Raw genomic sequence first — 144,179 nt, forward strand, 5'->3', positions numbered from 1 at the left:
GAATATACATCTCAGAAAATTCTTAGATGGCTCATTAATTCCCTGATCCATTTCTGCATGCACTACTGATACTAAGGTGACCTTTCACAAATCAAGCTATACATACAGCAGAGAGCCATCCCTTCTTTCTACTGGAGAAATTTCATTTTTAGGGAAACATTACTAACTGAAGAAATAAGCTTTCAGCTGCTTTCATGTCTTGGACTCAATAAAGGATAAGGATAGGATATTTATCCCATGAGTGAACACCCTGAAGCAGTTATACGTGGTTGGCTTAAAGGAGATCTAAGAATCTCTGACAGACTGGCCACTTTCCAAATGAGAAATCAATGACTCTGTATTCTGGGTAAAGAAAAACCAGGATGGTTTATGACTTGTTCTACATATACTGTGGATTCAGCCAAGCTCTGAATTACACGCATTTGAAGACGGTAAGAGCAACATCCCGTGTCCAGTGAGGCCTTCAGCAGCATAAGGGACATCCTGGCAGGACTTTGCACAGACAGTGGCTTGCTAGATTTTTTAATTGAGCCTGTAGAAAGACAAATATATGTAGCAGGAAAAAGGGAAGAAAACAATGGGGCATTTCTGTGCCTAGGATAACCAGCTAACTAGATGCAGACTGGTTTTGGTTTGTGGTGGTTTTTTGCACTTTTTTTGCAAAGAGACTTGCAGAAAACATACAATGGCTAAAAGGTAATTCTGCCTGCAGGACTAGCACATATCTTCATAATACTTGTAGTAGTCTGAGCAAACTAAAATTCTGATTAGCTGTCAAAATCAATGCCTATTTACTTAATTATTGGTTAAAAACCACAAACAAACAAACAAACAAATCCCAAACCAAACACCCCAAAACACCCAAAATATGTTGTGGATGTTTTTCACTATTTGGTATGTCATTGCTGCAATCACACAGGAGCAGACAGAAAGAGCCACAAATTCTGAGGGATTGATCATGATGCATCAAACATCAAAAAACCCAACCAAAAAAAAAGACATTAAAAGGAAAGTGTTAAATTGTAACAACAAACTCAAACAACAAGACATAGAACTTAGACATATTTTCTCAGCATTTTGTCATGATGTTTACAGCAACATGAATGAAACTATTTACCTCTATTACTCAGGCTGTTAAGAAAGACACTTTAAAAACCAAACCCAAACAAAATAAAAACCACCACAAAGCAAAAACCCCAACCTTTTACATTCTTCAGATTTTTTCTCTACATTTGTATACTCAAGCGGTGTTTTGATCTTTCATGTTGGGCTGACAGTCTTTGAGAACTTTTACCCTCATTTATAATGCTTTTGGTGAACTCACACCAGTGTACTAAACCAAACTATCCTTTATTCAGCTCCGTGTTTCTATGAGCAAATAACAGCCTGTAGGGATTCAGCACATCAGCTGCTTAAAAGATAAACCTACCCAGCTTGATGAAAACTCTTCACCACCTTCCTGTTGAGAGAAAACGGTTACACATTTCTAATAAATGAAGCAGGAACTGTCATTTTTTTGGCAAACTGATAACTAGCTGTAACAGCCGCATTGCCACAAGTTGCTTTTCCAAAGTAATTACCATCAGGCTCCCTGTGGTATGCAGTGTTTAACACATTTCTTCTGTGTTAATGAATGCAGAAGCAGGCAACACCACTATTAGTAATTGCTTTTTATTCGTAGTCCTCATTTTCCAGATAGGTCACATTAAACACAGCCATTAAACAATAGCGGTTGAGATAATCCATACAATGTATGCTGCTTTTGTTTGGTTTTTGTGTCATTCACCAGTCATTGGTGCAACTTTGAGCCATATGGGGAGACAGGGGCTGATAAATGCGAATGCCAACCTGTATCACAATTGGGCCAGAGAAGTCAAAACCTTAATCAGGTTTCATTCAATTACACTTCAAATCAACAAATCTTGATAGCCAAAACTCCCATTTGAATTAATGCAATAATAACCACTGCCTGATGTCAAAAGAAAGCAATTAAACAGTAATGACTGGGTGTATATTATGCTAGGCTTCAGACTCCTCCTTGACTTCAGCAATTTCCCTTCCATTGGACAGCAAGCAGCTGGAAAGTTTGTTTGAATGATGTACCCTGCTCCACTATGAGCAATGTTTGACTTCTAGGGGTAACTTGGACTGGGAAACCTATATTCTCAAGTGGCAAATCACAGTTCAGGAGAATCTCTTTCCTGATAAATATGCCAAGAAAAAAACAAACAAACAAAAAACCCCCAACCAAACAAACAGAAAAAAAAGTCTGATTTTGAGTCCTGATTTGATTGGCCAATTGTTTAAGGAACTCCCAGTTGCTGGCTTTCATTAATAAAAAAATGATATAGAATGCCTTATTCACTATTCACAGTGTACAGTACAATTGTATTAGTTACTTAACTTGCCTCCCTTAACTCAGCCATTCTCATTATAATCGTGTGGTAGATATTTTCTTTCAGTCTTATACAAAATGTATGTAAGTAATGAGAGAAATAACTCATAAAATTTATCTTTCATTGCTGCCTCTTTCTCCAGTGGTGATAGTAGAGCTACCACAGAGAAAAAATACTTTTTAAATTCTTTTGTGTGTAGTACTTCCTTCTCACACAATCATGCTAATTTTGACTGAACCAGCAAAACTCACATTGTATGAGCTCCGCTGGTTTATTTGTTCATTACGTATCCATTCTAAATTGTGAAACAGATTTTTTTAACCTGGGATATCCTTACTGGAAGCAGTATGCCAGAGATCTACAACACAAGGCAGTTGTCAGCCAAATTAAATAAAAGCAAGATTTCCTAAACTCTTCTATAAAGCTATGAGTCATGAATTCTGAATTACCTCAGAGTGGTAAATAAATAATCACTACTAAATACAGATAATGTGTTAAACAGCTAAAGCTAGTAAATCACTAGTGACAGAGAGCCTTAAGGTAAATTCCTCTTACATTGGCACAGCCCTTTCTGAGAATGTTGTGGTTTTATGTCTTCAGAAACATACAATGAATTGTACAATTGGTTACTCAGTGTTAAAATCATTTATAAAATACACAAATCTCCATCACTTGACTGCATTTACATACTGGCTTAGATTTTGCTGAATAATGGATCTCACCGGCAGAGCTAAAGACTTGGTGCACAGACACTGAAGTGATGGGCACCGTGGAAATACGTATAAGAGACTGATCAAACAATAAGAAATCCTCTCCACTATGGAATTTCAAGCTATCAAGCTATCAAGCAAAACCAATCTTGGGTCTCCTGGCCAAAAAGAAAAAAAAAAATTATATAACACAGACAACACCACATTTTAGATACATAAATTGTCCAAAACATGGAGAGTAGCTTGATAAAACATGTACAAGATCCTTTTTTTTTTACATGTAATTGTAGACTTTTTTAACAACAGGAGCTAAAAGCAAACTGTCAGAATGGTCGTCTCCCAAACAAAATTCATTATAGGGCTGACTAACTAAAATCACCATTTAACAGCAGTCCTAACATCAAACAGGATGTTGGGTCAACTTTCTTTCTTGAACTGATGAAAACTATGGCTTTGTGGCATTTGAGATTGCCAATTGCTTTTATGTTTGTACAGTACAGATTAAATTTAATAAACCCAATACACCATCTTTAAACAATTCACCATAGAAGTATTTCCAACAGAGTATCTGAAATATATAAGGGACAAATCCTGAACTAAACTTTTTATTCTTCTGCTTCTTCTCATTCTATGCAAGCTCATTTTTAATGTGGATTGGTTTTTATCTTTCATGTGAAGACAGTTTTGAATTTTTCAAATGCAATAAAGACACCCTTAGAAAAAATAATTTAAAAGTAGAAACTATATCCCAAGTTATTCTGAAAATACTTGTCAGAACAAATGAAAATCAAACTAAAAACAACCCCCCAAAATAAACAGTGTGTATCTAGAGTTGCAGTAAGCAATTGCACGTTCTCAAGAATCCAATAAAATACTGCCCATGCCACTTTGTTACTGACATGTTTTTCAGCTCTATGTACTTATTAGCAAAATTTTGAAAATGGTGGCACCTCTTAAGTAGTCAGTCAAATATCCTACATTAAACAGGCTGGCTGCATGTGTTTGGAAAAAAAACCAAGGAGGTTCCAGATGTTGGTTCGAGTGTAATTTTTGTTATTAAACATGGGTTTGCAATAGAAGCTTCTACAAGGACTTGCACATAACCATGACTGATGGATGTATTTGTAGGCCGTTCAGTTAGCTCCATCAGCTCACTCAAACACATTTTGAACAGATTATGTACTGCAGTACTTCGTAGACCATACATTAAACAAGAGACTTTGCTCTGAGGCGCTGCTTCCCACAATCCATGGGGAAAAGGAAGCAGGAAAAAACAAAACTCATAGAGTTCGACAGCTACCGAGGCAACACTTGCCATTTACAATATAAGCCCAAATATTTTTGCAACACAACTATATATTAATTTAATAAAATACACAATATAGCTCTTATACACTCAACAATTTGGCTCATATGCACTGAATCTGCAATAAATCAATAAAAAATATGTCATTTGATGTAAACACACTGAATCTTCTTACATTTGCACATTTAAATGATCATGTGATTTGTGTGGATGTCTAAGACATTTTCACTTTCCTGAGCTATTTTAGTGTCCACAAATGAATAAAAAAGTGTTAATAATGTTAATTTCTTTTGTGTATTACCCTTAAAGGTAACTATTTTTTTTTTCAGTTTTTTTTTTTTAAAACTTACCGCTAAGTATTTATAGTTTTGTTGGACACTAAAATGCTAAATAGATATTAAAATCTTCTTTTCTTTTTTATCAAGTGAATTAGCTTATGTGTGTGCAGGACAAGATGGACTATATCATTTTACATTTAACCTTAATATGATATGAAGTGTTTTACTAATGATCAGGATATGTTCTGTTGAATAATGATCTGGAATGGTTTTTTTTAGTTTTCTTGTTGTTTTTTTTTTTTTTCTTTTCATATTTGTGGCAAATAACTAACTTTGTACATAAATGTTTACCACAAATGAATGTCAATGTTTGGTGTCACTTGGACTACTACAAGAACTCTTTTTAGGATTTTCAGTAGAAGCCTGCGGTGACTGCTGGAAATCCACCACAGATCAGAATTATTCAACCCTGTTTTTCTTGGGGTTTATACGTAAACAGTAAAGTCAGCATCAGCTATTGAGGACAGTCTTAAAGTATCAGACGTATTTCCATTCCACCTTTCTCACACCTTCCTATCAGATTGTCAAAATGGCACTGTCTTTCCATCTTGCGTTATGTTCTTAGTGTACTTGACTCTGTCCTAATGAAAGTTTGGTCAAAATGAAACCAGTGTTATCTGTCAAAAAGAAAGAGCAGTGAAAAGAACATACTTGTGGGCACTTCAGATGTTCACTAAAAGCCTTAAAGCAGCATTGGTCTTCCTTCATTCCTGTAAATCTGTTACAACCAGGGGATTTATTTATTTGTTTACTTTTAATCAGCAGAAGAGGAACGTAACTGCCAGCCTGTCCTTATTTTCCCCCTCACTTTCTGACGGCCACAGGGTCGCTTCCCCGACAGTCCTGCAAGAGCTTGTCTATTTCTCTCACAACTTCCTCGGCATCCACCGACTCCCTGCCTAGATCCCGGGCTGAACGGTCTAACTGCTCCAGAACAGAGTCCATCTCACTCGAGTCTCGGCTCACTCGGGAATGCACATCTGCAAAGGCCCTAGCCATCTGATCTGATGCAATGAAGGGAGCGTCTTTTGACTGTTTACTAGGCGATAGATACTGACTGTCAGTTGACAAGTACTGGCTGCTTGGTTCAGCCAAGGCTCCTGATTTCACTTCACAACCATCCAGTGGTCCTTTTGTTGAGGTGCAAGGCTCAATGCATGTCTTGGTTGGGCTGCTCGATGCTGAGGGAACCTCCTGAAGCAGAGGACTCAGGGCACGTTTGGCTTTTAAGTAAGGTTTAACATTGGCAATGAGAATAGTGTGCTCTCTCTTGTCTTTCCCAAATGTACAAAAAGTCTTTTTCCCGGTGGGATTCACAGTTTCATATGTCTCAGTCTCAACATTAGCTTCAACTGTGGGTACAAAGAGATTTGTGCGATAATCTGCATTCTCAGCCTGACTGGCTGCAGGGAACTGTGGCATCCAACACCTGTCAGAATGACCAAGCACTCTGCATTCATCTGTGCAGTTAACACATTCTTCTTGCTCTGTAAAACAAAGAAGAAAGAGAAAAAACTCTAATTATAACTGGATTTCTTTAAACTAATGGATAGGTTATGATCAACACATGATGGGCTTACTTGACATCTGGTTTCTTAATTACGGAGAAACAGAAGAAGCTATAATTAAAATATTTCAGAAGGATTGCATAAACCTGCTAGTTGAGACAATAGATTTTTTTAACTCTGTTCTCTAGGTATTAAAGCACTCACACAGCCCAATGGAAGTATAAAGGGGTCATTAGAGAACCATTCTCAGTGGAATTGAGCTTCATCTGTAAACTAATCTGCTGTAGAAATCTGTTAGGCTTTGTTCTGTAAAACTCATCCTAGAAAAGAGTGAACAGTACTTAAGGAACTCAAAAGGCATTATCAGGATTAATTTTTCAAATCAAATAACTGAGCAATGACTGCCTTTCTGGAAATACAAACACTTCATAAAAATCAGCAAGCTGGCTTTTCATTTTTGTCACCTCCATTTCGTTTATAATTGTTATGTTGTGTGACAGTCACAAAATAAAAAGGTTTTCTTAAAAAGCCTACTTTTCCTGCTGAGAACAGAGAACCAGAATTTTCCATCAGTATGCATTAAATATAAGCTTGTCAAAAAGTGCATATTGCAATTTTATTAGACATGAGTATAGATCATGCAATCAGTTTTCCCCTTTTTTGTTTTGGTGCAAGTAAGTGAAAATGGATTTGCTCAATGCATACAATTTGGAAGAATGACAAACCGTGGCACACTATTTGAACTGATAATGTTTTCAGATAGGATTTCTATATTCTTATTTCTTTCAAAGAATATAGTTACATGAGATTTTTTTTATTCACTACATTTTTAGAACATAGATTATGATACTTCAGGTTCTACAATTCAGAGACATAAAGAAAAATTTCTGCTTTAAAAACTTTAGCTTGCCTGTCATTTTACACTAATAGAATATATTTGGGCGCCATTTGCCATTTTATAATTGTACACATGGCACTAACCCAATGTCAAGGATAAGGACAATTCCAGAAATACCCCTTAAATCTGTTTTTTAGAAAAACACAACTCTGATCCAAGTTGCTTTCTTTTTCTTCTTCTTCGTAGTCTCTAGTCAATACTGATAGAATAAATCCTTTTATCATCTGTAGGTTTCAATCAGCTATGCACTGATCTTTAGCTATTAAGCATTTTCTTCCACAAAATGGGCAGATGAGTTCAAATATTAATTTTATTTGAGGAATTTAGTATTTTAAAAATGCCTGGAATTCCAGTTAGACAAAAAAATATAAGTATACCTTTACATGTAAGGATGAAACACACACAGAGAAACATGCACAACAGGTCTTCAGAAAAGCAGAACAAACTTATTGACCAAAAGATGGGGAAAAATTAAGTGATCATCATCTTTCTAAATTAGAAAATAAATTCATAGTAATGTTATAATATCACCACCAGATTCATAGACAGTTGCACTGCAGAAACCTGACACAGAAGAAACACCAAAGGTGATCTATGAGAATCCAATATGGTAAACAGTTTTGACTGTCCACATTTCTAAAAAGACACGAATAATTGTGACTTAAATTTAGATAAAATTGTGTTATGTCACAACGATCAGTTAAATTGCAGTGAGATCATTTACTCAGAACTGATACTTCTTAATCATACAGTTCTATGAAAAAGTGTCGTTTTGTACACTTGCCCCTTTCTTTGAAGAGTTTAAAATGTAAAAGACTGGTGTAAGCTCTAAAAAAACAACAAAAGCAAGAGAGAATGAGGTACAGGGAGATGAGAACATAGAGTGATTTTTGAGGAAAAGCATGTAACCAAAAGGCTTTAAATATAAAATTCATAGAGGTGAGTCAGCCTCACCTCTGCACCCAGTAAGATCATGGAACAGATCTTCCTGGAAGATATATCAAAACATATGGAAGACAAGGAGGAGGTTAGAGACAGACAACGTGGCTTCACCAAGGGCAGATTATGTATGACTAATGTAGTGGCTTTCTACGTGGAGTGACAGTATCAGCAAACAAGGGAAGAACTAGAGATGTCATCTACCTAGATTTCGTAAGGCCTTTGGTACTGTCTCCCACAACATTATTGCTGCTAAATTGGAATGATACAGGTTTGATGGATGCACTGCAAGATGGATAAGGAATTGGCTGGATGGCCCCATCCAAGGAGTTGCAGTCAATGGCTCAATGTTGAAATGGAAACCAGTAATGAGTAGTGTCCCCAAAAGGTCCATAATTGACCAATATTATTTAATATCTGCATCAATGACTTAGATGGTGGGAATGAATGCACCCTCAGCAAGTTTGCAGATTACACCAAGCTGAGTGGTGGAGTTGATTTGCTGAGAAAAGGACTGCCATCCAGAGGGACCTTGACAGGCTTCAGGAGTGAGCCCATGCAAAGCATGAAGTTCAACAAGGCTAAGTGCAAGGTCCTGTATCTGGGTCAGGGAAATCACCAGTATCAATACAGACTGGGGGATGAATGGTTTGAGAGTAGCCCTGTGGAGAAGGACTTGGGGATACTGGTGGATGAAAAATTGGACATGAGCCAGCAATGTGTGCTTGCAGCCCAGAAAGTCAATTGTATCCTGGGCTGTGTAAACTGAAAGAGAGTAGATTTAGGTTTTACATGAGGAAGAAACTCTTTAATATGAGGGTGGTGAGACACTGGAACAGGTGGATGCTCCATCATTGGAAGATTTCAAAGTCAGGTTGAACGGGGCTTTGAGCAACCTGATCTAGTGAAAGATATTCCTGCCCATGGCAAGGGGATTGCACTAGATGACCTTTCAAGGTCCCTTCCAACCCAAACTACTCTATGATTCCATGATGTCTAAGGAAAAGTAAGCTGCACACTGGTTTTAGTGTACAATAAAAATTAGAATTATCATAATGAAAAGCAAGAGTAAAAGACAACCCTAACCCTGGGACTGTAAGACAGTGACTGAACTGGGAAGACTTTAAGGCAGAGATTTAAGATTGTGATGTTTGATTTTACTTCACTTGAATGAGATGGCATTAGTATGCGTAACCATAGACACAACATATGTGGTGACAATTGCCTAATGAAAAGGCAGCCATACAAATACATTGCCATACACCTCATTCCAGCTATTAGTTCACCTCTACTAAAGTTCTCTGTATCTAGATTTCCAGGGCTTCTACAGCATCAAACAACTGCTGCTTAAAACAAAGTAGTGGTTTAACCTGGCAGGCAGCTAAAACAACCACACAGTTCACTCCCCACTACCCCAGTGGAATGGGGGAAAGACTAGAAAAGAAAAAAGATAATACTCGTGGGTTGATATAAAGACAGTTTAATATGACAGAAAAGGAAGATGAAGTTCTTATTCTTATTCTTGTTCTTATTCTTATTCTTACTCATATTCTTATTCTTGCTTACAATTTCTCACAATTGCTCACCACCTGAAGCTGATGCTCAGCTAGTTCCTGAGCCACACCACCTCCTAGCCAACCCCCAGTTATATACTGAGCATGACGTCATATGGTATGGAATCCCTTTTGTCAGTTTGGGTCAGCTGTCCTGGCTGTGTCCCTTCCCAGCTTCTTGGGCACCCCTCACCTTCTTGTTGGCAGGCCAGTAAGAGAAGCTGAGAAGTCCTTGACTGCTTGGCAACAACTAAAACATCAGTGTGTTATCAACATTATTCTCATCCTAAATCCAAAACACGGCACTATACCAGCTGCTAGGAAGAAAATTAACTCTGTCCCTGCCAAAACCAGGTCAAATAGTCAAGTGAAATTGATTCTCTCTCTCACAAAAAAAAGGAAAACATAAAACTCCACAAAACAAACAAGATCAAAATATTTTAAAAGACACATGGGACAAGAACATTGGAGGGGAAGGTTCCAAGCTTCCACAAGATGGGCAATAGTTAATAGTAGCCAGGTTTGAATACATTTTATCACAGAAATCTGACAGAAATTTAAAAAAAGTAATAATAATGCCCCAAACAAAACCTTTTCAATGTTAATTCTAGAACTTTAGATTTTGCAAATGTTTGTAATTAATTTATTTTGTTATTTTTCTTTTCCTTCTAATCCTACAGAGTAGATTTATGGCAAACTCAGCCTCTAGCTTTAAGAGTGGACCTATATAGTAAGGAGAAATAATAAGTGTTTTGTTTAGGATTTTCTCTAGCCAAATGTAAATTTATTTTTGTCTTATATGGAATTCATGACAATACTGAGTGAAAATTTTCTGGCACTTTTAAAGGTTTCCCTAAGCAATTAATCAGCTTTCCAACTAACTATTTAATTTCATAAACATGACCATCCTTTGTATGAATTTTTGTAAATCATTTTGGACCATTTTTAACAAAAGATGAAAATAAGAATGTGCAGCATGTTAGCTCCCATAAAATGCTCAGAATTTCACAATCAATGGACCAATACTTCTCCCTAGTGCTGTCTCTTTTTTCAATTATTCCATCAAAGCAACATTCCTCTTTCCTCCTTTCTTTCTCACAGAAAAAGTCATAGCGCTTCCTGTAAAACTTTCTAGTCATATTTAATGTGTCAAGAGCTCATAGTGTGATGGGAGACCATCGGTGAACACAACTGGGAAGATTTCAATACATTACAGCCTATTTCATTAAACCACAAAAAGGCCATCTCTAGAAGGGAAACTCTTTCTGCCTCTCAGGTAGTAAGTAGTTCTGTGTCATACGTCTTAAAATACTTTAAATATTTGTTCATATTTTTATATACAATGTTATGCTATCTACATTGACAACATATATATATGCACATGAAATATACAACTGGGGAATTCTATTTTGACACTGTCTCTTATTCTAAAACTTGGCTGAAATGTATTTGTTTAAAAAAAAAAAAAAAAAATATTCCCTGAACTGAGATTGCAATGAACAAAATTTAGATGAAAGGTAAAGATCAGAGAAGTTCTCAGCCACAGAAAACAAGTTAACTACACTAGGTATTCAGTACTGTGCCAAAAACAATGCTTTGAGATTTTCAAGACTGATTAGGTTAATTTTGTTAGAAGCAAGTTATGTTCTGAGATTTTAAATTCTTATCTCTTATGCATGTGCAAACACATACACTGGGTACGAGGATAACTCTTACACAGTATTTACATTATTCATTAGTGCCAATAAAAATACCATGTTTGCTGGCAATCTCTAAGAAAAAGAGGTATATATCATATAGCATATATACGTTATATATATTGCATGCCATATATCCCTTCCCCTTCTCATTTCCTGCATTTGCTAAAGCAGTTTTTATACTTGCATTCATACTCACAGTATCGACTAACTTTCCATTTCTGCTCCCTGGGCATCCTAGCAGTGACTGAATTAAATATGAAGCCAAAAAAGAAGAAGAAACAAATACTGAATGACCTTGAAGTGAAAAACACCTGCATTGCATGAGCTTTGGTTCTCTAGTCTTGAAAATCTGTGTCTTTTCACTTCACTCTTTTATGTCACATCATAGGAAACAGATTTTGAGTATTGATTATCATACATTATAAGCTGCTCGTCTCACCATTAGCCTGTAATTTTGACTGCTATGGCTAGCAGACAGTGAAGAAAATCGAACAGGCACTTTTGTACTAGCAGCAGAAACTATAAACACAAAGTGAACTATCACCACCAAGGGCCAAATTAGTACAAATGACAAAATAGAATCAATTGAAAGGTAAATATATAAATATATATATGTAAAATAGGTCATACACTGTGCTGTACAGCAAGATGTGCTGATAGTGCGATATGCACCATCGGTCTTTATCTCTATACTTGTCTCCCTCCTGTTGAAAATAAACCCTTAATGGTCCAAGTGTGTACAATAAACAGAAGCAGCCTAGAGGTTTTCCTAACTCTCTGGAGCTTTAAGGGTAAACAATCAGAAGTGCTTTATGCACTTAGGGGAGAACATACGCTAAAATAGAACTGCTAAATTATCAGACGTGGAAAGAAAAGGAAACAAGCTATCTGGAAACAACAGTCACCTAGATAGATAGGAAATGTGTACTGGATAGAAATTTAAGATGGTGTAGGATGAAAGTTATGTTGGCAGCATATAAAATACAATGCAAGGTATGTATTTTGGTGCAACATAAGACATATCTTCCATATTTTATTCAATATTACCAGAGGAACTATACTTAACATATGCCTTCTGTGGCAAGCTTAAAGCAAAAGATACTTTTTTTGTGCTATCTGTAATTTCCTATGCTTTCCTCATAAATATTGTGAACAGAATTAAATATGGGTACTGATTTCACCCTAAATATATTGCACTATAAAGTTAATTAATTAATGCTTTAGGTAGCTGGCTCCTTTCAATGGCTAAAACTGAGATATCTTAGTTTGAGTCACTAATTATATTAAATTTGCATAATGATAACAAAGAAGAAACTCAAGATATTTTTTTAAACAGTGACTCAATGTAGCCAAACTGAGTTAAAAAATAAAATATTTTTTCTAATTTAATTGCACCTTAATTATTTAAATTACACATACACACACACAAAGCAGAAAAGCAAATGAAAAGTAAACAATCCATGTACATAAACCACCAACTTTTACAAACATTTTCAAGAAATATTTCATGTACTATGTTTATAAGATGCAGAACACTATACTCTGTATCAAAGTACTCAATATAATAGTAAGTGTCCAGGCTTGTGTATAGGGGAAATCAGACTTTATATATATATATACACACACACACACACACTTAAATATATGTATATATGTATATATGTATGTAAATATATTTATATAAACATATATTTAAAATCCAATTTCCCTTATCCACAAGTCTACCTAGACCTAGACAAGACCTAGACCTAGGTAATCATATTCCTCCCCAAACCTGTAAATGATGCTACCAAATTGTATTTAAAGTTAAGCAAGGCAGACAGAGTTTTGATCATTATAATTTATAAGATTTGACCTGGTAAATGGTCATTCAAGTGCATTGTTTTCTAAGAACTTTTTACTCACAAAAAATGTAGTTTTGTTATATCATATGTTTATCAATGAAGGGTAAATAAGAATATGGCTAGGTAAGTACATGAATAACACTGAATATTTTAAAACGTCAGTAGCTTTTGTTATTCTTATTGTCCTAGGACAAATAAAAATAGACAAATAGCCTATCTGACAGATATCTTATTTAATCTTTTTTTTCTCTTTCAACAGGTGATGCCTTGGTTTTACTACCGCATAAACACCTCCTTCTAATTGATTTTTTGAAAAATTCTTTTCTATAAATATGGAAGCTAAAAAATAATCATTGATTGTCAGGGATGGCTCATTGGCTGACTCAGTTGACTGGAATGGCTATCAACTAACAGCTCCAAATGAAAAATACACTGGAGGACCCATTCGAAAATGTATATCTCCTTTTTGAAGCACGCAATTTCACACTGCTGATACGATCTACCTTCACTCTTGAAATGTTCTATTCTTCATTGCATTACAGAGTGAACAGTAACACACATGTTTTCTGACCCTTGTTTCACGTTACAAAGAAAAAGATCTGCCTTTGAATATACACATGGAGTTCACACTGACTTCCCTAGGAGATAGATTCATGTCACCCTCGATGTTGTGAATTTGTGTTCATTATTGAAAATATTTCCATTTAGAATTCACTCAATAATGAAACAAGGTGTAAAATCCTCTATATCTTATATTTCTCTGGTCTAACCACAAACACACTGTGTAAAAAGAACCCATCAGTACTTGCTTTAGACTAATAAAATATGTTTTTGTCTTGTATATTTTAATACTTTGAATAGATATGAAAGCTCTGTATTTTCTGTACATATGTGTAAACAGATGGACAATAAATGGCATCTAATGTCTAATAAAGAATATAAGTAACTTTACCTTTCAGAACTTCTGTAATTCCTGTAATATGACCAGAAAACCTCCCAGAATTGGTATGAAATTGTGTCTTACTTTTTTTATTTGAAACAGGCAATTGCCTTTACTAAAGAACTGAAAAGACTGTAAGTAGGTATTTATTACAGGAGAAGAATAATGGGCTGCTTTGACATGTCCTAAACACTGAGGCTATATGACACTTCTGATGAGAACAATCAGCTAAAGCACTACTGTGCCTGGATTCCTGTTTAATTACTATTGATTTTGACATAAATGAGCAGAGGTAAACAAATACTTCTATACACATGCTTGTTGTTATTAAACAGAACTGTCTCCAATCTGAGTATTTATATTGGCTTGTCTGTTTAAAGGCTTCTTTCAGATAGGCAAAGCAATTATGTAGCTCAGATTAGCAAAATGACTGGCGGTAAAATGAGAATGGACTGCCACTTTTTTAAACCTCTTGGATCTCGTGGTCTTTTCCTGATAAGGGGAGGTTTAGATTGGATATTAGGAAAAATTTCTTCACTGAAAGGGTTGTCAATCATTGGAACAGGCTGCCCAGGGAAGTGGTTGAGTTACCATGCCTGGAGGTATTTAAAAGATGCATAGATGTGGTGCTTAGGGACATGGTCTAGTGGTGGGCTTGGCAGTGTTAGGTTAATGGTTGGACTTGATGATCTTAAAGATCTTTTCCAACCTAAACAATTCTATGATTCTATATTATTCTGAGGTCTACAATCCTTACACAGACTTTTGCCATTGTTGGGCTTGGGGGTGGTGGTTGGGGTTTTTTTTGTTTGCTTGTTTTCTGGACACAGGACAGAGAATATAATTTTTGTACTGACGTGGGATAAAACATTTCAAAAGCAATAAAAAGCTGATGGGCCTATGGATTTAATTCTAGTTCATATTTGTCCCAAACCATAAATATTGGAGGAATATTGCAGGATTACATGGACCACTACAGAATATTTAACATTTTTCTTATGGAAGTATGCTTTAAATTCATGTTTATGATTTCATGGCAATCACATATTTTTATTTAAAGACAGCATAAGAGCAAGAAAACATTTCTGTTACCTGAAAATTTTCCATCCTCACAGCGGGCTGGTCCACAGATCCCAACAATGGGTCTTTGGCCTCTGCCTTGCTGTTCTGGAGGCAAATCAGACCTGTGAGTCACAGACAGGGATAGGCTCTGCTTCCAAAATTCACAACAATGTCAAAACTTCCACAGCAGAAAAACAATTTCCATCTGTGGCCCAGGCACAGCTCACAGCCCTTGAATTTTTTCGCTGTGCTTGTCAAAGGTACAAACACAGAAGTTTATAGTTGGCAGTGAACTGAAAGTATCTGACTAGTAAAAAAGGTGTCTCATTTCTTCCTACCAGAGGAGAAAGAGGAGAGGCTGAGAATGGATACCCAGCTTTGGTTTCCAGCGTTTGCCTGTAAGTCAGACTGGCACCTACTCTAATTTGTAGTAAAAAGACCCTATGACTGTCATGAAAAGATATTTTGGGCTCTTCCCCATCCCACCATAAAAAACTCTTCTTAGCCCAGGGCTGCAGGGAGGAAACGTACAAGGGCTAGCTATGCCAGCCCTGCCTTTAACTGAGAAGCTGCAGGGAAGCTTTAGTAATCTGACATATTCATAGTTTAAAACAGTAAATCTTTGTTGTAGAGCCCAAAAGCTGTTTCCTGGAAAAGAAGAGAAACAGATCTGCGGTAATTAACAGAAGAGAGCAGGTTTGTGGATCTGTTAGAAGGAACATTTTTAATATAACACATTTTCCTACTGTTGATCAAGGCAGTTTCACAGATTTTACAGTGGGATTGTTTCAGTACTGGCACCTAAAAATGCAATGAAACTTAAATCTGAAACCTAAATGAATTTGTGTAATCATTTGCAGAATTTGCATGATATTCACATTCTTTTTTACTAAGTTTATTGTGAGCTAGTCATAATTATAAAATCAATAATTTCCATATCTAATTTGTAATATTTAGTAAATACTAACACTATTGTACTATGTGCTAGTATTATACTATGGCAATGTTTAGGAACCCAGTCATTAACCAAACCAATTGTGTGGCATTCTATACAAATATGAATAGATTGTACAGTAAGAGACAAGAGGTAACAAGTCATTATCACTAACAAAAGCAATGAATGGGAAGGAAAGACAACATTAATGAAAATATAATCATGCTGTTGACATTTCCTGAAAATACCAATATAAAAGCTCCATAATTTAAAGAAGCTATCCCCATCTGTCACACCATCAAGCCACCAACGATTAGCTATATATTACACCACTGAGACTTCCTCACCGGTTCCCAATTATCTCAGTATACAAATCTTTAATTAGAAGGCACTAAGCTTTTTGCTTTGTAAGCTTGTTTCAAATTTAGATATGACAACTTGTTTACAGACATTGACTGATGAGGGTGCCACTGAGGAGAGAGACATGACAGGCTTCTGAGAAATCTGTTTCTATGTCCTTTTGATGTCTCTTGTTTACATCTGACTACAGGTAGACTCTCTTGAATGGAAGTCTGTCAGGTTCTATGTAGGAGCATGATTTTGTCCAAAACAGAATCAGTGCAGTAAAGCTTTTGAAATGCTCTCTGCTTTCCTTTACAAAGTCTCACAAAAAACGTCTAAAGGCTATATGGATGCTGAACCATTAAAAATCAGGCCACTTTGGTGAAAGAGAGTATCCTCCACGTTCCTGCCAGCATGTCTGGATTTACATTCAAAATCTCCTTTACCAGACATAATGAGACCATGTCTGTTTTATGCTGATAGATGGAAAAGCCCACTGGGTATCATTCTCTGCTTCAAAAGCTTGATGTCATATACGGGTTGGTGTCACTTTGGACTTCATGGGAGGCACGGTGCATCTGACAGAACAGGAGGAAAAACACTTTTCATATTGCTGCTCTCAGAAAAGCCCTTAAGTTGTCCAGGCATCTTAAGGAACTCTCACTTGGGCATACAAATAGAGAAATACCTTCTTAGGAAAAAAAGAAATGATTTAAGAGTTTCATATAGAGTGTCCCCTATGCTATGATAAGTAGCATATTCATTATTGTTTGATTAGATGATGCCCTAGACTATTGTTTAGCAGATTGCTGGTGTTGTGTTTTATTACCACGTTCAAAAGAGATTTGCAGAATGGGATTACCATTACCTTATGCCAATTTATGAAGCACCCACATTATCTTAGGAATTTGAGTTTCATAATGCTATCCTACTTAGCTCTCTGCCTGAATAGTGCTCCAATTAGATCAATCAGAAAGAATAATTAAAGATGCATTTTTGAAATCTGACTCTAAATATAACTAGTTTGGCAAAGAAGAATTGTACATGTAAACAGATTCAATACCATATTTTCAGGTTCTCCATGAAGTCTAAATGAAATTCTAAAAGACACTGAAGATGACATCTTCCTTTCTCCAGATCCTTCATCAAGAACCTTACATTCCAGATCACTTTCTTATATTTCAAGGATTGAGGAGATTATAGACATTAACAACACTAATGCAGAAAATCTCTCCTACTAGTTACTTTTATTTGCAGCACCTGAGCTGCTCAACTGAGATTCACCTTTTTATTTGTCATCTTTGCATTTGTCATAGCTTCAGCTTTTGTATTGATGTCAGAGTACTGTGATGTGACAAAATATGTCTTTAAGAAAAATTGGTAATTTGGGAACTATTTCCAAAGATGTTTTCATTATGTGTTCATTGTTTTCACTAATACCTTCACTTTTTAAGCTTGCTAACTGTTAGAAGCTATCTTTCTGGTCTCTAGCAACCCCTCATGTGAGCCAAGTTCTTATAAAAATTGTATTTTAGTCCTGCAGATAGACTTAAAGGCTGGTTACAGACATTACCACAATGTAAGATGCAGTCAGGGTAATTTCTCTTAGCTAGGCCCTCAGTTTACTTATCTGGGCACCCTACATAGGAAATCCAACAGTGAGGCATTAGATAAGTTAAACACTGTTCTGGCAAAGCAAGTAAAAGATGCAGCTGCTACCTTTAAAACTGCTGAAGGATTCAGAATATGTCAGTCAGTGTTAATCTATTGACTTCCTTTAAGAAAATCTTTACTCTGTAGAGATGAAGAAGATACCGCACCCCTGGAAATGGGGCAGACATAAAATGCAGTAAACCCTATTCTAGACATGGGTCATGATCAGCTTTCTCAGTGTATTCAAAAAGACCTTTTCTTTTACTGGAACTTATCACTATAATATTTACTTGATTCAGTTGCATGTATGCTTTCCACCATGACTTGATTTTAATGAATCCCCCTCCTCTCAGTCTTTTGGTTGGAAAGAAAAAGCATGAGACCTGTACAGTTATTATTGGCTTGAATTGTTAGCATCACAGACAATGGAAACAAAGAAAAGTGAGCCCCAATATCTATTGTTTTGTGGTTGTGGGGAGTTTTGTTTTGTTTTGTGGGTTTTTTTGGTGGGTTTTGTGGGTCATCCCCCCCCCCCCCCCCCCCCCAAAGCCTCTGGGTTTCCTAATAAAAATGTAGTTTTACTTTGTTTTTCTTTAAGAAAAAGAATTGTTTTAATTCCCAAGGAGATAGAAATTGTGTGTGAAGCACCATATCTGAAAGCAGTCTGACCTTGAACAAATTCTGTAAGGAATTAAGGTAAGAAAAAATTGCCTTATGGGAAAAAAAAAAAAAATCAGACTTCTTTTTAAGTCCACCTGTTACAGCACATGCATGGTATGTATCCCACTTCTCAGGTATCTAAGAAGCAGTTTAGCAGAGCTCTAAACTTATTTGCAAGCTCTCAAGTGACTCTTTGCAGTGCTAGCTGAAGATGGATACAAGGCAGCTAATTTGCTACCACCAAGGGAAAATGTTATAACATAAAAACATTCCCTCCCTTAGCTTCAAATCTGTCGAGTGCCTAGGGAGCCCAACTATTTGTAGAGTTGATACTATGCATATGCTTCCTCTGTAACTGTTACATGCATACATCTGGCATCTGTCTCTGTGTTAAACAGACTTAATTGTCCCTAGTATTACTATGTAAAAAACCTCTAACCTAGATGGTTAATGCAAAAGAAATAAATGAAAGGATACATGTGATTTTGTAGAATTATTTTTGTGTTACTGGCAAGATATGGAAAGAGCTCTGCACTACAGCTATCAGCAAAATATTTTAGCTCTAGCTTCTGAATAACTTTAAATAGAGATTGTGCTCTTTTCTTAGCATGACATTTGGCACTTTGTTCAGCCTCTTAATCAAATGGGGTTGTTTTAGCTGGAATTCCTTTTTCAATTTATTGTCTTTTTTTTTTTTTTTTCCTTTTCTTTCTTGATTTTTGATCCTCCTTCTTTTATCCGCAGAGCATTTAATCATTTAATAGACCTAGCTGGACCAATTCTGAAGATATGTCTTTTTTTTTTTTTTAGGTGATGTTAGGGAGACTCTACATGTTAGTACATTATTCAGCTCACTGTTGCCAGCAAAGTCAAAACTCAGGCAAAGCACTTGATTTCAGATTTCAATATATTTTGAAAAGATCAAAGAGCATGGCAAATCCTGTTCTTTGGTTAGGCAGACCACGCAGAACAGTAATACTCTAAAAGATGGAGGTAGCTGCGTAGAACTAATACTAAATTGAAGGCCTTTTGAAGTTATTTTAACCTTCATGTCAATGTTCATCTCAACACAGCACCAACCCCACTCGCCCCCAGCAAAGTAAAAAAATTATTCTAATTGGGAAAACATACAGAAACAAGTTCTTCCTGTGAAGTAAGATAAAAAAATGCTGGTGATTTGACACCTGGCTTCATTCATGATAGCAAACATAAAATATGTTCTAGGTGCTTCTTCTACTGAGATTTATTTCTTTGAGCATGGGCTTTTCCTAGGGCAACTGTAAGTCTATTTAGGATTCAGGGAAAAGGCATTCCTACAGTTGAGGTCTTCCAAAGAGCCTGATTTCCTCCTACCATGTACACTAAATCCTAGCGAGCAGGAGGACAGGCCGTAGCTTTTTCAACCCTCCTGTTTTACCTTTACTATCCTGCAAAAGGGAGGCAAACCAGCAAGAGCTTCCGTCTAATCTGCTATTTAAGGGAGAGTTCTTGTTAGTCAAGGGACTGAAAAAAACCTCACAGGAAGTAGACTCAGACACTGAATATTAGTTTCATCAGACGCCTAACAGCAGCTATAAGAGAGAGAATAATCTCATTCAAGAAACAGATAGCCACATAATCTAATTTCTGGCAATTAAAATTAGGCTAGAATTCTTATGCTGTCTCTAGAGGCAATGGAGAAGTATGGCTTCAAAGAGCCATTCAGTATGTCAGTGATAGGCTCCAGCTCTACAATACTTCCCAGATAAACCTACCTATCTTAGAATCACAGAATTATAGAATATTTCAAGTTGGAAGGGACCCGCCCGTAAGAATCATCAAGTCCAATTCCTTGCTTCTCACAGGACTACCTAAAACTAAACCGTCTTCACTGAATGTGCCTGGAGTTGGCGTCCTGAAGTTATCTATCTCTGTGTTAGAGATATATACCCGTCAGTCTGGCTTTTCTTATTAGCTGTCTTAAGTTTTTCAGCACTCAGCAAACTGTCCGTTTTGAGTCTAAGGGCCCGATATTCCCTAATTTAATGTAGATGGGGTTTAGGTGTGCATCATGAGTCCCCTTTTCCAAAACATGTTCCTAATGCACATTGTCCTATTGGTAGGAAAATAGTTTCCTTGCAAATTAATAACTTATTGCTTACATACACATATAACTTCTGGGATTTCCACAGAATATTCATTCATTATCTAGTCAGATCAAGATTCCTGGTATTTTTCCATTGAGTTGTTTTCTTGCAAAAGTAAAGAAACTTTCCTTCTCCTCTAATACTGTGCTACCATGTTTATACCAAGCTGTTACTTTTTTTTTTTTTTTTTTTTTACATAATTAAAATTTGTGTCAAAAAAGTAGTGCATTTTGAATGCCTGAAGGAGCATATTGGGATCTGTTGCTCTTCATTGAGGCAAACTATAGCTGACCCACTCCCTTCTTGCAGCTGTAGCTCTGGCTCCAACTAAGTTCTTGACAGAAGCGTAGCAGGGAGTGGCTTTGCTGAAGTATAGGTGCTGCCACCTTTACATAAGCAAGATGTCTGACAGAGTGTGAAGTGGCCTATTTTATTTTATTTCCAGAAATTGCAAGAGAAATCCAGATCAGTTGATCAACTATATTTTGTCTACAGAGCAAGTTGGCACATTAGGTATGACCAGAACATCATCCTAGCTCCTGCTGGAATTTAGAGTCAGAGGTGGATGAGAGCCAATGTTCTTCTCGCCAACTCTCCTGCCCAGCCGTACCTTGCTTTTGCAGCCCAGGCTCCGTTGGCTTACAGATCTAGCTGAATCCTAAACACAGCAGAATACGATACCTTGCAAAGATGCTGAATTCCAATTTCCCCTTTCATCTACAGTTCAAACCTACAGATCTTCTGCAAATATTACAAAAGCATACGTTTAGCTTTTGCTTAACTAGGAAAATAAAAAGAAGGGAACTTCACAAATCATAACCCATATGTATGTACCAGATTTTTCATGCCTACCTGCCTGTCCTGAGAGTACAGAATTACTAGGCATGGATTTTGGAGTTGGACTTTAAGTTATTTGAGATGCCCAAAAGTAAATCATAGTATGTCACTTCTCTCCTTTCTAAGGACAAAATACAATTTATTTATATAGAGCAGCATACATGGAATTCTCACCAGTCACTGATTCCATTCTCAGAAACAATTCTGATCTCAAAATTCTTATTTTAAAGGTTGAGTAGGACTGAGCTCTTCCATTCATTAAGTCTGTGGCTTTCAACATGAACCCAAATACTCCTTTAAATAAATTCTCAGTTTAAATTTGGCATGTGCTTTTTGACTCAACAATGTTGAACTGGTATTTCTCAGAGAGTCACACTGGGATGATAAACAAGAATTCCCAAACTATCAATAACTTTATTCATAAAACATCAGTCACAGTCCTCTGTAAAACTGACACATTTAGCAGTTAATTTTTCTTTAAACATAATCAAGTGAAAAACCAATGATGGTAATCCTGTAGAGTGCATCTGCAATATCAAATGTTCCCATGATATATTACCACAGCTGCATTTAGCCACTACAGCCTACTCATCTATATGATATACAAATAAATTTAATTTCAGCTTGATGTTATAAAGTACGCTCAACATTTTCATCCACAGTTCATTGCAACTGTATAACTTCAAAAAGTATTTCAGAGCCATACCGGACAGAGTAGTAAGGCTAATATTCACAACACATATTGGGATATAACATATATTGGGGTAGATATTTTCAGGTTTAGAGCGTACTTTTTTCCAGTATAAAAGAGATAAGGGCTATTAAACAGAAAATAATCATAATAAAAAAGATATGAAAAAATATAAAACTAGCACAGGAAAAGAAAGGTCAATTCTTTAATAGGTTAACCACTCTGAATAAAAAGAAATTACTATGTAAGTTTGATTTTTAAGTAAAAAAAAAAAAAAAACCCAAAACAAACAAAAAACCCACAAAAAAACCACAAACACCACTCAAAAAAAAAGAAATCATATATTAAATCCATATGTTTATGTAAAAGATCTTCCCTAAGGTTTCCTAGGCTTAATTCATTAGAAGTTAAACTGAAAGAAGATACATTTAGATGAGATATGAGGAAAAAAATTCTTTACTGTGAGGGTGGTGAGGCACTGGAACAGGTTGACCAGAGAGGTTGTGGGTAACCCCTCCCTGGAAATGTTCAAGGCCAAGTTGGATGGGGCTTTGGGCAACCTGGTCTAGTGGAGGGTGTCCCTGCCCATGGCAGGGGGGGTTGGAACTAGATAATCTTTGAGGTCCCTTCCAACCCAAACCATTCTATGATTCTATGGTTATTTTGCAATCTGTCTTTGAAAAAAATCATATCTAAAGTAATATATTTATTTTGCTTACTGTGAGACTCTGTTTTATAAAACAATCATCAAATGTTATCCTTGAATATAATTGCCTGTTTAATTTCAAACAGGAAATCAAAGTGGAGTAAAAATACAGAATAAAGCATTTCACACAGAGAGGGATATGTATATTTCTGTCACTTTTCATTTTCTACCTTTGGAGAGGAAAATACAACATTTTCTATAAGCTTTCAGTGTCACAGATAGCCTGCTCTAACTATGATGACAACATGCATCTTTGATGACATGGATGAATATATCTAAAATTGAAGTCTTCCTTCTAGCAAAACTGTAATCCTGTACAGAAGGTCAATAACAATCTGCCTATCAAGGCCAACTGTTTGTAAGTAGTAAGCAGCATTTTCTTGTTAGAATATTTTCTCTCTCTGCTTTGCTATCTGATTTCTGCAGGGACATGCATCTATTTACCACACTAAATCCTGTTGTTCATCTTTTCCGTCTAACATGTTCTTTGTTCATTTCCTAGAGGTAGACAAACAGAACTGGCGTTATTCTTAGCATTCTCCAAAGACATAGTGAATGCAGATCTAGCTAATCCCCTCCTACTTATTATTCAGCAATCTGTGTCTGCCAATAGGATTTGGAAATCCCAAAAGATGATGTTTAAAGGGAAGGGTTAAATTCAGCTTGTTTAATGATGTTCTCTGTTCCTGGGATCATTCATCATATTCATGGAATCTGTTCCATGGAGGGACCTAAGGCTGCCAGTTAAATTAAATTAAACTAGATGGACAGCTATCCGAGTGAATGAGATCACTGTCATGATCTGAAGTAACTTTATTAATGGTGAGAAGCTAAGTTGGTACAGACAGTTCTTTTAATCTGCTCTAAAGGCCCACATATTCCTTACAGAAAGTTGCATTTGGGAGGTATCACCTCTAGAGCTAAGCTCCCTGAGAAGCGATCATTTTAAGAGAAATCTGCTAGGGTACTTGATTTAACATTAAAGTGAATTTATCAGCTACTCCCAACTTTTTGAGAGACTAATTGAATTATCAAAGGCTGCAATGGGGAATGTAAAGCCTTCTGAGAACAGATCTGTAATATAGATAAAATCCTTAACTCATGCCATGTGATTATCTTAAAATGTAGTAATAGCCTGGGTGCTAAAACACACCTGAATTTAAGATTCTTTTTTTGCCTGTCTAAAGCCTGTCTCTACCTACGAAAATTATGGGAAATGTCAAGTGTTTGGGGCAGGAAAAATACAAAATTATTTTAAATCATCTTATTTATTCTGTGTCCCCTTTCAAAGTCTTCAGGTGTGCTGGGTGCTCACTAGGGTGAGTTGTACGAAATTTGTTGTTCAACTGTTTACAGTATATATTTTAATCTTTCACTTTTTATAGGTTTTCAGAAAGAATATACAATTTCCCTCATTTTCAATGGGATCACACATGGTTAAAATCAAACATGAATGCATCATCTTCCTGAACTAGGGCATATAATAGTGACACTTGCTTACACAGAAAAGCTGCTATTAGTGCAGACACTAATTTAATCTGTGAAAATTCATCCTTGCCCAAAATTTTGCAAGATAATTATCTGGCAATTTATTTTCATTTTTTAATTGTGTCTTTTCGATGTACATATAGGTTTGGAATTGTAGAACAGATCCTGGCAAAAGAGACTAGTGGTTTGGAGGTGGGTGATTCTGGCAAAGTTACAGCACAAAGGCAATTTACTGTTTCCCACTGACACTTTGTCAGAGATCACCTTCATATACGTACATAAACATAAATGTTCGCAAGGTTATTGTTGAATATATACTATAGAGACAAAGCTGTGACTACAGTATATACATTTTCATACATTTGTTGCACCAATGTATGAAAAATACTTAATTACGCTATTAATAATTATACAGGTAATTATAAAAGTACAAAAAGCCATGTTAAAATTGAAAGTACGAAAGTAAAGCTTGCAAGACTTGCATGACAGAACAAAAGATACAAGACTAGCTTTGACCCTGTAAACCTCCTATGCTGCAATCAAGTGCAGTGACAACAAGCTGGAGGTGTTCACTGCACGAAGAGGCGAAAAGAGGTGATTGTAAGAAGTGTGAAGACAGTTCTACATCCATAATGCATTCATCCCAGAGCACAAGGACATCTGTTAAAATGCTTTCTCTCAACAAGCAGCTTTAGAGATACTTGAGTAGAAGCAGGTAAAGAATCACAAATAGAAGATAATTTAACAAAATGGTAAAAGGCATTAGAAAGGACATATATTGTATTCTATCACAGAAGTGTATCCTGTCCCATGAATACAACTGGTGATAACTGTGAGTAATTAATAATTATATCAAGAACCACCTGTTATCTCACATGCACAGCAAAATCTGTAGCATTCTCAAAACATTTTTCCTTCTCTCATATGGAGACCTCCCAGGGGCATGCGAAATCCATTGCTCAGTAAAGGGAACCTGGGAGCAGATCAGGAGAAGCTGAGGAGCTCTCAGGTGTCTCTAATTTATTTTGCTTGAAGAATATGAGAAGGGAAAGAAAAAGACAGCTCCCCCCTGCATTAAGTGTATTTGCAAATGAAACCTCTTCCCAGCCTCTCAAGAGCCTCAGAAGTCAGATTGCTTGTCCCTGATTTTTGGAGTGTCATTTCACTGACAATTCCACCTTCTGACTTTCCATCTACCACCAAAGGAAATTTAAACTTTTTCAAAACTCTGAATAGTTTTGGACACTCACTGGCCTTCCATCATCTTTGTTCCACTAATATTCCTGGTCATGATAGCTTTGTCCTCCTTGAGCTTCTCCTCAGGGCCGTTAGTCTCCCTGTGCTTAATTCTGTTCACTAGACCTGTTTCTGCTGCACTGTCTACAAAGATAACATGCTAACAATAATATATAGTTCCACGACCAATGGAACTAATTAAAGCTTATTTTCTGCAAATTTTTGCATTATTATTGACTAACATGTCTTGGAAGGCACAGTCTGCTTGAAACTTTCTCGGTAACTGAGGCATTATTAATGACTTTCTTTAATCAAGAGTCTTCAGTGTCTAATAATCTGTGACATCAGTTTTTCACTTATATTGGGCACTTAGATAGTCTATTACAGCTGTCTATATCCACAAAATTTGTGGAAACTTATTTTTGAGGCCTGTGTCCTTGGATAGATACCAGTTCAGAAGTTACAAGTAATCAGGTAAACAGGCAGACACAGATTGCAATTTCATGGAGTTATTTCTAAAAAAACTTGAAAATGTATCTAAAAAATACAATTCTTTTTTCCATAACTGTTGTTGAAAGACTGATTTCCCTATGCAGGATTTCTTTTTTTTTTTTTTTTTTTTTTTTTTTTTTTTTTCTTGAATATTTGGAAGGCACCTAGGAGATCATGAATGCTTCCATAAACTACTTATTGGCTAGGTTTTTCAAATATCACTTTCTGGCCAAATCAATGTAAAATATATTTAAATCACTTCTCATAGAGAGGCAGATTAGCCTGGTTAAAAAGATTCACTAATGTGTCCAGATTGATTCTGACACTGAACTAACTCAGACAATTCCACTCAGCGTGCAGTACTACTTTGTGCTGTTCACACAGACAGGTACATACATTTACACCTAACTAAGGAATGTATATGGGACATAGCCCCAGGTTCTGACACTTGTGTGCCTCCAAGAAAGGACTGCATATGCCAGATAGGTGTCTAACTTCCCATTGCAGTACATGGAGACCTACTTAAGAGAGTCAACACAATGTGCACACTAAAGTAGATATTTACAGTTGATCTGAATCCCATTGTTAATTAACTGTATTAGTGTGGATGAAAATTGCCCTCCAAGTATCTAAATATAGATGTAGGTTACCATCTTTAGGCAGAAATATTTGAAAATACTTGGTTCCCTACCCTAAATACAGTATTATTAGTCTTCTATAACGAGACACTTTGCACAGAATCTTGGCAGTGATTATGAGCAGAGCTGCAGAACTGACATCTAATTGGATTCTTTTTGTTTCTGTGTTAGGAAAGGCCTATTCTGATTAATCAGCCTTGCTACAAAAATATGCTATTTTTTTCACAGCAGTTTTCAAGAAAGCTGTTCTGAAATTTCTTGGAAGACACGTTCCAGCTTGTTGTGCCCAGCTGTGTTACATCACACAACAACGCACTCACAAATGATTAATGAAAACCGTATCATCCTACACCAGTCAAGAAAGAACTAATTTAAGTTAACTTGCTTCCCCTTCCATAAGGATAAAGATCTTCTAGTGCTACTTTAAAATATCAAGCAGATTAGCTTCTTACACTTTGAGAAAAGGACAACAAAGGAGAAGTTTCAAGAGATTACAGGACAAAATTAACCGTAGGAGGCCAACATATTCCTATCAGATCAAAAAATAAAGATTAGGGGGAAAAAAGCAAAAAGCTGAGGCAATATGTCTGCTGAGAACTGTTACTCTAAATCAGAATTGCAAGTTTAGACTTACCATTCTCCAGCATGCACTATATTATAAACCTTCAGCACACTATAAATATCACTTATTTGGATACAGTTCTAAGTAGCATCCAAGATCAGTTCACACAAAGAAGGGAAATTTATGACTATAAGCTTTAAATCTAGCAAGCTTAAGCACGCAATTTTCTACACAAGTAGAAAAAACATCTTTTAAAATGGAACATTTATCAATAGGTCATTCTGAAGAATTTAAAGCACAAACAAAAATGTACAGGTATGCACCTAATACATGTTGGCGAACATGCAGGGAATGTCTGGTATATACTTGCATTGCTCAGAGGCAAAATCCTATTAAAAACAAAATAAAATCACAATAAAATCAGTGATGATAAAAACCTCCCAGTCTACCTTTTAAAACAGTTTGGTTTTGTCACTTAGTCACCAATCTCTTAAAGTCTAACTTATAGCTTATTTCAATGGTTGTGGTTAAGCTCAGCTGTATTAGGTGTGGCTTCATTTATTTATTCCCCCCCCCCCCCCTTTTAACTCATATTAAGCAAAACTGGAAAAAAAAAGTTATGTAACACAAAATAAATTTTGTCTCCAGTAAGATCTAAACCAGAATGCATTTTAGCACAACATTTTTACTTGAAAACTGTTTTACCAGTATTGGTTCTGTTATAAATAAATAGAAAATATATGTAACTGTAACCAATTCCATAATCTAAAATTAAGAATTTTTGCTTTGTGGGAAAATGAAAAGTGATGATTAATTTTAAAAGACATCTAAACCTGGACTCTAGCTAAGCCCTAACTCAAGTTCTTCCACACCTCCAGAGTTTTACGGAAAAGGAGGTTAATTGAAATGAAGACAGCAGGACTTTTTAACCAATGTACATCTAGAGGATCTCCTTTTAGAAATAGATATGTATATTTGTAGTGATGAGCAGGAGAAATACCTTCTGAGAGATGTTTACTTTCATGAAATATAAACTATTGCCATGTGAATATATGAAAAGCAATATATTATTCAATGATTCTTTTTCTTTTTTTTTTATTTTTCAGTCTTTTGTTTCTCATCTTGTTTTTCTGTTTGTCTGTTCATGTTTCTCTTCCTCCGTTCCTCCTTCAAACCATGTAATGCAATGCTCTTTTGATGCTGACATAGGGTTTTCTGAAGTGTCCACAATTTTACTTTTTCATTGAATAAAAATATCCAGAACTAAAAATAAGCCACAGAATTCTTCTCCAAAGTTGAACAAAACCTGAATGGTTATCACCTTTTGTTATTTTACTTTACATATTATGATTAGTTCTGTTTTTTTCCTCATGAAGTACAGATTTAATAAACTCCTAATTGTATACTGACTGCAGTTACATGACACCAAGTGAGACATGGAGTCAGTCACATGCACTCACACCATCAAAAAGCAAAAATAGTATTTTCAAGGTACAGAAATTCTCACAATATGGACAGGCAGATTGTAAATGAAAAACTTTTTCATTCTCAGCTGAAATATGTGTCTTGCAGTAAAGCAGGTAATAATAAGATAAAGTATTTCATGCTTTAGCAAAAACTTCAATAAATTTATACTAGGCAGTAATGAGCTATATTGTATGGTGTTTAATCTGCTCTGAAAAAAGTGGGAAGAAATTCTTCTGCCCAGCTCTCAGGTATTAAGTCCGTACATCTTTTATGTTGACAGTTCAGCTTCAGGCTATAAAACGGAAGAACCTGTTCTACATCTACTGTTTAAAACAAGAGCAAAAAACCTAAACCTCCATCAATCCTCTGTCTTTGTTTTATGGCTTATCTGTGGCAAAAATGAATCATAAGAAAGATTTGTTTTGATTCCACAGACAGATCCATCAACCTGCTGGTACCCGTGAACTATGCTTTCCTATAGAGATTGGTGGTAATGGTGCAGTTGCGGTATTAAATATACTGTAACATTGAGCTACGGCTAGTCACTTGCAATTACAGTAAGAATCGGTAATAAGAATGTATCTAGAAAACGTGCGTGCACACTCCACACACCCAAAGGAATACAAGTTCACGTGGTCATTTTTATTCACATCTATACTCCTTCCAAATGGCATACTTTCTTTTAGAAGCTCTATTAGAACAAGAGCAAATAGAAAAGACAGTGACATAATTTTGAGTATTTTTTTTTTAGAGGAAATTTCAGTCCAAATCCTTTGAATACAAAATGCATACAAATATGTGGTTTCTTCATCAAAGTACTTGTAAGCTCTTCAAGAAATAACAAAGTCTATTGAGTTCTCAGCTGTGACTTTTCAAGCTGCAACTTTTCAAAAAACAAACCTTACACAAACCCTACAGAGCTTTATAATCTCACATGTAAATTTTGGGTCACAAGAGAAGACAGCTAGCAGATGAAGTATTTGCTCACCTGAAAGAAGCAGTTCAACAGACTGAAGTCTACTTGAGATGGTATGTAGGGTGAGGATAGCAAAGGAAAGCAAAGTCGGGAATGCTTGAAAAATAAAATATTTTTAGTTAACAAGAAGAAAATTAAAACTATGGGGAAAGGATTCATTTCACATCTGAATCCCTGTCACAAAATGGTGTCTGATTTTATCTTAACCTTATATTAACCAGCTGCAGTAGCAGTTGCATTAAAGCACACAATTCTTTCAGTTAAGGGCCACTGCAGAGCATATTCAGGAATAACTGCCATTGAGATAAATATTCTACTCATGGTAAAAGGGAATGTACAGTGGATTGGTGATGCACATGGTTTAGTGTAGTAACTGCATTTAGTTTCAGTCTCCTTTTTTAGATAGCTCTATCCTGAAAATAATTTCACAACATTTTTAAACCCAGTGCCAGAAAGTATCAACTAAATGGAGAAAAAAAAAAAAAAAATTGAGACATTCTTAAAAAATGATAGTTCAGTTTTCTCTAAAGCATGATGCAAGTGTAAGAAAAGGGGACAGAAAAACACACAAGTATAGTTTAATGGCATTTATTCCATAAAGATTATGAAAAGTGTGTTTTCTATGGATTATTTGGGCATTTGCAAAGCACGAAAAAAAACCCCAGCTAATTACATGAGCTATCAACAGCTTCCCATGGAAAGAGCTTATAGGGTTTCTGACCTGATATCATATTCATTTAATCTAATTTATGAAACTGCTTGAGGAAACATTCAGCTGCTTTCTGAAAGACTGACTTGGGGATTATTGGAGCTGTATAATTGTTCAACTGATCAGACTTAAAAAGAAACATTTTGTTTTACATTAATCTTGCAGAAATGGGCAATGAATTTGAGAAATAGATTGCTGTCTAAAAGTCTTGCCAAAAAATTTCTAGCTGAGAGCAACCACAACTACTTTTTTTTTTTTTAACAGTCTCATTTTCTTATTTTCAATCTTTATTCAACATCTGTTCTTTCCCCCCTCCTCTGTAACATAATTATGCAGAAATCCAGCATAAAACAGGTTGAGCAGTTAATAACAGGCAGCTTAAACATTTTTTCACACTGATGCCCTGCAGATGTTTCTTTCTTTTTCTCTTTTCCCTTTGGCTTCTCATTTAATTTGTATACGTTACTTTCCTAGTCTTGAAGTATGCTCTCACAACATATGGAATCACCTGCAAATAAGTCTGGGAAATGCTCTTATTGTTATAGGTAGCACATTTAAAGGGAGAGAGAGAAATTCAGTTTGTCCAGCTAAAGCAGAAGGAATTTGATTAGAGAGAGATGGTCTCTCACCACATCCATTCCAGAAAGACTTCCAGATCTTTTAAAGACATTCTGTATAAAGGTTGAGAGTCTTTCAATATATGTCTATGCATATGTTTTCTTTTCTCGAAAATAAGTTCACTTTCCTTTTCTATATTCAATATAAACTCACTATGCATCTCAAAAGTAATCATGGCTCCATGATAAATACTCTTCATTTTGCAATACTTAATTTCAGTAATTAACACTTGACATTTAGCCTAAAAGAGATGGAAAAATGTTATATTGACAGATGTTCAAAAGGTCCACTAAAATATAAGAGTTCCTCCATGCAGAAACAGGTACAAGATGCTATTTTCCTCTGAATTCCCAAAGAGTTCACTGGTTAAGATAAATAAAGGATCTTAATTCATCTGGAAAAATGTTTAAAGCGGTCAGGGTTAACTGGAAAAAAATAAAAGTACTAAAAGTCTAGTAAATCTTCACTTTAGTTCACACCAGAAAAAAAGAAAGATAAAAACTACAAAAGACAATACTATGCAGAAGTAGAATGGATTTTATTTTATGTGACACATGTGAACAAACAAAGAACAATAAGTGCAATTGAATGTACAACCTATTGTAATTAGAGGATTCTATCTTCAGGTTTGCATAAATACCTTAACTAGAATTATTCCATGAATGTTGAATTGGTTTATAAAAGATGAATCCAAATAAGCCTGATAAAGGTGAACTTTTTCCCCATGGGTTTAGTAGTGTATAACTCCTCACGTTTGCATTCTGAGGACTGAATAAACTGAGGTTTTTTCATATTGTCACTGGTTTATTTTTATATTCTTGGTATACGAGGCAACTATTGTATATTTTCCATCTTTTCTGGCAGATTTGTGCAAAAAATATGCATTTTAATATTTTTCCAGCCTGCCTGCTGCATGAAATTTTTACATTTATGTGGAGTTTCACTCACATATTTTTTATATTATAGTTGGATGAGATACTAGCCTTTATTAATGAGATACCATGTCATCTGATGGTTCCTGCTGGAGGAAAAACATTAACTGCTTTCATTTGTCTCACAAGAGGTGATGAATAGTTAAAAATTAGCACAGAAGACACATGTAAATTCCTAGTTTATCTATGAAACATTTGTTCTTTAAGAGGGTTGCAAAACTGCAGCTTGTAACCTGCAGGGTTTAAAGTAAAAGAGAAATTATGCCATTGTAGTAGTAAGGTAGGTTTGACACAGATTAATAAAAGAGTGTTTCTTAACTAAATATGAATTTAAAAAAAAATCTGTAAGATTAATATTTTTTCTTTGGGCAAAATTACATGTAGCATAGTTTCAGATTATGAGATTTTTTCATTTTCCTTTGCTTTTCTGAAAGATGTCTGGTTTTTCTCCCAGGCAGAAGGTTAAAAATCATTTTCAAATTAAAAAAAAAAAAAACCAACAAAAACGCTCCACCAGAAAACAAACAAAACCAAACTCCAATTTCAAATCTCCCTTAGTAATAAGGTAAGAAAAAGCATTTGATTTTTTTATTTTTAGCTAGAAGCTGCTTTAATAACGAAAGATTCCATGGATAGCTTTTGTAATGTGCCCAGTCAAGTTAGCCATAAATATGTGCATATGTAATAGAAAAATTCTTTTGTAATGCAAAATTTTACTTTGCAAAAAAATAATATTTCCATGAAGTTCTTCAGCATATGCTTGAAAGGACTATCTTTATAGTTTCACTTCTAAATTATCGAAGTTGCAGAAAATTCTTTTTGTTCCGCGCTGTCCTCACCTGCTCCCAGCAAAGAAATCAAAGCAGAAGAGGCAGTCTGGAAGCAGGCAGGAAACGCTAAAGAATGTGAGAAGAAACTGAAAGACACCCTGCATCTGGTATATCCTGAAATTACCTTGGAAGTCTGTTTAGAACTACCTGACATGTAGTGTGTTGCTACTTATGGTGCATTCATGTGTGCCTAGAAAATTGAGATTCTTGGAATTGATCCAGTCAGACTGCAATTTAAAGTGAAGGTTATTAGATTATCAGTGGGTGGGTGGGTGGGTGGGACGAGTAAAAAAAAAGGAAAAAAAGAAAAAAAAAAGAAAAAAACCCAAAACGAATACTACAGCATCTTCAATACAAATACACAATGCTCTTATATAAAAGATTGATATAACTGTGCTATGGTTTATGGTAGAGTTTTTCTGCACACCATCATAGTTTATATGAACAAAAAAAGTACTGCAATACTGTATTGTACTGCAAATTACATCATCCTCAGTTAGGTTCACATAACCTCTTCCAAGCATCATAAAACTTTCTTTAGTTTCTGCATTTATTGATAGGAATTCTACTAAATTGAGTACTATAGTAAGTTACTGCAATGATTTAATTTGCAGTTTTGTGATATTGGGCCTACTGCTCACTATGCTGATCTGAGAAATACGCACAATTACATCTTCTTAAAATGATTAATATCACCAGATTCCTGACATCAAGACATCTCGAGGACATGACTTCATGACACCAGGAGGAACAATGCATAATACTGCTACTTACAGTGGATGTCCACTTGTTAAACCTCACATACTCTTTGCATGTATGTTAGGGTAATTTTGGGGAAATAATTTTATGCAAAATCAATTCTTCTTAGATTTAAAGCACAAGAGCAGAGAACAGTTATCTCTTGTTAGAAGAAAAAAATCCTTTCTATATATGAAATTCAAGATTTTTTCATACTATTCATCAATAACAGAGATTTTGTAATTGCTGTTAAGTACTGTTTCATGTGCAGCAGTAAAGATATGATTACTACATATACACAACATCACTTCAAGGTTCTACTAAGACATGATAGCTGTCAGAAGAAAGTAATGTCCTCATATCTTTGCAGAGGGAAATTTTCCTGGCTTTTAAGTATGTTATTTACAAAGTTGACAAGCCTCAGTTAGACATACCAATATTTTTGGTTTCTTCTTCCATCTGCCAGCTGCTCTATACTAAGCTTGCAGTTCACTAGAAGCCTCTAAAAGAAAGATTTCCTTCTTGTTTTCTTCGATACACACATGGTGTACACTGGCAGACTCATATTTCACATGGTGAATTTTCTCCTAAATTATATTATTATATAATTATTATATTATATTATATTATAATATATATAATTATATTATATTATATTATATTATTATTTTTCTTTTTTCCTTTGTTTTCTGATATTTCATTTAAATTCTTTTCTGTTTTCAATATTTGCCCTGTTTTACATATTATGATAATTGTCTTCCTCATCATGAGATCTGTTTTATATTCTTATCTGCAGATTTCATCACCTTAGAGTTTTCTGACATTGTTGTCAAAGTTCTGAGGAAATAAGTTTTATCTGGTATCTGCTGCTTGAATCTCTAGTCTTGTAAATATACAATTCTGTGCAACTCTTCATCTATGATGTTAATGTTATAAAATATATATTTATACACAGAACAAACTCTTCTGATATGACAACTTACAATAATAGTGCCTTTTTACAGATCTTTTATTAAAGAATTGAAAAAAGAGTTTGCTGATACCTTTTTTATAATGGAATAGAAAAAATCATGGGTTTGAGGCGTTTGGACATAAATATGGTCATTATCTAGCATTATCCTTGCCTTCTTGAGTGAGCCATTTCATTAGATTGTCTTGCCCTGACCTTTGGCCTTCTGTATCAAGATAGAGGATACTAACCTGCAAATGCCTTGGATTGACTATACTTCTTATGGTGGTGATGAAATACTTCTCAACTTCCAGAAAGAAAAAAACAACCAACCAACCAACCAACCAACCAAAAAAGAAAAACAACACAAAAACAATGATCTTGATTTAAATAAAAAATAAATCCACAGCTGTCTAAGAAAGTCCATAGTCCATTTGAGAAAAAAAAGGTGGTTGGTCACCAGATGAAGACATATCAAATCTTTATATCTGAGCCTCAGCCACTGACAGTCTCTCCTTCAGATAACCTCTTACTTTTCATCAGCTCCAGAGATTCCCTTGGGGTTTTTGGCTGACTAAGAACTACTTTTGATTTATTTCCATCAGCATTTACCAAGCTTGTCATATCTCACCTCAAGTCACCAAAGTGATGAACTCCATAATCAATCCAATGCCTACCGTACATAGCTGAACTGTAGTCAGTGATCTAAATAACTGTTAAGAACTTTTGTTAAAGACATAGTTCATACTCAGAAGGCTTCCTAGACTGTTGGATATACTTCAATAATAAGTGCAAGCTATGTGTCTACCAAAAGTCCCAAGATTCAATATAGCTATTCACCAATAAAAAGTATCATAACCTAAGAAAATGATGATGCACAAAATCTGAACTATGCCCTTTGCAGCTTAGGAAAACAATCAATGACAACTGGAAGGTGGCTGGTACTGATCCTAACTAGAACAGACAGTCAAATAAGTAATCTTTTCTTTCTTTGCAAAACCAGTATTCTAATAAATGCTAAGAGATTCACCAACTATAACAAACTGACATTCACTATCTAATCATCTAAATCCTGAGCAGGCTCAGGAAGATGTTAATTAACAAAAAAATCTAAGCAAGTTTAATATTCTTGAAAATTCAGTCTGGGCTTTGGTCACAGCATAGAATTGACAGTACACTGGTGGTTGATCTAAAGAGAAAGATAAGATATTCATTATTCTTACACTCCTGTATCTCTGCATTATTTAATTCTGTCAGCCATGAGATCTGTCTAGCTTTTTTGATCTAGGGAGAATGTGCTATACCTTTTTGTCAGAAATGAGCAATAATAGAACCTATTCTCCACAACTACGACCTATACTTGTGGTGAACAGCATAATTATCAGTGTATTTTCAAGTCCTATCTATATATTATGATTAGATGATATATCATATATATTAGGTGGTATAATTCACATGATATTGACTGAAAAGCCAACAGCTTGCATGTAGCAGAAAACTTTACCTCCGTCTATCTCAGGAAAATGTTGCTACCTTCACCAGGGTGATACATGGACAAGATCAGTTTATGAAAGAATATTTACTAGTTCAGCAGAGTAAATGGTTCTGAAAGACTCACAGAAGTATTGTGAAGCTCTCACAACTATACTGTAGTCTCCTGGCGCTTAAATTGTACTACTATAAAGAGTAAAATAATCTCTGTTCTGGGAAGGCTACATTTCTTAGATATGTAAATTGAGAATTTAGCCTTTTTATGCTCCCTACCTGCTCAATGGAAAAAGAGAGTCTCTTTCAGAGAGAAATTCAGGTTAAATTCTTCATATAGAGACTGAAATACTTTTGGAGTCAGCTCTCATTTGGCTATCAAAAATGAAGAAGAAGAGTCGTTAACCTCATGAAGTTCAACAAGGCCAAGTGCAAGGTCAGGCACATGGGTTGGGCATGACCCATTGATCCTCCCAGTCAAAGGGAAAGGGTTTGAAAGGGCCAGTCGAATCTGGTGAGTCAACTAATATTTACAGGACTGGTGCCACAGCCAGGGTTTCAGCTACTTAGACCGTGGGACTGACTTTGAGAAACCCGGGCTGATGGGGGCTGATGGGGTGCATCTGTCAGAGCAGCGAAAGACCATCTTCAGCCATAGGCTTGCCAAGGTGGTGAAGAGGCCTTTAAGCCAAAGTTGCCAGGGGAAGGGAACCTCAATCCATCCCACTCCTACCAGTTTGATGCCAGTGCCAGCAACAGATGACAAGAGCCAGGAGAAGGATCACAGGTCAGCAGGAGAGCACCTGAAGTGCAGCACAAAGGAATTCCAGCCAATAAGTCAGCTTCATTGGGCGCCCAACTGAAATGCCTTTATGCAAACACATGTAGCATGGGGAATAAACAGGAGAAGTTGGAGACGTGCACACACCTGCAGAGCTATGATCTTCTTGGCATCACAGAGATGTGGTGGGATGGCTCCTATGACTGGAGTGTTGGAATGGAAGGATACAGGCTCTGTAGGAAGGACAGGTAGGGGAGATGAGGAGGGGTCGTTGCTCTCTATGTCTCCTCTATGGAGTGCATGGAGGTCCGCCTGGGGATGGATGAGGAGCCCACTGAGAGCTTATGGGTCAGGATTAAAGGAAGGGCAGGGACAGGGGACACTATAGTGGGGGTCTGCTACAGGCCACCTGACTAAGAAGACCGAGTGGATGAGCTCTTGTGTTCACAAGGCCTGGTCCTCATGGGGGACTTCAACCACCCCAATATCTGTTGGAGGGACAACACAGCAGGGCATAAGCGCTCCAGTAGATTCATGGAATGTGTTGATAATAACCTCCTTCTCCAAGGAGCCAAGGGCATGTAGTGATAGGACAAGGGGTAATGGCCTTAAGCTGAAAGAGGTTAGATTTAGATTAGGTATAAGGAAGAAATTCTTCACTATAAGGGTGGTAAGGCACTGGAACAGGTTGCCCAGAGAGGTTGTGGATGCCCCATCCCTGGAAGTGTTTAAGACCAGGTTGGATGGGGCTTTGGGCAATGTGGTCTAGTGGAGGGTGTCTCTGCCCATAGTAGGGGGGTTGGAACTAGATGATCTTTAAGGTCCCTTCCAACCCAACCCATTCTGTGATACTATGATTCTATAGGCTACCAAAAATGCATTAAATTAAAGTTGAGGCACTCAGCTGTTTTCTCTTTCTGAAGAGAAAATAAGAGATCTTAAGTCAAGGGTTTAATGCACCACTGGGAGGTACTCAGATACTGCTGTGATGAGTATCAACAGAATGAGTAGGAATAACTGATACATAATAAAAGCAATGTGGGAAATGGTTGACTTTCAGAGAACTACCTGCTCTTTTCGTGATAACTTGGCAGCATATGTGCAAGGCATGCATATATATTTATAATCCTTCTATTTTCCTACCACACAGTGAAGATAGCGATCTTCCCTTTTGTGCTATGCCCATTTGACAAGCCTGATTTCTTCCAAAAGGAATACATGCCTTTCACTTCCAAATTGAAAATATGGCTGAAAGGCCTGGATGCTTTTAAGTTACTACATTTTGCCTGGACAAATAAGAATACTAATCATAAGCACGAAATAACTAACATGAACAAAACTAGCAACAAACCATCCTGCTTGATGGTAGCATGCTGGAATGAGTGTAGCATAAAGGTTAATATGTAAAAGATAAATGGTGAGGTGGATCACAAAGTGGAGTTACTATTACACTTTTTTCCTGTTGGACTCTTGTTCTGAGGAGCAAATTTAAAAAATAATCTGAAAGAAACCACATTAAAAGATGTTTAGGACAGGAAGAATTTGGGCCCATTAACCTTAACAGAGCTCTCTTTGCCCTAAGCAATCTTTGTCCTTTCATAACATCAGCCACCAATGTTCATTTGGAGACTGAGATGAAAATACAACTGTATTTCGCTCATGGACTAGTACTCATGTTTTGTTAAATGTACCTACTTAGTCACTGACATAGACTCACTTTCCTGATGCACCTTAAGAGAAAATGCAATTATTCAAATGTGAAAACCACATAAATTTTTTTCTTGCTCATGTACTCCAGTAATTTAAGCTGGATGTCCAGGATAATCATGTAATCACCTTCAAATGTATTGCTCCATTCTATAGAGAACTGTCAAGAAGTTGCAAACTCAGACTTCTAAAAAGAGAAAATTACATAGCTGTAAACAAGGAAAAAAGAGTACACAAAATTTGTACTAGAAATAAAATATAAGATTAGGAGCAATGTTTTTGATCAGAGGGAGTCAAACTAATAGAATGAGGTTAGTCAGAAAAAAGAGTAAGAAAGGAAAAACAGTGTAGGGAAAAGTGGTGAAAAGATTAAAAAGACATGCCTTATGCAAAATAGGAAAAAAAGGTAATCAAAAGGTAAAAAATAATTATAAGATCAGAGATAGAAGCAACATACCATAATTAAGAGGTAATAAGAGGAAAAATCAAATAGCAAGGTGAAAAACAGTATATGACTAGCAGGAATGATCTAAAATACTAAATAAAGATAGAAAAGGTGATAGTGCAAGAAAAAATATGCAAGAACACCAAAACACATGAAACACAGGGAATGATAAAAGTAAAATGCTGAGGGAGAAATGTAATGTAATGATGGGATCAAAGGAGTGTGGTAGAAGTCACACAAGTGTTACCAAGAATGATTAAGAGTAATAATAATGATGAAAATGATGATTGAACTGATTTGTTTTAAAAAGAAAAGTCAGGAACTAAGAACTGATATGAAGGAAATGACATAAAATTCTCAAAAAGAACAATTTGAGCCACTTGAAAATACTACTAATATCTGTTCAATCTGACTAAATGTATACTTCCTAATGCATATTTTAGTGCCCATCAACAGTGCATAAAGTATTACACAGAAATGCATGCATAATAATAAAACAAGCCTAAACCATTCAGCTGTATCACAAATAACAATTATCTGGGACACTAAAAGATCATGGCAAAAGCTAATCTAATAAGTCTTCCATTATCCTTTAATACTTTAAAACTGTGCCGTGAGCTAAACAGTTGTCAAAATTGAGTTCTGTTTACACCGAGCTGAGTATCAGTGAAATAAACAGAGATCACTGCTGAGCTCTAATTACAAAAACAAATTGTTCTTTCTGTAATCGAGCTGAAAAGGTTAGTCTCCTTCTCCTCCTGCCCCCTCGTCAGACTTTATGCTTATTGCAGGCACAAAGGCGGATGAAAGATCATATGTCATTTGTTGAGCAGATAGGAATTGTAAGAGAGGGGACATAACAGAAAGACCCCACCAGATAACGCTGATTAGCTGCTGCCTTGCAGGGATGAGGTCACAGAGAGCACAGTGACTACTTTATACCAGATATTGTATTTCATTTTAACTCAGCTAATGGCATACTCCCTTCCCTCCAAAGTGCAGTGGCTAAAGTGTGGTCTACCAGATAAGTGCAATCCATAACTATCCTCCTTCTGAAGGGAGGTACAGACTGCAGAGGTTATGTAGACAGGCACAGGGGATCTGTTCTCTGCTCAAGACTGAAGATCATATGAACTACCATACCCCATACCACATATGTAAAATTTGCACTTGTATACACTGCACCTTATATGAATACAATGGAGTATAAATATTTGTGGAAAGTTCATTGCATATGGATTCAGGGACTATACTATTAATAAGCCTGCATCAGAAGACTGAGTTCAGATTTCATATCGTGAAGTACTGCCCATATGAATGTCCAACACAAATGGAATAGCTCACTACTTATCATGTCTTCTAAGTTTTTATTCATTCCTACTGGGGAAAGATCACATGCTATTCATTTTGAAGCAAGAAAGTCTTACGCTGACAGGCACTTTGATGTCCAGCTCCCCACTTCCCAGTCCTCTTGTTAATATTTTTCTTCTATCACCATCACAGATTAGCTAGAGTCTGGCACCAATATAGATGTTCATGCCTGAATATAAAATGCTGGCTGCATACTAACAGCCATGGTTGCCTCTACCATCACTTCTCTACAGACATGTAATTCATTTCTTGAAAGAAATGCTATTACAATGGAACTAAATATAACACAGCTCCTCAGCAGGTATCACTGTGGTGAGAATAGCCCATCACAGTCAGACTGTAAGAATTTGTTTTACACAAGCCAGTCTCTGCTTGTTCACTGTCAGAGACAATACATTTTGCATCATCACTTACGCTGTTTTCCTTATCTGGCATGATAGTTACAATCTATATTTCCCAGCTCTGTGCCCCAGGGACTAAAACTATCACAGTACAAGGAAAGCAAATATGCTAATAAAAATGCAGTACCAACCCATCTCATGAACAGAACCAGAGTCACCTTTGATTTCAAATATGCTCACAGCTCTATCCAAGACAGCTGCTAAATTACTACTTTAAAACACCAAAAGCCAGCATGAGAAAAGCTCTTATTTTATGAATAACTGGTACCTAACACACACAGCATAGCTTGAGTAAGAATACTGATTCATTATAACTAGTACATAGTTTTACATCTAGAACTCAAATAGAAGAAAAGACTACTGAGAAACTTTGTTACAATGGCAAAGCATACCGTTCCTTTGAATGATGAATTACAAAAACAAAAACTGAAAAAAGGCAATTAAATCTACTTAATTCCCACTTCCTACCAAACTACACCAGATCTAAAAATTTAAGGCTCATTTACAGCAAATGGAGTGGATCATTAACAGCTTATTGAAGATGTCAATCAACTGGAGATGTGGGAAGAATTTAAACACATGTAAGTACTGGCAGTCTTCATGCCTGATTTTTTCTTTTTGCTCTACTAAGGGGGAAATATTGGTCTTGCACCCCATTGGAACTAGAAATTCTTACCAATGTAGATTTCCATTTATAATTCTTTCATAAAATATCTCCTCTGATACTAGAGATGATAAGAAACCTCATGCTCTATAAGTGTACTGTCTACCTTCTTTATCTAGACTAATTAAATAAAAATAATTTTCAAGTTTGCTATTAGCACCTTGGGATTTTTAACGCATTTAACTAGGTACGTTTTATCTGCACTTATGTTTGCAAAATCTGACTGCTATAGATTATATAGATTCTTTAAAATTCTTTTAAATTTGATTGTATGTAGTACAAATCTGAACTTTCTGTTGGGAAAGGAATTATTTCACAATAGCCATTCATGGCTTGAAAGTAAAAGACATTATTCTTTGATATCCTTCTTATAATTGTCCAATTTAAGATGGGAAAGCGTAAAGTCCTTACTTTAAACAGACGTTAAAACTGAACAAAATTCTGCACTATTTTCTTAGTCCAGAATGGTGAAAGTACACATTTGCTTGGGTAGGTACTAGCAAAATGGGACTTGTAATCTGCTTAGGCCTGTAATACAAACATCAAAAAAAAAAAAAAAAAAAGAAAAGAATAGTGGAACTTTTAAGCTCTTATCTGTAAATATGATTTATAATTAAAATGTCTCCTTCAAAATATGTTATAATATAAATGTAATCAGTTTAAGAGTTTGATGTCTCATACTTTACACAATGATAGTTGCCATCTTGCTGTAATTCTGGTTTGATAATTTGAAAATCTAACCTATTTCAAGAGCTAAATTTTTTCTGCATACTCAGAAAGGCCATTCATTCATGCTGCATGCAAAACAAATAGCTTACATTAAAATGATAAAATAAAATAGGACAAAATTGCAGGAACAGATATTGTAAATAGTTTGATACTATCATGCAACATTTTGCTTATATCTAGCAGGAACTCTTACTCAAAGGATGTGATTTTTTTAGAAGATGAATAAAGACTTCTTTTTTTTTTTAATATTGCAGCATCTGTGAAAATGTACATACAAAATTCTGTGCTAGGGTGTGCCTAATTCGAGAAAACTGCATAAACTGCAACAGGCTAAAGTAACTGTCCGCTTCTTCATTTAGTCAAAAATAAGATTTTTAGGCAGAGGTGTAAAAAAACTATGGTTGCCATATTTTTGTTTTGCTTTAAGCAGCTTTGCAGTGTGGATTCCTGACCTTTTGGGCTAGCAAACATCATTAGAAAAAACATGGTTCTGACAGAAGCAAGCTTCCCCTTTGTTTAGGCTCTGGTTCCACAATACGTAAAGCTAAGCCCGATCAATCCTGCCTGGTACCCAGTCCGAATGTGTTTCTACCCTGTTTTAATGTTACGGTGAGTAGGTTCAGGTGGCTAAAAGAACAGGGGGCGGGATGAAAAAGCAAATCTTTTTCTGTCAGTTCACCTTCCTGAACTGGCTTGCTGCAGGACCACATGAGCCCTCTCTTCTTGAAATTCCGCAGCTGGAGAAAGGGGAGTGTACCGTGTTGACGGGACCAGGACTACTTAACTGATTTAGGCCAGTTAAAACTGTGAAACCGAGTGTTTACAGTTGTAAAACTGTGAAACTGCCTTCACAGAAAGTAACTTTCTAACATTGCAGCGACCACATGCTCATCAGGAGCCAATACTTGTCATAAACAGTCGCTTACATTTTTATCCCCCCCTTTAATGGTAAAGGTTTCCTTCTCATTTTAAACACATTGATGCATTCTTAGAAATTGTCCTTCCTAGATGCCAGCTGTTTCCACTGCCAAAGAAAGCTGGTCACAGAAGACATTTCTAGGATGTGAATTCTTCACAGTGGACACACTAGTCTCCCCAAGCAACCTGGGACCACAAGTTACATGCTTGCCACATGCATTACAAAGACAGTATAAGTATAGCTGCTATGAGTCACAAATTGATAGACTCTAGCCTTACATCTGCTTCTGAAGTAATGTCATCACAAGGGTGTCACAAAATCTAAAGAGTAAAAAATAGCTGATTCAAGGTCAGCCAGCTGAAGAAGAATATGATGATGGAAGAAAAAAGAACATTCTCATTACCTGTATGCTAGGAATCTCTTCTATTTCCTTAATTATATACTGTATGCTTACTCAGGTAGTACAAGTCTCAACATCTCATTAGACATACAGAGAAAGGAACAGGAATTCCCCATTTTTACCTCAATAAATATTGCCTTTTTTAATCTTTTTTTTTTTTTTTAAGTTGGATTTGATAGCAACCATTAATGTGATGATAATCTCGTCCTGTTCATACTGTTGTAATTAGCATTATGTATAATGCTACCACCACATATCATATCAACAATTCATATTTTCCACTGGTTCTCAATCTACTTTCAATGCCAGTTCAAGAACCTGGCCATAATATTTAAGGCTTTTGCTGAGCAGGATGCATCTGAGAATAAATCTCTGTTCACTGCACAATGAGACAGCTGTGTACCTCTAGGCCACTCTCATGATCGTGAAGCTCTCAAGACTAGAAATAAAATGTTCTTAGTTGATGGCTGTCATCTGATAGAAAAGACACGTCAAGAGAAATAAACAGGGACTCCAGTCAGATTCTCCTACACTGGGGAAGTAATCAAAGCTGAGAATAATAACGAAAGTAAACAAAACCAGAAGCTAAACAGCAGTAAATAAAACCTGCCACGTCTGTAAGCTAAGGGCTGGAAAGCCAAGCCTGTCATTAACATCTCCATGGCTACATTAAACTTGTGTGGTGTGGATCTACTGGGATGTACATATTGTTCCCGGCTCCCCATCCACATACCTAATTCCCATTCTTCTAATGGAAACCAGGGTTCCATGAGACAAAAATTAATTCAATAAAAGTGTGAGGTCCCATCCTGGATTTTGTCCCAGTAAGGAGTTGAGCACAAGCAGGTGTCACAGTTTGGTCATGTTGGTGTCTAAATGATTGAGGTTGTTGGTTCTCACAAGCTGTGATAAGAGGCACCTGGAAATGTGACTAAGAGGTAGGTAAGATCTGAATCCTATGGACCTTAGCATACTGCACTTAAAATGAATGTGCTGTATCTTTGTCTTTTCACTAGAAATATGACTTTAACATTTTTTACATCCTCATGTGTTTTACAAGGAAACGGAAGTCATTTTGTTTCCCTTTATATAATGCTACTGTCAGTTTTTATTTATTATTTTCCCAAACTCACTTTCCTTGCACACTATTCCTATGAAATAGTTGGAAGAGCTACTTTGGAATCAAACCCATTTCTGCTGGATAGAAAAATGGCAGGATATGCTTGAAGAATTACACAGTTGGCAGTCACCACTGAAAATAAAGCATATAATGCTAGTTCTCAGCATGCATGAGGGTGGAATTCAAGCTTAGCTGAACAGAGTTGCAGGTATCCTTGTCTACCTTTACGCTGTTCAGCCTGACAGTGCAGTGTACCATAGCTTTACATTCAGACCTGTTTTGTTCTTTTCAGTAAGGAAATCCTGAATACAGGATTGATGGCATTGCTTGCTTGAAGCAGCAAGCAAGCTATTAACAGAACATGACTGGGTCAAATATTCCACAAGTTTCAGGTTTTATTCTAACCTCTTTTTAAAACAGAAATGGAAGGAAGTTTGTTTTTCCTATGGTTCCAGATGAAGGCATTTAAAATAAATATATATTGCAATTGAATAAGAATCTAAGATAAAAATGTAAAACATCTCAGATAAACTGAGACACTCCTATCCTTGTCTAAAAAGAGGTGAGCAACACTCTGTGGAGCTCAAAACGTTGATTCCTTCTCTATGGATTCTTTGGCTGGATCCGGGTTAGTAAATGTAGAAGTGCCACAGCAGGAAACTGTCTATACTGTGTGTCTATACCGTCTACCTATAATGTCCATATGGCTGGAAGGATACCAGGCACACCTTTGGCCTGGACCAGCTATGATTCTGCCAGGCTGTTTCAGGCGTGATTCAGAAGCCAGCATAGTCAGGAATCATGGCTGTGTGATCCTCCTGCTTAGCATTATGCTCTTCTTGGTTTTCACCTTGGATCTTCACAAAAATTCTGTGTGAAAGAGAGTTTCAGTAATGACAAAAGCAGGTGACCTTTCTGTGCTGCAGTGTAAAAGAAACTATGTCTGTGGCTGGATCATGGAGCTTGGTTTTGGGGTCAGAGAACCCTTGCAGTCAGAGTCCCTGTGGTTTATTTGCACCAAGCAAATAAACAAAGTAAGGCTATGAGGGTGTTAACTGACAGGACCTGAGCAATGGTGAATAAAGATGTATTACCTATATGCTTCTTTTGTGTCTTCTGACTCTCCCGTTACCAGATCCAGCCATGAAGCTGCAGCAAACCCCATGAAGCTATGGCAGCCTAGTTAGGAGTCACAGCAACCCAAATGGATCCTACCACAGTCCATAAAGCAGGAGTGGATATCGGGTGGACAAGAAGCCTAAGATATTGATTTGCTTAAAGACCTCCACAGGGCACTGATGAACACCAGAGCATTAAGATCACATGCACTTCTGTCTGAGGCTACACTGAAACACTCTGGAAAATTAATCCTTCTCAATTAAACAGGTGAATTTAAAGATTTGTTCAATTGCATTAAACCACTATGTGGATATTCTTATATTCTTATTGTTTTACTCTTATTCTTTTCCTTATTTTTATTCTTATTCCTATTTAGAACTAAAATGCTCCTGGTTTACTCTCATTCACTTTGGAACTGATTTAAGCTCAGCCAAAGTAAATGTATTTTAAGCCCACGTAAAGATATCTATACAGAGATATAAAGTGATTTCACTAATCCACCTTTAATGTTAATATGAACAATTTTTCACAGCTGTTCCAGTGTGGAAAAAGACAAAAAACTTCAAGACTTCTGCTAGAATGAGAAAAATAGTCATAATAATGGATGTTTTCATTCTTGAGTGGAATTCTGCAACAATAACCTGTGAAAGATCTCTACAAGTATTTTTCCAAGGACGAGAAATTTCAAAGTGACAACAGAGTAAAGAACAAGCCTAAAATAGACATTTGGCCAATTGTGTAACAAAGGAACAATAAAAATATCATTAAAATATTGTCTTTGATATGCATTAGTACTATATGCCAAGCAAAAATGGATATTGCTACTACATGTACTTAAAAATGTTATTCCTATTTGCCAAAACTCCCAGGAAGTGTGACAATAAAAATCAGAAGGAGATGAAAATAGGGAATTGGTGGCAGTCATTGGAGAATACCAATATAATGTCGGGGGTTTCCATAAAAAAGAAGCAAAACATTGCATTTTTACTTGAATGTTACTTGACGTGTAACTACCAAGTCTCTTGTAAAAACTCATTGTGAAGAAGCACACTTGAGTCAATTGAATCATAAGTGAAACATAAAATTCAAGATGAAAATGAGACAGCTATGGATCTTTCATAACTGATTTGGAATTAATGCATTTCCCGCCCCCCCCCCCCCCCCCCCCCCCGCCCCGTCTTTCTGTTATGGCCTAAGAAAGAATTGAAAATTACATCACATTTCTACAACATTTCCACATTTCTGCAGAAAGTCTGTTTCTACTTTCTGATTTTCGACGCTAAAGCTCATATACGTTTTTTGGGTTGAAAATTGACTTAGATAAGAGGAGGGTATATTTTAATTAGTAACCAAGGAAATGTTTGCAATGAATGGAACATATCCAAGAAGGGTAAGCATCATGCAAGCCAGCATGAAAAAAGGCAGGTGACATTTGAATTGGTTATAAGACAGCACTTTTAAATTAAAGACAAGTGACAGGCATAGAAAAGCACATAATCTCAGATAACATGTCAGCTAGAGTGAAGTTACAAACTGTACACTCAAAAAGGAAAAAAAAAAAGGCTAGAGTGAAAGTTAACCACATTTGGAGAGGGAATGGCAAAGAAGAACTTCAGTAAATAAAATCCCAGTTGAACAGGATACATAAAAATTGGTAACCAGACCAAACTCAAACATTTACTTGAGTCTATACATTTGTTAAAGCTAAAAAATAAGAACTACAGCTGCTGGTTCTAAGTGAGGAATGTGATATAACTGATACCTCACAGAGGCAGCAGAAAGAAAATACCCAGTGGAACCCAGTGTAATTATAATGCCAAGAAACAAATTATATAGGAATGATGAAGTACATTGTACTTAAAACAACTAGTAGAAGAGTTCATAAGAGGATAAACATCGCTTACTTGATTTATTTTTTAGCATTCAACAGGCCAGGTTGAAAATATAATTATCTACGTGCTACACTGTAATGTCGGCCATAAAGCACTCAAATTCAATGTCTCTGCAGAAAAGAAAAAGGCAAAAAAAATTACTATAGTAACATTTAACTTAAAAAATGGGAACTACCTGAACATGACAAAGCTTTTTAAAAGGAAATTGAAAAGGACAACTAAAAGGCTAAATGCTTGCAGATAGCATGACAGACTGCGTAGAGATACTATATTGGGAGTTCAGAGTAACTGTATACCACTTATCAAAAACACTTTTAGAGGACAGAAAAATAGCCAGCATGGTGAAACAGCAGAGTAAAGGAGGCCATTAGAAGTAAAAAAAAAAACTCTTAAAGAAGTGGGAATTGTGTGCAAATTAGGAAGAGAAAAATGCATAAAGTCAAACAAATAAAATGTTACAATATTGCAGAGAAGGAAGGAAAAGATTTTGAAGATAATTTGTTCATGACATAGCAAGTAATGAGGAGAATTTTTACCAAAAAAACCCAGAAAAAATGAAAACCTTCTAGAGAATCAGTGGATCAGTAGGACTGACAGAAAATCAGCATATGATACAACACTGAAAGAAGATAAGATCACAAGTACCCCCCCCCCAAAAAAAAAAAAAAAAGAAAAAAAAGAGAGAGAAAATAAAAGGAAAAAAGGTTTGAAAAGAAGGAGCCTAAGGAGATTCCCACAATGCAGTTATTTTGAGGATAGAAATGAGTCATAAAAACTGCCTGCAACTGAAAGATTAATAGACTAAATTTTAGAGAAAATGGGTAAAATGGCTCCTAACAAATCAGCAGACCATATGGAACCCAAATATGAAATTGGAGCATTGTAACACTATCACTTAAATTAGCTTTGGTACCAAACAAATGTGAGTAGTAAAATCTGAGTGATTACGAAGAGCTGCAGATAGATGTCATGCTATTGAATGACTACAATAAAATGGTACATGGGATTCAGTGTTAACAAATGCAGGTAAAGTACACGATGAAAAACAGTAACAACGCTCAATATACAAACTATGGACTCCAAAACAGGTCTTTGTATTAACCCGCACACTTAAATGAAGATGTCAGCTCATAGCTCATCAAGAGATCAGGTCGAATAAGAAGAAATTTTGGGAAAAGAATAGAGATTAAACCACAAAACATTACTCTGTTTAAATCCACAGCTGCAGTGTCTAGACTTTTGTATGCAGTTCTGCTCATGCCATGTTCAGAAGAATATAATAGAACTGAAAAGATAAATAAAGGCAGCAAAGATGATCAAAGTTATGAAAAGGCTTTCGTAAGAGAAGAGATTAAATAGACTAAGATTTTTTAGCTTGGAGAAAACACAACAAAGGGAAAATATGAAAAGATTTTTGAATCATGATTGTCACTGAGAAGACTAATAGGAAACAATTATTTACTGTTTCTCCTAAAGCAAGAACCAGGCACTGCCAATGAAATTATCGGGTGGCAGGTTTCAATCAACAGAGTTTTTTATATGTGCACCTAAGTAAGTTGTGCAGATCATTGTGCAGAACGTTGTGGATGCCAAGGATCCATAACACAATTAGACAAATTCATGGAACAAAAAACCACCCAGGTTTGATGGAGAAAAATCTTTTTTTATTTTCTTGCATTAGTTTCTTTAGACTCTTAATTGCACAGGTGTGTAATTGCCCTAAAGTCTTTTTGCAATCCTTGGAGAGTGACAGGAAATTCCTCAGATGTTACATCTAGGTGGATGACTGAATTACCCGCAACTGATATAAGTGAAGGACATACATAGAGTGCAGTGGCCCTAGACTGCATGATGAGCTGTAGTTTGTTACCTCACAGTAACATTCGTGTCTCTACCCTTACTAGACAGGGTTGTTTTCATACATTTTTAAATTCCTACAGATTAATATCTTACACACTAAAGAAAATGTTTAAATCAGTGTGGTAGTCGCTGAATCAGTGCTTGCACTGCACCTTCCCAGCAATTTTTATTACTCTTGCTTTCATATCCATTATTCTGAATGTCAGGGAGCTATTTTTAAGTACCAGCTTAGTTCAGTTTAATAAAAGATATTAAAATATCGGCATGAGAGAAATTAAAAGAATTCCTTATTAAGAATTTAGTTTCATAAAATCAAATGCATATGTAGCTAACTGCATGACTTCTCTAGAGAAGATACATTTTACAGGAGTAACTTTTTACAGTCTACACTAGAATACTGACATAGAAAAAGACAGATGGGACCAGGATTATGAAAGTCACAGAAAGTATACAGTTAAAAATTTCAAATGTACAATAGAAAATTTGACTACCCTTTCAATAGTTTTTTTAAATACAATCACTATTATTACTATATTATTGTTTTAAGATGAACTTCCTTCCTTTTCAAAACCTGTTCTATTGTTTTCAGCAATAGAATAATCATAATATTTAATTCTCACATTTATTAGAATGAAGTTTTCTGATTCCTTTCATAGGAAATAAAAAACTTGGTCAACTTTCAAACAGCTGAGGGGTCTAAAGCCCAAATCAGAAGCACTGGTTAGTTAAGGGACTAAATTGGTCATTATTGATTCTATTGATGTATAATGGTACAAGACAACATACAGAGATATAAAAAGTTGTGTAAAGCTATAAATTAAAGAAAATTTGATACTACTTCCAGTAATGCACACTTTTGCCTTCTCATTCTGTAAGCTAGATAAACGTGGAATATTTTGTGAACTGTAAATTTAACTGTGAATAGCAAAGCATAGATTAGTATAATAGGATCTTAATTAGATTTCTCATCATGTCTGAAATAGAAATTTATAATTATTAAATCTACCTACTTAAGTGTTTCACAAAAGTCTTAAAGTTTTCAATTATAAAATGGGTGGGGTTTGTTTGTACGTAAGGGTTGCAAAAAATCTTGGGATTTTCATTTATAAAATGGGTGGAGTTTGTTTGGTTGGTTTTGTTAAAAATGTGTTCTCCATCTTCTCTTCCCCTGTAAAAGTTTGGGGGATTTTGTGTTAGTTTTGGGGTTTTTTGGTTGGTGGGTTGTTTGGGGTTTTTTTAAAAAAAAAAAAAAAAAAATGGAAAGCTTGTGTTGTGGAATAGAAAAAAGGAAACTAAACTATCAGAAGTAAGTAGTCAAATTTCCCAAAGTAAACTGACTATCTTAGGGAGTGGGGAGGTGGGAATCCAGATGAGGTGTTTACTCCACTGTTTGTTTATCAGTTAACAAAGTTGAAAGAGCAAACAGAAAAGCAAAAGATGTACAGTACATAAGATTTACTCTCTGAGATGGTTCTGAGGGGCACTTACAGAGTTAAATAGTTTTTATTAGGGTTACACTGAACACCAGAAGCTATGTAACACATTCTTCACAATCCTTCAAAATGCAGTTCAATCTTTATCTGTTTGAGCCTTGTAAGAAAGCAGCCTATGTTCACTATCAATAACACTGATGCTGAGTAGCAACTCGTGAGACCAGATCTATATTGTGAAGTATTGCTGGCAAACCTATGTCATCTAGAAGTGTGAAAAAAAATGACAACCCTCGTTCACACAGCTATTTGGCTGACATTCACATAGTTATATGAATATATATTTAGTTTAGTTTATCTCTTTCAGGGACAGAGTGCAGAAAGCTTAGAAGGAGACCTCTTTGCCAGCATCTGCAACATCTATAGCAGCTGGGTCTGGTGATGGAGTTGAGATAAGAGTGGCAAGCGTACTCCTGAAGATAAACCTCACCTTACCACCAATAAGAGCACATACTACAAAGGGTGTGATACAACAGGATAGACCCCAAGTATCTTAAATAAATATTTACTTAGATTTAATAGGATTGTTACTGTATGTTTATGAAATACCAGTTGATTCTTAAATGTATTTGCCAGGGATTAACAGCTATTCCAGAATCTATTGCTATTTAATGAACATACAAAAACTGCCTTAGATGTAATAAGAAGTCAGGTTTAATAAGATCATGAATTACTTCAACTCACCAAATGATAAAAATTTACTGAAGATTAACGCTATGTAAGGTACAGATATCTTATATAGAGGTTAATCCTTAAATTAATGGTTTTTTTTATTCAACCCTTAGTATTTAATTAACTTAAATTATCATAGTTCCAGTCAGATAAATATGTTAATTTATTTTTATTTTAAGTAGAGGTCCCTGTAATCTAAGACCAACCCTTTCCTTTTCTGTGAGTCATTTCACTAAAACATTTCATCATATAGGGCTTTTTAGAAGCCAAAGTACAGGTTGATCTCAGATTCTAATTTTAAACCTCCAACACACTATTTTTTATTTCTTCTGGCGCCAGCAATTTGGCCATAAGAATTCAAAATAAAAGCCAAATAGATGCATATTTAAGCAAAGGATCAAAACCTATAAATGTTACACAGGTACCTAATTTTATGAGTAAAGAAACAGTTCCCAGCTGCAAATACATGGAAGAGGGAACAACGGTTGTGCAAACAGAAGTCACATTTCTTACATGGAAGAGAAATTCACCACCTCCTTATCATGACTATGATGAAATGAGAAGGATTTGCTGAATAAATTAATGATGATGACTCCAGAATAAACTTGGGCTGGAAACATTAACCCCTATAACATGAATAAGAGATACAGAAGCCAAAAAGTTGGGATAAACAACGGCTAGTGTGCAAAAAGATGGTTCCTGCAAAAACACTGAACTGCAATTTATCTTTCATAATTTCAGATATCTACAATTATTGAACTACATCTGAGTAAGTCATCTTTTACTGACAGTAGAGAGGAATGAGCATTTGAGGGTATGATTCATCTAAAATAGGTCAAATGAATCATTCTCCAGAAGTACCTATTGCTCTCCTCGTTAATTCTAAAGTGCTCGTCAATTAATTAACTATAAAAATTTGGGGTAACTAGCTCAGAGGCAGGTAAGATGGTAGTGAAATGGTAGGGATAAAGTTCTTGAGAACTTGTGGACTGTACTTTTCTTCAACAGGGTTGAAAATATAGAGGTTTGGGATGTTAGATTTTCTTTTTCTTTTCTAGACTGTGAGGTCTGGGTTTTCCAACTTCCTTGTACTTATAAAGGACTAAATATCTAGGAGAAAATCTGATCCTTAATCTGAACCTATTCTGGAAAGGTAAAATTGACTCTAAATGAAGATACCATAAACTTGTATTTTCTGGATTTCATTAAGTTTGTGAAGAGTATTTTTAGCTGTCTTGAACTTAACAAGTTTTTACTTTTTTTTTATATTTTCCAGAGTGCTCTGTTCCCAAATCCTGCCAGTAAACTGAAGAAAAGGCACTAAAGCCCTAAGCAAAAATATTGTCTATATTTTGACAAAATATTTTATCTTTGTATTTCTTGCTACAAAAGTTTATACAAAAGAATGATGTTACCTGACATTGAATTAAAAATTAAAAGTTATGTTTTGTTGATTTATAACAATAAATAAATATCATACTGTGTTGGTTCAAAATGGGCAAGGTGGTACAGCTCTGCTGAGTCTGATAAACATCCACTGGGAAACTGCAAGCACCTCTCTGATATGGAATCTGTTCCAGTTTAGGATTATTTAATTGCAGATATTGTTTCAGAAAAATACAAAATTTGATCACTTTTGGCAGAGAACTAATTTCAGCAAAAGCACACTACCTCTAACAGTAGGGCACTTTCTTGTTTCTTAAGAAATCTGATTGTGTTTTGATTACTTGCTTTTTTACTCTTCTGTGTGACATGTTGTCTTCCCACACCTTAAACTTTTTTTTTTTTTTTTGTTTTCTTTTTCTTCTTCCTGTAGCGCTTTCTCTCTCTGTTTGTACTTCTGCATGTCAGAAAAAGAATCAAGTTTACAATAAGAAAAGCAGCTGTATGGTACTTATCTTTCAAATGTACTTGTAAAAGGTTTAAATATAAGAGTCGTCTTTTTAATAAACAATAAGCCAGCTACTGTTGTCATGCATACCTGTGAAAAGCTGCAGAAATGTAATAAATTTACAATGATGATCTGTAATTCTACTGACATCTGAAGCTATGTCTTTAAAGAATTTAAAGAAACATTTAGGTTTCAAATAGCAAAGAAATTTTTAGGCTTTAAATAGTAATATATTTTGTCTTACTTAGAGGTTATGTATCTCTGGGATCACTGAAGAACACTAGTGAATTAGCGATGGGGTAAGATTTCTTAAAAACAAGAGGAAGGTGGGTTCCCAATTTCCACTGATTATCTGACCTGTCTTTGAGAGACTCTCTTGTGTCAAAATTCTAGCAACATCTATATTTCTGCTATTCTCCGTATACTTAGAAAAAATGTGATTGTATACAAAAAACCCCACATAAAAATAAAGCAATAAAATTAAACATTAATAATAAAGAATGAATAAACAGACTCTGAATGTAACAAAAATATGGATATTATCAATAGTTGCATATAAAGAAAAGGTATCCATAGGCAAAATTTACAACTTTTATAACTATATATCTCTAACTAGGCTTAAACATCTTGAGGGATTTTATTTTCACAATAAATATCATGAAATCAGAAAACTTTGAGATAAGATTTATTTCAGAAGTCCAAACTATTTAAATTCTGTTATCTTGAAATAACCATACAATGATAGTTGAGATAGTTTTTACTACATGCTTCAAAGTTTTTGATACTTGTGTTCAAAATTTACATTATTATTATTAATATTAAATTGTAATAAATGTTAAAAGTAAATGTCTTGAGTTAATGTATAGTGCTTGCTTTGAGGGTAGTCGCAAGCTGTGATATATTTTACCATACATTACTATGTGAACTTTCTAGTGTAATTCTATCCAAATATATGTTTTGAGAATGTCCTTATTTGTTCATTGTAAACCTAAATGACAAAGAAAAAATATTTTATGTTATTTTATGTTATTTCCAGTGATTTAAGGATACGCAGTATCAACTTTACATGATCTTTTTTATTTTAATTTTTATGGTCAAATTCAGTAGTGTGCTCTGGCTACTTTACGGTACTCTTAAGAAGCAAAAAGCAACCACGGCACACTGGCAAGTTAAGCTGAGCTTAAAGCTTTTCTCACAGCAGTGGCTGTAGTATTCAACATAGTCTTCTTTCTCCATCCCTCTCTACTCAACGCATTTCTCCTCAAAAATGCCTGCCTGTCCTGTGCACCCAGGTATTGTTGGGTCACAAACAAGAGAGAAAAGAAAGAGTTACCTAATGTAACTAACTCAGGGTCACAGTCAATTTTAGTGTTTTATAGTATAGACACAAATCTTACAAATATTTTATTCAAACTGCTTAAATTTGCTTTTTTTTTTTTTTAAATTATTTGCCTATGGGCAAACACTAAGTCTATAAAAGAAATCAGGCTGAAAATTTGTCAGTAATTGATTTCATAGACTATTTTGCAGTTGTTTCATAGAGGAAAAAAAACCTGTCCTTTTTAGGAGTAGCCACCCAAAAATTACACACTGTTAGGGCCACATAATATGATTTCCCACATTACATGAGCAAAATATCTACTGTAAGTATTCCTAAAGAAGAGATGTGAAGCTGGTACTTTCTGAAATTATTATAAAGGGGCAGTATGAACTTTATATACCTCAGGGGGGTGGGGGGGGGGGGGGGAGAAAAAGAAAAGTTATTCTTTAAATTAGAAGTAATTTTGGATAAATATATAGACCTACACTGTTGTCATGTGAACTTTGCTTACAACAACAGAATACTGTACGGATAAGGGACAGAATTCTCACTTCAAATCAAACTAATAAAGTAGAAAAGAAATACCACTTGCTAAAACTAATCACAGACATGAAGTGCAGGATGATTCATATTCAGCAGTGTGCACAGATCCAGTACACACTTCCCTAGGCCACGCAGATTACTGATGTGCTGCAAAAGTCTTTCTGCAGTATCAGAAAAGACACAATTCCACTTGTGTTTCTATTATTCTTAATCTGTATGTTTGGCACAGAGCTTGGAAGGTTGTTTGGACTGTGTAACTGCCTAGAGATCATGTTCAATGTGCAACCTAAATTGCACTTTTTAGGTAAGAACTACATTAATTTGTTCAAGCAAAAATTGGGTCAGATAATAAAGTTATGTATGAAGAATTTAATTCCAAACTCTGAGAAACAGTTGATAGACTACCCTCTAAAAATTCAAGGTGCACATCCCTATAATATTTAAGCAGACACTGCAATTATGTTGTTATATATAATGTTATATATACATGTATTTATGTCATACATAGTCATATACATTATTAACCATATATAAAAAACTTCATTTTTTAAATACAGCTTTTCAACTGTATACTACATTTTAAATGGACAGGTTTTGCCTTAGTATTATACTTTTGCAAAGCAAGCTTTATGATGAAAGTAGAGTTTTATGTAAAAAAAAAATTGTGAGTTGTTCTCATATTTGCATTTTTAAAACTAGCATACAGTGTTTTAACACTTTTCATTTTCCATACTGTTAAGATACAGATTTATATAGATTACAAAATCAAATTTTCAGGGACATCAGTTAATAATGTCTCCTTTATGTACTCGTGCATGTGTACATGTACATATATAAACACACACATAGTACATATACAGATATTCTATTAGTATTAAAAGAAATATTGAGATGAAGATTTTTTCACATGTATTCACGTGAACAACCCCACTGATTTATATGAGACAGTTTATGTGTAAAAAGCCGGAAGAATATGGCCCTAAATTAAAAAAAAAAATACATTTACTTGTCTTAAATAAAGGATTGTTTTTTTCTGTGCCACAGTATGACTTGGTTATATTGGGCATATGCTCCTCTCCATTTCATGCTGCAGAAGGGAGCAGATGGAATTAAATATAGCTTGGCATACAGCACAGGAGCAGCCACGGAGCAGTATTTTTTTAGTACCATGCAGGCACTACCAGCTCCATATACATTAGAGATGAAACACAAAAAAGGGCATGTCACCTTCAGGAAAGGGTAGTAGTCAGGGGAACATCTGTTATACATGCAGTGTTCCCTGTAGAAAGAACTGAAACATGATGAAATATGCATCAAAGTTCCCTATGCACTGAGGTACATTAAGTCCCTTTCAAACCATATGAAGCCCACTTGGGGAAGGGAGGTTATTTGAGTGCGGCAGCTGGAATAGGAGAAAGCAGCAGCAGGGAATGGAAACCAGCTGTTCTGCCATTCTGGAAATCAGGATGGGCAGTAGGTGCACAGAGGCTGATGCACGGCATGCGTATATCACTGATGTACAGAGAGTAGAGAAAGTTTCACTGAGCAGTGATTAGTTAATCACGCTGCAGCTCTGCCTCTGAGCAAAGTCCATGTTAAATGCTAAGTGCTATTATATTGTATTAGGGTTTCTTGTTGTGAAGCACTGCATAATCCAAGTTCCCTGTCATTCTAACATGGTGAGCTTTCCTGTAAAAGCGGATGTTCGCAGACAAAAGGCTGCAAGTGTTCTCTTTCAGTATGTTTTACTCGGGACTAGACAGTATATTGCATCCTCGCGTTTAATTATGGCATCATAAAAAGCAGAGCTGGAGTGGATCCTCTGGCCCTGGGTAGGTTAAAATAAATCTGGGTTACTGCTGACAAATGCGTATTTAACCTGTTTTAAAAACTGCCAGGAAGGGGGATTCTTTAACTTACATGGGCAGCCTGCCTCAGTGTCTAGCTATCTTTACAGCAAAGTTCTCCCTTATACGTAACCTAAATAGCTCTCCCAGCAAATTAAACAAAAAGAAAAGGAAAGAAAAAGCAGTCACCATCCTATTTATGACAACTTTTTATATACACAAAGACTTTTATTATGTTTCCCCCCAGACTTTGTTCATTTAAACAAACACAAATTCTAAACAAACACTTCTTTTAAACTTCACCCGTAGGCCATGTTTTGTAAGCCTCTATTTTCTGCTGTTATTCTACCTCCTTGTTGAGTTTGAATTTGTCCAGATCTTCCTTAAAAATATCCCTACAAACTGAGTACAGAGGCTGTGTCACTAATTAGAGTGTGTTGCAACTCTGGCCCAAATTAATTTATACCACTTTTCTCCCTCTGGAAACCAGGGCATAGGAGGAAAGTAGTATGTACACAGAAAAAGGGCCAGGAAAAGGACAGACTGGATTACTGTGTACAGAAATTAAGAGATACTCTTTGTTCCAGAAGAACAAAATACAATTAGTATTATTCCAGCTGAAGCATTGCTGAATGGAATAATTAACTCCCGTCTCTTATTTAAGACACTTGTGTGATGTTTTCCCCAGCTGAACACAGCTATTGATAACTACAGTCCAAGTTCAGATTTCCAACTAATACGCATTAGCTTTACAGTAACTCCATCTGCAGAATACTCCTTCCTTTTGGTAATAAGAATGTGGCTGGAATGGGATTGTGTCAAAACTTGGTTAATATCATTGTTTATCATACCTGTATTTTCTTCTGACTCAGTAAGAGGAGATACAATCAAAAAATGTTGATTTAAAATGAGAAAGAGAGGAGAAGATGTTGTATTTTTTTTTAGTTGTCTCCTTTATATAGCTGAATAAACACAGACACTCTCATACATATATATATGGTTTTTAAACTAGAATTCTCTGTAAGCTTAATTAAAAGAAAATTGTAAATACACCATACAAGGACGTTTTCAGACACAGACTGAGGCAGGAATAGGCTCTCTAGTCCCATTACAACAGTTTCCATGATATTAAGTATCCATCCAATATATGAATATATGCCCTAAAATTTTCATTAGCAAAAGTAAGCACAGGCAGAGAACATCCATTTACCACCCGGGGAAATGCATAAAGCCTGAAACAATGAAAACTACCTATTTTCTGATTTCCTTGTTCCAAAGTTGTTGATTTTTCTATGCCCCCACTTTTCTTTCAATTTATAAAAAGAATCTGAAAAGAAGAAATGTTAGCTGAAGATAATGATTTTGACATAGGAGGGCCTCATCCTACTGAGAACTGCAAATCCTTCTCTTGCTTTTGCTAGTGGGAATAAAGCAAAAAGATATCTTATGGATTCCGAGCCTCCCAAGAACAAACTGCAGTACAATGACTGGGCTCAGCCCTCGGAAAGGTGGTGTCAAAACAGAAAGGGTAGAAGGAAGTAATGAGATTTACGCTAGTGACAGGGGAGGGATATTCCGCTTTGTTGCCTCTAAAGTGAAGCATGACAAAACGAGCACCAAGAGCTACGCCGCCCGGATGTTAGAATTTGCGCTCACATCTCAGAAATGAGACTTATGGTAACAGACTTGTGATCTTAAAGTGCATGTGATGCATTAATTTGTAAATAAAACTCTAAAATTTATTAATACTTTTATTGGTACAGTTGAAACCTTTTAAGGTGTTGGTAATAATATATCTAAATTGATTTGGTGGTGAAGATTCCAATGAAAACAAAATATAGGGCAAAAATATAGAACATTTTCAACCACTGAATTAATTTGTAATTATAAAATAAGTAGAAATAAGGAGGGGGAGGGGGAAGAGAAATGAAATTACCTAAAAAATGTAGCATAATGCACCAAATGGTGCATAGATGAAGCTGTGCTGAATGGCTATAATCCCTTCTTTGTGTCCCAGTGACATATTTTGTGTGTTTACAGATGCAGAAAGTTCTTTCTGCACGTTTTGAAAATCAGTTATAGAAATTGCCCCCCCCCCCCCCCCCCAATTTGTGGCTAAATACATTAATTAAATGTGGGATATGCTATTCACAAAACTTCACTGCTACTAGATATACGATGATAATAATCTGCCAGATGCTGAAACATGCACCTGATTAAAAACCTGGTTTGGCAGAACTCAGCTCCAGTTGAAAAGCAGGATAATAGGCAATAACAGGCGGCAATAATAGGCTAAGATACTTTCATGCAAAGTGTATTCACTGTCACTTCAGCTGCCAGAATGTTTGCACTGCTTTTCTGTTTTGTATCAATGAAGGCAGATAAGTAAGTAGTCGAGGTATTAACCTAATCCATCCCTTCTCCATTAGAATGTCACTTCACTTCATTTTCTGACTTCTTTTAGGACAAACACCTGCTTCCACAAACTTCTTCCTCACCTGGATAGCCTTGCCTGAAATCCAAAGCTGCTCATATTCTTAAGAGAAGAGCACACTGCAGAGGGAAGCTATGCTTGGGAACACTCTCGTCTCTAATGAGGAAGCACCAAAGAAACTGGACTCTGTTTCGAAGCACGTCTGATTAACAGTCAACCTGATGTCACACAGTGACACTCAGGAATCTAGAGTCAGTATTGAAATAGCTAAAATGTAAAAAGTGAACCTAAATTGACTGGTAGACTAGTAGGTGGTCTAAAAATAAAACTTAATAGCAGAAAAGTATCCAACATATAAGTGCAACAGAGGAAAAAAAAAAAATCTTTAATACTCTGAGCGTATAAAGGTTGGTAGATAGTTTTGTCTTTATTTTGCCCAGATCCATCATATAATTTGCTTAATACATAATACAGCAACAGATATGTCATAGATTACTGAGTATTAACATGAGAAAGGTTATGACAGTCATCTCTAAAGCAAAGGCAACTAACCTGTATTTCTCTGTCTAGTTCATTAACTTAGGTTCAAAGGGAGAATATTATTCTGATCTCTCAAAAAAAGGACATTACAGAACATTTGCATAGCCTTCTCTAACTAAAAGCGAAACATATTAATCTAAAAGTTTAATACCAATAGGAGTTTCAATACTCCCATTCACCAAGGACTTCATAAGAAGGATGATACGAATAATAATGTTGCTAATTCTTTTAAATTCAGAAGTACTGTTTCATTGAACAATGTACTCACAGCAGAAAAGTGGGAAGGAAGTGCTAGTGCTGGCAGTGGCTTAAAAGTCATCATTAATTTGTTATAAATGCACTGGGGTGGACATTGAACGAATATAAATATGGCCTTATTCTTCATAAAAGCCTATAATTCTACATATATTTTCAATCTTAAATTAAAAATCCCACTATTAGAATGAGGCCAAAATCAAATATCTCCAGGGCACTGATAACAAATTGAGTCAATCAGAAGCAGTTACAGAATAAATAAGTTAGTCTTTGTCCTATGCTAGTCTTCATCTAGGATCACACATGTGCTCGCATAAAGCACAGAAGACAAAAAAAAAAAAGAGAGAGAAATACCTGGAAAGAAACAAATGACAGGGTGGGGGTGTCATTTTTGGTGGTTTCACCTAACCATTTCCAGAATTTGCATTTCTAGAAACAGACACTACTAAGTCATACTAAGAAAAGGAAAGAAATTCTCAATTAATTTGTTCTTGTAGCTTGCCCAGATAACAATTAATCAGATGAAAAGGAAGAATGGGTATTGCATGCAAGTCCTGACATAAAATAGCAAGTTAGCGTCTTTACCTGACCATGTTAGGGATGAGTTAGAAGGGACGATAGCCCTGGACATAAAGACTCTTAGGTGGCATCAGAACAAGTAGTGCAGTCTGACAGCTATTCACATTCTGGGCACAAAGAGAATGTGATAGGAGAGGTTCTGCCCAGGGGAAAAATCCTAGGGGAGGAAGCAATGTTGAACAAAATATTCCACAGGTTGTGTCAGCTCTGGGGGGACTCGCAGTTTCTATCAGTTTCTCAGCAGAGGCCATCACCAGCTCTGAGAACTCTGAAAAGAAATATTTCCCCACAATCTTCTTTTTCCATTATCTCATTAAGCTGATGTACTCATAAAAGAACCCATCATCCCCAATGGCATGGAAAGCATTGGTGATGATGTCAGACAGCAGAAATTTGCTTGATGAACTTTCTGCACTTATCGGTCTAGACTGATTCTCACTCAGTTAAACAGAACGGATTTTAATTATCCTACAGACTCAAGCAAGATTATGGCAAGAAAATCAATGGATAGTTCAGAAAAAATCTTGGTAAAAAATTCTGATAATTTCTGCTCTGCTGCAAATGGATAATGCAGGATACTCCATTTCAGGGATCATTCTTGTTTAGAAATTGAGCATATAAATGTACAAGTTGCTACAGACTTGTTCTGTGAATGTGTTCAGTAGACAAACTCAAGAATTTACGGTATTCATAGAGATTCTATAACAGTGATATAGTTGTAATTGCTAAGACTGTTGCATGCAGGATTGCATCAGTTGTGATGCATATGTATTTTTGTTGTGACAATGAAGAAAGAAGTATTATATTTTTAAGTTATATTTAATATCTCTTTTTTATTATTCCTGAAGATACATCCCAATCCTTTTTATACTAGTCACCTATACCTTAGATTACAATGGTGCTGTTCTATAGAGAAGCTTGATGAGCAATATAGGTCCTGGAGGAGTGTCGGATACCAATGCTGAAGAGTTTTCTTTCACCCTTCCTCCAAAGAGGTGCCTCCTTTTTTCGTTTATTCTCAGGATCTGTGCTACTGTTAGTGAGGCAACAGCACATGCAGAAATGCCCCCTCCATGGGATGCAGGTGTGAACGGCAAGCAAACGTTTTGAAAGAAAGATGCAAGGCACAGTGATAAAGCAAAAACTCAGCAACAAGGCTACCAAATTTGGAGATACTTAATCCCTTGGATATTTTTGACAATGACATGAAAAATGTAGATTTATGTTAAAGAAAGAAAACATAGACAGAAAAATGTAAAAGAAAAAGGAAGGTAAAATTCCTGGGAAAATCTTACAAAGACAATGATTTATGAGTAACTACAAAAAAGTCTATAACTCTATTGTTTTACTGATTATAAGGTAAACACAACCATGATTCACTAAGAACAGTATAAAATGGACATCTTGCTGTTGTCCTACTTGCTTGTAGATATCATTTATGCTTTACAATATCATTTTCAGCTTTGGATATCTTTTTAAGAAATAGAAATTATTGCTGTTATACTTAAACCATAGCAAACAAAAAGATTATTCTGTTATTTAAATATAAAATGTGAATAATATATGCTACTTCAGGTGGAACAAAAAGGTAACTTGACAGATGTATTCAAAACTATTAATTCTTGTGAGACTTCGAAGTAAGGTGATCTCAAACTGTCCAAAATAGTGATGGGGTTTTAAGTCTCAGCAATAGAAGTGAAAAAAAGAGAGGTAAAGAAAACAAATCTATCTAAACCCATTCTATTGAAAGAGTAGCAGACATATGGGAGAAGATGCTTAGTAAGACAGCTGATTCAGATAGCATAAGTAAGCTTAAGAGACAACTAGATATTTTTATGCAGAGAGGATAATTCACAGCAAGAGGATATAAGGTTGAGACAACTAAAATGGGACATGCTTATTTTAACACAAGACTCACTGTCCTGACAGCTTTTATAGGTTTGGGGTCTTTTTCCCCTTTCTTTACGTTAAGGCCAAGTGATGAGCTTTCATAAGCATTTCATAATGATATCTAATTTGTATTATCTTTTCGATTTGTGTGATTGTTTACAATCACTACCGGACAAAACTTACTATCTGGAGATATTTTCCTTGAAACCAAATATTTTAATAGTAAACTTACTGAGGTTTTACCGTCCACAGTTTTCATTATTTTAATGCAAATCATAAAGTAATCTTTATTGCCTTCCATCCCATCCTGTAATCAGAAGATGTCTTGTCTAAAAAAATTATTTTTTCATAAAATTTCCTACTTCTGTATTACTGATAGAAGCATAATTGCTATAGTGCTACTGACACATTTTTTGTCTTAGTATAAAAATTTAATTTTCAAGCTCTCTAGGCTAGATTTGCTCAAAACTGTAGTTAAACTACTGGTACTGCTAGCGTTCTTATTACTGCCATGGATAGAATTGGACCTGTGAAAACAGTGTTTGGAATAACATACAGAGGACGTCAAACTCCAGCTTAACTTATTTTTAAATTAGGAATCTCAAGTCAAGATCCTGAATTCACAGTAAATTGTGATTGTGATGCCAGATGATCCAATAATTAGTACTGTTCTAACAGCAAAAGTTAAACTATTTTAAATATCTTTAAGCAATAATAATCAAGCTTGAAACTTTGCTACAAAACAGTGAATTCCCATCCCTGTACACAACCCAGAATGATGACAGAACCACAACTTCTGATACTGCTTCAGGCGCTGCCGTAGACAATTGTTTCCAGCAAGCTGTCCATTTCTTCCCGGAAAACCTGTTTTTCTCTAAAGAAAATGTGATCTTTTTTCTATCCTAATCACATATATCGTATTTCTCACCCTCCTTCAACTTGGCTTATGACTAGAAAAAGCAATTTTGTTTATCTTCTTTCAAAAGAGGAAAGTTACTTTGGGCTAAGAGCCCTAATCGTACTAAGCTCAATGTCAAGCAATTGTTGATTTCATTGGGAACATCACATTGCACCACATTTGTTACTGCAATGATCTGTAACCCCGTAAGGTGCTCACTGCAGGTTCAGTTTCCATAATACGCCGGTGATTTTATTCCAGCACACTTGAGACAGAAGAGTTCGTACAAATAAACAAATTGATATCATTATAATCTATAATTATATTTGTGTGTGGGGGGAGAAAACAAACAAAAAAAGAAAACAGAAGTAGTTTATCTGTCTATGTATCTATTTATCTATCCTCATTCTTTTTTTTTCTTTTTTTTATTTTTCTTCAGTTAGAAAATTCACATAAACACCTGCTGCTGTAGTTCAGCGGCTGACAGTACTTAAGATTCAGAGTTCAATACATGTTTAATAAGAATGAGAGAAAATCATATAAGCCTTTGGAATTAGTTTCTTGATGAATAAGGCCCCTCATCTAGACATAATGGCAAGAGCAAACCTCCGTATAACTCTTTGCACTATAATGAAAATAAGCAACAGGAATGTTTGGCTTATTCTGGTTACTAAAGTTTTTACATTTTGGCCAGTATTAGGCTTGATGCCATTGGAGAAACTGCAATATTATGAACTCTGACCATGCAATCTTTTTCTAAAGAAACACATATTTTTAATTTGAGCAGTAAATAATTTTCCTGATGGAACTTTTAATATTTTTGAACTCTTTCATGACTTGATAGATAGAAATCCAGAGACTTTGTATTTTTCTTACAGAAAACTGAGAAAATTAGACACACAATGAAACAGCTTCTTAAAAAAAAAGGAAAAAAAAAAAAAGGTCCAGTACTGCATCTTTATACAGATCAATGTCCAATTATAAGCAGAGAGTTGCTGTGGCAAAAGGTCAGGAAAAAATAATCTTTCTGGCATTTATTACTTGGAAAATAAGGTCATATATGAGGTCAACCTTCAAATATATACAGAATAAATTATACTGCAGCATTCTAAGTATGCTACACAGCAAAAATAATAGTGCAATCTCAACATAATCAGAAAAATGAAGTTGAACTTGTATTTCCTGATGACTGTACTACAGATCAGACTGGTCTAAGAGGCAAAAAACCTAGTTCCCATTAATTAACAATTAATAAAGAGCTTATAATATATTTCTGCTTAATTGTAAATATAGCTCTTTATTAAGATTGACTTATTTAATAATCTTTTAGCTGTCTTTAACACTGAATCTTCTTCCCCACAACAAACTAAAATAATAGCAAACTTACAAAACATTTAAAAATAGTTTAGTGGTGCACTTCCTGATTGCTTACAGCCTAGAAGCAAAACACAAACACATACAAAGCTGGAGTACTCTGTCTGATGCAAAAAAAAAAAAAAAAAAAAAAAAAAGAAACTTCTCTTTTGAAATAAAAGACCTCGTGATTAGATAAAACACATCTGGAAAAAAACCCGAATTTGACACAGAGTTTGAGGAAATAAACATGCTTGTTTGTCAGAATGAATGCTTGCAGAGAGCACTGCCATTGTCCTGATATGAGTGATTTTAGCTGTTTCACAGACGCTCATCTTTGGTACCTTCAGAGCATGTGAATGAAATTATACTGAAAATCAGATTATGTTATTATTTGAGACTTCTCACACCACTATTAATTTTAAAATCAACATTACAAATAGGAAAATACATCCATGAAATGAAAACATCTTCTGATCCATTTTTACTCTTGTCTGATATCCCAAGTCTCCTTTTTTTCCCCTTCTCCAAACTATGTGAGGAATGTAAATGACTGGCGTTCTTTTATCTGTTGCAGTCACGTCTAGTTTGAATTTCCAAATCACGCTTTGGCAGAAGGACTGTATATAATATATCACAGGCAATGCCAGTGGAGATAAAGTGTCTTCTAATCATTTTAGAAAAGTACTAATTTTTTTTTTTTTTAATCTACTTCGGATACTTGCGGTTTCATTTCATGTTCATTCTGAAAGATACTGAGCGTTCTTTGCTCTGGGCTAGCTACAAGATTTACTGTTTTCTCTGATAGTATTATCAGTGGGCTATTCCACCTTGATAAACCGCAACTGCAATACTAATAGGTTTATAATGACGGCTTAAACTTTACACTTTTGTAAGCATTGGAGGCGTCACTCACCTTGTTCAAGTGGCTGGCTTTTAGTTGAAGTAGTTTTCATCTTGAGTGCCTCCCTAACAGACATGTCACAGCAGGAGCCTTTGTTAGTGTCTTGGTCACTGTCAGCCTGATCACTGTCCCCATGCCCGCTGTCCCTCAAGCTGGCTCTTTCTGGATCCTTGAACGTGGAGCTACTGAAATACATATTAAAAAAAAAAAAAAAAAAAAAAAAAGAGAGAGAGAGAGAAGAGAGAGAAAGTTGTATTTACTTGTTCTAAGTTGAATTGTACTCTCTGGCAAAGCAATTTTGACAAGAATGCAAATGGGGAAGCCGAGAAAGTTATTTAATAGGCCTTACCTTTGAACAAACTGCTGCCTGCTGCCCATGTAATTGGGCTCTGCGGGAAAATTGTCTGTCTGTGAAAGAGAAGGAAAAAAATACGTATAGTTGTACACTGGACAAATCTCCTGCAGAGCAACAAGATTTCCTAGAGGAAAAATGATTAATAATTCAAAAATTCCCTTAATCTTCAGATTTGTACATTTTAATTAAATTGGAAAATGCTGGCATGTAATTATGTGCTCAGAACAATTAAATGATTCCAGTCCATAAATTACCTGCTAAAGTAAACAATGAGGCTCCAATAAGTGGCATTCTCTGTTGGTAACCTGACAGATGACACTGTTTATGTGTTTTCATTAGTTAGATATTAAGACTGATGGCTATTGAAAATGAGAGAAAAAATTACTTTTGCATATTACAAAAGTGAATTATTCAATAATACTAATTTTTAGTCATAATTACATCATCTACTGGGATTCTGAAGCCCTTAGTCTTATAGTACAATTTCATACATTGCTATATTACTCTTGAATTGGGAAAAAAAAAAAAAAGAAATTTTACAGCTGATTAGCCATGAGGTTTCTTAAATGCTACTAGAAAACTGCAAGCATGAAAATATTTGGATTTTCTCTCTTTAATTTTCATCAGTATTAATAGCTATGTCAGATTAATGAGAACCACACATGCAGACAAGAACATTAAACGATTGTTATAGACAAGTAGGGTTTTTTTAAAAAAGATACTTTCATTAAGTCTGTCATGACTACATTTTTAGCAGCATGAGCTAAGTAATTGTAGAAGCAGAAGTATTTACAGCATCCAGACCAACATGGAGTCCTGCCAAAGGGAACTGAATTCCCCTTGTATCATCAGCTGAAGTTCTTTGGGAGAGAGACTGCATCTTTCACAAAACTCCATATACTGTACATTCACACACGTCACCTCTTCTTGCAGCTGACCTAGTGACAGAGCTCCTACTGTTTTCTGCATCACTTCATATCACACCACTACGCTTCGCAGCAGCTATGAGTTTTGCAACAGCGTCTAGCGTATAAGTATCGGTAACGCAGGTAGCGCTAATTAATGGAGCAGAAGGCCCAAGGTAAGGTTTAATGTCGCACAAGTGTTTACACAAGCGACTGGTCTCTGAGATATCTGGCTTTCCCTGGCACCCCCCCACCCCATTTTCTTAGCTTTGTTTTGGTTTTAGAGGTAGGTAGTAATTAGAAATATTTGCTACTGCTTGTATGGTTGGAATATTTGAGCTTGGAAAAGATGCATGAAGTTACATCTGAAATTTAACAGTCACTGCCGTTTGCAACAGAAAATAGGTAACCACCTGCCATGCTCAAGGTACATGTGAAATAGATGTACTTATATACCATGGATATCTCATATGATTTAGGGAAGGGATGGAAGATCAAGAATTATCTTCTGTTCAGCATGTATGAAGTCAATTTACACTGCACTTTCTTCTTGTTTCTAGTTCAATTCTTTGGTTCAAAAATTAGGATTATCACACACATCGTGTTCACATTTTGGAGCTGTTTCTAATTTAAGCTGTGGAGTACCTAGCATTACAAAAATAATCTGAAGTTTTATCAGTGAATTTTCTAATATGATAAACTATGACAGAATCAGTTTTTACTCATCTGTTTTCAAAACATAGCATAAAGCACCTATACTTATAATTCTAAGTTATTTTTATCATATCAAAATTGCACATAATTTGGAAATCTAGGTGTTTATGTCCAACTAGAGACTTGTTCTTCAGCAGCATTAATAAAAGATGGGCTTATGCAAGTTCTTAAATACTGCCAAAGAAATGCAAACAATACACTATATTTAGGAGAATTCTGAAGATCTGGGACATAAAACTCAGTGTTGTGTCACTGCTTTTCCAAGTCAGTGTTTCAGAAGCTGATGTTTTCAGCTACAGGTATCCAAACTTTTTAACATCTGGTAACTTCAATTAGGGGGCAGTTTAGTGCTTTGTGCTTAAAAACAGACAAGATCCTGGTTTTAATATATGAAATTAGAATAAAAGCTTATCTTTTAACATGTTTCAAATTCTAAAAGCAAACACTGAAAAGAAAAAAAAAGGGAAGAAATGTAAGCGTAGAAATAAATATTTCAGCATTCTTATATGTAATCTCTTAAATGTAGCACATCATATATTGCAAGCAGCCTTAATTCTGCCATTTATTCTTTTCTTGTCACAAATTGTAAGCTAGTATCTCTCTTGTGTGCAGCAAATCTACCTCATATATATACAATATAATCATTATGACACTCACAGAGCCAAATACTTCTCAACCTAAATAAACCTTTACAATTGCAATACTCATGTCTCTTTTCTAGGTCTAATATCTCAACTATAGATGCCCAGGAAAACTGACCTTATGCTTTTACTTACGTAAGAAATCTGCCTCCTCCTAAACACGGCTGCTACTAGAATCAACATTTCCATTTTTCATGTCATTGTCAGGCAAAATGCCTACTATAAACTGCCTTTTCATCAATTCTCTGCCACTACAAAAGTCAGACTTTTGCCCTGGAATTATAGCACCTCCTTAAAGGTGGTGCTAAGAACTTATCTATAAGCTGGACCACAGTAAGAACTGGGCATACTTTTCGTTTGTCTTTTTTCATAGCAAAAAAAACCCAAACCCAAACATTTAGCACATGCTGGACTAGCCAAGATATAATTTTAAAATGGAAGTTATGACCACATCTTAGGTGCCGTCCTAAAAATATGAGCTGCTTCTGAGAAATTCAGTATTTCTCGTAATCATTAACGACTTTTAACTCAATAATAATTTGACCAATTTCCTTCATATTGTATTTTGCAGTAATACAAACAGTTGGGTGCCACGTTACAGTGAATTCATTACTGCAAAAGAACAAATGTAAATATGTGATAACCATATACAGCCACAGAGCTCAGAGTTTAATTCTTTTCCTTGTGCTCTACAAGCATTAGACCTTCTCCTATGAACTATGAAAGTATGATGCTTGTGTTGAGCTATAACAGAGCACTCTAAGATACAGGCAGCAAAGAGAGAATTGCTTTATGTATGATAATATCTATACAAAAATTGGGATAATAAACATTTAATTTTAAGGGTAGGCAGTTTAGAGGAATCTTAGAAAGGCAAGTATCTGTTTCAGAATGGATTACAGACAGATATGAATGTCTAACTCCCTTAAACACTTTTTTTTTTTTTTTTTTAAATCCCAGTTGAAGTGAGAGGTCATATACTTAAAATTTTTACACTTTAACATCTATGGAAGTGGTATTACACATTTCAGCTCATGCATTAATCATACCTCTTTACACTGCATAGTTGTAACTCTAAGAAATGAGTGCTACTTTAAAAATCTATCAACAGCAAATAAATTCTCTGTTCTTCTCTGGGTATACAACCCTTTCTAGGAAATCAGAACCACAGTGCCTCCCTGTTTGCCTCCAGCTTTAAGGTAGGTTTCAGTTCACATGCAGATAACCATCTAAAAGCTGGTCACCTACTCTAAGCTAATCAGCTAAGCTCCCTCTGTAAGCATTAGAGACATACAAGATAATTCTTCCCATTTGGGGCATCTTGCTTTAGGTATACACTGCTCCTGGAAATTATTTTCATCAATAACTATAGGGGAATCTAGATGATGAGGAAGATGTTCAGTGTAATAGCTAAAGCTAAGTAAGATGCATTGTATCAGAAGTGAATTACATGGAACTACAATCTCCTGATAAATAAACAAAAAACACTCAAATACCAGCACCATTAACCTTCTAAATAACAGAATAAAACAAGCTCCACCCTTACTCTCCCCCAAGAAAACCCTCAGAAACAATCCATCTCTAAAAGTCAACAGAGTTAAATAGTTAAGACATCTTTTCCATCTCTGTGATTCAAGGTTGAGGGCTGGAGTATCAATTAGGTCACCAATTACTAAGACACAAGTTCTTCAGTAGGAAGAAAACATACTGGGACAAATGGTCTCTAAAAGTAAAGCAAAAGCAGAACTATCCACTGCCCTGGTTATATACCAGAGAATTAAAAAGTCTGTGATGTCAACCTGACTGTCCACAGCTCCCCTAGAGAAGAAGTCCTGGTTTTATGGCTCATTTTCACAGATTAGTGGAACCAGTTCATTTCCAATGAGAGTATGCTGTTAAACATTCAACAGATATACTTTTTCACAGTTGTTACAATGGCCCCTTAAAGACACTTTCTTCCATCTATCTGTCCTAATATGTGACCCTAGAGTGAATTTGAAATTTTAGGAACACTGCTATTACTGTGATGTTGCAGAAAAAATCCTGAGGATTTCTGTACACACATTTAATAAAGCTTTCTCAGAAGGATGAAGCTCATAAAAATGCCATTTTAAAAGAGATAAGAATGCTTATAAACCTCTCAAAAGCTGCCAAAATTTTACAAAGAGGGTTACTACCTTTCAGAAAATATCTTACAGTTTGATTACATTACCTTTTTCACTGGGGAGTTGGGGAGGAGGACAGTAAAAGAACAGGGAAATTAAACCCCTGCAAAATAATACACTTTTACTGGTATGGAGTTTCAGATGTGACAGTATAATTGCTACAATCTAATAATGTTACTTGAAGAATCATTTACTGGTCAGTATTTGCATGAAAAACATGTAAAACATCCTTCAAGTGCTATCGTCAACTATATAAAATCATTCATTCTACTATGCATGGTAGAGCTGGCAGATTAAGACCACACAGGGGCCTAGATAAACTCAGATTGTTTCTAAATATTGCTCTCATATGGTGAATTTGGAATACTGAATTTTACAAATTCAAAATAAAACCATTCAGAAGTTTGAAAGTCAACTGTTAAGGTTTTACTAATTAATCCTAGACTGGCTATGATACCCAAAAGTTTCATTTAGAGAAAGGAAAATGAAAAATTATGGCCAAGAATAGAGCAGCAGAAACAAATTCCTTATTGGATCCATTAACCTTAAATAATCTCATAAGGGTGGGGGGAGTGAAAGCTTCATCACTGGAAACAGTTTGAACCAGCCTGGGCAAAGCATAACACAATGAAGAGAATTATGGAGAATATTTTTAGCAAGGGACTACATTAATCTCTTTTTTCTTTCTTCTTTTGGCATGTTTTGATATTTTCATAAATAAAAAGGAGTTCCACTGTGGCTCTGGACACATATATTTTTTTTTAAAAAAATGTCAGGATTAAAATTACATCCCCATATTAATCAATTAGATTTCAGGGATTCTACTATTGCTCAGTAAGACACAAGTAGAGGACTTCATGAGGCTTGCTTTCAAGAATTTGCGTAAAAAGCAGGCTGTCTATTAAAAATTAGAGAATTTTCCTTTTATTTTTTTCTTTTTAATAAAAATCTTTGTTGTGCCACAATTCTGAAGATTTCTAGCAGTCTTTGGTGTATTCCATACTGTTTGAATAAAATTAGAGAAAAATAAAAGAAAAAGTTTTCAATTCGACAGGTGTCTCTCCTAAAAAAAGAATAAAATCTTAAAATCAACATGACTACAAAGAAAAAGACGGAGAAAGTGAGAGAGCAAAAGAGAGGAAGAGAGAGAGAGAGAGAAATGCAATATTTAAGTATTCTTGACAAATTATTCCAGGAAACAATTGTCATATTAGGGAAAGATGTATTCTAAAATGTAAAAAAAAAAAAAAAAAAGAGCTTAAACATTAATCAGATTTATGAATATTAGAGTACTAAAATATTCATAATTTTTTCTCAGAATTACAGGAACAAGTATCACATTTTCAGAAATTCAATGCAACTCCATTTTATGTAGGTGTTCGTATCTGGAACTATAATAAAGCAAAATGTCTTTGCTGACTCTAACTTCTTTTTAATTAAACATTAAATGCAAAAATGAAATGAAACACCTCTCCCCTTTATCAGACTGCCACTTAATATCTAACGCAAGCATCTTCTGTGTCTTTTCTTGAAAAGCTTAATTCCAAGTATTCACCCTTGTCCCATAAAACAAAGGTCTTCTATAATGGCAATCAGTTTTGAAGACAAAGAATTGTGTTCTGCCAAATCTAGTTTTGAAAGAGCAGACAATTGTCTTCATTTTGTTAGGAACAGTTTGGATTCAACATAGTACAATTTTTGACAAAGACTTCTCAGTATAAGACTGTCAGTGAGTGTATGTATTTAGCCTGAAGTAGTAGGTTTTGATTTTGCAAGACTTACTTCATTAAGAAAATGTATTAGTCAATAGCAAACAAAAAACAAAAACAAAAACAAAAAAAAAACCACCACCAAACCCAAACCAAAAACCCAACCAAAAACCCAAAAACCAACCAGACAAAAAAAAAGGCCAAAACCCCAACTGGGCATAAATTTCTTATAATTTATTCTACCTTTTTGAAGGACAGAATTAAATAGGCTGTTTTAAAAAATCTTGTCCTAATATGTTGTCTCCACTCTCATTCTTTTGAAAATGTTTTTGAGACATAATTTATATGACATGTACATATTCAGGAAGTTTCACACTTGCTGCAAAATGTGTATTTTGGTGTTACAAGACCTACAGTGTGTTTATGTGAATTTTTGACATGTGTAACTTTCTTGAAAAGCACATTAAAAACACAGGGCAACAAAAACAGTCAGATGCACAAGGCAATATCTTTCACCAGGCTGCTGTACTCTTTATTGAACAGTGTTGGTGGCTTGTGATGTCTCTTTCTCTTGAATGAGAAAAGCAAAACTGTAAGAGAAAGAGGTCCTGGGCTATTCAGTCAAATTTCAGTGACTTCTGAAAAGTGAGACTCTGGCAACAGAGACTACCATCCTTTCCTGTAAGTGAAGAAATTCAGATTTTCCCCATATAAATACCTAGTCTATGTACTATTTTCTCTTAGCAAGTACCATATTTTTTACCCCCAAAAAATATTGTTAATTTATTGCTTAAGCATTTGTATTAAGATATTACAGGTATTTCAGTTGTGTTTGTACTACTGTCTTAATGAAAACAATTATTTCTTAAATTTTTACAAGAGTTTACTCTGCAATGCACAAGACACAAAAGAAGACAGAAGCCTAAACTGTAGGGATTTAACACAGTGCGAGGATTAGAAGTCACAAGATCTAGTAAAGTTTCCTCTCACCTCATTGATGGTTTCACCGAGTCTGAAGACTGAAGAAACTAAAAACATTACTACAGAGAAACATATTTTTAAGTGATCCTGGTAAAAAAAGCAGACTTGAAAGACAATCAAAAGATAGCGTGAGACCAGACCCTGGTCAGATTTTTTTATATGAAATAAAAGATTTAAGCCTTTCAGGAACAAGTTTGCCTCTCCATCAGCAGGGAAGTCAGCTTAACAAAAGTCTTCAACTCCTCTGCCAGAGCAGATGCAGGATATATTTTTAAATTCAGACTTCTCTCTCTAAGAAAGGTGGGATTAGGAAAAAGTGTGGAAGCTGAACCCAAAACATTCTTCTACTGAAAAGGGAATCAGGAAGGTTTTCCAGACCAAACTCAAAATGCTGTTTGTTTCACAGTGGTTTCAGGTTTCTGAGCCTCATTTTATTTTGTACTGGAGAAACATGAAATGTAAGCATCTAATGAAATTATCATGGTCTGGGAAGAGAATGTGGAAAGTTGTCAAACGGGACTAGGAAAAAGTAATTGTAAAATGAGTTCTTAAATTGAACTGTTTTTTGGAGAAGGTGCAAGATCAGAAAGAACATAGGAAGAGATGCCAAACATCACATCACATGAAGAGCTCAAGCTGAAAGTACAATAACTCTGTTTCTGCTATCACAGCATCAATAAATAAACATAATTGAATTCATGACACATTATTGCGTTGTTCTGTATTGCCAAATTCATTTGAAAATGATGAACACATTTAAAATAGTTCACAACTTGCCAAACGCCTGTAAGCAGTGCAGTTAGTCTGGTGCTTTAAGAAGCATCTGTGAAGATCTTATGAGAGCTTGATATGACTTATACCAAAGTAAAGATGAAAGTATGGGAAAACAGAACAATAACTACTTCACCTCAATCTGCTAGTACAGTTGCATCCGATATATTTACACTGTTCACCAATGATATGTACTTACTGAAGCTACTCTGTCAATAAAAACCACATTAAGAACCTTTTGAAAGAGCTTCCCTGTCAATTAGGCTGCAGATACATTCTATTACTCCAGTTTTCCCGTCAATTTAATATACTGGATCATATTAACAGTACCGGCTTGTCAATAAGGCAAATCTGAATCCTATTAATGGAGTTATACTGCCAATATAATCGGCTTCCTATTTATCGAGCTCCCCAGTATTTGGGAAAGCTGTGAAATGGGATTATGAGGTTAGGTTACATACATCTGTCTCTATATTACATAAATATTTCAAGAATTGTATCCTGTTGCGTAAAGAAACACGTGTCATAATTTTTTTCCATTCCATAAACTTCAGGTGACAGAATAGTATAATTGTTTACCATTGCTGAGAAAACATTAAATCATCTTCATTCATCATATTATGTTTTCTGCTTGCTCTAAGTAATGCTGTTGTAAGACAGTCTACTTGTGTGCCATGATATAGAACTGCTAAGAGATACATGCCCTCTAGTCCACCTGCACAAGATAATATCTACTCCAGAAAATAAAAGGAAAAAGATAAAACACATTTTAGGAACAAAACATGAAGCACTTCACAATTTCAATACTTATTTAGCCCTTGTGTTGTGCTGTATAATCCTGGTGGAACTGAAGCTTGTAAGTACAATTCTTGTGTTACAGAAACCCCTGGAAATAATTAATAAGAGGTAGTAGTTCGTGCATAAAAAACCCCAGAAGTTCAGCAAGCCTTCTATTTAATAGAAGCCTTAATGAAGTTGAACATTAGTTGCTTTTAACCACATTCAATATTAAATAACTACTTTGACTGGATTAGCAGAATATACAACAGACCATTAAACCTGATTATATTAAAAAAATCTTTTGCTTTAAAAAAAAAAAAAAAAGAAAAAAGGAAAAAGAAAAAAAGTAATTGCATTAAAATGTACCGGGCATTCTCTTATCAAATTAACTCTCTAGGTCTAACTTAAAAATATGGATTTAAAAAAACGTGGTCCAAAATGACAGTTAAAGGTCAATGAATCAAGTTGCCAATTATATTTTCTGGTAGCAGATGGGTGCAATGAAACCTAATGATTGAATTTGAAACGCTTTAATGCACCTTTTATCTATGGCCCCCACCATGTTGAATCTACCTTAGTATTCCTAACAGATATTATGTTTACTGCATAAAAGACTCAACTACAATTAGCTAACTAGAATGAAATCTGCACTTATCACAATATCCAGCTTATTCTAAGAATATCATATCATAAACTCAAAATAACAATACATTTGGGAGTGTAACTTTGACAGCATTTGTCTGTTTTTTTGATTTTTCTTTCCAATCTACATGTTAAATAACAAGTCTAGAAGTTAAGACATTAAAATTAGAGGGAAACTTTAAAAAAGAGTACCTTGGAATTCAAGGAGATGATCAAATTATTTGTTATAATTTCAAAAATATTATTCTCTCCTTGTATTTAGAACCCCTTTTTTTGTATGAAAACATCCTTATCTTTTCTTTCTTTCTTTCATGCACACAGATTCTGCAGTGCAATTGTGAGCTCCTGGCATTTTGTTTTTAATTTTGAGACATATCTGAAAGCTCTTACTCAGCAGGAATTCCCAGTGAGGCCAGTAAGCGTTGTAGAATTTGTCCTATTCTTACCACTGCTGTTTTCCTGTTTCTAAGAGCAACGTATCAGAAATGTTTTCTGAACAGATAAAAGCTTATAAACACTGCAGTACTATACAGTGGAGAAGGAGATCAAATTATGGCCTTTAACACTGACAAATGTTTTGTACTCATAATATTTAGTAAGGGGAAACAGAGACACTGGATATTTTGAATCTGTTAAGTTTGTGTTAACATCCATCCGCTATGTTTACCTTCTTCTGTCCAACCCGTACTCTCACTAAAGGCAACAATAAAACTCCCACAAGCCATGACCTGAGGTCCACTGAAATCAATGGATGTTTTCAAATTGGTTTCAATAGCCCTTGGATCGGTCTGCTTACTTCAATTATGGGATAAGCAAGTCTTTACATAGCGTGCTACATTCCCACAGATACATATGTTGTACGCTGAAGAAAGCTGCAAAGGAGCAGGAAGAAGATTACAATAGTGATAGAAAATGAGAAGAAACTCTTAAACATGATATTCCTTTATCCCAGCATATGGTCTTCTCTATGGATGGCATTTAAACAGATTTGTAATGGCAGTGACAGGGAAAGGTGATTAGCTAGGCAGCAAACACTGTATGTGGCACAAGACTCCAGTTCTACGTTTCTTCCTTACAGAGTGAAAAAAAAAAAAAAAAAAAAAATTAGCAATGAAGATAAAACAGGACTTGGTTCTGAAGCCACACTGCCTGCACATAAAACACACATAAAGAGGAACATTGAAGCTTTCTTCCTAGGTGACAGTCAGAGGAACAGAGGTAAATCTAGATTGCCTCCTTTCCTTTAAAGCTGTAACCTTACCCCCTTTCTCTTCCTAATATCCTTCACCAGAAAAGCAATGATTCCCTTAAATTCCTTAGGAATTAGGAAGAAAAATCACAGATGTTAAAACTTACGTTATTACCTTCTGTCTAACTTGTTATTTAGATCATGCAACTCTTTATTTCAACATTTTGTTAAAAATCCCCAACAAGGTATTCTATAAACATTTTGTGACAGGATACAAAGCCCTACTTTCCCACCAAAACCTTGGCATAATTATTTCCTCTTAGGACTAGAAAAAGGGACACCACTAAGTATGCTGCCAAAATAATGGCTGAATTTATGACAGAATACTAGATCATCAAACTTTACAGCCTCACATGCCTGTGCAAGGAGATTTTCAACTGTAAAATGGTGATGACTTGATTTACTATTTGTGACATAAGATAAACAATTTAGGCTTGCACAAGTTTAGCAAGATGTTCTGTCCCTAAATATACTTTAAAGCCATAACAGTCATGTGCCTATGACAAAGTACCTCATAAAATGGAAAGTTTGATCGAATACACCATGAATACAGTAGCAGTGGTCAAGTAGGCTCGGACAGAAAAAATAAGGCCTTTTGACTATCGTAGGGCTTTGTATAACCATCCACAACTCTGTCACTTCAATGTTAACCTACTGCAATATCTTCATACAGGACTCTATATTAAGTTGATTCGGAACAAGCCAAAAAATAGTTGTCATTCTCTATAGGATCACCTCATTTAAAACACAACACTCACTTATATAGGAATTGCCAGAGGTAATCTATAAACTCATAGATATTTAAGGGCCAACTTTGACCTGTAAATTCTTAACAGCCTGGAAAAAAATTGTTCTGGATTACCCCTCTCATTACAGCTTGCTCTATTAAGACTCTGAAATCAGATTTTGCTGTTAAAATAAAGACGATCCACACAGAAATACTCTCTGCAAAGACTCCAGGATTAGGAAAAGTCTTCTTTCTGTTCCAAACCAGTGTTGGTTTGTCAACATCTAGGACATGGCTGCAAGTTTCACCAGGGGTAGAGAGACTGAATATGAATGCTAATATTTGACCAAGGAGCTAGCTAGAATACAGTGATTAAATTGTGGATTTGCCTCCATACCTAATTAGCAGGATGGTCACCTAGCACATGTGCATTTTTTTCAAAAGAGAATGCATGCAACAACAACCGAAGGATGCATATATATTTTATTTTTTATTTTATTTTTTTAGTCATGAACTTTCAAAGAAAATACTTAACGTAACCCTGTCTAAACAATGTCCACATCACAAAGGTCCCCAAGCCAACATTCAGAAGTGTGTGTGTATAAGTCTCTTTCAAAATGGGGAAAGAAATGAAAATACGACAGATACAGCACAAGAAATTCCAAGCAGAAACTCATGCAAAGGGGAAAAAAATAACTTGTTAAGATTGTTCATACTGCTCTTCCTGAATATTCAAAACAGATAATGTGTAACACAGACTAATGCTGCTCCCTGCAGGTAGATCATGAGTCCACATGAAGCCAAACCAACTTCCAACTTCACTGGAATTCAACATGGAGTTATGTGCCTAGCTGCAGAGAGTGATCTCCAGGAGCAGAGCCTTTGCATGCAATTCTTCTACACATAAGGCCTCAAAACTTGTTTTCAGGTAGAAAAGCTCATTAAAAGATGAATTAGACTATTTCCATGGAAAGTTATTTATTTAGATAATTTCAAGGCTATCTTAACTTACTGGTCCTTCTTTCTAAATAAACACGCCATTGTGCCATTGGAGATAAAATAAAAGCCATACAATGCTAAGGCACTACTATATGGTCTTCAGTTCACGTTCAACTTTATTAACTTCACTGTAAAATCCTAAAAAAGAGTAAACTTGGGTTTGTTCATTTTTTTTGTTTAAATCTCCTCAGGCATAAAGTAATAAAATACAAAACGCCCTTCTAAAATATGCTAAGATCAAGAGCAAACTCATTCACTTTCCATGAAAATAGAATTAGGATTGTACTCCTAGGACTTTATGTATCAAATTTCAGCATAGAGACTTTCCAAGGTAATGGTATAGAGCCCTACTCCTAAAGATTTATAACAGGATTGCTGCTTTAACCTTAACCACAGCATAACAAACAGCACCAATGTAATGATAATCCAAGCTACCAGCTGCCTTAAGAATGTGCAAGGAATAGACAGAAAGTGGCAGGAATTAATCTGCCATTTTCACACATCTGCCCAAGGGAGGTATTGTAATTGCAAAAAATTTACTCTTAGACTGCTGAGACTCATAGTAATTATGTTTCTTTTTTAATAGAAATAGCCACAGGTAGTAACAAATTGGGTTTTGAGATGGGGAACTGGGCATGCATTCTAACCCAAATTACTATGTAATTGTCTTTATTATAAAATACTATAGAAAACCTATGGCTCAAAATTTAAATCAGAACAAAACCTTTCCTTTAAATAAAGTCTTCTCCTCCCACGGCTATTCAACTTGTATGCCTATTTCTTCATTCACTGGTATCAGCAAGACCAGTATGACTGCAAGTAATTTATCTTTAAAGATCTTTGCCAATGCTAACCAAAATTCCTGATGCTCACATTTGCTTATTAGAAACAGCTTTCTCTTGCTTTACATTTATTCAAGTCAAGTAGAATGACAAGTAGGTCAAAATCTGGAAATCCAGCTACTTGTTCCTCAGGTTTCCTTGCCAGAATGAGGGGATGAAGAAATGAGTGTGTGTGGTCTACATAGGTTTTAAATGAACTGAAATTAAAGTGTTCTTAAAAATCTGGAAACCTGTTTGAAACAAATGGGCACCGAATGTACTTAAAATTAGTTATTTCACGCTTGAAGGAATTATTATTTCATTACCATCACCTTATTGTGATAATGAGATGTATACTGTTGGGAAAGATCATATATATGGTGGCCAATAAATAATAAAATAAATTCATCCAGTTACTTCTGTCCCTTGCAATACTATATCATGTTAGGCCTGAAAAGAAGCTACAGGTGGTTTAAACAGACAGAATACATTTACAGATTTAGACAAAATGAAGACTGTGCATTAAAAGAAATAACATAAAACATTTTGTTTTCCCCTTTTTCACCCAATGGCTACAAAGCTGACTGATACGTTCCTCGCCTCGGAGCTATGAGATGCAAATTATCATGTGCTTTTTAATACCTAACACAGTTGATGGAAGCAATTGAGTGCTGATTATTCTCACGTGTCACATGACTTATACCTCTTTTTCATCATTACTCTCAATCCTGAAGTCTGATAGCGGGATACACAGTTTTAAGCAAGATGTATAACTTCCACCATGAAGTGGAAAATTAGGTTCTTCCTTACCTATACTCTTGCCTCGGGAAACAAATGACAACAGCATTTATCTCTAAACTTGATGCTTTCTAGGTTGCAGCAAAAGGTGCAGATTGACAGAATCTTCCAAAACATTTACGAAGCTCTGTACAGATCATACACAATATTAAAAAAAAAAAATAAAAAAAAAATAGATGCACATTGGTCTTTAATAATGTCTTTTATCCAGCTAGATATTTCTTTTGAATCCTTGCTGCTCTCATATCTATGTATCTCCACATATGCATTCATACACATAGTCTAGAAATTTAAATAGTTTCTAAGGTTTTGTGGCTGCCATTTTTAAAAGGCTTTTAAATTCATTATTTCCCAAGGACTCTAAGTTCCACTATATTCTTATTGTCATTTGATCCACTGAAATGATGAAGAGATCAGAAAAGAACACACTTGGCACTTTACAGCTGTGGCTGGATAATCTTGCTCATGATCATCAAAGCAGGATTGTTTTTATGATCTTCAAATCTGCATATCAAATTACACAAGTCTGTGCGAAAAAGCAAAAAATATCAAATATTCAGACATCAGGACTATCTCAATAGAGTACTAGAGAATGCAGTTGGAGGCTAAGTGAAACGAACAGCTTTGCAGCTTTGCAATGTTTTTAAAGCAAAGGAGAGAAGCAACAGGGAACAGTTCAGCTAACACAGACTCACAGATTCCGGGCTGAATTCTGCATATGCTTACGCACATCAGCAGTAAGCGATATAAGCTTATCCTGTAAGCGATCTATTTAATTCAATGGTTCTATTGACCTAAATTAAAATATTCACCGAATAAGTGTTTTAAGGATTATGCCTTGAAAGACATAATACTAATGTAATTATATATATGTAACTTAGTTTCCATAGGCCTTGAAATTGCTTATGCACTGATTAAGGACACGATCCTGTTCTTTCTAGACTTGTGGAAAAACAAGTCTTTTCCTCAATATCAGTAGGAACAAAGCCCAAGTGCTGAATCTGAGGTACGTTATTAAAATGATGTTCTTTTCTTTGTCACCTTTAAAATTTTATAGAATTTAAATATTTTCATTAAAAATTAATGAAAATTTGTTTAGCCCACTTCAGCTCACCTTTTTTTTCAAAACTGAGTTGTAGCTAAACAATCTCAACCATAAGTGGTTGCTTAGCAATCAGCAAAGAACGAGATAGAAATATGGTAAGTAAAGAAAGTGACTGACATGTTCTGTGTTTGAATCATGGCATTCTTTAACAACAACAGAATAACACCAACAGAAGTTTAAAACAATATTCTATTAATAAAAGAATACATATAACTGTCTTTAGGAACAAATTATGCATTTAAAAGCTACAAATTGTGATTCACATGTCTGCTCTGTATAAAAAATCCCTTAGCTTTTATTAAAAATACATTAAAAACCTTCAAATTTTGATGAAGCCATTATTTACCTTTTGTTTTTAATTCAATTGTCAAGTATGCTTCCAATGATTTTAAAAACAGTATATATCTACAAAGCAAGCAAGAGTTTATAGCTTTGAAGACTTGAAATTGATTTTTAATGCACCAGCTTTCAAACACTACAAAGGCTGCTCTCTGCTGATAAAGACAGTAAACAAGAAATTGTCCTTTAAATGTTCCCTTTAATGTTTTTCTTTAATTAAAAATCAATCAAAAACATTGCAACATTAAAAATTTTAAAATTAAGACATTAAAAAATGTTTAAGGTTTTTGACACACGACGCATTCAAACTAGAATGAAAACTTATGATGTTACTTTTCTTTACTTATGTTAGTTTAGACTTTCTTTGCACTGTAAATACTGTTAATCAAGAAATAAAACCAAATAAAAGTAGTTTATCACTGAACACAGCTATTTTTATTGAGTAGAAATGTTAAAAATATGATGAAATAAAATGAGACGTTCTAAAAGTACTGAAGTAAAACTCTTTTTTAATACCTTTAGATTATTTTAATATATTCCTTTCCTCTAATCAGACCAAAGCCTATTTATGCAGATTAGTTACATCTAGAGTCTCATTTATCCAACCTGTATTTATCCTTTGATCACAAAGCTTGTTAACTTAAATGGTCTTTTATTGTTATGATTCGTTTTCCCATAATTATGCAGTTTAACTGCCTGATTTTTTTTGAATAAATATATGCAAACGCGCCAATCATATTCAGCAGTGTTATGCTGGATGCTCAATGAACTGTAAGAGCCATTTCAATACAATAAAACTGCCTGGAAGTGTTCCAGGGCAAGGACTGCAAATACCAGTAATCATAGTGTCACTAGAACTAGTACAGGCAAATACAAGCGTGTCACACATATATCAATAGATGGTCTGAAACACTGCCTGAAACTAATTTCGCATGTCTGTCACCGCAAGAACTTACAATGCATCGATCAGAGGTCCCACCCACACGGCTGAAATTATGCATTTCTATCTTGCAACAAGACTTTTCCTTTCCCCTTCACAGTCCTCCTTTGGCGTGCCATGGAGACTGCAGCACGCAACCACCCAGCAGGGAACAGGACGCGATTAGAAACTTTTCTGGTGTGGGGAAAAGTATTTTATGAACCAGAGGAACTCTGATCTGATGCATTCATCACAAAGCCAGCGGAAAGGTCTATGGCTAAAATAAAATGAAGGTTTTTACTTGTCTGTATCGCTTATAGCGTACTAAATTGAAAATACATCCGCATGAGACTGATTGTCTTGAGGGCTGAAAGAGGAGATATCTTCTCACTGCATGAAGTGATGAGATGCAAACTGATTTTTATGCTGTCCTGTACAAGTAATGTTAATAATTGGTTGAAACTATGCACTAATATCTTTGGAGGTAGACGGACTCCTCAATTTTGAAGACACATCATCAGACCAAAAAAGGAGCTCATCTCAAGCAAGTGAGATGAATTGATCTTATGCTGTTCTTTCTGTACAGGTTACAACGCTAACTAGTGGAAGTAATTCAGCAGAAGAAAGAGATGCTTCTCATGTGACCTTAATAAGCAGAAATTGTAAGAGCAGCCTTTGGGACTTAGCTAGGAAATATATGACTGCTCAAGGAGGTTATTTAAAGCTCTGCCTGATATCCTAATTAACAGGGACATTCATATGAATTTGCTTGTTCTTCAATGTAGTACTTAATACTGGGTATTTTATCTAAAATGCTTAATAATTTATCTATTTTTTTCTTTCTTATAGGATTTACAGTAATTAATCTAGAATTTTCTTTTGCTTGGAAAAAAAACACAGTCTACAGCAGACTTGAAAACAAAGGTTGCACTAAAAAGACCATGATAAATGTATTACTAGGGCTTAGAACGCACCCTAGCTAAGATTTATGGCAGGCTGTACACTACTCCATTTCATCTCATCATATCAGCAAAAGCGGTAACAACTAGTTAATCTCCTTGTTTCCCCCTTTAAAAACATAACAAATGAAATCCTTAAACTCAAGGAACTTTTCCTAAAATCATTGTGGCATTCTCTTCCTAGTATCTTTTCCTTTTTCCTTTTTTTTTTTTTTTTTTTTTCTATTTAGGTAAGAGCCTGCAGTCCCCCGAGAGTTTCACTTGTTTCCTATATTTTTGAACCCTTTAGCATTAATTTCACAACTTCTCTTCTTACAGCTGCGGTAGAGATACAATTGAAAGTATAAAGCTCTCAGGCTATCTGCTGCAAAAATTTGTCCCAACTGCTATACTCTGACCTTTTGACATCAAAGGATTGCTTCTATACTTTTAAAGATAAAAACAGAACTGTGTTTCTGCTCCGGTCAACAAATCATTGTTTAAGTTCTTTTCACATAAAATGCTTACCTGTTGGAAAATACTAGTACTAGTGTCAAAATGTCTTTTCTTTATATGTGCAGGCACTCCTCAGTCCTGAAGCAGTATCTCAAGACCTCTGCCATGTGTCCTATATGTTTTCTTCAGAAGGAAAAAAACACCCATATGCATACCCTTTTTATACGTAGAATGAGTGTCTCGCATAGTGAAACCTAAAACTAATTTGACAAGGCATTTTAACTTTTGTAGGAGCAACAAAAGAAAGAGAATTCAAAATGTATGTGTAAATATTACCCAGTATGTTAATATTTCCTGGGGAGGAAGGTAGTGAAAAGGAAGAAAAAATGCTGGGGAAAAAATAAAAAAATAAATATTTTTTTCTTTTTTAATTTGAAAACAAAATCCCAACTGGTTTACAGCCAAATGTTGTGACTTGGGAAGAAACTGGTTTTTTAATCAGATTTTTGCCTCATTAGAGAAGTCAGGTTGCATCTATGCTTTCTTAATACCAAGTTATATTTGCAAATAATCTACATGTACCTAATGATAACTTTCCATGTAACAATATTTGCTGAATTTTGAGAATAATGCTATATTATGCACACTTTCAAAAAAAATATGAAAAAATGTGAAAATACATGTTCAGCAATGTGTTCCATTGAGTGTTTGATTTCTTCTTTTAGCTCCACACCTAATTATGTTACAGTTCACATCATAGCTAAAAAAATCATCTAAATTCCAGTATCCTTAATTGTTTGTAAAGAAGCTGTAAGAAAACATTACAAAAGGCTGCAATCTAAAAATAAAGGACTCAGTCATACTATTCTTAGCTGCACTCTGTCAGGCTTTTAGTCACAATTTACTCTTGAACCACTGAAATTGATGAAGTCAAAATTATGCTATTGACTGAAATATGAATAAGAACAAGCCTTTTCATCAACGTATGTAAGGATAACAGAAACCTAACCAAATCTATTGTTAAAAGATAACTCTTCAAAGGATCAGTCATCAAAATTGCACTGGTAATGCAAATTTGTGTGGATTTTCCCGTTTAAGATTAGGGAGTGACAGTGAGCGCCAAGATGAGGAAAGCTCAGGCAACTTTAAGAGCCATTGAGTGCTGTGATCCAGTAAATACTGCACGATTTGCTTCATGTCTTTTATTTCAACTGCACTAACTTTCTTCAACTCTTATACTTTATAAGACAGCAAGTTCCACGGAGACATTATTAATCTTAATTTATTGGTTAATAAGAATTTCTGTTCTGGCAATATTATTTTCATTCTCATGATACCAGTATTCTACTTCAGACTCTTAAGTTGTCTTTTTCTCTGTTATGTTTATTGTTCTATATCATAGCATTTCATCTTGGAAAGTTCTTTAGATCTCATATGTACCTATATGTCAGGAATGATCCTTTTGAAATAATATTGCTGTAAACAACACCGACAAGGAGCTCAAGATCAAGACCAGAGCAGACGTAACACAAAACAGGAGCCCAATTCTGCCTCCTCTGCCTATTTCAGCAGCCAGGGCAGATGCCAAAGGGAGCAGTTTGTTGCCAGATCTCGTCTGAAAATATATGCACTTTGTGGCACAGTACCATGCAGTGTATCTTGACGAAAAATGAAATAATGCTTCATGAAAACATAGAAAAGATCCTGTCCTGAAATTCTTACACAGCCAACCCTGGTATTGACTTCACTGAATAAGTAAAGCTAAAGCTACAGAACAACGTTACACAAAATCATCCTAACTGCGGACTGTATTTACACAATGCAAACATTCACTGGAGTTATTTTGCAAGACATCTAACCTTGTAAGACATTGTAAAAACTAACATAATGCATCTTAGCCAGGTAGTTCTGAAGTTTCGTCTGATGACAATTTAGTGTCCTTAGACATGGCCCTAGAACATGCAGCTGAGAAATTTTGGGAATTATAGGGTATGAACCTGCAAACTTGCAAATGTGTAGAACTGCCCTAGTATCCTCTTGGTGCCAGATGTTAACTTCTACTAGCTCTAGTGAGAGACAATAATATTCCTCATTTTCAGCAGAAGATATAAAAATAAAAAAATAATACTTCTGTTTTCAGGTAGGAATTTAAACCACTGAGAACGAACGCAACTTCTGTGAGGAAAGCTGGTTCTCCTTACACTGCGGCAGCTGCAGACTTCTTTTTGTAATCTTGAAATTTCTGAAATGAAGTTTCTCAAAGTAAGGCATGGAATAGTATATCTAAAGACAGAGCAGCACTAATATAGCTTATGTTTTTTTTATTCCCGCTGAAGACTCTTCTAAGGTACTACTAGACACCTGGCGATGAAGCTGCACTGGGACTTGACAGTAATCTGTTGGCACATCATAAACATCAAGTATTAAGAATGATCTGTACTTTATCTTAAAATGTTACAGGACTGCCTAGTAGAGCAGCTGCAGTGATTCCCAGCTTGAGAGCTACTTGCAGCGCAGTCATTCTTTCTTAGCTGTTGTTTACCAAAAGCTGTGACCACTGTTTTCTTTATTCACTCCTGTCTCATTCCTGATATATTTACAAACCTCTCCAAGTTGCACCACAAGCATAATAATAAATAATCTCTAGGATGATCAACGCTCCTTGCATATGTAGTTTTCGACACTACTGTTAAGTCACTTTGAAGAACCTGTTTCCAGAACCTGTTTGTTTAAAGAAACTATTTGTTTCCCTTTATCCATCCACTTTTTTATCTATTGGAAACTGGCAAGATGAAATTGTGACTTGTTCACCCTGGGAAAGGTGAACTGATTAACTCAGAACTTTTTGGTAGGGGAGACACGAACATACATGTGTATGTTTGTACATGATATTTATTTTTCTAATGTCTGCTCTTCAAAATAAAGCAAATCCTGTTTCTCTTAGTCAGGTGAGTAGGTCATCTTTGGATTTACTCACCAGAGTGAGACAAACAGAATTTGCCCAGTAGTCTTTAAGGTCTAGAGTGAACAGAAATCTTCTTTCAGCCACGTAAAGTTCCCATTTTCTCCTACTTTCCTCTTTTTTCTCCCCAGTAAAAACGGATAGTTTAGACCTTAAGTGATTCAAAGGTCACACTGGAATTTTGAATCTGGCAATGAGAATTGTATAGCACTGGCCTATATTTAAATATTTTTAACTAACTGACTTGCCCTTTGAAAGTACTGTTTATAAAGTAGGTTTAGAATATGATTGCTGAAGTTAAAAGCAATAAAACATGCTAAACTGTAACTATTCTAACTTCCCAATATGTCACTAAACATTATTCTTCATACACATAACCTCACGTGTGCATCAAATCATAAATGGTCTGTTTTCAGAGGCCCTAAGCACTTGCAAGTCTCTTGCACCAATAAAAGCTGGGGCTATACTGCATCGATCCAAAATGTTATACATATATGTGTGTGTATATATATATATGCAAATGTTGAAATTATTTGATTTTTATGGTACTGAAGAAGTTCATTGATTCATATAAGTAGCACATGCAACCATGGCACATAGCTGGATGCTACAGAGTAGTGAGTAAACACACAAGTTGTTAAACACACAAGTTGTTAAACCGTGTGACTAATGTATAACAGAAGTCACTAAAAGAGAGGCAAGATTACACCGCTCTTACACACATCAGGCAGTATTTTATTCACCTGCTGGTCATTTTGGGTCAGTCTGAAACCCATAGTCACTAAGTAACACTTTACTTCACAGGTATTCATTGATATAAATTGGGTCATCTGTAGAATAAAATACTATTCATGAGAAATAAGGGAATCATAAAGCCTATTGACTTTACTAGCTCTTACTGCAAAGCAAAAAAAAAAAAAAAAAGTGTTATGCACTCCTAATAAGAGTGAGAAAGTTTAGATCTTACTGATAAAGAAATTATTTATTTGATTTTAAATATTTATAGACTCAATTGGATGCACTAAGTAATAATATAATATTTAGTATGTGTACATATATCCATAGATATATGTCTGTACATATATATATATAAACATAAAGTTTTAATAACAGGCTCCTGCTAGAGAATTCTGCCATTAAACACTTGCCAAGAAAATGAGACTGAAGAAAAGCAGTCTCATTGTATGAATTGTATAGTGTGAGATTACTGTGGTTCATCAGTGTATCTGGAAAAACTGAAGTGAATATTAGCTAGAGAACACTTACACAATTGTTTGCCTTTCCCTAAGTAAGGTTACAAAGAAAACTGGGTTTTTTTGGAATTGACTAATGAAAGGAGATGACAAAGCAGCTGTTTGGATTCTGTATCTTTTTTCCCACTGGCTATACCTTTGATTCCTAACTGTGCAATTTACTTTTCCAGACACAGGTTTCCTGGAGTGATTAAGGATATAGTAGATCCAAAGAGAGGGCTGATCCTTTGCTATTTCTCCCTAAGTTTGCGTTTTGAATTTTACATGAGGCAGAAGTACAGGACCAGACACAAAGTAGAGTCTACATTCTAAATGCAAATTTTATATAAAATTTACTCCAGGGATGTGAAGATGTAGAATATAAAATGTATTTTAGTACTGCAAAATTATAGTGAAGAGGATCAGATTTTCCCATCTAGCTACATTAATTCTGGGCTTTTCCTAAATAGAAGCCAACTACTATTTCATACTATGTATTTGTTTTGTCAATACAACTACAAAATATAGTATCAATAAGTAAGTTTGAACAGCTTGTTCACTAGGGAAAAATGAATGTTTCTTAATCTACTGGCTGGACCATCTAAACATCCAAAACACTCTGTGTAGATATTCAGGGAAAGCAAAACCAATATTAGATATACCAGTATGTACTATGAGGAGTTACAGTTAACATTTCCCACAGTTGCTGTAATGAAAACTCTTACAGAAACCACAACACACCTTTTTAAGGGAGGAAATTCCTCTTTTAGCTTTATATAGATCTCAGGAAAAAAAAAATCATGATTGATATTATACAGTGAACACTGTAAAAAAAAGGAATCATATTTTCCATAGGGATTTTACACTACAATTGAATCTTTACTACTCAGTAGCATCAATACATGAATTAATTGCTTTATATAGACATTACATGGTTGTAGGAATGTATAATTTTCTGTCTTTTAGTAACTATTACACTTGTCAGTAGGAAAAAAGTGTTCTTTTTTTTTTTTTTAGCATTCTGACAACTCCATTTTACAGTAAAAAAAGTTGACATTACTTAAACAAATGTCATTGAAAGTTATTTGTTTTTTAAAGCATGAATTATAAATCAAATTATCTCCGGTTGTACCCTAACCTAAACTCTTTCCTGAAGTGTCACTTTTTGTTAAAATCAATTTCATATTTTAAGTATTGTTCCACTCACCTAATTGATAGCAACACAAATTCATGATAGGCATAAAATGAAATTGTTTCTGTGACACAACTCAGTAGTGGGTTGAGGATTAGTTCACAGTGACCTTGTAAAGACAGCTTTTTTTCTTTTTTTTTCTTTTCTTTTTCTTTTTCTTTTTTTTTTTTTTTTTCCCCAGTTATAAATATTCAATTTACAGGCCATCAGTTACTGGAATTTTGGTTACTTAACCTGCCAATTACCGATGGCCACTTCTATTTAGTTTAAAACATTAGATGCAGCTGGCAACTAGAATATTCGCTGTTCACAGACTGCAGGGTACGATAACTCAAAGGTATTATGAATTTTCTTTTGGTACATCAAGTGTCTACAGTGCAACTTCTTTCCCACTAGCTGCATACACAAAATGAGTCTGTGTCACTTCTCATACACTCAGCTCATTCCCCTATGACTCAGAACAGCATATTAGGAGAACCACAGGATAAAACAGATATGACATTTCAAATATATTTAATAGTCATTATCCAGAGCCTGCTTTCAATCCAAAAGTTAAAAATCACTTTGGAACATACCTGTAGTATTTGAACATTAAGCTGCATTAATCATGAAGTAATACTTTAATTAAATCAACTGGAGCCAAATTCTGCCCTCACCTTCACACTGTGAGTTCACTGCTCTGGAATATATTTTCTGAGTTTGGACTTTAAACTACCTGCTACAAATTAAGTCATTCTTTGATTAGCAGCACCCTATATCCAATGGTCCAAATTCTGCCGTTTCTCACACTCACAAAAGTTGGTAGAGGACAGTGTGGATATAACTGGCAGCAGAATGCAGCCCAACTGCAATTTCTAAATGAGCTTTGGTAGAAGACAGAGCATGTAAGTCTTTCACTATAAAGCAATCATCAATATTGACTCAGGCTACTGGAAATCTGACTAGTTGTTTTGCTGCTTTATGACAGGATGTGAGTTTTGTTAACATTTGGGGGTAGGAGGGAATCACCACATACATTTTCTTTCTATTTGACTAAGCAGAATTTTCAACACTGAAGGTTTGGTTGTTTATGGGGAGAGGAGGAGGCAATGGGGCCCCAATGATGCTGTACTGCCTCAGAAAAAAATAAATATTTATGTATATATATTCTAAAGAAGGAAATTAAAAAAAAAATAAAAACATACACCTTGGAAAGATAGCTCATATTTATATACAGGATTGGAGGGCTATTATACACTGTTGCAATAGATGTCCTCAGTGTGTAGAGTTTCTCCCACGTCCTATTAGTTACTGCAGATGATACGACTGCTTCAGAAACACCCTCCCGCTTCTCCACCCCAACCCAAAGCAAAGTGAAACCTGTGGAAGCGCCCACCTCTGACTGCCAATCTTCTGGGAAAATATCCCAGCGTGCCCCAAATGTGCTAAGCACCTGCCTGCGCTCTCACATGCACCTCTTTTACGCTGCCCTAACCGTTTGTTGCACTGGGTAGTTACTTTTGAATCACACGGGAAACACCAGTGTGACAGCAGAACCAGACCCACCAGATGTGGTCTGCTTCCACTTTCATTAAGTCCACCTCTCTTTAGTGGCTTGTGTTGATCCCTTCAGTGGTGCCTTACAGCAGATTTCACTGCAGACAAAAGGTAAAGTTAAACCAGCGTCTAAAGTGAGGTCCAGGGTATTCTAAAAGTCTCCTACCTGAATTATGGACATCCGGCTCGGGGGAGCCTCGCTGGCGTTAGTCCCTTGCCCTGTGAAGCTGGTGTGGCAGCCCACATGTCCCTGGGGTACAGTCAGGTTGTTGGAGGCGGGCTTCAGGTACATCACCTCAGATCTGGGAGAGCTGAGGGGCAGGCGGGTCTGGTAGTCAAAGTACATAGGTGAGGTGGCCAGGGATGGGCTGCTCACCACGTTCATGACATTGAGGGGGCCCCGGCTGTCCTCGCCCTCACTGGGCACCAGCATAATGTCATTCTTGCTGATCTTCTTCTTCTTGCCCTTGCCCCCTCCACTGCCACTGCCTCCTCCTCCCCCGCCACTGCCTCCCCCTCCTCCCAGCTGAGGGTGGCTATACTCGGCAATGCGACAATTATAGGTGCGGATCTCCTTGTTCTCTCGCTTGCACTTCACGGCAATAGTGATCATGGCAGCCAGCAAGATGATGGAGACAGTGCTCAGCGTCACGATCAGGGGCAGCGACAAGTCCCAGTGTGGTCGCCGATGCTGCTCGCCATTCACCTGTGGCTCGCCAGCCTCGGGCAGGGGCCCCGCCAAGGCCCTGACAATGAGCTTGGCCACTGCGGAGAGGCTGGGCTTGCCATGGTCACTGACTTTTACCACCAGTTCAGCCACAGGGCTGAGCTCCTCCCAGTAGGGGTGCAAGGTGCGTATCTCACCGCTAGTGGGGTCCATCTCAAAGAGGTGCTCCTCATTGCCTTCCACGATCTCATACGTGAGGCGCCCGCTCTCCCCAAAGTCACTGTCCAGGGCGCGGACGGTACCCACAGGGTAGCCCACCCCAGCGTTGCGTGGCACCTGCAGCTCGGCGGTGTCATTGATGAGGGCAGGCAGGACAATGAGGGGAGCATTGTCGTTGACATCAAGCACGGTGACGCGCACCGTGGCATTGCTTTCACGATGTGGTGAACCCGAGTCTTTGGCCAGCACACGAAACTCAAAGTGCTTTGTCTGTTCGTAGTTGAAGCTCCTCAGGGCGTAGATAGCACCATTGGTGGGGTTGACGGAGACATAGGTGTAGATGGAGACATCACCCACATGCCCAGGCAGAATGGAGTAAGAGACTGTCCCATTTTGGCCCAGATCTGGGTCCTGGGCCAAGACGGAGCCCAGGTACTCTCCAGGGATGTTGTTCTCGGGCACCTGTAACACATAGAGGTTCTTGCTGAAGCGGGGTGGGTTGTCATTCTCATCGAGGATACGGACGGAAAATGACTTGGTGGAGTTGAGTGGGGGGTTGCCCCCATCACGTGCCACAATGGTCACATTGTACTCGTCCTGTGCCTCACGGTCCAGGGGCCGGTCAGTGACCACAGTGTAGAAGTTGTCATAGTTCTCCTCCAGGGTGAAAGGGACAGCTCCAGGCCCACCGCCACCACCCAACACCCGACACTGGAGCTGCCCATTCTTGCCTGAGTCACGGTCGGTGACCCGCACCAGGGCAATGACAGTACCCGGTGGGGCAGCCTCACTCAGTGCTCCCTGGCGAACAGAGACAAAGCCAATGGTGGGGGCATTGTCATTGCGATCGATGAGGCGGACAGTGACTTTGCAGTGAGCGGGGATGGGATTGGGCCCCAGGTCCCGAGCCTGGACATCGATCTCAATGAGGCCGCTCTCCTCATAGTCCAGGTTGCCCTTGACACGGATGAGGCCACTCTGTGGGTCGATGCTAAACAGGTCACGGACGCGATCGGGTGCGTAGCCACTGAAGGAGTAGAGCACCTCTCCGTTGGTACCCTCGTCGGCATCGGTGGCATTAAGGTCGATGACGGCAGTGCCCAGTGGTGCGTTCTCTGGCAGTTCTACCACGTAGGAGGCTGCCTCGAAAACTGGACTGTTGTCATTGGAGTCAATGAGGCGCACGTTGATCTGCACCGTGCCCGAGCGTGGTGGGTCACCACCGTCCAGTGCCGTCAACACCAGGGTGTGGTGACTCTGCTCCTCACGGTCTAATGGCTTCTGGATGACCAGCTCTGGAAACTTTGTGCCGTCACCACGGGACTTCACATCAAGGGAGAAGAGGCCATAGTCATCACGGGTGAGCAGGTAGGTGCGCAGCCCGTTGTCCCCGGCGTCTGGATCATGAGCGCTGGTGAGGGGGAAGCGGGTGCCTGGCGCAGCGTTTTCTGAGATGTCCATGTCCACCTGGTCAGAGGGGAATGCCGGTGCATTGTCGTTCAGGTCCTGGATCTCCACCTTGATCATGCAGATCTCCTGGTCGTTGGCGAACACCTCGAGGGACAACTGGCACTTGGCGTTGCGCCGGCACAGTGCCTCACGGTCGATGCGCTGCTTGGTGTAGAGCAGCCCGCTCTCCCCGTCCACGTCCAGGAGGTGCGGGGCCGAGTTTTCCAGCACCCGGAAGGTGGACTTGGGGCCGCGGCCGCCGCCGGGGCTGCCACCGGGAGCGCCGCGCTCCGCGGGCAGCATCCCGCCTCCCGCCGCGCCCGCCGCCAGCCGCGCATCGCGGCCGATGTTCCCGATGACCGTGCCCGCTCCCTGCTCCTCCGGCACCGAGTAATTCAGATTCTTCAGTGACAGGGCGGGAGCCCAGCAGAGGAAGAAGCAACAAATGGAAAGGTACATCCCCGAGCAGGGGTGGGGGTGGCAGCAGCTGCAGCGGCGACCAGGGCTGTCCCCGTCTTCTCTGCCTCCTGCACTGGGTTTGTTCTTTCTCCTCCTCCGTCGGCTCTCTCTTTTTTTCCCCCTTCTCTTTCGCCACCCTTATATTTTAAGTTCCTGAACCTGTTGCTCTAAAACATCTGCAGAGACACAGGATGAGAGGCAGCAAATGGACCATGTAGCTCAGAGGGAGGGAGCAATCGGGGGGGTCGGAGGAGGGGGGGAGCAGCTTCGGCAGCGTTTCAGCAAGCGCTTGCCGTGCTTGCAGTCCCCTCGCAGTTACTTCGGCTGTCCAACTTCGGCAGTGGGAGTGTTTAAAAAATCAGAAAATTTGCAAAAGATCTTCTCCTCCGGGCAGGCGAAGCGTTCCCGATCCTTGAATCCCCGTAGACGTACAAAGGATAATAAAAATAACAACAATAATAAAAAATCGGTGGCAGTGGTTGTTTTTCTAAAAACGATCAAAAAGATTTTTTTAAATATGTGTATTTATATATACATAGGAAAGGGGGGTGGCCACAGGTCTGTAAGCAGGGGGAGAAAAGCTTATTTGCTACTCATCGCTTGTGATGCGATTGATGGAGTGGAGGGGTGGGAGAGAGACAGAAGGGGAAAAAAAAGTCTCAGCTTGTTGTTGAAGCCCTCTTCGTGTGCAGTGAGAGGCAGTGAAATGTCTGATTGCACCGCGGGGTTGTTGGTTTTCAGGGAGTGTTTTGCTGCATTTAGAGATCTAATCTTGCATTGCTTGCGGCGGAGAGCTGCATCTCGCTGCCATGGGTATTTCCCCCCTCTCTGTCTCGTACACCCTCACTGTTTCCTTCCCGAATCAGAAGGCGAGGGAATGAGGATTGCAGGGCAAGAGGGGAAAACAAGACACACACACAAAAAAGAACACCCAGCGAAAACTAGTGTTCGGATTTGTAGTTTCCTTTCTCTCCCTCTGCTACCAGCCTCACACTCGTCCTTTTGTGGGGGAAAAAAAAAATTAAGAAACCCACCAGCTGACTGTCATCATTAGCAGTAAATATACATTTTAAGAGAAATCACAGGCTGTGCTCAATCAGATGCACACTTGGGTTTCTTTAAGACAGGCCAGTAGCCGCCGCCACCACCACATCCTTTCTCTCCGTGTGTCTATGCGTGTGTGCGTATGCGTGTCTGAGGAGATGCACTTTTCTCGATGCAGTTTAATTCCAGTTTGCTTTTTCCTCCAGCCGAGAGGAAATCAACAGGCAACCCATGGCTGGACGCATAGATTTGAAAAAAAAAAAAAAAAAAAAGAAAAAGAAAAAAAGAGAGCGAGAGAGAAAGGAAGGGGGGGAGGGAGAGAAAGAAAGAAAAGCCACCACACACACACACACTCTCTCTTAGTCTCTCGCTAAAAGGGAAACAGTCTCTGTATTCACAGGGCTGCGCTGTCAAGTGCCTCTCTTTTCTTTCTATTCAGCATCTCCTTCCAATGACACTGCCGCCTAGTCCTCTTCATTTAGGGGAGGGGAGAAGAAGAGGGAAAACAATCCTGGCCATCAATAAAGTGGGAGATCTTTTAAACGACTAATTCACTTATATTAAAACCTATGCAGTTCCGCGATTGGTGTGATGCATTTTTTGCAGTCCTTTCAAGCTTTAACAGTCTCTCTGGGCACCCTGGTATAGGGGAGAAGAGCGGCGGCACCGCCAGATGCGTTCCCCCTCCCTGATAGACCTTTCCCAGCGATACGGTGTATAGGTAAATATTGGGGAAAGGTAACTAGATTTTATTTCAGGTTCTTTTAACAACCAGAAATAAATGAATAGCCCATCCAGAAATGCAGGTGTTTCAGTCTGCTGGATGAGTCAGATCCAGCGGAACAAATCACATTCACTATCGCCTCATGTTCCTCCCTTCACAGACATTAGTTGCAGCTTCTTCCTAACGCTTCTCTGACTCACTCTACAGACAGGAAAAAAATTAATCAGATTTATATTTTGGAGGGGTGGGGGGAGGGGGAGAGAAAAAAAAAAAAACGAGAAGGGGGGGTGTCGGATCCAGCTACACTTTTACTATACCTCTTTCTCCGGGAGACTGAGGATCAGGAAAACAAGGCTGTTATCCACTCACTGGCACAGAGGCGCGTCTGTCTCCTGCTTTGCTGAGTGTTTTTAACCACCTTTCCTCAGTGTTATGTGTGAAATAAATCAGAGATTTTTCAAAATAAAAGAAAAAAAAACAACCAAAACATAGGTTCCCAATACATAGCTTACAGATCTAGTTCCGAGTCTCAGTTCTGCACTGTTTTTTTCTCTCCTTTATTTGAGTCCGGACCCAAAGTACACAGTTAATTCTGCAACCTGTGGTAGAGAGGCTTTCAAAAGAAAAAGAAGAAAAAATAAATATTCTTCTCTGCCTCATTGATGGGTGGCCCCTTTCAAACAGACGGTCGCCAGTCTTAGCCAGACAGCACGCGAAAGGAACGCCGATCCCCGATAAACCAGATCCATTTCACCAGCCGCCCGCAGGTAAGTGGAGAATTCAGCGAAAATTCAACAGTTGGAGCCGCTCTCTGCCTCTCTCTCTCCTCTCCCCCCCTCCTCTCCGCCTCGCCTCCCTCACTGCAGCACTCGCGGGGCCGCCGCGCCGTGCCGCGCTCGCCCAGCGCCGCTCGCCGACTGCCTCTATTCACCTCACGCCGCGGCTTAAACATTGATACGGATTCCCCGCCAGCCAATCGACGACGGCGGCGGCGACCGGCCCCGACGCCCACCCGCCAATAGAAGAAGGCGGGCGGGCGGGGGGGGTGGAGCTTCGGCGAGCGCTGGGTGTCATTGATTAGATCGGTTCGGTGGGAGACGCGCAACGTGCGAAGGGCTCGGGCGGGCGGGCGGGCTGCGGTGTCTCGTCGCCGCGCACCGCAGCGCCGCGCCCCCGGCCCCCCCCGGTCTGCTCCCGGCTTCGCGTTATTTATTTATTTATTTATTTATTTATACCCCCTCCGCCTTATTTATTTATTTTTGAGACATATTAACAAGCCTTCCGTGATGACGGGTGGGAAAAGAAGGGGGGGGACGCGACACCCCCGCACTCCTCCAAAGCACTGCGAGGGCGAGGACTTGACTCCGCGGTACGGTCCCCCGAATACCCGGGGGCTCGGCGCACCGCTCCCTCCCCCACCGCCCCCCCCCCCTCCGCCCCGGGGATGCACAGCGCGGGGGGCGGGTGGATGGGGACCTTCCCTTCCCCCCCGCCCCAGCCCTGGGGGAGCCGCCCCGAGCGGGTCTCGCCCTCCCCCGAGGGGCAGGTCCCCAGCGCCGGAGCATCCCTCGGGGCGGGGGAGCGGGGGTCTGGCGCGGCGGCAGCCCCGCGGTGCCGGGGCTCGGGGCCACAGCAGCGCCCTACCCTGCCCTGCCCGCACGGCACGGCACGGCACGGCACGGCAAGGCGCGGTGCCCGCCCCCGCCCCCGCCGCGGCGGGAGGGTCTCGGCCGGGGGCGGCGGGCGCGGGGGGAGGACTGAGGCTGGAAAGGTGAGTGCTCGGATTGCCGGAGCGCCGGTCTCGACCCGCGCGTACCGAAAGGAAGCTGCCATTTGTGAGTTGTGAGTGACGAGCGTGTAAGTAGCATGAATCATTTAGGGGGAAAAGAAAAAAAAAAAAAAAAAAAGAAAGAAAGAATAAAAGAAAAGAAAAAAAAAGAAAAAAGGAAAATCAACTCTGGAGCAATTATAAGACGCTCCTGACAATTATTTTAGGAGCCGCTCTTAAAAGATTCAGTTAAAGCTGCTCTTTCGCCTTGCTCGATAGGATAACCTTCAGCCCTTTCTGAGTTATTATGTCCATAAATATAATTTGACTTGGAGAAAGTCTTACAAATTTATAAATTCAAATAAGCGTTCTTCCTAGACCCATCTCCCGTCCTGAAGACCTCTTTGTAGCTTTGAAACGGATAGTTTGCCATGCAGAACGAGTCTGCTAGTAACTATTATAAAAGTAATGCTGTGTTAAAATGCAGTATATAAATTATACATACATTAGTGGCAGCGTAAAAATCACTACCCTCGGATCTGCCAGCTTTCTGTGCGAGAGCGACAGACAGACAAAAAAAAAAAAAAAAAGGATATGTTTACAAAATGGGCTTTGCTTTCTGAATGAGGGCTTCAGATTGGCTGACGAAAATCGGTGTATTCGGCTAAGTCACTTATTTGGAGAAATCCCCTATAGGAGCAGCACAATTTTAAAAATGGAACAAACACCAGAGTAAGCCCCTGAGCTATCAGGAGACCTCGTTTCACCGTAACTCGAGTCCTGTGCTTTCTTTTCCTTACTCCGTAGCGTATGCCAAACTTGCAGGATGTCCAGAGATTTTTCTATGCATGTTCTCCTAATTGGGGAAAAAAAATCAGGGTCATTGCAATTATGTCATAGCTCCCTCTAGCGTGCTAGAGGTACTGCTGCATTTGGGGTATATACGCTGTGTGGGTGGGTGTGTGCTTGAGTGTGCACCCACACCGTAACTCTAGTTTCCTTTCTGAAGGAGCAGGAGAGCACCAGCCGGATAAAACAATGATTTCACTATTACACTGCCGTATACTAAGTAATATGTTTATGACAATGTTTCTCATGGTTTACTTATGTTAAAAAACCCCACAAAACCCAAGATGAATTTAACTTTTTTTTTTTTTTTTTTTTTTCAGCAGGATAGTGTCTCCATACTTATTTCTCCAGCCTTGTGAATGCCTTTCCTTTTTTTATATGACTCAGCATTACACAATAAATACTCTGACTCCACGATGAAGTAAATAGATTTTAGGGCACTCTGCAGTTTGTAAAACAGGTACTCGAGACTGTGAATTAAGGGAAAAACTATATAACCCTTTATTCAAGTAACTGGAGTCTTTGCTTGTAAAATCTGCCTTTTTTATCAAACATCTTGCAGCTTACAACATCCCATTGATACCAAAGACATGCATAGAATACTTAGAGGAAAAATAAAATCTGAATCACTTGCACTAGATCCTCAAACCTGTGACTGACTACCAGGTGATGATCATAAATGAAACACCCCTTGCCCTACAAGTCACTGTGGATTTAGTATTAACTTCAACAGAGCTACTTTTTAATACTCATTTTCAGATATGACTGATTATTAGCAATTTCTAATGATTTATTTGAAATCATATCATCTTGACATCTTTAGAAATTGTGGCTCTTATACCCAATAGAGACTTAGGTGTCTAACTGGAAAAAGCCAGATAAAAAATTATGCCTGCATATGAATATATGCCTCTGTCAGGCTGATGTTTGTTACATCAGACAGTTTATAACAACAAAATGGCATTTATTGATTTTAATCCACCTGTGCAAGTAATGAATATTTTATTTCTTCGATGATTTTACAGTATATCTAAAATGCTCTTTCTGTCAAATTTGTAGCAAACACTACATATTTGATAGCTTAGACTGGCACCATAATTTTCTGTACATTCATCAGGAAATTGCTGCATTTTTCATATAGAAAAGTCATAAATAAAATGTATGGAGGCAATGCCAATGTATGCCAGTAATACCTATTTGTTGTGCCATGTCACCGTGTATTGAATCTATAGTGTGTATTTATTGGGGAAAAAATGAAACAAAATAAAAACAAAATTAAAAAATGCTTATTAGCAGCTGAGTGAGAAAGCTGTACTGTGGAGAGACTAACACATAGACAAAATGCCAATCCTTAAGAATAGGAATACACATGTAGAAGACTACTTCTTGGTACTTGAAATGTTTGTTTATTGGAAGCTGTAGTCTGACGTCAGCCAAAATGACTGATAGTAACTGGACACATCTCAAAACCAACTTTTTAAAAAATGCTGATTAATGATGAACATAATACAACAGTATTCAGACCTTTTTTTGGGGGAAACATTCATAACAAAATCTAGTATTTTATTATTCTGTCCTCAGCAAAGACAGGTAAACCTTGCTACTGTCAAAAAAAGGAAATAAATGAGAAATATCCTCAATCAGAAGTGTTGAAATGAAAATCTTTAGTCTCAGCATGGAGAGTACTTAAGCATAGCACAAAAGTCTCAGAACAAATATCCCTAAACAAATAAAAGAAAATAGGAAGGCAAGGAAAAGATCAATGTAGTTAAATGTCAAGGTTCAATATTTAAGTTATTTGAGCCTAAAATGTATCATTGGGAAAGCCCAAATCCAATCATCTTAAAAACAATACGAAGAAGTAAAATTAGAAAGGCCAAGGAGGGAATCTGAGGAACAAAGAATCCGTATATAAGACAATGAATTACCTGCTAAAAACCAAACATATGCTTTACCAGTACGAGGAAGCCACGACAGAACTGATGGAACTATTAGTTGGCCAGCTATAAAAGTATTGCAGAGAAATTAATTTTCTGTACTCTAGTACTCATAGCAAATGAAGACATTTCCTTAGGTCAACTTTTTTTTTAGTAACAAAGATGAGATGTGGGTGTGTACTGAGGTGTCAACAGAGAGATTCTTAAAGAGCAGAAAGCATCTAACTAAATGGTAGTCATCAAGCGTTCTCACAGAATCTGAAAATGAAGTAAATGAACTGTTAAAAATATGCAGTCATTAAGAACGGTTACTATGTGTGAGGATTAAAAGGTACAAAATCTGTTTGTCTTTTAAAAGGACTAAAAATGTGATCAAGGAATTGCGCTGTGTCAAGCTTTACTTTTAGTACTAGGGAAATTAGTTAAAATGACAATTAAAAATAGGAATTATATGTCATCTAGAGAAATGTAAGAGAAGTACTGTCCAGAAACTCAATCAAATCAATAGGAACCTTTCCACTGATTTGATATTCCCATAATAGCAAAGTAGCACAACTTACATAGATTAAAAGGACATTTCTTCCATTTATTAGTATTGTTTCAAAGTAGCAATAGAACAATAGATAAAATTACATTTGACACTCTGTATGTGAGCAGTTTTATGTCAATTTAAATGTGAGTCCACACCAGCAAGACATGTAGAAGAGAGGATGGTTGCTGAGAAAGAGAACAAGAAATAACAGTATAGTAGGTAAAGGCAGGTAAGTGCCTGCAAATGATGTTAGTGGTGAAATGGAGGGGCAGGGACCAAGAAGAGAAACAGGAAAAGGGTGCTGAAGTAGGACATAGGGCTATTTAAAAAGATTTCAGGCAAAGAGCATTAGCAAGTAGGAGATAAACCTGAGATTGTCACTGAAACAGTGGAGACCTACTTCTTCTATCTAGCTGGGAAGTATTACATTTACAGTTGTACCTGTGTCGTTTTGGAAACAAACACACACACAAAGATTCATCAGGCTTACAGAAGGGGTGACTTGTTAGGCCACAGGTAAGTGGCTTAGGACTTGGATTCTCACGCTTCTTTTCAGGCATGTTATTTAATGACTGTTGAGCACAGAATATAGAAACATTTTTTATTATTATTATTAGAGTGAAAACAGGACACATCAAAATCAACCCGGCGTGTTTCAGACTAAGTAGAAGTTTACTTAATGATTTAAAAAAAAAAAAGCAATTATTTAAGAGCAATCAAACTCATGAAAACCTGTTTCCTACAGGTGTGTCTTTTAATTTCCCCACTACCAGTACCACCACCCTCCTCCTGTGTCTTCAGTGATGGTTACCCTGCAGACGTGAGTGGCTAACTGAGAGGCACATGCTGCTGGCCCAGGCAGCAGCTGCCTGGAAAGGTACAATGGCTAATTTTCCTCCTCTCATTTAGGGTATCGCTTTGTCTCCCATACATAACCACCAACTGGAATGAAATTTAAACTACAATCACCTTTGAAATGTCTATCTGTATTGGGCCTGGCTGGGATGGAGTTAGTTTTCTCCCCAGCAGCCCTCACAGTGCTGTGCTGTGCATTGGTAGCCAGCAAGGTGTTGATAACACACCGGGGTTTTGGCTGCTGCTGAGCAGTGCTGGCACAGCACCAAGGCTGTCTCGACAACATTTCTCCCCTCTCACCAGTGGGCTAGGGGTGGGCAAGATCTTGGGAGGGGACACAGCCAGGACAGCTGACCCAAACTGGCCAAAGGCATATTCCATAGCATTTGGTGTCTGCTCAGCAACAAAAGTTAAGAGAAAGGAGAAGGAATGGGGGGCATTTGTTATTTATGACGTCTGTCTTTCAGAGCAACCACTGCATATACTGAAGCCCTGCTTCCTGGGAAGTGGCTGGATATTGCCTGCTGATGGGAAGTAAAGAATAAAGGTTTTGGTTTTCTTTTGCTTCCACGCATCACCTTTGTTTTTGCTTTATTAAACCGCCTTTATCTTGACTCATGAGGTTTTTCCCCTTCTTATTTTCTCTTTCCCACCCACCTACCCCCCGCCCCGTCCTGCTGAGAAGGGGAATGACAGATCGGCTTGGTGGACACCTGGTGTCCAGCCAAGGTCAACCCACCACAATATCCCATTTGCAAATTTGATTGAAATTGTCCAGTAAGTCACAAAGTTACTGGGCAGAATGACAGAGAGACAGACGTTCAGTTAATGGTCAAGTGGACTGTTTGTTTACTTACACAGCCTCTTTTAAAAATACCTAGAATATTAAAAATTAAAACTTTTTAGCCATTTTATTATAACATGGTGCTAATCCTAGGGGTACGATATGGCACAGTAATATGAACATATGATATGACTTGGCATGTTGTCATAATGCATGCACTGATATTAGCAGTGAGATAGGAATATACTGTGTAAATATAGACATTAGATTTTGTAACATAGAATAGAAAATATTTGCATTTTCAAAAAAAGTATATTCTCTGAAGCATTTAGAAACTTTTCTGAAGCAAATATTTTATGGATTTTTCTTAAACCTGGCATTTATTTTTTTTTAATAAAAAATTGCCTTAAACCCTATAGAGATCAGCAATATGTTATGTTTCAGTGAATAATGAAGTACGTTACTGATAAAAATCTGTTTTGTGAATTATTTGTGACAAGTTTGTTAGAGATTAGAACACATACACCCTTTATTATTATAATGATTTAATATTTGTTCAGGAATTTATAAATGTCATTAAAATTTATTCAATATTTGGTTTCATAGATGGTCTTTAGTTTGTCTGCAGTTATTGTAGGTTAATGTCTCTTATGTCCTTTAAAGATTATGTGGCAGGACGGGACAGATGTTTGTCTTCTTGTTCCCCTCTGGCTTAGGCTGCACTCCAGAAAGGGAGGGGGGAGACTGTGCCTTCCCTGCGAATGCACAAGTGAAGAAACTTATGTAAGTGCAGGATAAAAAAGGAAAAGGTGGAAGGGAGAGGGAAAAAAAAAAAAAAAAAAAAAAAGACAAGAGTGAGCAGAAACTCCAGAAAGTGCTGAGAAAAGCGGGGAAAAGAACTGCTGTTCAAGTCTCAGAGGGGAAGGAAAGAAAATGTTCTCTTGGGCTTGGAGAGGGAACTGTGCGTAATTCGCTGCAAACCTGCTGAACAGAGACTGTAGGTGGATGGACAAGCAGACCTGCTGTCTCACAGCAACGTGAGCCAGGGAATGTTCATCTGCACCTTTTCCGTCTCACTTTGGATGTTTTATGAAGCTTTGTTTTGGAGTAAAATCTGATCTTTGGGTTTTAAAACTTTTCTGGGGGTGCTGGTAGTGCTCGCTGTAAGGAAAAGGTAGAAGCAGATCCAGCTCAAAGATCCAGCTGAGTGACTTCAGTTGTGCAGATAGAAGTACTGGTAGAGTACTGCTAGAGGACAAAGTTGGAGAAGCCAAAATTAAAGTAACATTTCAAGAAGACCATATCTGATGATATGAAAGGTCGGAAAAGTCAAAGAAAATGGGGGCCCTGACACAAGTCTTGACAAATGTATTTCATGAGAGCAGCCTACAGGAAAAAGCATCCGCTGCATGGAACTGTAAGAAAGAGGCTCTATCAGGCAGACTTTGAGGTTGTGCTCAGTGAGGTCAGACATGGAATGAATCTTTTGACTTCTCATCATTAAAAAAGTAACCAAACAAAAAGACTAAACAAACAAGATTACTGACCCAACAGATTCTGAGGAAGCTGCTGGATATTTCTCATGTTTCTTATGCAGGAATGTCCCCAATAATATTAAGATATTATATTAATATTATTAATAATTAATATTTTGGAATTCACTGAAATCTCAGTTTAGTGTTTCACTTGACCTCCTTTAAGAAGAAAATAACTGCATTTTGTAAGTTACTATATTATTGAGATCGGGCTGATATTGTTGTTGAGTCAAGTTCAATCTCTGGCTAGCATAGCAGAGCCAGTAAGTTTTTTAACTGGAACATCGCAGGCTTCCCACATTTCACACCTTCAAGCTGCAGGAGGTTTGAGTCACTTATTCAGAACATTTTCCCAAATTTTAAGCATCAAGGCACTGCTTCTTATGGAATGGTAGGTTTTTATTGTTCACTCTCTTGTAGTATTTCAGTATTACAGTTGCTTCAGAGCTAATGTTTACTGGTGGTAGCCAAGGAACCGTTGTAGAGTTCAATGCATCACTTTTTCCCCTCGAACAACTACTTAGAGGTTGAAAGCTGTAACATCAGTCAGACAGGTCATCAGTTTGCTTGAGAAGGCAAGACCAATGTCTTTGTGGAAATTCAGATCTGGTGCTGCCACCTCTAAGTAGTGGCAGGAAGCAGAGGATTGAGGAAGACTCCACAGTAATTTAGATGTAAAATATTACATATTCCTGAGCCACAGAAATTCACCTCTGCTGGTATTCTTACAGTTACTTGCCAGGTGGGATGAAGATGTCATGGTCTTTTGGTCTCCAAGTGCAGTGCTTAGTTTTCTGAAGAGAATAAGCCTGAACTATAAGTGCAAAGTAATTTGTGTGTATAAATTTGCAGGAGATAAAGTTTCTACTGGAAACAAAACCAAAAATAACAACAAAAAAGTAATTAAGCGAGCTTTTTGATTGTCAGTTATTTCCATATTTTTGTCATTTTAGTTTTTCTAAGTTAGCATTTTGCACCCACTGACAAAATTGCAAAGTCTCCCTAGGGTTTATGAAATTTCTTATACGTTGCATACTAAAGATTCTACAAGCTAAATTTGCCTGTTATGCAACCCTTTTATTTCCAAAGTATTCCCTTATTCAGTTATGCAGTTAGTAGCTCTACTTTAAACATGACTGATTGCAACACTGTAAACAATTCTGTTGCTAAATCTCGTAGAGAAATGGAATCCCATTTACCCTCTCCTAGCTGCAATTTCGTAAGATTAGAGAGAAAGAAAGAAAGAAAGAAAGAAAGAAAGAAAGAAAAGAAAAGAAAAGAAAAGAAAACAAAAGAAAACAAAAGAACAGGTAATGAAACTGTCTCTACTCTCCACCCTAAAAGTCCAGGGACACAACTGCGAATAAATAATGATAATAAAAAAAAATCTGTTGAGTCAAGCGTCACATTTGTATGGTTGCCTTTTAAAAGGCAGCAACATCTTTAGACTTTCTGTAGGTGAAAACCTTTCTTCGCTAGTTTACACATCTATTTGAAGCCAACCATTCAGTTTTGTTCCTGCTAACCCTTTTCATTTGTATACTGCTGTGTGAGCTCCAACATAAACAAGACTCGTAAACAGCAGACTATAGATAAGCTTTCAAAATGTTATGTGGCATTTTACCCACATATCTGTCAAGCAAAAGGTTAGAATCTTCACTTTTTAAAGAAAAACATACCAATTAGCAGCAAGGCAAGGCTGTCTGGAGCATGAGGTTTTCAAAGTTTGACATGTCTGCAGACGCAACGCAACCCATGTATTTGTACGAAGTTCCCTTTCATTTCCTGATGGCGAGTGAGGTTCTAGGGACAGCCCCACCTCTGGTGAATTTGCAAGGGCTCACAGGCATTACAAGCCGACGTTCTTTGCCTGATGTGTCCAGCACAGCTAAAACTGGATAACGGGGTAGCAGATGATTGCTTCACCTTGTTTGCCTACCAAATTCAGGCCTCAATACTGGTTTCAGTGGCGTAATCGCTAAATAAGCTTGTCAAATGCTCTTATCCCCAGTGCGCAGGAAAATAACGGAGACTTGAGAGCTTGCTTCCTGGCATGGGCTAGTGGGACTGCAGGTCACAGCGAAAACGGGAGAGTGATGACAGCAGCCTGTGTGAGGCCACCGGTCCCTGTCCTGATGGGCCATTGGCAGCCGGCGCTCAGGGACACGCGGGGTTTTGGCTACATCCCCTCAACACATTGGCCATCTGAGATAAGCTGACCTGACAGTTGGCTGCCAGCACAGAGCGGTAGGAGTTTGTGCCCCCCTTAGAGCCAGGGGCAAGCGAGAGAGGAAATTAGGTTTCTAAAAGTCATAATTCCCTTCTCCGTTTGCTCCTGGGATGGTGCTGCTATGCATCCCCCTTTCTGCAGGCAAACTGTTGTCTTACAGTCTTGTCATAAGTGATTAGTCAGAATCCAGCACTATAAAAAAAAATAGAACCAAATGTAATACCCAAGGTGCAAAATTAATGTTTAAAAAATCCTATAACCTGCTGCAAAACCAAAACCAGATCCTAAAATTAAAATATGAAATACTGTATCCTTGGACCACTAAAATTGCTTAGTGCATTTATCTGTCTTTATGAAAGACATTTTAAAGAGACTTGTTTTTTTTTTTATTATTGTTTTTAATTTGCAAAATATCCATGTCCTGGAAATTAGGTCCTTTAAGGCATCTTATCGATGAGTACATAAAATCATTTGTTACTCTGAAAATCTTAAAAAAAAAGCACATGTTGTTGGATTACCTATGTAAAAAAAATAGAAAAAGAGAAACAGAAAAGAAATCCATGCAAATATAAATATCTTTAGTATTTCTATTGTTGAGTTTTATCTGCTAGGTACCAAAATAGTTTTTAGTTTTATACAGGAAAGTGTATTCACGGCTGCTGCTCTGAGGAATTTATAATGTCAAGAAATTAGCATATATGAATTGCTACAATTTTCTGTTTTATTATAATATCTTAAATTTTTAGCAGACTTAATGGCTTTACATACATTGAGATAACATCTGAATTGCAAATAAATCACTACAAAATATATGTTGCAGACAGTTTTTATTTAATGTGCACAGTCATTAAGTATTTAAATGGCTAACTTGTGCCATTTGCCTGTTCCACTACATGTGTCCACTGTAGTGTGTAAAGGCGAGTCTACTATATTAAGATGGGTAATGTTTTAAATTAAGATTTGTTTTACACTACAGGTGTTTAATTTGGATCTAATGAGTCAGTTATGTTACTAAAATAGGATAGTTTTTTTAAAATATATTTATACAGATGTAGGGAATATATAATTTATTTTTATCCTATTTTTACTTCTGTATCTCTTAATAACTAGTTCCTGTTTAATGTGTAGTGACTCCTATTAAACCTAAATTAAATGCTTTCTGGAGGATTGCTATTTAAAGTTTTACTGAAGAAGTAAAATTTACTTTTTAATTAAAACTACTTAATTTACATGTCAAATTAAAGGTATGTAAACATCTCTGGGGCACAAGAACATGCCATTTTTTATGGTGAACGATGACCTGGCATCAGTTATATCCTCATTTCTGTAATGGCGAGGCCATACACCCTCATTGCACAAGAAACTCCAGCTGACATGGTGCTGCAGTGCAACTCCTCTGTAACGCTGGCTGCCACCTCACGTGTGAGAGCATGAAGCCTGTCTTGGGGCGTATCAGTCAAATTCAATATCTCACCCTTATCTGAAGGTACTTAATGATTCAATGTATTGAAAAGAGCAAGTCCTTCGTAAAGACCGTAGTTGACAATTTTTCTTTTTTGTCCCGGTAGAGCGGTCTGCCATAAATATAGTCTATCTATCTGGAGAAGGACCTGAGATCTTTGGTGGACAGACCTGCAATAGTGGAACGAAATCCTGTGAGAAACAATGACCATTTTACACCTTAGCAAGTTTCTGGTTTAGGTGCAAGGCTTTTCTCTTTACTTAGCTTGCTTTAATGGAAATATACAGCAAAAGTTATATGTAGGTAACTTTAATTTACTAAGATGAAACAGTTTACACTTTTCTCTTTGAAGCAAGGATGGCAGAACAAAATTAAAATAGATTAATTTGTATGCTTGGTACACTAGTATTAGATGTTCTCATGCTACAGCGATGAATGTCTATCAAAAACCTGTATATCGGAAAAGACCACATATGACCAAAAGAAAGATAAAATCACTGCTGATGGTGTCAGGGCCCTAAACTGTATGAAATATATTAGGTCACCAAAATGTCTGAATTCAGATGTTACTGAGTTCTTATTACAAGACATAATCATATAGAAAACTGTAAGTGCATTTTAAATTGCTTTGTTATTTTCTTCTCTAAGAGAAAGTGGTGTTCCTGATCATTGTCTCTGATCTTTAAAGGCTGTAGTCATGTTAGTATAGCATTCACTTCCTCAGCAGAGGTAAATTGTCTCTACAGTATGATGGCTGTAATCCTGATTCTGCTTTCTTGCAGAACTTTACCAAGTAGCTACTTGTTGAGTTTTCGTACTAAAAGCTCATCAAAGCACAGCCAGCTTCTAGCCTTCACCTACATGATCATCTTGTTATCATTTGGCCCACGTGGTGCAAAAATCAAAGAAGTCCTGAAGTAATTGAAGTTATAGAGAAACACATTTCATTAATTAATGAACTTTGAATACAAGTTCTTTCAGGTTTTTTTTGTTTGGGTTTTTTAACCAATGATTGAGGAGAATTCTAAATTTTAGCTTGTGACTATTCTTAAACATTTCATATAGCAAGCTCTTTCTTTTACAGACTTTATGGGAAAGAGTTCACAAACAGGGGCCATTGTTTACTGTCTTGTAGTAAACAGCAACTGCCTCAAACAACTGGCTACAGTACCCTGGGAATTGGGCCCAAACCTCTGAACAGCCACTTATCATACGGTAAGTGCATAAAAGAAAAATGGTAAAAAATACAGAGTTGATTTGCAGGAGGATTTTGAAAGACCTCAAAGAGACCAAAATGTTGTCTATGCTGTCTAGTTCAACGTGTTTAAAATAAGAAATAATACAAAGCTACAGCTGGCAGACCTAAGCAATACACCACAGGTCTTTTCCAATCAAAACAATTCTATTACTAAATGTCCACACATACAAAGTGTATAGCCTCTACTAAGAAACTAAAGTTCATTTGCAGATTAATATCTAATTTCTTTATTCTGTTTGGTGAAAGTATTCTTCTTCAGTTTGCTCGTTTAGAGTTGAAGCTGAGGATGCTCTCTGGCAGATTCTAATACACATGTTCTTCTTCCAGTCAGCGGACCAAAAAGAAAAATGACAGTAATTAGTGTTCACACCTAATCACATAAAGGGAACAAAGATGGTTAATAAACAGAGTTAGGCAAATACTAATACTTTGGGGGCTTCCTGTTGTGTATGACTGGCATGAATTTAAAATTAGTAAATCATTAAAAAGTTGGCTACAGTATAGCCAAGGCCTAACTCTTACCCTACTAAATAGAAGAACAAATTCTCATTGGGTTTAACAGGCCTTTTCTGGTATTAAGCATATTTATGCAATTAATTAGGAAGAAAAAGGTGATAAAGATATGTTCTTTTTCCCTTCTGTGGGGTAAATAGCAGGTGTCAAGAACAACAATAACACAGCTAAGATTTCTAATGTATCGGGACAATTATTTGCAATATTGGCCTGACGAATAAACAAGTATTGAAGTTTTGTCATCCTTTCTAAGTACCACAGCACTGAAATTCACACAGGGACAAAACTGGAATGTTAAATGGAAAGAGGCTGTGTTCCACAACAAGAAGAAAACTGAGACCCGTGAGCTAAAACCCAGTGACGGCTATTGGCAGATCCCAAACAAAAGCATATACCTTCCTTTTCCCTCCTTCCTTCCTTCCTTCCTCCCTTCCTTCCTTCCTTCCTTCCTTCCTTAAGTAAAAGTATCACAATGTCTTTGCATCATTGCTTCTGTCCATAGAACACTTTTTGGAAAAACATAAATGAGCATTCACTTCCAATTATACGTTGTTTATTTGCAGTCAAACAAATAACTTTGAGTAATTTGCATTGAATTAATCTGTTCATTTTATTAGAAAGGAAAGTCTAGGAGACAGATATCCAGATTTAAACAGGAAGCATTATCATCATCCTTCTGAAATCAGATAGAATTTTGCCATTGATTACCATGGCAGCAAAAATACACACTATGATACTGAAATATTTTTTTTTTTTTAAATCTTAATATAGGTGAGCACAACAATGATTTAGTAAGCAATCAATAATTTATAAGATTTCTACCATACCAGCCAGAGTAAAACTATCCCAGTAAAAGGTAGTGTAAATTGTTTAAAATTAAATATGTAAACATGCTTGGCTGCCACACTGAAATATTGCTCTAATTTGGTTCAGAGATATTCTGAAAAAGAAAATGTAGTCTGTTCCAGCAGATTTTGATTTTCTTTTTTCTCTCCCCCCCCCCCCCCCCCCCAATAAGATACTTTCAATCAAATATTTAGACTTACTCATTATCAATATTGACTCACTAGCACCACAAGGTGGAGAGTAGAGTCTCTGGTACATTTTTACTAGGACTAGTGCAATCACACCTGACATTAACAGGTGTGATCAAATTTAACAAGATATGTTTTAATTGTAGATGTCGATGTTTCTAGCATTGTTGCAGTATTTCAAAGAAAGAATAGTAAGCAAACTTCTATCAACATTGTTAGAGCAGATACATGAAGAGTTGGCATGCCTTATAGTCTATGTCTCTACCTGTGTGGAGTATATATCAGAAATAATGTGAATGCATGTTTGAATTTAGGCAGCTAGCGATCAGCGTAACATGTTGAGCTCTCAAGTAGATTAATTTCTGTATCACTTTATGATGATACATTTTTATCTCTTTTGCTGTTTCAATTACTTTGATAAATTGGGGAGGGGTATTGTTTTCCCACAGTAGTGTCAGATACAGAAATTTTTAGTGGATTTTTTTTTCTCACTTAACTCATCTACATTTTACAGTTTAAGAAGCATACTGCTAATTAATCAAGTTAATTGCATATCAAGATGTAAACCTTGTGCGGCCAGGATTTTTTTTTTTTTAATTTTAATTCTTCTGTTAGTTTTTTTCATAGCTAAGCTAAAAGAAATGGATCATATACAACATATTTGCTTTAGAAAGAGTTACTGCTCTGCTGCTGCAAGTTTTTGCTTCCATTTCCTACTGCTTCTGTCAATAAAACTGAAAGCAGTTGCCCTTAGATGCTTCTGATTCTATAATATCATCAGCAGCAAAGATTTACAGACATTAATTTAACTGACAATAGATTATAGAGTCTTGTTGCCTAATAGCTGAATTATGTGAAAGATTTGTATGATAAACAAGCTGAAATGCCCCTTGCCTCAGGGAACTCCTGGGAATAAAAGGTTCTGTTGTGTCTGTGGCTTTTTTCCTTTCTTTCCCAACTTTTTTTTTTTTTTTTTTTTTTTTTTTGAGAGAGAGAGAGAGAGAGGAGAGAGCTTTTTCCCAACATTTTTAATTGATATAAGCCTTGCCTGTGATTTTGTTTTCCGTAATCCACTTTCCTCTTTTTTGTTTTACAGATTTAGGTCTACTTATCTTTTTGCAGTAGGAGCTGTTTGGTTGAAAGACAGTATTTATTTCAGAATTAACTATGGCTCAAATGTCTTTTGAGAAAGTCACAGAGCTCATAGCATGCTGTCATGGGTCTTGTCTTAATAAGAATCAAAAGTATTCTTTACTCCATGATAAAGTCCAAGATTTGGTTTAAATATGGATCAACTGATTATGGTCAACCTTCAAAGGAAAGGCAATCTGGTGAGGGAATCGGATTTGTCAAGTATATCTGACTCACACATAGTAAGCACTGTTCATTTTCCTTTGGTTGAGTATAAATCTGGAGAAGAAAGAAAATTGGAGACATTTTTATTTTTTACTTAGTCCTAAATACTTAAATGCTAGTTTGTATGTTTATTTACAGTGTGGTGCAAGATACCAAAGTAAATTTCATAATTATTATTTCTTCAATGTCATTGTTATATCTGCAACTTCACAAATGCCTCATATTTTCAAAACCAAGACTCTTGCCTCAAAGCACTCATAACCAAATTTACACAGAATACGTAAAGAGACCTGAAAGAGGAAAGTGAAGTTGGTTGGCATGATAGAGAAGAGAGGATATTCTTGCAGATTCTTGCAAAGCCTTGCAATTACAGAGGAGAAATTTGACCTTGTAGTGTAATGAGACAGAAAACCACCTGAGGGACTGAGACATGACTTGACATGATCAGAGGGGTGAACAAGAAAGATAACCTTGGCTGCAGTGTTTGGAGTGGACTGGAGGAGGGAGATTAGAGGGAAGAAGGTTACAGTGGCTAAGAGGTCACAGCAGGTGAGAGATAATGAAGGCATGAAGCACAGAGGAAAAAAAAGATTAATAACTGAAGTTACTGTAGATGGAGAAAATATGTGATTTGTCCAAGCAGCCCAAATTTGGACATTTGAAAGTCTATGATTAGGTAAAAACAACAAAACGTATTCAAGGCTTCTGCTGTATTGATTTACTATTCTATTAGCATCCTGCAGCCAACTTGCTGTAGAAAAAAGTCACAAAGCTATCTAGATCATCTATATCTTTATCTGTCTCTACACATTCACATGTATAGATAGATAGCTTTTTTTATATTTTGACTGTAGAGAAGCAATATGGAAATCAAGTGACACAAGTTTATTTTGCTGACTCTACCACTGATTGGCCCTGTGATCTTGGACAGGTTATTTCTGTTTGCTGTGCTACACTTTCTCCACCTGTAAAACAGGAAAAGCAGTTCTTTCCTTTCTTTGTACATTTATTGATGAAAAAGGATAGATACTGTTCAGTGGACATAGAATTCTCTGTAGAGCTTGGTTAGAAGTTTCTGGGCCATACCACGTGAGCACCTTCACAACCACCACTGGGGTGCGACGATTCCTTTATAGTCGCAGCATACCAGTTCCGGATATTGGGGTGGGTCTGGATGTGTTTGGCGTTGCAAGAAAGTTGAAAATGACTGTACCCAAGTAGGTAGTACTGTACCCACCTTGACTGGAGGTGTGAGAGCTCAGCTGTGTCTGAAGCCATCATAACGAAACAAATATTTGCAGACACAGTTAACCTACCAGTTGGCTTGGAGGATTATGCATGTCTGTCTTTGAAACACTTGCTATCAAAAGACAGTGGTGGTATTTTTCCCTGAGAATGTTTCATTCAATGTGTCAAAGGACGTTTTAAAATATTGGTAAAATAAGACATAAAGCAGACAAAATACTTATTGGGAATTTCAGTTGGGAGTACCAATATATTTGGAGTGTCACAATTCTAGTTCAGAAAAACTGCAAACAACAAATGATCATGCCATAGAAGACAGGAAAAAAAAATCTAGCTGGTAGATTAGCCATAAGCCTAGGAAGCAAGAGCACCTCAGCAGTAAACACAGACAGAATAGTGACTACAATTTTTGCTAAATCACAGTTAGACTCTGCACTGATGAAAAGAAAAAAAAAAAAAAAAAAAAAAGAAAGACTTATTATTTCCTCCAAGGCACTCTTGCCTTAACAGTCGTCTTTGTACTGCTAGTGCTGAAGCTAAGATCCCAAGAGGATGATGAAGAGGGGGCAGGTCCATCACCGTGGAGCTGAAGGTGGTTATAGCTGCCAGTTTTTCCCCAGCTGAAATTCTGAATTAGTCAGAATTCCTGTGGAGGTAATTTCTGTGGCTCATTCCTCCTGGTTTTCTTCCTGTAAGCTATGGGCATAGAAACCTGTCTGCAATGTGCAGATTAGTCAGTATTTTTTAGAAAAAAATATAATTAGAGATGAATAGTAACACTTAAAACATTAACTGCACATTAAAAGAATGAACCAGTAAATCATATGTTTTGTGTTCTCTATAGGAAAGCATGTTGTTAAAAAACACTGGAATAATTTTCTTAGAGAGCAGAAAATTCTTAGAGGGATAAATTCGGGAAGAGATCTTCCCAGTGTAGTAAAGGAACACATAATACAGAAAAAAATCTGTTGAATATTTAAGATACACTTTTTAACTTTCTAAATTATTGTTGCCATTTGCTGCTGAGACAATTAGCAGGTGTCAGTTAGAAGATGCAATAGATTATGTACCCAATTACTTTCTCTTTTCAGACAACAGTTTGCAGTCACGAGAAAGAGTGAGGAGGTTTAATCAAAGATTAGAAAATTTTAATTAAATAGGCCGTATGTGACATTAATTACTGTTTTAGTTGGATTCTTTTTGATTTGTAAAAGGCCCTGAGCACTGCAAAAATTATGTCACATCATAGAAACTGCTGATTATTAAAACAAAAACTTTTCTTCATCAGCCCATCACTCTCCTGCAAAAGAAACATAATTTCTAAAGTAAAACGGCTGCCTTAGAGAAGGAGACCAGTGAGTTTTAAAAGCAGAATAGCAGATGGTACTTCAACCGACTCTCCTTAGAAGGGACATTCTGAAAGCACTTAGTTGTAATGATTGATAAGGTCTTCTGTCAATGTTCAGCAAAACTTTCAAGGGGCTAAACAGCTGGCATGAGGTTCATTTGGAGTTTTAACTAGTTGACTACCCTTTGGGGTGTCTTAAAGCTAACTAGCATCACTGATATTAATAGAGGACATCAATCAAAATGAAACGCTGTGGCAGAAACTGATCCAAGACTTCAAGTAATATTTTAATTTGTCGGCCTACAGAGAGGAGGATAAATGTTAACAGTGTCCTTGTGTGATAGCTTTGAATTCAAGTCCAGCGGTGGCATCAGTGTTTGCGAGTCATTCTTTTGTGAGTTTTGCTTTTTCATACACTCCACTTATTCAGAGTAAAGTGGGAACGGTGACAATGAAAATCCTTATCTGAATAGCCTGCAGAAAGAAAAGGAAAAAAAAAAAGACAACGATATAAAGGGAGCAGGAATAATTCTTAGCTCATGTAAAGATTAGGGGTGAACTTCACACAAACACACACTCGGAGTCATTGTGCCTTTTGTGGTGAACTTTTAGAGAGATTTGAGTGGGGGGGATATGTCTGTCTGAAGGTGAATTAAGAAAGAAAAATCTGTCCCTAACGTGCAGCGCTACAGCGCAGTTTCTGCACATGGGGCTTGCGTACACGTACCTGCAGCTCCTTCCTTCGCCTGCCGAAACAGTGCTCTGTGCCAAGAGACCGGGTCTGTCCACCACAGAGCTGCTTCTTGGGGATCATAGGATGCCTGACACTCAGGGAGGGCAATGATTATCTCATGGAGAAAGTTTGGAAATGTTTGAACTAATGATAATCAGATCGCCAGCAGTGCTAAGTACAAATCAGGACCCTGTATGCCCCTGTTTTACCACAGTCTAATCATACTAGTAAGTTTTAAATCAGCAAATCAATTAAAAACCTGTTTTGCACCTCAAATTAACATTTGTACTGAGAGTCTTTTGTGGGCAGAAGTATTGACATAATAGAAAGAAATAATATTACTTGGAATTAGCTAATCTCCACAAATTGATACCTGATTTACATGCAAATCAGCTGCTTCGGGCCATCAGCACAGGAGGTTAATCTGCAGTTTGAACAATAGCTAAAGGGAGTAAAATTACTTGATGGAAAACTGAAGTCCTGTTTATAATCTGGACTGAAGCTTGACAGACCTGAGTTCATTTCTGTGACAGTCTTCCTATATGACTGGGAAAAAAAAAGTCATTCGATTTCTTTGTAATTCAGTTTCCTAACCATAGAAAGATGGCCGTATGTTTCTACTTAGTAGTCAGTATCACTTTGAAAAGAAAAGATATCTGTTACCGGCACTGGTGCAGTGCCTGAGACAAACAGGTGCTTCTAAATCCTGCTGTTATTTCTAGCATAAATTGTATTTATGCCTATTTTTCTAGTTTAGCCTCCAGCCTGCTACAGTCTGAAAATCACTATGGAAACTGTGGTAGTAAATGTGGTATTTAGCAACCAGTCTTCATATCATGTCTAGGTTAAATGTTTTCCTAAAAAGATCTAAGTCACAGTGTATTTCCTATAGGATTGCAACCTCTCCTGAAAAGGACATAGATGTTCACTCCATTCAGATAAAAAGTTTCCATTTTAAGTGAAAAAAAAAAAAAAAAAAAAAAAAACCCCAACCTATCAAGTGTGCATGAAGACAAGCATTATAGGAAACTTTACTTGTAGAATGAATGGAAAAGGTATGCTTTATTATTGAAGAGATATTGTTTTTCAAGGAAGAAACCAACCACTGAGGAGAAACATGAAATTATCATAGCATTTTGTATTCACTGCATCAGTTATTTCCCAAAGAAAGCCTATCAGTTAAAATGATGAATTTTAACCTTTACCGATTCTTCTAGAGAACATTCAATTTATATTCTTCAGGCACTTTGCTACTTGTTCACCATACTGATGCAAAATTATTGTTTTTGTAATATTTATAAAGATCTAGTTACAAGTTTTCAAGGACATATTTCACAATTTTTTCAAATCTAAACCCTCTAGTATAAGTTAAGAGAGAAATGGAACAAAAAGGTAACATATGATACAGTTATATGCTTTAATACATTAATATTTAAATACAGTATTATATGGAATACAAGTCTGGTGGTCAATAGAAAATACAAAGGTCATGTTATCACAGAGTACAGAGAGCTGTAAGAGACGAATACCAATGGAGAAACATTTCTGCACAGAATCTTTTTTTTTCATTGCTCCTATGAGATCCAGTAATGCCCATATAAAATCAATAGCTTCAAATTCCCTTTATGAAACCAATCCTGTAAATGTTGTTGGCAGTACTAAATTTGAAACAACCAAACAAATGAACAAACAATCTAACTAGCTAACCAAACCAGTTTGAATATAGATTCAAATTGAGCTTTGCTTAATTTATGTCTCAAACAATTTCTGTAGCCGTGATAACAACTTTTCTTTAGGCACTCCAGGTTTCCGGGCATCATTCTTAAGAGAGCCAGCAGGGTTACAAATGAATATTGCAGCCCTTGACTGCCGTCGCAGTGTTGCAGAGTTAGATGCTATCCTTGGTCTGCAGTGTAAGGGTGTGTTGGACTGATAGGCCTGCGATACGCTGAACAAGGAGATGAAGAGTAAGAGTGCCATGAAGAAAAGGAATGATCTGGGCATTTACTTGCCTGCTGTAAAGATCACTTTCTTAACATAAGGTTCACAACTGTAAATACTTGAGAGAACTTTTTTAATTTTTTTTTTTTTTTTAATGCACTCTTGAAAATTATGTTTATATTCCTTCAAAAGGAGTGGCCATGTGGATTCCTTCTGTAGGGCAGTTTGGACCTCTTCTGGAGAGCATCTGAGCAAGTACAGAGATAGGAAGTTCTGGAGATTGCCAAGGGTGAGAGAAAAGGAGTAGAAGGCATTGACAGGTACAGCAATGAATTGGGATCCTGTAGGTCTTGGGCAAATTGAAAGCTTTGTTAGAGGCTTCAGCGATGACAGAAGCAAGGTCCCTACTAACTGCAGAGTAAAGTGCCATTTGCTCCAGCTGGGAAAGTGCCAGGTTGACTGAAATAAAGTGTAGAAGCAAGGACCTACCTTTAAGATCATGGAGGAACTGGGTTGGTGGAAAATGGTTTACAAATTAATTAACTAATTGTTTATTTATTTGTCTGTCCTAATAACTTCAAGTTTTTCTGTCTAAAACCATAATTAGCTATCCTATTTGAAAGACTGTTAAAGCCTGGATTTTCTGTGTTTTCAGTCTCCTCTAGAGAGGTCCACCTCAAAGATTTGGGTTGCTGCCAAAGCTCTTGTAGATATTCCAGTATAGCTGAAATACTCAGAATGCCTTTCAGGCTTTGCTATGGAGTACACTGAGTAATGTCTATTTTATGAATTTTGAATCTAATGATCTAGACACCTACCAATTTCATACTGTCAGAAGTTTGGTGTTAATATGCATGGCCTCTGGCAATAGCTTAGTTATAGTGGGGATATTACCAGTGGAAATGTTAGTCACCTCCTAAGTGATATCAGAGATTTGCAAATGTCACTGGTACAAAACCTTCAGATGTAGACACCTAAAGTGGTAGTTGTAGCCTAAGGACCAGCTCCAAAGGAAAGCTTGTGCGCTAGTCTAGGTTATTTGCTGTATCCCAGGAACTGAATTGTGCTGACTTAGGCACCTAAGAACAGAATATACAAATGCGGGAATATTGAGCAGGGTGATTTTAAGATCAGACAACTAGAAATGATAAAAATAGGTGTCTAAACACCCTTTACCTTCCAATTTGAGAACCTAACTCTGAGATGCAATTAGCTGCCTGTATGAGGCTGGACCTCATTTAGAAGTCTGCCTTTCACACAGTGGCTTGGTGGTTAGAGCAATTGCCACAGAAGCTGGAGATTTGGAATAAAATCTATTTCTCCTATCTCATAAGGTACCGCACTGAGTAGAGAAGAACCAGATTTGCATTCTGGTCCATACTCTTGCTATCACCATAAGTTTTTTGTCTAATGGCAGTTTAATGTAAACTGGGTAGGGAAGCCAGTGTCCAGTTCCCCCTGCTACTGGGTACTTCAAGCACTGTGCTGTATAGTTCCGCAGCTGTTGTACGTGAATTTAGAATTCCTGCTTGACCTTTTGAATTTGCTCCAAGATCTTCTGAAGCAAAAGTTTGATTTCAGTATGTGTTCAGTTCTTTCCTAAAGTTAGCCTGAATTAAGTTTGAGAATCAGACTTAGAATGAACAGCAGTTGATTTGACTATCGATCGTTTAAATATTTTTTTTAAAAAAGTTAATGCGTATTTTTTCTACATTTCATTATTGTGCAGTGGGAAAAAAAAGTATCTGTGATAATGACAAAAGTGCACAGATCCGTTTTAAGCTTGGCTAACTGACACAGGAAATATTCCATCGCTGTAAGTAGATAGCCAGCAACTTATTCATCCATATTAGGAATGAACAAGCAAATGAAATAAAAATTCCCCTGCAGAATTAAGAAAAGTTCTCAGTTTGACAGAGGGGATGAAACTATAAGACAGTAACATTGAACATAGTGATTTTCTACTGCATTTACCTCAGGCAATAGCACAGTGATATTTAAACAAGATAGTAATTATATGAAAGATGTCAAATAAAAAACATTCAAAATTCAAATTTATATAAGACTCTGTGAAAAGAGAGAGATACGTTGGTTCTCCTAACTTATACAAGTAGCTAACACAAATGCAAAGACAATTCTTTTTCAGGATGTCATAAAAGTTGTGGGTGTAACTGGTATATCTTTGGTAAAAATGGAGAGTTCTTAGATGTAGATTCACTTTGATGTCTCTCATTACATGTCAAAGTCAGTACACAGTAAGTCACGTTATCTCTAGGGAGATTTTTCACCCTATATTTCTGGCAGTCTTTGTAATTATTGAGGGGATGGCTGAAGAATACCTTTTAATGCCTTATATGGTCTACATGGAAGATAGATGAAGAGTTGTGCCATAGGAACACACCGCCTGCACTTCAGCATAAGACAAGACTGCAGCTTTTCTAAAGTACCCCATCTAAAATGCTTCTACTGCTGAGGATAGATCACTTGAATTAATGGTTTCGCTCCGCAGATTCACCCCTATTGTAGTCTTCCATCAAACTATTCTAAAGTAGTTAGATTTTCTAGTATTGGGCTGCTACTGGTTTGGGATCTTTTCTTAAAAAAAAAAAAAAAAAGGTACAGATTTTTCCTTTCTTAAGCTGCTAAATTGGTGTCAGGTACAACTGAATAAACAGGATATCTCAGTGACATCTAGGCAGTGACATATCAGAGCTGCCACCTGTTTACACATCTGAAGAGGGTTTTTTTCCTCAAGACAATCTCTACTGCAATTTGAATCATTGTCTGACAACATCTGAAAATACTTTGAATATATTTGAATGAAAACAACAGATTTATTCATTAGAGAAAAAGTTTTGTATTAGAAAGAAAAATATAAAGATTCAGGAACATCATTGATGGGAATTTATTGATATTTTATTGATGACCTCAGCATAAATGTCATGAACTATGAAGCATTGGAGGATCATCAGTTCAATGGAAGATCATGATATGAGAAAAAATGTGTGACATGGGGGTCTGTAGTGTAGAAGGAGAATGAAACATATTTGTGTCGAGTGCAGTATCATTATCTTAGAGAGCAATAAACTGGGAGTTAAATCTGATGGGAGTGAAAAAAAGAAGTAAGAACTAGCTGTAATAGTCTATCAGGGAACAACACTCCCTCGTGAAGCAGCTCCCTCAAAAGGCAATTACAACCCTAGTATGTATCAGGTAAGATTACTTCAGCAGAAACAGCAGAAACAGAAAAATAATAATGTCTCCATACAAGGAACTCTGCGTTTGAAATTTTACTTTTTATTGAAATCTTCTGAACTGCTGAAAATATTCCTCTGTTCTAAGACTTGCACATTTTGTAGGTTTCCTTTTTCTGAGAAGTAGAAAAGTCTTGGGAGACTTGTCGGACAAAACTTTTTGGGTCCCTTTTCTATCCATTTACTTCTAAGTTTTTTGCCAGTATTAGATAGTGGTAAAAGGTCTTGCAAAAAAGACCTTTCTTGCTGAGTAAGTGAGACTAGATATGAAGGAGGTGATGCCATACAATAGATTAACTCATAACCAGTAAACTTAAAGGCACACATGTAAACCTCTACAGTGTTGAAATAGAAATATCAACATTCAAATTTAAATTAGTTTGAAGACAACAGCACTGAGTTTAATTTGGTGACATTATTCATTTACACCATCTGAGAGAAAAGGTATTTGGAGAGATTGTGGGGGAGAAGGTGTTAACAAACAGAAAATTTTAAGATCATACATCCTGTCATTGGGATAATGAAAATTTTTGTCTTCTGTTCCTTTAGAAGAAGTAGAATTTCCCATGGAAATACCAATGGCATTCCTCCATCAGAGTAAGACAACTAGGAGGATAGATATTTGATCAGTAGATTGTTAAAGATAAATAAAACCCACATACCTTGTGCTAGAGTCGAAGGGATGACAAGAGAACCACTGATAGAAAATATCAGCATGCTACTTCGCTTTCCAGCTGCTGGCCCAAATAATTTAAAACTGTAATAAAAAATAAACATACATATGCTGGTTACATGCAGGAGACAGCCACCAAAAATTAACATAAATAGTGGTTAGGTTTTATGCCATTGTTTGCTTATTTCTTGTCTCTTGGCCATTAGACCCGAAAATCCCTGCATGCCAACTACAAGTAAACAAAAGACACAGTTAAAAATACCTGGTGTGAGAATTAGCTATCAAATTAGAGATCTCCTTTTTCATTTGTAAACAAATGACTTGGAGTCAAAAAGAGCTAGTGTGGGAATTTCAGTAATGGAGATGTATATAGTAGGAATGACATCTTCCACCTACATGGCTTTGTCAGCCTCGGTGCATTTAGAATATGGCATAATTCAGAGCGGTGTAATAACATTTTTCTCCAATAGGTCTCTAGTCTGTCTAGCATATAGCCAGTATCAAGAAGTTAGGAGCTACTGTGATGCATGAGATGAGTCATTTGCTGCTGAGATCCTGGAAGCAAGACTAATCATTAACACACATATTGCTGGCAGTCTAAACTGTTCCTGTATCACAACCCAGAGCTCTAGGAGATGGGAACTCTCACCTTGCCCAGCAGAAACTTCACTGCTCCCTGCATACTCACTGTGGTGTTCCTCACAAGACAGAATAAATTGTGCTTGCTTGGCAGAGCAAAGCCTTCTGGCCAGCACAAATTTTCAGTGTCTCAGAGAAACCTTTGGAGTTATCTTGCCAAGAGCATTTTATCTTTTTATGAGATAGGGGACTTTCCCCCTTGTGAACAGGTCTTATTGTTCCCTGATTTTGGCCAACAAGGTTTATGAAGGGGGTGTGTTGAAAAAAGCTGCAGCCTGTAGGTAAGTGGACAAGCAATAAAACTGCTTATCCCCACCCCAACAGCTGTTAACACTAGAAGTTAGGCAGACAGCTGCCCAAAGTGATTTTTTTAGACTATTATGTTTCATGCGAACGATAGACTATTGCTACAAAAGCTGGAAATAATTTTCACTGCTAACATTGTGAATAGATGATGTATCGTTCTTAATCAATTTCTAAAAGCATTTGCCCTTTTATGTCTCTTTCTGTTTGCATTTCTTTCCTTTTCATCTCTTTCCTTTATCACAATTTTTTGTGGACATTGTTTTGCCCTTCTTCCTAGAATTAAAACTTCATAAAGTAGTCCAGAGGAGGTGAGGTTAAGACAGCATTCCAGCTTGGAAATGATACGGACATATATCTACCAACAATACATTGCCAAATATGGAATGGAGTGAAAAAGAAAATGAATAAAAGAAATATTTTGTTTGGACTCAAATAGTGTGTTCTTTAAAATATTCCACATTTTAATTTATTTTATTTTGCTCTAAAATTGTCTAATATATTATTTCACAAATATTAACATAAAATTGTTATTGGAAGTTACTAATTACTCTATTCTGATAACTAACATCGGACCTTAATTAAAAATTGTAATCAATTGCAAAATGTACATCCGTATAATGAAAGCACAATTCAAATATGTTGTCAGATAACTAGATTTTATTACTTAAGCTAAAGGAAATAGATACATTTTCTAAAAAAAAAGTTCAGAAAGCATGACATTTCTCGATGTTGCAGTTGTTCTCTGCTATCCAGCAGTGAAAACAATAATTATTATCAGTTCTTCATGTTCTTAGGGTTGGCTTTGATATTTGTTTGCATGAAGAATGCAACCATGCAAAAGCACAGTAGCACTTTAGAGGAAGAGAGGCTGCCAAAGTCTCTGGTGAGGCTTGCCAAGAAAACCACTCACAGTAGGGTGTCTCTACTAGCTCTCTATCAGAGTGCATGTAGGTCCTGCTCTTAAGGATAATCACCCGCTACTGAATAGGACTTTTCATTGAGTCTGAGGGAGTGACTAAAACACAGTCTCAAGCCTTTCAAAACTGCGAAGTTGCCAATGTTCTCATTTTCTCACGAGTCTCCTGATGCTTGATTAACTTGGGCTTAGTGCCATATTAACACTACCACCCAGACTTGGAACTGTAGTCAGCTTACAGCTGGCCAGCTGAAATTTGGGATAGGTTGCCATATGAATCTTTATATCCACCTATGGAGCCATGTCTTCAGTCTTTCAATGTATCTAAGAAAAAAGTCTTCATGGAAAATTCAGTCCTGCTCATGCTATCATCCTTCTTTTTCATTTTACATGAGACAAGGTTAATTGAGCCCGAGAATGAAAATGGTATGGTGAACTGAGATATATGTCACTCAGCTGAGAGCAAGTAGCTAGTTCCCATGAATAAATTCTTGCTCTGATGTGAAAGAACTCAGATGAAAAGAGTGAGATGCTGATTTTGAGAGCCTACACACCTTGGGGGAATAGGCACCAAAGGGAATGAGTTTGAAAAGTGGTGATAAATTGCACTCCCTGTCTTTTGAACTGTAGGCTGGCAGTTAAACCATTCATCCAGTAAGCAGATTTTCAAATCTTGAAGCAATTGATGCCTCCTGTTCCCCTGTACAGCAGTGGCCTTAATCACCAAGCTCTGTGAACTCCTGAGACATGAGCAGCAAGTTGGTGGGGAGAGCTGCTCTTAAATGTTTGCGTTTGCTCTTGCAATTAAGCCGTTCTAACCAGAACAGTCAAGTGACCATAGAAAGGGTTCTCTTACTGTCCTTCGAGTGGGATAGAAATGATATTCTTGCTCTATCTCAGAAGAGATATGCACTTCCTATACCATTTTTTTAGAAGGACAATAGTCCTGGGAGTAAAGACCTGAAAAAAATTATCAGATTTACCTCTTTCCTACTAAATGCCATAACAACTAGGAGACAGTCATTCATAAACCTGCTCTCTTCTAATACCATGACTCCTGCTTCACAGAGGTCCCACCTCAGCAGGTGGGTGGAACATGCCCTTTCCTGTGGCTGCCATTAAGGTTATGGCCAATGCTGTCTCAGGGCTGGTAATGGGCCTCCAGCTCCTGTGAAGAAGAGTTCTGAGCTTTAAGTAGATGTGAAAAAAAGACATAGCAATATTTTCTGGAGAAGTAGATAGCTCATTGACTTACAATCTTCTGATTAAACCTGGACTTTTTCTGGGCAATGGGCATATGTCTTCAGTAGCTGGGTCTGAACAAGTATGGCCACTTTCAGCAGTAGCAAACTTTAAGCCACACAGGAAGGCACTTTTCAGATTTAAGTATTGTAAGGATTAAGCAGTGCTGAAAAGATATGACCTAGATAATGGTCCAGGCTGTAGTGAAGTTTGGGCTTCTAAATCCCAATTTAGAGTGACTTTACATGATCCCTAAATTCTCTTAGTTTCATTTTAGGCCTAAAATCTTATATTGGATCTGGCCCATAAAGTCTGTCTTGGATCTGGTTTGTGATTTTAGGCCCTCAAAAAGACTCTTTTCCTTTTGTTTCTGCATGGAAAACATCTGTGATGATTTATATATTTTTGTAATAATCCCCTAATTCATTAGAAGCAGCATCTCCATTCAGAGGATTACTATGTAAATATATGTGCATAAATCTAGGAAAGTTAACTTTTAAAAGGGACAGACACTTCGGTTTTTAGAAGCATTTTTATTTGTAATGTTGTTTCCAGCTGTGATAAATAAAGGTCTGAATTGCAGCAAAAAATGTAGAAATCGAGACCCTGATCCTGCACTGAATTCCAAGTGGGCAGGAGGTTTGCCGACACATAGTTCAGTGCAGGATCAGGGCCCTAAAATCTGAACTTACAAGGGCTGACTTTTTCATTCTGCAGTGTTCAAATGGACTGCTTAAAAAAACCTATAAATGCTTCATCTAGACAGCAGGGCACCATTTCAGGAACTGATTGCCCATTATAGTACTGACAATAAAATAGGAAAATACCCCAAGGGAGAAGGAGCAGGGCCTTATGACTTTCCCGTTGAACTCAATGTGAAACTTATAATTTCCTGCCCCCACTTTGCAGGATGCGTCAGTTTTCAGTGGCCGTTGGATTATACTCCCAAGCCTCTTTCAAGAAAATCTGAAATGAGGGGGCTTATTACAGTGGAAAATCAGAGAAAATCATGGCAGAAATCTGAGTTCCACCACAATAAAGATTTCTTTCATATGTACAAAAGAATATTTTTTTCTTTTATATTGGCTTCTCCCTCTCCCAAAATTAATCAGCTAGAAGTAATACTTCTTTGATTTACATTTTCTGTGCTAGATTGTGAAAATGTGCTTGCCATACATAGAAGTGAGCATATCTGTTTAAGAGATCTTCTCAGATCTTTATTTTTTTTTTTTCAGAGATGTTTTTAAAGGATCTCTGAAACAATACTCAGGGATAACAAATCAGACTCATATACAGATTCGCACATTCTCTTCTCCTGCATCAGAGCCAAGAAACCAATATACGCCCTCCTCCTCCCCACATTGAATCTCCTCCATGAAACTTGAAGCAGTCTGCGGTAGCAGAGAGCACCTGTCTGGGTAATGCGAAGGGATAAGGGAGTATGTTAAACAAGGGCAGAGGGAATTGGGGAGGGATGCAGGAGACACAGAGCTAATTGAAGCAAAGCATTTTATTAATCTAGAGTGCTGTCTCCAGGCATGCCTGAAATCTAAATAATGATACTGAACTTCAAAGGCCTTATTCTCCATTCCTTGTGCACTCACTACTCCTATTTAAGTCAATGGAACCTCTAAGTATATAAAAATGCAGAATCATACTGTGAATAAGCTGTAAGAATCAATTAGCAATAAAATCTTATACTGTTCACAAAAAAAACCCCCCACCAAACCTTTATCTGGTCAATTCTTTACTGCCTACTAGTAGCACTAATAGCTTGAACATCAAGGTATGTGATTTTGACCCCCTGGAGAGCCGTCTAAAAGCTTGAATCTCCTTTGAGACTTTATTGTTTTCCAAGTGATTTATTCTGCTGATCTAATCTGCTGCCATTGGACACTGTGCATACATGGCACATCAAGGATCATGTAGAACCTGATTACAAAGTTGTGCAGCTTCTCAGGTGGGCTCTGGGATTTGGCTTGTACGTTTTAAAACTCTTCTGTTGTTTCAGTGTCGTTGCATATTGAATTATGTTAATTTCATTAAGCAAACATTAATTACTTGATGGTTCTATAGTGCTTTGAAGTGGTAAAGTATTCTGAAAGTGATCATTATTAATTATAATATGTACTATTGTTATTTCATCTTTATTTTTCAAAAGGCGAAGAACTTCCTTAAAAGAGTCCACTTACACAGAGGCACAGCACACCGTTCTTCATCTGCCTCTTCAAAAGGGTGCTCATAAGGATGTCATTTGCTGAGATTGGACATGGTGGGAAATACTGTTGCACAAAAAGCCCAGTTATGGTCACCCTCAGAACCCTAAATCCAGGGCATTTCTCATTTTTGCCTTCCTCTAGCAATGTCATCAAAATGATCATCCTAGGACTCATCTCTCTCTGAACTGTGAAGAAAATGTTCTTATCCATTTTCACGTGTAATTTCATGTGTTAGGTAGGATATAAACACTGAATATGCTATGGGAGAGACTAAACTATAAAGCTGCTAAGCGTCTTTCTCAATTGCATTTAAATATTAAAATTCATATGAAATTTTGGGGGTTGATTTGAATTTTAAAATTTCTGTGGCAGATTGTTTTCTAAACCTTTTCTGTTATTAAAGAAGCTTAGTTAGCCTGCTGAGGTTGGCTTAAAACATTAATAATAATTGGCTGGTTGATATTTTTTAATGAGAAAAGTATTTCATGGAGAAATGGGACTTCATCCAAATCAATAGAATTTGTGAGAAAATGTCTATTTTAATTAAATTGATTGGAATCCATGAACACAGCATACACCAGGAGAAAGCTAGTCTCAAGGTTTATTTGCTTTGTTTTATAACTAAACCAAGTTAAACCAAAATTATTTTCTGTATGAATTAATTTATTGGGTGTCCATGGCAAGGTGTTGGTAGTGGGGGACTGCAGGGGTGGAGATGCCAGGGCTGCACCATGCTGGTCACAGCTGGTTCCAGCCAGCCTCATTGGACCCACCTCAGGGAACGGCTGAGCCCCTCAGCCAAGATTGTGGTGCCTCTGGTAAAGTGTGTTTAAGAAAGGATAACAAATGCTGCAGAGCAGCTTTGTGAGAGAGGAGTGAGAAAAATGTGAACGAAATAACCGTGCAGATGCCAGGGTCAGTGATGGAGGGGGAGGAGGTGCTCCAAATGCCACAGCAGAGATTCCCCTGCAGTCCCTGGAGAAGACCATGGTGAAGCAGGTTGCTCCCCTGCAGCCCATGAAGGACCACAGTGGAACAAATATTCACACTGCAGCTGATGGAAGACCCCACACCAGAGAAGGTGGGTGTGCCCTGGAGGAAGCTACAGCTGGTGGAGAGCTTGCACTAGAGCAGGGGAACAGCACGAGGAGGAAGGAGTGACAGAGATGAGCTGTCACAGACTCACCCCAACCCACCATTCCCCATCCGCCTGCACTGCTCAGCGTGGGGAGGAGGTAGAGGAGTCAGTAAAGAAAGAGTGAAGTTGAGCCTCGGAAGAAAGATGGGGTGGAGGGAAGGGGTTTTAGTTTGGTTTTTGTTTCTGACTATCATATTCTTTTTTTAATTGGCAATAAATTAATCTTCCCCAAGTTCAGTCTGTTTTGTCTGTGACAGTAATTGGTGAGTGATCTCCCTGTCCTCATCTTGACCCACAAGCTTTTTCATCTTATTTTCTTGCTTGTCCCACTGAGAAGGGCGAGCAAGAGAGTGGCTGGGTGGGCACCTGGCAGCCAGCCAAGGTCAACCCACCAGGATGAAGCTTTGTCTAAAAAAATGTTTGGGGATTTGTACCATGAGATTTTTTTGGAGACGTTTTCATGACTGCTATCAAACCTGAGTTTTATTCTTTACTTAAAGAAAATATTTTCTTTAAAAGTTGTCATAGAAGGTAAAAGCTAAATTAGCCTTTTTTCTTCCCCCCCCCCCCCCCCGAATATCTTCTTTTCAGTGTTCTCTAAACAGCTTATTATGCAATTACCCATGCGCCTGCACTTGGGGGGCTTAACTCTGGTTTCAGACTTCTGTTGACTCCTTCAAGTTAGAGGACAGAGAATCACATCTCCAATCTTGTAATTTCAATGGTCTTTCTATATGCCATTTCAAAAGCTGATTTTTTTTTTTTTTTTAAAATATTTTCCCTTTACTCTCTGTCTTCAGAGATAAAAGAGCAGCTATTATTTCACCAGTCTGGCTCTCCTTAGTGTAAAACACACTGGAAAGATAGTGGAAAATGCTTCTTTACCAAATGCTTTTCTCTGCACAGTTTTTCTCAAGGGAGATGAGAGAAGTAAAGAATAAGAAGCTGCTAGTGCTAAGTTTCTGAAGTATTTCTGTAAGCAAAATTTCTAAGAGTAGTGCAGCAGTATTTGTTAGCCGGAAAGGGAATGTGGAAAAGAGAGACCACAACAAACCCCCCAAACTGGATATCATTGGTATGGTTGATGCTTTTTGGTTACAACCCTACCAACCATTCTTAAATAGTAATTAATACAATTTGCACATGTAAATAATCCCATGAAACCAATGAGTCTGTTTCAGTTGATGAAGTTAGACACATGCTTATGTCTCTGCTTCAACTGAAACTTGTTTGATAAAAAAGACACCTCTTTGTTATCCAAAGGTAATTTCAGCACCACTAATGGACACTTATTGTTGTCAGGTGGAGGAAAAATGGAAAGGAAGAAGGGAGAAAATGATCATTACAGTATAATCTACACAGGAGACAGAAGGAGTACCAGCAGGAGTGAGATGGAGCTAATGCCACACACGGAAGCAGCCAGTGCGTCCAAAACATTTTGGCAACGCTGATGTATTCCCAAGTGATGAGGAGATTTCAGTATGGAGATAAGTTCCTATGAGAGTAAAGTGGAGAAGATTGTATGCTGGGAAGGAAGCTCCATCAGGGGAAAGTTGCCTGTGGTAGGACAAACGCATGAGCAGAAACTGGTGTACATAAGAGATATAGTTAAGTTCAGCAGTGAGTTTTGTTTTGTTTTTTGTTTTTTTTTTTTTTTTTTTTTTTTTAAAGTTGTTTGGAGTTCTTCTTTTGCAGCAATGGGTCACCAAAATTGAGGGCAAGGCTGCTGAGGTATGGTGCTGGGGTATAAAGTGTTTTGAGATTTTCACCAGGCTGGACAATTTTGTGACATCTTTCAGGGCTAGTGAGAATTTGAAATATATTCAATGCTGTTACTGGGCTGAAAGATACACTGCAGAAAAAAAAAATAAAAAATAATCAGCATATAACACTGTTCCATTCCATTGAAATTTCTCCGGCTTTACTAATGTTTGCTTAATGTGTACTAGCACAGTAGATGCATTGTAGAGCAACCATTACTTCAATTATGAGACATAATAGAAAGTCACTAAAAGATTTTTTAATGATTTTTTATGTTAGTATTTAGATATATAAAGAAGTAATGCTTTCACAGTTATTTTTTGCACATCAGACTAAATTACAATAAGAAGATAACTAATTAAAATGGGCTGACATTCTGTTGATTTTGCCGTGCATTTTTCTATTAGTCTTTCTCATTGAGTTCTGGCCCAGATCTTTTCTTTCACAGAATACCAGTTGAAAACAATGGTCTGCTTGGGGAAAGCAGGAAAAAGAGGCTAGATAGCAAAAAGGAGGAGGGGATTTAAATGTATTCAGTGATATGTAGGTGCCTTGGTCCATATTCACAATTCTTTAAATCCCAGCAAAACAGCTTCTCAGGTTCTTTGAGTACCTGTAGATGTGTATACTCTGGCTGTCTAGCACTGAACATATCAATGCTGAGGTCGGGACTGAACTTGTTTCTGATCGTGGTTTTGATCCAAAAGCCAGAAGTTTTTAATGCAAAATCCTTTTAGAGTCTCAGTCAAGAGGAGAGAAAATGACAGTATACCCTAGTACCAGCCTGGGTAAATTGACACTTATATACTGGTATTCGCCAGTTATTCTCCAATTAGTACTAAATATGAGATACAGACACTGTGTCTGGAACTGTCTGGGACTCTTAATCCACAGCTGAACATCCTAGACACTTAGATACAGAGCCACACTTTGGTCCAAAATAATTTGTCCTCTACATTATATGGAAAACTGAAGAATATATCTTCTCAGAAAGGGTATTAAAGAAGTCATATTAGAAATTTTTGTTCTATTTTCCTCTGTTCTAGCTTCTGAACTTGTAAAATATTTAATCTAATATTCAGGTTTTGTGGTATATACATATATTTTTTTTTCCCTTTTTAATTACTTCTGAGTTACGTGAAATTCCTGAGATGAAGAGACCTATAGAAAAAAAATGTTTATGCGTTTTCCCAGCTCAGGCCCTGAGACAGAGGAGCTCTGCATTTTTCTAGAACACGCTGACACAATGTATAAACAAAAGAGTAGTTGAAACTCTGGAGCTTCTTCGAGCATTTTAATGGTTCACTCAGTCAGCTGTTTGAGCAAACAGCCAGTTTCCCCAGATTTGATAGGTTTCTGTACAGAGGAATCTATATACTATTACAGATGGAGTAACAAGTTCCTTAATCTTTTCACAGAAAATAAGTAGCTCTTTTTAGAAAGATAAAAATTTAATAACTTAATCTTTTCAGAAGCAGACTAAATTTACTAGGCTAACTAGCAGCAAACACTTGAGTTTAAATTATTGGGTTTTCTACAACTGGAGGTAACGGCAAGATCAATCATGATAGTTGAACATGAGAATTTATGAAAAATGTTTGAAGTCCACATAAACATTGTGCACTGACAAATACTATCACTAAACAGAAACTACACAAATGACATAAAGTACTCATTAAAGAATAGTGTTTCAATTATTTTCTTTGGTGATAAAAACTATAAAAAAACCCCATTAAATTATTAATATTTTGGCTTGCTTAAATGTCTTTGCCACTTATTAATAGAGCTGCTATGAAAAGGAATTCTAGATGGTAAAAATATTTGTCCTGTTTTTATAAGGAATTCTCAGTTTAAAACGGCTTTTAATTCTAACTGATGTTGAACTAATACAAGTCTACTAAAAAATCTGTCTGGGATTTGATGTCTTCTTTGTTAAGTTTTGTCACATCAGTGGTAAACATTTGAATTTTTTCTTGTACCTTTTAGTATTTTTTTCTTTTACAAGCTCCAAAATTTACTGTTAATCATCTGTAGTTGAAAAATATGAGCAGAAGCTTTTCCTGTCCTTTGGCCATGCATATCATCTCACTGCATAGGAACTTACCACCAGACGGTTTTGTAAGGGAAACTGTATGACTCTAGATGATTCCATATGACTTTTTGTCATACATTGCTGTTAAGTGTTGAACTACTTAATTCAGTTAGTTTTCTCAATGATTAGCAATATCTTTTTATATAATGAAGTCTTTCCCACATCCACCACTACATTGTTTGAATTAATTTATTCTATTCCTTTCCTATTCTGTTTTGCATCATCTTTTCATATTTACCAATCTGTTTTCTGGTTTTACTCTTTCACCTAATTTGCCTTGCTCTTTCCGCTGCTCATCAGAAAATGCAACACTACATTTCTGGTAATGGCAGCATTTATATCTGTTTAAGTGTTGCTATTTATTGTGTTTGCCATAATCTTCATCAGACTTCCCATTCTAAACTCACTAAACTTTCTGATAGAGAAGTGCAATTTTTCATGAATAATGAAAATGACCATATCTGAGTATGACATGTTGTGTATCAAATCCTGTATATTACCTAACACAACCAAGCTTTTATTGCAAATGTAGAGACAAGTAACTTTCCAAAAGCACTTGGCATTACTGGCAAGATATAATATAATCTATATGTGTTGTGGAAATTTTCCCATAAAACATAGATTCAAACTGATGTTGAGAATGATTGTATATTGAGACATCAGCTACTGGGAATGTTATATTTCTTAGTAATTAAGTGTTGCATGAAATAGGTTTTCTCTGGAGGCAAATTTTGTACAGGAAACTTAATTTCTATTGTCACACAAATATAGAATATGTACTTTCAGTTATAATCCTTGCAAATAATCCACCATCTGAATTTACTGTTATGGAAAACTAGTCATCTGAGCCATATAAGATAAAGAAAATAGTAAATAAAGATGTTTCTTTTAATTTACCTTTACCTCTGTATTAAGTAGACACCTACATCTGAGCTATTTGCATAGGCTTCTTTTATTAGTAGTGGGAACAGGCACTCAGTCTGTGATTCATATAATCCTAAAGTAGATGTCTATAGTTGGTCACATAAATTTCATCCTTTACTGCCTATTGATCTCCACTGGATATAAAAAAAAATTGAAAGTGACTAGTAAATATGCAGATGTCTTGTAGACCTCTAACGTTAGGTGAGATGTCTCCTGACCACTTACTTAAATGCTATGGTGTAAATATATTATGTTGCTGAATTTTTTATTGTTAGTTATTTTCAGCTATTGTAATACTTTTATTCTGTGAAAATGTATATCTATTATACTCTGTAGTTCATAAGGCTACATGGCAGAATTATTTGGTCCTTCCATTAAAATGGTTATTTTTATAGCTCAATCATTAATTGGGAAAAAATGTTAGTTTAAACTTTTCATAGATTGCATTATTTTGTGTAACAAAACACAAACTATAAAAATATTTTTTAACATAAAAATATTTTGGGCAATTCAGTGAATACTAAGAAAATATTAATTTCATATAAAAGAAAATCACTTCTTAAGAGCTGGATGAAGAGCAAATGAGAGAAACTGCTTATTAATAGAAAATTACTAGAAAATTATATTTTTAATAAAATATATTTTCAATAGAGATTGCAACATAATGAGATCTGTTCATTAATGATCATGTAGAAAAAGAACAAACTCACTTTGTAAGCATTGAAAGAAAATGGAAAATATTATTTTTCTGGAGTTTTCTAGCATATCACAGTATATTTGCTTTTTCAGTAGCCTGCAGTAATCACTTTCTTTTAAATACTTTGCTTTCTTTAGAATCACATTTACTTTTTTTGCTCTATAGCTCTTTTTTTCCTTGTTTCCCAACTTTGCTAAGTTTCACTGAATTGCAGAATCAGAGTGAACAAAAAGAATTACCCTGTTCTGTCTCAGCTGGGACAGTATCTGCAGCTGGCATTGCAAACATGAGGGTGAAGCTTGTAAAGAGAAATTGTTTCTGTTTCCTTAACAAAGAACAAGTAAGCTCACCAGTGGAACTAAAATCTTTAAGAGGGAAGTACAATTTTTACCCAACCTCATTCAATTGCAATAGACATTTCAGTACCTTTCTATTATATTTGTGTCAATATCTTAAGCCATAAATCTTGACAGCTGCTGTTATTGAAATCCTTCGACAGGAAATGAATACAAAATTATGTAAAAGAAGGAAGTGACAATAACTGTAGAAAATTAACAGAATTCTAACTAAAGACTGTTTTCTCTAAAAATCTTTTCCTTTAATAGACTTTCAGATTTCCAAGTGGAAAAAAAACATAATTAGGCCTTAGGTGTTTTTTTGACATCAGTAAAATTTATTTGGGGTATTTAATTAGAGATACCTCTATTGCCAAGAAAGATTGTAATAATCGTATTTGTTGTTTGCGAAGAAAAATTCAGATGTGATTTTTAAGCACTTATTTCAGTGCTGCTTGCTAGTTATTAACCAAATAGACTCAGAAAATATTTGGTAAATGAGTACTTCAAGTAGATTAAATAAGAAATGAAATACACATATTAGCGGGAGAAGGGGTTTTAAATTTTCTTGTTGCAGTGCTTTTTGTTACCAGGCTACCCTGTCTTCCAGTTCTGGTAAAAGAGGCAAGGTAAAGCAAGCAGTAAAGGCCTCAGTATAAAACAGCAACTTCAACTGCAGTTATAAGACAATATCAATATTTTCTATTATTTTGGCCACAGTAAATCCATGTTTTCTTGTTACAATTTCAGAATGACTGATCAGGGAAGAATTTACTAAAAGTATTAGGCCATATCTAATCTTAAGTAATTTAACAATCAACAAGACATTAATTTTATCGTAACTCTGTGCTGGTACCCAAACCAATATGGTCTCAGAATATAGGATTATATGTATTGAACTATATTGACATGTACTCCAAAATTATGGACAAATTATGGTGATTTATTTAATTTAAAGTTTGGTTGTATTTTGTCCTTTCCTTTACATTTTAATTTGTCTTTTGTTATTTTCACATCTACCCAGTTTTTAATTTTAAAAATGTCAGAATCAAAAAGTCTTATTTGAGTATAGAAATAACACTGGTTGTGAATCTATCTTTATTGTTGCATACTGAAAATATTTTTGACACTGTTCTAATTCAGAAAAGTGGGGTTTTTTTAATAATTTGTAACTGAAGGATTTGTTAGTTACTGTTTTTTACAGATTTCCTAATTGGTACATAAGTAAAACTAGGTTTCTAATGGAGATCTAAACCCCAAACTTAGATTTTTTTATTTTTTTTTTTATTGGACCAATGGCACTTCCTGCTGGACAAATTTTTCTTTAGTTATTTTTTCATTGTCTTCCTCCCAGTGTGTCTATCTATGTTAGCAGCCTAGCTGAATTAAATGGCTCACTCATGTAGATGTGCAACAGAGTTTGACCTTGAATTAGAATCTTAGATCACAACTTTGCTGATGATCTACAGATAGAAAAAAGGCATGGCATGTTGATGTGAAAAGAGGAAAGAGAACAGGTGAGGTGAAGCAAAATGAAGCAAAGAGAGAAGAGAATGTCCTCCATAGTTGTATGAACTTTGCAGGAATAGTCATAGAAACCTGTTTTTTCCTTAAATGTATGATTACGCTTAACTGTTACATTATTATTTAACTTCCTTTTTTTTCTTTTTTTAGCTATACATTTCACATTGCTTATTTTATAACATTCTTTGAGAATGGAGCAATGGGACTACATTTAAACCAGCTGTAACTCCACTTAAGACAGAAAATAACCTCCAGATTAATTCAGTTTTAGAAAATTTTCATTGATGACAATTGAGCAGAAGCACAGAAAAAATATTTTTTCTCCCATACTAATGGACACCCCACCACATTTATATTTCTTACTTTTACCCTGGAGAGGGCCTTTACTCTTCAGGACCTGGCCCTTACACTATCATTTGCACATCCCATTTTACTGAGAGTGCAAATATTATCACCCTATAAGGTTACTTGCATTTGCATGCCCATGTTGTATTGTAACGTGACATTTAGCAGCATTTACTTTTTTGGCTGCCATTTCCTCATCTTGCATAATACATTTTTCTTACATTAGAAGCTGAGGCACAGGAAAAATTTAAAGTTTGAGTGCACCTGTGGGATGACAGTGTGATAGACATCTGTGAAATAAATGCAGAGTTATGGTGAGCAGGTTCAGCTGCAACCCCCTAAAATGACATTTTGTAATATGGCAGGCTTAAATGGTAGAATGTTGAACAATCACAGAAAAACATTGCATCATGTAAAACTGTAGTACAAGGGGAAAAATGACAACAGCGTGCAAAGCTGCAGCTGATCCTGCTTGCCATATGGTATGTCACTCACTGTAATAACACTTACATTCCCTCTGTAAGTGCCCTTAAATATCAGGGAGTGAATAAGGCAGTACACAGATTGCAAAAGGAATTTTTAATCATATACATTATGAACTTTGTATTTTCAGGAATCATTCTACCCTTACGTTAACAGTATACTGTTTAAAAATGCATATACCTTAGAGCATTCCAAGGGCTGGATAATTTAAAATCTACTTGTGCAAATGGTTAAAAGCAAGGCTTCCTTAGTCAATGTAAAACAAAAAAAAAAACAAACCAAACACCCAAACTGTAAACAAATAACTGCTATAATTGTCTCTCCCTCTCCTTTCAGGATACTGTGATTTTCACACAAATCTGTTTTTTGTATATTTATGTATTTTTTCAGGGTATTCTGTTCTAAGTGATCCTAATGAGAAACCAGCTAGCTCAAGTTTTTTGAAGGATGATAATTTGCTCTTTATGTCAGATAGATGGTAAACTGCCTAACTGCTCATCATTTCTCACAATGCAAATCTAGAGAGCACTCAACCCAAGTTTCATGCAGCAGTTCTGAAATAAACAAAGGAAGTACTTTGTCAGATCACGCCTGTAATTAAATTGTGGAACTCATCGCCACAAGATGTTGCAGAAGCCAAAAGCGTAATTAGATTCTTAAAAGGACTGAGGACAGGCCCATCTTCTCTATTGAACACAGAAGTCTGGAGCCTTCGTCTCAGGAAGTCCCTCAGACTCGCACTGCTGCAAGAGCGTGCCAGGAGAAAGGATCACTCCAGGCATGCCCGTTTCCCACACACGTGTCTGCTGGAGGAAGGATGCTGGGACAGGTGAATCCTTGTCCTGATTCGATTTGCTGTTTTTATTTATATTGGACTGAGTTCAGATCCAGCACTGAGTTAGTTGTTTCCTGGGTCTTTCACTGGATACCGAAACATGGCAAAACAAGAAAACAAAACCCATTTACTAAGTTTGGCTTTGTTTTTTGTTTGGCTTTTTTGTTGCTTGTTTGTGGGTTATTTTTTTTTTTTTTTGGTCTGGAAAAATACAAAAGCAAGCCGGGTGTGAGGCAAACATGAATAATTACATTATTTATTCTTCTTAAACTGAGTTTTTAGAGATAAGCAAGTCACTTTCTATTCTGACAGGCTATAAGGGACAATTTCATTCCTTTATTAATTATGCAAATAAATAATTGTTTTGACTTGTTTTCTGTTTTTAATAACTTATTCATATATCCTGCAGTTCATTTGTGTGCTAGAACCATCCCTGTCCTATGGAATTGTGAGCAGATGACTGAAAGTTAAATATAATTTTTTTCCCTTTTGCAGTTTCTAAGATCTTCTTCCCTGATGGGAAGGGAAGTAAGTTTGTGAGAAATCAACCCTTCTCCTAATTTTATTGTTTCTGGCTGTACACTGTTACCTAAGCAAAAATCTTATTGGTTTATCTGTAAAATTCTTTAGCACCTTTGTGACATAGCTAGTGTGGCAAATCAGTTAAAATGTACCACTGAGAAGGATCCTGCAATGACAGAGAAAAAAGCAATTTGACTATACAAGGTTCTTCTATTTCTAAATGCTATAGAATAATCGTTCTCTAGGTGTCACTTAATAAAGCAAAAGAGGGTTGAGATTAGGATCTGAGATCTTGTGAGATGTGTTCAGCACACGTGCCATCATTTCTGAGATGCTCCCTATAGCATGATGTCTACAATATTTTCTTTTCAGCTCTTCGGCAGATTTTTCTTTCTTGTTTTTTAACTTTCCAAACTAGTGGAGTATGCACACAATAAAAAATAGATCTCAGTGTGGGAGATTTGGTAACACTTCCTTGTTATTTTTCCAACAACTTTGACCTTACGCACATAAGTCAGGACATTGTTTTTTCTACTGACTGACAGATCCAATTCTTTATAAGACTTCTTTTAGTCAGTAAATGTCCTAATACTTCTGCTCACACTTTTCATGTCCCTACTCACCATGTGGCTTATGGGAACTTCACTCATTTCAACTTTCTCCCACAGCTTTTGTGACCCTGAGAGTTTCTCTGATCAGTTTGTAGGATTATATTTTTCTACAAGTTATTTCCTCTGAAATGACAGGTCTCTTCTGCCAACATTTCTGTCATCACTAGTAATGCACAATGTTGGAGAATGCCCTTCTGATTTTTATGATTGCCCTTTTCCTCAGTTTACTACAGTATCATTTGTTGCTTGTCTCTGTTCTCCCTCAGTAATGCACTGACTGAGCCAGAGTAACTGACCTGACGGTTTCATCATCGGGGATTGCAGACCTGTCTTTTCGGTCACGGTACTTGGTATCTGGGGATCAGGGTCAATATCAGTCCTTGGCAGAGTTTTTACATTTCAGGGCACTATCTCGTCTGCGTGATTTGCTGATAGTTTCTCAGGAGCTGACAAGAGTGAGCTTCAAGTACGTTCAGCTGTAACATTGGAAGAAAATGTTAGTTGGAGCAAGCAGATTATCTAAACAGAGTCTGATGAGTCTGTGTCCCTGCTCATTGATCTTTCTTAATCCATGTTTGCTTAATTCATTCTAATCCACGACCTTTGCTCCCACTTTAGCTTTGCGGTGCCCCACATTCTGTGGCGCATCATGCCTCAGCAGACCGTCAGTGCGTTAGGACTCCAGGACGTTATGGCCCTCGGCCATTGTCAAAGAGAGGGGACCTGGACGGCAGGCAGGTTAACTGTCTTGTCTTTATGGAAGATTAAAACAGTAACAGCTGCAAAAGGACTATACCTCATTAAGGTCAGAGTTCTGTCCCTATGTAGGGGTGCCAATGCTTTCTTGGTTTTCAAACATGATCTTTGAAATGGGAAAATAAATAGCAACTGAATGGTAGAACACAGCTAATTCATCAGCGACTGTATTTTAGTGTCGTACAGCGGTTTTGTGATAGCAATATCATCACAAGTGAGAAATTCAGCTCATAGGTTGTAAGGGAGAAGTTTGTAAAATGTATAGTGAAAGCTGGATGCTTTTATGTCATGAAAGTACTATTTTCTTGAAAAAGTAGAAGACAGGGATATAAAGCTATATATTTTTTCTAGATCCCACCAATGAACATAAAGTATCTTTTCCATTACAGGACTTCTCCCATATTAGGACATAACAGTAAAATATTAAGTGATATTATATAAAAGCTTTTAAGCTGACCTTTCACCTTGGAAATGCAGATAATTTTCACTCTAGAATATCACCGTAAGTCAGTATATATGGACTATTCGAAAATAGAAAAGTTTTCTCTCCTTTTTTTTTTTTTATTTGATAGACATGCTTTGTATCTTTTAACATACATTTGGGATACACCCCTTGGAATCTTATTTATAAATGATATACTCTCCTGCCTGTCTTCATTTGCACAGTGTATCATACACAGAATGATTGTGTGGCTTTGAGTCTCTCTGGTATACTTTAACCCGGTATTAACATATGTGTCTTTAAGCACAATGAACCTACTTGGAATGAGACTGGGCAAAAATAAATTGAAATGGAGAATTAGAAGAAACGCAGGTAGAGCTGGAACAAAGGAGCAACAAAAGTAGGTAAAAATGTTAGACAAAATGATTCTGAAAAATTACATGCAACGACTCTGCAAGCCCTGGGGTAGTTCCGCAGCAACTCGAACACATAGTACTTCATGTAGCAAATAGAAAATGACACTTGCCAGAATCTGACCTTGACAGAATTATTTGAGTAATATTTCTAGCATGATCGAAAAACTTCCTCATTATTTTAGGCAGTAAGAGGTTTTCAAGAAAGCTCTGTCTGCTAGTTCTTATTATACTCTCTGCTTTAGTAAAAGGAGGGAGTGGAGTACAGGAAATATCATTGCATTTAGTTTTTAACCTTTTTACCTAAGTACTTGTGTAGTCTGCCTTACATGGGTGTCTAAGCAGTTTACAAATGTGAAAATTCCTTTACTTTTCCAGGGAAACATAATTATTGTCAAAAGAGAGAAAACAGAAAACTAAGGCACAAAGAAACTGAAAGTAAGATCTTTAAAGGCATTCAGGAGTCTAGAAAAAAAAGTGGGCAGAACTCAGATGTTTCCATCTCAGAAAATGGCAGGATGGCAGGCACTGTAGTTTTCTCCATTTAAGATAAATTATTTTTTAAATTTAATATCCTGTTACTACACATGCTGAGGAGGTTCACCATCTTAGTTGTGCTGAATATCTAGCATATCCTTTCTGCTCAAAATTTATGACTAACATTTAGTCTGGCACAGATCACAGCAGTCACAGATGTAGATACTTTTGCACTGTATTCTAATGACTAAATCACTTTTCCAAGAAGAAATTCCTCTGTCATGTTAGCCCAGAGGAACTCTAACCCTGTGTCTAGGAACAGGAGGAGCTAGGTGATGAATGTGGGGGTCCCTTGCCATTAAGTCTCTTGCGTATTTTATACTCAAGAATAGAAGCACCATGGGATCAGAAGAAAAGTAAGGGAGAAGAAACCTGGGCATGCATCCTTATTTCTATCATCCTAGGCACTGTCAGGACAAGCCGGGCTTTTAGCTTTTCCCTGGACTGCTTCAGCATTCAGTCCATTGGGATCTAATGTAAAATTCATAAAAACTTCAATATTTTGTTTTTATAATTATTGTATCTCAGGTCTATGCTCTGGCCTCTAAACTGCAATATCAGATTTACTCTAGCCTTATTTCCTTCCCCCATGATTCTTGTAATCTTGGCTATATATATTTCAGCAGCTGATGTGGTGGGTTCCCTTTCTTATTTTGCATTCCCACATGCTCTGTAATCTGAAAGATAAATGCCTAAATGGTAGGATCTGTATTGCCTGGATAAAAGCGATATGAACCCTCTCCTCCATTTCCTTCTGCTGCCTCACCTCCTGACTCTGTTTTTTGTGGCTTGTTTGTTTGTTTGTTTTGTTTTCTTTTGTGTTGTTTTGTTTTGTTGTTTTGGTGGTGGTGGTGGGGTGTTCCCCCTGAAACAATTTTCATTGCTATGACCTGCAATCTGGATGATGTTATGATCCCTGAGATGTAAAGAGAAGAAAAAATGAGAGTTGTAGCCCATAATCACCTCACTTAGCTACTCAACCATCTATGGATACCTAAAACAAAGGACTTAATAATTAAGACTGAAGGTGCCTTAGGTTGCTTTATAGTTAGTACAGCAAAGCAGGCTTCTCCAGAGACAACTTCTCTCTCTGGAAAGAAAGTCTCCAGAGAGACTCTATGGTCAATCTAGATAGTTAAATCAGGTTTTAAAATTATAAAAATACAAAAGGTAAGTTTGAAGATTATTAGAGATTTGAATTTAAGTGAAGTGAATTCTACACATATTAAAAAGGCATTTTTTTTTTTTATATTTATGGTGTATAAACTATCTGACATGGTTTAGCCCCAGCCGCTCGCTCACCCCTCCCCCGGCGGGATGGGGAGGAGAACGGAAAAACAACGGCAAAGCCTCGAGGGTTGGGATAAGGGCAGTTTACTGGGACAGCAAGGGAGAGGGAGAACAATCAACAACAGTGCTGATAACAGATAGTAACAATGGGTGATAACAGAGAACGATTTTACCGATCCGACGACCGACCGACCGGACGCTCGACCCGTCCCGGAGCCACGCCGACACGCCGAACCCGCCCCTCCCCGCCTGGCCCCCTTTTATGGGGAGCATGATGTCACATGGTATGGAATAGCCCCCGGCCAGCTTGGCTCACCTGTCCTGGATCCTTGGGAAATTAACTCTATCCTTGCCAGAACCAGGACATTATCCACCCCTTATTCCATACCATCTACGTCATGCCCAGATTATTTTACAGAACTCATTGCCTTACTCTATGGGCTATTGCTCTAAAATGTCTGTCGAGTTCATTTAGTCCAGGGTTCTGGGTTCCATCTGCCATTACAGTCTCTCAGAGCAGGAGCAATGGTGCGTGCAGCTGGATTGTTGCACGCTGCATCCGGAGTCTTCACAGCCGGTGTATCTGGTATGGTCCATGCTCACAGTCTGGATGCCAAAGATGTGATTTTTCGATGAAGTTTCTGGGCACCAGTTGAAGGCAGTTCTAGTTCCATCATCGTGGCACTTTGCTCAGTTTCAAAGTCCATCCTTCATTAGTTTTGGGTGATTCTTATGGTCATACCATTGATACAGTATATCGCTATTAATATCATGCAATTTAATTTATTGGCTATTTTCACCCAAAATCAAATCCCCTTGGGGTACACACCGGACTTCCCCATCTTTTCTCATCACCCACCAAGTGCACCCTGGTCCCTGAGCAAAAGCAATCCCGCAGATGGGCTTGCCTTTGCTTGAAGCAGGGATAACCCAAACTGTTTTACCCAACATATTTTTCATGTGCACTACAGGAACTTTATCTCCTTCTACTGGGCGTGGGAATTTTGACTGGGCAGGGCCAGCTCGATTGGCAGATCCCCTAGTGTTAACTAACCAGGTGGCCTTTGCTAAATGCGTATCCCAGTGTTTGAGAGTCCCACCACCCATTGCCCTCAGGGTGGTTTTTAGCAGCCCATTACACCTTTCAACTTTCCCAGAGGCTGGCGCATGATAGGGGATGTGATACACCCACTCAATACCATGCTCTTTGGCCCAGGTGTCTATGAGGTTGTTCCGAAAATGAGTCCTGTTGTCTGACTCAATTCTCTCTGGGGTGCCATGTCACCACAGGACTTGCTTTTCAAGACCCAGAATAGTGTTCCGGGCAGTGGCATGGGGCACAGGATATGTTTCTAGCCACCCAGTGGTTGCTTCCACCATTGTGAGGACATAACGCTTGCCTTGGCGGGTTTGTGGGAGCGTGATGTAGTCGATTTGCCATGCTTCCCCATATTTATATTTCAGCCATCGGCCTCCATACCACAGAGGCTTTACCCGCTTGGCTTGCTTGATTGCAGCGCATGTTTCACATTGATGGATGACCTGTGAGATGGCGTCCATGCTCAAGTCCACCCCTCGATCACGGGCCCATCTATATGTTGCATCTCTTCCTTGATGACCTGAAGTGTCATGGGCCCACCGAGCTAGAAATAATTCACCCTTACGCTGCCAGTCCAAATCCACCTGAGCCACTTCAATCTTGGCAGCCTGATCTACCTGCTGGTTGTTCTGATGTTCCTCAGTGGCCCGACTCTTGGGTACGTGGGCATCTACATGACGTACCTTTACAATCAGCTTCTCTAGCCGGGCAGCAATATCTTGCCACAGTGGGGCAGCCCAGATGGGTTTGCCTCTACGCTGCCAGTTGCTCCGCTTCCACTGCTGTAACCACCCCCACAGGGCATTGGCCACCATCCATGAGTCAGTGTAGAGGTACAGCGTTGGCCACTTTTCTCTTTCAGCAATATCTAAAGCCAGCTGGATGGCTTTCACCTCTGCAAACTGGCTCGATTCACCTTCTCCTTCACCAGCTTCTGCAACTCGCCGTGTAGGACTCCATACAGCGGCCTTCCACCTTCGATGCTTTCCCACAATGCGACAGGACCCATCAGTGAAGAGGGCATATGGTTTCTCATCTTCTGGTAGTTTATTATACGGTGGGGCTTCTTCAGCACGTGTCACCTCCTCCTCTGGCGACATTCCGAAATCTTTCCCTTCTGGCCAGTCTGTGATCACTTCCAGAATCCCTGGACGATTGGGGCTTCCTATTCTAGCCCGTTGTGTGATCAGCGCAACCCACTTACTCCACGTAGCATCGGTTGCATGATGTGTAGAAGGAGCCCTCTCTTTGAACATCCAACCCAGCACTGGGAGTCGGGGTGCCAAGAGGAGCTGTGCTTCAGTGCCAATCACCTCTGAAGCAGCTCGAACCCCTTCGTAGGCTGCCAATATCTCCTTTTCTGTTGGAGTGTAGCGGGCCTCGGATCCTCTATATCCCCGGCTCCAAAACCCCAGAGGTCGACCTCGAGTCTCCCCTGGTGCTTTCTGCCAGAGACTCCAGGTAGGGCCATTCTCCCCGGCTGCGGTGTACAGCACATTTTTTACATCTGGTCCTGCCCGGACTGGCCCAAGAGCTACAGCATGAACTATTTCTTGTTTAATCTGTTCGAAAGCTTGTCGTTGCTCAGGGCCCCATTTAAAATCATTCTTCTTCCGGGTTACATGGTAGAGAGGGCTTACTATCAAACTGTAATTCGGAATGTGCATTCGCCAGAAACCCACAACACCTAAGAAGGCCTGTGTCTCCTTTTTGTTGGTTGGTGGGGACATGGCTGCTATTTTGTTGATAATATCCATAGGGATTTGACGCCGCCCATCATGCCACCTTATGCCTAAAAGCTGGATTTCCTGCGCAGGCCCCTTCACCTTACTTCGTTTTATGGCAAAGCCAGCCTGCAGCAGGATTTGGATTATTTTCTTCCCTTTCTCAGAAACTTCCTCTGCTGAGTTGCCCCATACAATGATGTCATCAATGTATTGCAGGTGCTCTGGGGCTTCAC

The 144,179-nt window shown here is 37.0% G+C and overlaps 1 protein-coding gene across 3 annotated transcripts; it reads right to left on the bottom strand.

The window, feature by feature from the left end:
- Positions 1-4,817: 4,817 nt before the first annotated feature.
- On the bottom strand, positions 4,818-96,690 carry PCDH17 (protocadherin 17). 3 transcript variants are annotated; one of them, XM_075741729.1, is made up of 6 exons: positions 96,104-96,690; positions 91,391-94,429; positions 66,638-66,696; positions 66,301-66,470; positions 15,225-15,299; positions 4,818-6,237 (listed from the first exon to the last, which is right to left on the bottom strand). In XM_075741729.1, exons 2-6 carry the CDS (start codon positions 94,016-94,018, stop codon positions 5,555-5,557), a joined length of 3,615 nt encoding a protein of 1,204 aa, XP_075597844.1. In that variant the 5' UTR covers positions 94,019-94,429; positions 96,104-96,690; the 3' UTR covers positions 4,818-5,554. The 3 variants fall into 3 exon arrangements, with proteins under 3 accessions (XP_075597844.1, XP_075597843.1, XP_075597845.1); XM_075741728.1 differs by having other exon boundaries at positions 66,301-66,473; XM_075741730.1 differs by lacking the exon at positions 15,225-15,299 and having other exon boundaries at positions 66,301-66,473.
- Positions 96,691-144,179: the final 47,489 nt, after the last annotated feature.

This window comes from Balearica regulorum, chromosome 1 (genome assembly GCF_011004875.1).
Source record: "Balearica regulorum gibbericeps isolate bBalReg1 chromosome 1, bBalReg1.pri, whole genome shotgun sequence".
NCBI lineage: Eukaryota > Metazoa > Chordata > Aves > Gruiformes > Gruidae > Balearica > Balearica regulorum.

Coding starts and splice junctions, on each gene's coding strand:
- PCDH17 (XM_075741728.1), bottom strand. CDS start 94,018: ATGTACCTTTCCATTTGTTGCTTCTTCCTCTGCTGGGCTCCCGCCCTG. Junction 66,474..66,637: donor AGGCAGCAGTTTGTTCAAAG/GTAAGGCCTATT, acceptor TATGTATTTCAG/TAGCTCCACGTTCAAGGATC. Junction 15,300..66,300: donor AAGCCAGCCACTTGAACAAG/GTGAGTGACGCC, acceptor ATTTGCCTCCAG/AACAGCAAGGCAGAGGCCAA.